The sequence below is a fragment of the Pangasianodon hypophthalmus genome, chromosome 13 (genome assembly GCF_027358585.1).
Source record: "Pangasianodon hypophthalmus isolate fPanHyp1 chromosome 13, fPanHyp1.pri, whole genome shotgun sequence".
Classification (NCBI taxonomy): Eukaryota; Metazoa; Chordata; class Actinopteri; order Siluriformes; family Pangasiidae; genus Pangasianodon; species Pangasianodon hypophthalmus.
This window is the reverse complement of record NC_069722.1, coordinates 18,977,053-19,121,231: the sequence shown is the minus strand read 5'-3', so window position 1 is coordinate 19,121,231 and position 144,179 is coordinate 18,977,053. Positions and strand designations below refer to the sequence as shown.

Genomic DNA, 144,179 nt, shown 5'->3' with positions numbered 1-144,179 from the left:
TGCTACAGAAAAATGAATCAGCTCCTTCTGATTCAAGAAGGTAACCACGCTGTGGTATAATTATTGCAATAAACACGCTTGAAAGAAAAATTACTTGGCTGTGATGTCATCAATTCTTATAAGGATTTTTCACAAAGCTAAACACTTAGATTTGTATCTCTTTTAAAAATGGACTGCTGGATAATGGAGATTCGTTGAGGATTAGACGGCAGTGTCTCACTTCCTGCATGGCCTCTCGTTCTTTCTGAAATTCGTGTCTGTTCTGCCACAGTTTGTCCATCATCTTCCTATACAGATCCATCTCGTCCTTTAGACGCAGGCTCGTGTCTTCCAGTTTATCAGTCATGCGCTGCTTCTCCTGCAACAAAGGTAGACACGATCATGATGATTATTCTGAAAGTCATGACGATGCTAGTCATTATAAAATGATTATGATCATAACTATGGTGATGGTAATGAAGAAGCTGTTGACAATGATAACGATGACATCACTCACCTGGTCCAGTTTCTCAGTCTGAGACTTTAATCGGCAAACGTTCACCTTCATCTCGGAGTTCTCCTCCTCTAGCTGCTGTACTCTGGAGCATTTTTTTTTATTAAAAAATTGCATAAAGTTCATTTGAACACTGCATCAATATAATATCATATAATATAATATACATGATTATATTCCAATAAACCACATGATTAATGATATTTAATCTGCTCTCTGCTACCATTATGCATCGCTAACAGTAATATATTTTAACATTAGAGTATGCCTGCAGGAATAGTGCTCCTTTAATTGAAAATTACCTTTAACGCTAATGCAAAAAAATAATAATACATAAAAGCACACAGCATCTGCTAGTCTCAGTCTCAGCTTATAAAGGCTCGAAATATCTTTTTCGACACCACCCAAGCCCATAACATCATTTCCATGAACAAGTACTTTGCAATGTTCCTGTAATATATAGTATATACAGTATATAATTATACAGTATATAACGCCTATCAATTTCAAGTGGCTATGTTTCAAAATACTTCATCCTCTTATGTTCAAAATAATATAGCAAAAAAATTACTTGTAATTCACTGCTGTGTTTGTTTACAGAAGGTTGTATGAGCTGAAACAAATTCTAGGTTTTAATGTATTTTCTTTACCTGCTGTGTGCTTAAATCAAAGAAAAATGTGCTTTGATTTGCAAATCTTCGCATGTGCTGTACTGCTTCCTGTTGAATTTCATATTAAAAATTAATCTTTTGTATAATTAGCAAACTCTGTCATTTCACGTACCTCACCCATAACCCCTTTCCTCTAAACCCAGTACTCTTGAACCCAACACTACAGAGCACTACTGTTAATTTTCAGAGCCTGAGTTTAATTTTGAGAGTCTGAGTGTAAGGAGCTAGATGACATGATAAAGACGAACAGAGTTTAACTTTATTTAAATAAGACATGAAGAGATAACATGTCTGAGGTGGCTGAGATAACATGAACATCTTTGTTCAGTGTTCTGAGCTCTGAGCTTTTAACACACTAGGTCATCACATATATGGCCTGGCAGTTATTTGAGCTCTATGAAAGAGTGCATATGAAAGAGTGTGTGTGTGTGTGTGTGTGTGTTTGTGTACCTGTTAGAGAGAAGCTCTATTTGGTTGCTCTTGTCTTTCTCCATCTTGCTGTAAATCTCTCGGTGTCTCTTCAGCTCCTCCTCCAAATTTTGCTCTGCTCGTGCCTCCTGGTCCTTAATCTGCTCCTCCAGCTCATGTACCCTGCACACACACACACACACACACACACACACTATATTCCACTGCGAGGTACAATATGCGTGCGGTACTTGTGTCTATGTCAATTCATGATTATGTGATTTCCTCTTGGATCAGATTTGTGTGTTTAAACAAAATATTTGTTCGTATGACTATTTTGGAGACCACTGTTGCTAGGCAACTGAGACATATAGCTGCTAAGCATAAATTAGCCAATAACTTTGGCTAACAATGGTGACTAACTAGGTAATTTTTTATCCAAACAGTGGAAGATGTAATGGCAGAATGATATTGACAATGACATGAGACAGAACTGTCATAAACATTAACATTTCCCTCCGATCTGTCGTTAAATTACTATGAAAAGATCCTGGATGACTAGCATTACTCTGTAATTACAGTTAGCACTGGCCTCTAACAGAACTGCCATGGATTCAGCCATATTGAGAAGCATCAGTACTCTGAGGTATCAGAAAATAGGAGAAGGATTCTTCGATGTGGATTCTTGTTAACATAATGAACACACAAGTGTGTCTGAATGCAGCATTGCAAGTCCTTCTGTTATAATTAGGAGTATACTGAAGACACAAGATTTTATATTCCATGTTGTTTGTATATATATATATATATATATATATATATATATATATATATATATATATATATATACAGTTGAGGTCAAAAGTTTACATCCCCCTTTCAGAATCTGCAAAATGTTCATTATTTTACAAAAATAAGAGGGATCATACAAAATGCATGTTATTGTTTATTTAGTGCTGACCTGAATAAGATATTTCACATAAAAGATGTTTACATATAGTCCACAAGAGAAAATAATAGTTGAATTTATAAAAATGACCCTGTTCAAAAGTTTACATCCCCTTGATTCTTAATACTGTGTTGTTACCTGAATGATCCACAGCTGTGTTTTTTTGTTTACTGATAGTTGTTCAAGAGTCCCTTGTTTGTCCTGAACAGTTAAACTGCCTGCTGTTCTTCAGAAAAATCCTTCAGGTCCCACAAATTATTTGGTTTTCCAGCATTTTTTGTGTATTTGAACCCTTTCCAACAATGACTGTATGATTTTGAGATCCATCTTTTCACACTGAGGACAACTGAGGGACTCATATGCAACTATTACAGAAGGTTCAAACGCTCACTGATGCTCCAGAAGGAAAACACATGCATTAAGAGCCGGGGGGTGAAAACTTTTGAACAGAATGACAAAATAAGTTAAATTTACCCTGATCTTCAAATTCAAAAAGTTTTGTATGATCCCTCTTATTTTGGTAAAATAATTAACATTTTGCAGATTCTGAAAGGGTATGTAAACTTTTGACCTCAACTGTATATATATATATATATAGTGACATGTCTACCTGTGAACCAGCTGTGTGTTATCCTGTTTCAGTTTGGATTTCAGGTCTCCGTTTGCCAGGCTGTCATTCTCCAGCTCTGTCACCTTCTTCTCCAGGTAACTCACCTGAGGTAACACACACACACACACACACACACACACACGTTTGTCTTACTATCCTTGTGAAGACCTTCCATTTACATCATTGTATTGCAGATAATTAAAGCTATGATACACCTAAATCTAATCCTATCCTTAACCTAAAGGAAACCCTTTGCATCTTTTATTTTATTTATTTATATATTTGTAATGAAAGCTGCATTTTGTAGTAAAAAAAAAAGCAGTTTTTCCTCACAGGGACCAGCCAAATGTCCCACAAGGTCAAAACTATCCAACATTCCTATCATTGTGGAGACATTTTCCCCCACCAAGATATACAGGCATGCCTTCCAACATACCTGCTTAGAGTCTGAAAGCCTTTTTTTTCATTGGATGATGATTGCAGAGAACTGTGCGATACTGAAGACTGGAAAGGACACATTGGTTGCATCCTTGAAACTCTTTGTAATAAAGGCTGCGATTCTTAGCTGTATTCAAAATGGAACAGCCTTCAATCACATAGTGGCTGACATATATAGCTGTCTAGACTTTGGGACACACCAACTGATTGTCTCTGTGTACAGAGATGAAGTTCTCTGTACCTTCTCGGTGATATCAATGTCACAGGAGTCGATGCTGTCGCGGAATAAATCTTCAGTGCTGCCATGACTACTGCTGAAATTACTGTGATGGAAAAGCTGTCTGTGAGAGACACACACACACACACACACAGAGAGAGAGAGAGAGAGAGAGAGAGAGAGAGAGATTAGGGCATTTATAGAATTTAATAATAATTAGTTTAGCTGCCTCCTTTGGCAGTGTGCCTTGTATATTTATCCAGTTTAACTTTGTCAATACAGTTGTGTTCCTGTCAGTATGAGACTGTATGTGTTGAAAAGGTTCCTACATGCCTACACAAATCACTACACCTATCAAATTAGCCAGCTGTCTCAGGTGAACTTTAAAAAGTATCATGTAAGAGGTGTTGGGTCAGATTTGGCAGATAGATATATATATATATATACATATGTCATACGCCAGCTCAGATACATCAAATGTCTTTACTTCAGTAATGAAAGAAGTCTGACGATAGTGACTGGCAGGAGAGAGAGCGAGTGAGAGAGGGTGAGAAACAAATGGGAGTGAGAGTGCAAGAGCTCAATGTTATACTACATGAGGAAAACGGTTTGACGGATTTTTAACAGATGTTTATTTGAGACTTATAGGTAGGAATGGGTATGAAAGTGCCATTTTTCATTCAGTTCAATTCATAAACTTGAACTGAGGAGCAATTTAGATTTGCAATGTGCTACAATTAAACTTAAGTTCAATTGGTGCAAGTCGCTACCAATCTAAGATTTTAAAAAGAAAAGGGAAGCGGTAGCTCAGTGGTTAAGATGTTAGACTTCTGATTGGAAGGTTGAGAGTTCAGAGTGCAGCACTGCCAAACTGCCACTGCTGGGCCCTTAAGCAAGGCCCTTAACCCTCAACTGCTCAGTTGTATAAAAATGAGATAATTGTATGTTGCTCTGGATAAGGGCGTCTGCCAAATTTTCACTATATGACAGAAATTATTTTAACTCCTATACATTAAATATTGCGTTCTTACCGTCCAAAAGCTGTGCTGGAGATCTTCCTATTTGGGCTAAAAAAGCAACGAGAGCAGTTAGTGACAGTAGCCTACATGCGCTGCCATTCAGATGAACTATTTTGCATTGCGATAATATGGAAACACTGGATTAGTGTTTGATCAGTGATAGAATAAATGCTCACCTGTTGGCTTTGAGGTTTTTGAGTCGAGCCTCAAGGTCGTTGAGCAAGTTCACTTTCTTACAGCATTGAGAGCAATAAACATCCAGCAGCTCACTGTTGTAAAAGTGTCGGATTTTCTGAGGTGTATGTCCAGCACTATATACACAAAAGAAGAGTAAAGCTGTCAGATGTCATATACAGATATAATGTAAATTATGAAATATTTTACTGTTTCTGTTTGCACTAAGTTCTGTAATCCTGAAGACTGTAACGCTCATCTAATAGTCGTCTAATAATAACGTAATAGAAAGACCAAGAGGATGTGGAGAGAGGTGAATCAAGTGTGCATTAAAAATCAGTAATGGACCACCATGATGGACATGAACCCTTAGATACTGAGCACTATTATGATTAACCAGCCCATTCTACATAACTAAAATGTGTTTACTCTACATAACAGGTTATGAAATGATAGTAGTAACAGTAACAATGAAGGAACTAAGGTACAGTGCCTTGCAAAAGTATTCACCCCCCTTGGTGTGTTTCCTATTTTGTTGTATTACAACCTGGAATTTTTGGGGGTTTGTATCGTTTGATTTACACACCATATCTACCAGTTTGAAGGAGCAAAATATTTCTTATTGTGACACAAACAATAATTAAGACAAAAAAACAGAAATCTTGAGTGTGCATAAATATTCACCCCCCACCCCCAAAAGTCAATACTTTATAGAGCCACTTTCTGCCACAATTACAGCTGCAAGTGTTTTGGGGTCTATGTCTTTATTAGCGTAGCACATCTAGCCACTGGGATTTTTGCCCATTCTTCAATGCAAAATTGCTCCAGCTCCTTCAAGTTGGATGGGTTGTGTTGGTGTATGGCAATCTTCAACACCATGGGGAGGGGGCGAATACTTTTGCAAGGCACGGCAATACTAAAGATAGGAAAAGTAATCAATTCTTAAATGCATCATGATGCATACAACATCATAGTCTAATTTTTTTACACAAACACTTATGCACAAACATTACTAATTGAAAATGTTAACAGTACCAAACATTTCTGATGAGAAGTGAAGCACGATGGCAAATAAAAGCAAAGAAAATCACAAGGAAATATAATTTTTTTTATCAACTTACAATATTTCACACAGTTAGCCCAAATTCCAAATTGTTTCCTGTTCACAAACAGGAGTTGTGCAATGCCAATAGGTTGAGCACCTAGGCAAATGTACCTTAGCATTAAAAAAACAGATTATTCCATTCAGATCAACTCAATTTTATTTGTATAGTGCTTTTAACAATTCACAAAGCAGCTTTATAGAAATATATAATTTCTGGATCTAAATTTTAGATTTTTTCCTAATGAACAAGCCAGAGGCAACAGTGGCAAGGAAACACTCCCTGAGACGACATGAGGAAGAAACCTTGAGAGGAACCAGACTCATCTGGGTGACACCGGATAGTGTGATTATAAATCATTTCTCTTCTATAACTGTATACTATATAGTCGAAAAGTGCAATTATGTAAAAAGGAGCTTATGAGCTTATGAGTAACTTATGCGTATGAGCATTAGAGTCATTGCTGTATTTATTATAGTTATAACTTAAAGTCTATTGTATCGAACTGAAGTTATTAAGTGTTCAATGATGGAGACTTGAATACAGAACTGTTCTTAGCAATTACAGTCCTAAGGCTATCCAAGGAAGAATATCCAGCCATCTTTATGGTTTCTATATGTTACCATCCACAGTAATCTCATTGATCTTTAGGCTGTCTGTGGGGCCATCCTCAGCAGCAGCGAGTGATTTTTCAGGTGATGAGAACTCCAGACAGAAGTAGGGCATCAGGATGGATCAGGCACGTCCAAAGAGCAGAAATGATCGGTTGCTGGCCAGATGGGAAGGTTACCTTATGTGCTTCATGCCCAAGGAGAACACAACATTGACACTCCATTTACATTTACATTTATATTCACTGCAGTTAGCAGATGCCCTTATTCAGACATCCTTTGTAGTCTCCATCAAAAACATGTCTTCATACAAGTACAAATAGGTCAGCGTCTAAAAATATCATTAAGCTAAAACCCTGTTAGCGGAGATAGTACAGTAATGAAAACGGAATACACTCCCACGTTCCAGGATGACAATTGTAGGGTGCATGTGGCCAAATCTGGGTGACTTGTTCGATGAGTCACACACAGATTTGGTGGTATGTATCCTGCAGTTGTCACTGTGGAGCGTAGGAGTGTCATTTCTGTGTTCTGATTGAAGCACAGCAGGCAAACCTCAGAGTTTGGCAGCAACTGACCATCCACTTTTATGCTAAGTTCCATTTGTTCAGTAGACATTGTACAATAAAGTGGCTGTGAGTGAATTTGTATTTGTATTCACCTTTAGGTATGTAGGTGTCCTAGACCCTACATTGTGCACTATATGCCCAATAGAACACTACTGAATATTCAGAGTGACTTCAAATAAGTCCCTAAGAAATTGTTAGCTACTTACTAGCAGCTGAATAGACTAAGCAACTAGTTAAATATTACATTCACTTGTCGCTGCTGTGTTCAAATCCCAGCACCACCAAGCTGCCACTGCTGGGCCCTTGAGCCAGGCCCTTATGCCATCATTGTAAATGGAATTGAACATAGCGGAAAAACCTCAGAGATGCTGCTGTGGATATTGCATCCTCCATCCTTCATTAAGCTCTCAGTGATGATACAACAATGTGTACATCCGTAAATACTGTAATATGATGCACAGATTATTGCACTGATTTATTTACTTTCATCATTAACAGTGGAGCTTTAAAAAAATGAATGAAGCTGGAAATTTAATGTGTAGCTTATGTATGGTTAATGGTTAATTGAAGTACAGTTTGACTTGTTCATGACTGGTTAAGACAGACTGAGATACTGTATGTGTCTTTGTCTTGAGAAAGAAGGTGTGTTACTAACTGCATGGAGGATTTGGGACACACCATCTTACGAATTAGTCTGTTTCAGGCCTCTTACCCTGAAAATATGCAGTCCTGAAAAGAAAGTGTGTGTCTGTGCGTGTATATTTGTATGTGTGATAAGCTTCAGTAACCTGGAAGGCAGTGAGGAGCCCAGATCAGAAAATCCATTAGTCCGTGTGTCGTCGTCAGCACAGGGGCTACTAGGAATAAAATCTACATCTTCTCCTTCTCCGTAATCTTCAAACTGCTCCTCCGCTGAAATTACAGAAGCTGCTGCCGATGAGCCAAGCTGACACGAACTGCAGAGAAAAGATTTATTTTACTGCACGATTTGAATCTTTTTTTAACTGCCACCATCGCCATCTTTCCTCCTGATATATTCACCTGTTTCCAGGCAGAAACAGTCCACCAAGGACTTCCTCTTTGTCGTCATGACGAACATCAGATGACTCGGACCCCGCGCTGCTGTCCATTTCAGAGTCAAGAGGGTACAACAGGCAGGGCAGCGTAACGACGCTCTCATCACCACTCTGCATACGCACAGTACACACAAACACACTCAGTATTGATTAATGTACACAACACACAATCAGCATTGATTAATAGACACTCAGTGTCAGTTATCACACACTTTATATACACTCATCCCCACTCTACACAAACACAGTGTGTTCGAAATGACATACTATTCATACTACTTATCCTAAACCCCACCCATAAGCAGATGTAAACAAATCCACTACTATGTACTACTCTTATGCAGCAAGAGAACAAGAATGCATAATAAATATCAGAATATAGCTGTACTATATTTTTTTGAAATATATTGAAGAAAGTTTTAATCTATTCTTTAAAGGTAACCAGAAAACATTCATCCATCCATTCTCTGCACTGCTTATCCAACCCATCACAGGGCACAATCTCACACACTCACACACATCCATTCACACACTCCAGACAATTTGGAAATGCCAGTCAGCCTACAACGCATGTCTTTGGACTGGGGGAGGAAACCGAACTACCCGAAGGAAACACCCAAACCACGGGGAGAACAATCTCCAAGCACACAGGGCGGAGACGGAATTCGAACCCCCAACCCCAGAGGTGCAACAGTGCTACCTACTAAGCCACCATGCATACCCCACCCCCCTACCAAAAAATATATATTAACAAATGTCTGTACAAACAAGCTAACACCAAGCGACAAGCTAACACCAAGCGACAAGCTAACACCAAGCGACAAGCATTAACAAAAGCTAAACAGCTTTTCGCTCTGTTAGTTTTATTTTATTCGGTTTTGTGGCCATGTCAGTTACTGACTAATAAATTGGGTAACACTTTCTATGAAGCCCGTGCTCATAATGAATTACAGCCCCATTTATAATTATTTATAAGCAAGTAGAACTGTTCTATAAATACATTTATAAAGACACATCAAGACCTATTCTTCATTATAATAACAGTTAGAGTTACATCTATATTATTGTTATAATTACTTCTAAGTGATGCACTTGCTTTTTCAATGGCCATGCTCATAATGCATTATACACCGATTTATAAGTATTAATTAGTCAGTCTTATGGTTCAATGAATGTATTTCTAAAGAAACCATGGAACCATAGGACTGACTAATATAAACTACAGTTCGGAAAATTGGCTTTTAATTCTAGCAGTCTACGTAAAGACCTATTCTTAAAGCTAAAGCCTAACAGACTTTTTTTGCTGCTTTTGACTTAAACCACTGAAAGTGAACACATTTTGGGTCACACATTGAAAATCCTCAAATATTAAGCAGTCTGAACTAATCCCAAAGTTTAATTTTGGTCTCTTAATGACTTAATACCTGATATTGACTAAATAAATAAACTCCCTGATGGCTGTTCTGACAGAAGGGCAAATATGATGGATTTACATTTACGTACTTGTGAAGTAAATATGAATATATCAGTATGGGACAGGTGAGTTGATTTGAACATTGTTTTTCTTTCATTCTACATTTTGCATAACTGTTTTCTTATTCTTGTCACAAATATGTGATATAGAGACGTAGACCAATCGGATGGTGAAAGAAAAAAATAATCCGATTTTACTCTGATTAAATGTGGCTAGAATGTAATTGGAAAAAGTCTAATGTTTCCTATTTCTTAGGGCTTTTGCCATGCCGATTTCAGAAAATCTTTCCTCTCCAGATCAGATTTGCCAAAAAAAAAAAAAAAAAGATTTGTTTGCTGTCTGAACATAACCTATGTGTTATTTTCTTTACTGCTCTCAGCCAATCAGAACAGTGTACTGGATTAATATGAATGAAGACTGATGCTCTCACTCTCTCTCTTTCTCTTTCTCTCTCTCTCTCTGTCTCTCTCTGTTTGTAATCTAATTTGGCAGACTGCATTAGTAGCACAGGTGAAATAAAGCATTTGTCAGACTGTCAGAGTGACTGTGTGCACATTGGTACATTCCAGTGGAGGTGTGTGTTTGCAACCGTTAGACCACATACACATTATGCTCATTTCATTATCTATTCATAAACATTAATATCACACATTCGATTAATGTGAGCCAGTACATTTCTATACTAAGGACACTGCTCTGTGTGTGTGTGGGCGGGTGTTTTGGGGAGTACGTTATCTATGCATAGGTATTGCATTATATATGCAATAGTTCTCTATGTATATTTTTATCTCTTCAATCTGCCTAGATACACAATCATCTTCTCTCTCTCTCTCTCTCTCTCTCTCTCTGTGTATGTACTCCTCTAACTGAGATATTTATAGCAGGCTTCATTAGATCTGTGAGTTATGGCTGGCTGTTACTGTTCACACCCAACTAGGCCACTACTACACACACACACACACACACACACACAAACACACTCCTATAAATCATGCAGACTTTCAATAGACAACATCTTCTGGACCCATACCTTTTACAATTCAAAATGGCCACCCTAAAGTCCTCCATGCTAATCGAGCAGTGTAGCAGTGTAGTGGACAAGGCAAAAATAAGTAAATAAATGAATAAATGAATAAATAAATAAATAAATAAATAGTGAGGGCCAAATTCAATATATATTGTTCCGCTAGCTAGTTATTCAATAAGCTGCTGTTACACTAAGAGGCTAAACATTATCTGCATAGCATAGATAGCTAGCTCAGTTCAACTAATATTTGTAATGGTTTAGTCACATAAATGTTTAGGTTTGAATAAGCAACTAACATGACTGACTGGCAACAACAGTTACTTTTTAATGCTTAACCATTAAGGATTAGTTTATGGTTATAAATAAGACAATCTGAAGTGGTTGGTCTTTGTTTCGCAGTTGCGCTTCATGTTATCACTTTGGACTAGCGCCATGAACTCTGAACAGATGACACACATCTATTTTAAATTTGAGATGGGGAGAATAAATGCATACTTCTCTGTCCAATTTCCTTTCTGCATCTTTGCTTTAACATGAGTTCACTAATCTATGAAAGTCTAAGATAACTCATCCCTACTCTAATTTCTCTAGCCCCGTAGCTAGTCTCTGGTCTAATGAGCTGCCTTCAGCTAAGTAATTTATATAAATGCATGTGATTGCATAAGCTCTAACACAGGATCTGCTACAGAAGCCAAGTTGGTATGTGTTTAGAAAACTGGCCAGTGTCTTCATACGTTTATCATCCCTGCTACCGTATTTCTTTCAAGTACTCAGTCGGATGTGCTGATATACACCACTGGGTCCGTCTCCGGACCGCAGTCTGCAAGTTGACAACCCATGCTAATATAGAAGTGATGTTAGCTAACTTCAAAGCTAACTAGCTATTTAGCTATTTACATTTAGCTATTCTAATGACAGCTCATCAGTATAAGTATAGCCAGCAAATTTTATTTAATACCTAACACCTTTTGTTGTGTAGCTATTTGTGTTATATGTGTATAATCAAATGACAGCCAGCTCTTACTAGCTTTAGCAAAGAACCTTCTTCCACACAAGGGTTAGTGCAATGTGCAGTGTAAGGTGGAGCAGAATCGAAACATCTCAATGCTTTTAGGATCTTAATAATTCACACAGAAAGCTTCAGACTCTCGCACTCATTCTTTCATGTGCTATTTTCCATGTACTGCTGGATGATTGGATGATTACTATCTCTTAGTAATTGAAGTCTAGGCAGTGTTTCATACTGAAATGTCAGGCATTTTGGGAACAAAAGGGAGAACACACAGAAGTCCATCAAGAATTCTTGATAATGGCTGTATAAGACGTTCTCAGAGTAATAAGACTGATAGTGGCTATTTTATTTCCTAGTGTGTTCATAGTTCATCATTCATGTTATTCATAGTGTGTGAGGGAGCATGTCTATTGTCCATAATGCACTGCATCTGTCTATCTATCTATCTATCTATCTATCTATCTATCTATCTATCTATCTATCTATCTAATTAACAAACTAAATAACCTACTAACTAAAGAAGAAACCAAGGACTAACTGCATGACTTTCATTCCATCAGGTTCCAGAGTTGTGAGTGTGTAGATGAGCTCTTTTTCCATAGGTTTTCATACTTCATTTTTCCCGAGATGCCTTTAATTTTATGTCCATTGCTGTGGAAGTGTCTCACCAATAGAAAGGAGAAATCTTTCATTCTAATGAAAAAAGGGGGTTGACAAACTGATCAGCCTCTCAGTTTCTCCTCTTGGTTTCTCAGAATATAACTAACATAAAGTGTCTTAGTAAGGTGCAGGGATGGACAGTACTTGAGTAGTTACTATACTATATTATCTGTATTATCCATCCATCCATTTTCTGTACTGCTTATCCTACACAGGGTCACAGGGAGCCTGGAGCCTATTCCAGGACTTGGGGCACAAGGCAGGGGACACTGGACTCTGGACGGGATGCCAGACCATCGCAGGGCACAATCTCACACACATTCACACACTATGGACAATTTGGAAATGCCAATCAGCCTTCAACGCATGTCTTTGGACTGGGGAGGAAACCGGAGTACCCGGAGGAAACCCCCGAAGCACGGGAAGAACATAGTTTGGCATATTTATAGTTGACTTGAGTAGTATTGAAATTGAATACTTGTATTCTTAATTACGTTTCCAAGAAAAAAAGCGAACTTGTTACTCTTTAAATTCAATCAATCTATGTAGAAAAAAAAAGTCAAAAATCATGCCAATTCATCCCCGGCTGTGACTTTCTCATACTGCACCATGTAGTTAGCGCTATAGCTATCAGTGTGTGTCTGAAGGGTGATTAGCCACCGGACTGCAGTGTGGAATTTGAGGAAAATGAGGTGTCTCCTTTGCCTCCCTACAAGGCATGAACTCTAAATATGAAAAGGCATGTTGAGGTGAGTTTCGCTAATTTGCTATATTAACTGGCTATATTTAACTGAATTAGCCTGTTTTCTTCGCTAATGCCGGAAAAGTTAGACCAGCATCAATTCCAATAGCTAACATAAATAAGCTAGGCAGCAAGTCAAATTCTAGCGTAAAGAGAATGATATTGAATGATATTTCAATCTCAGTCAAAACAACATAGATGCCATAGAAGCAAAATGATCTAACAATTTGAGATAAGAAAAGTAGGTAAAGTTACTTTTCACATGAAAACATCACATTAATTTTTATCATACTCTTGAAATTATACTTTTATTCATTTAAGTATAATTTCTCAGTACTGGTAAATTATTGGGCCATCGTGAGCCGCTACAACAGCTTCATTGTGCATAGACATTGATTCTGCAAGTCTCTGGAACTGTACTGGAGCAATGAACAATGTTCTTCCAAAAGATAATATTCATATTATTCCCTCAGCTGGTGTTTTGATGATGGTGGTTCAGAGCGCTGTTTAACACGTCGCTTCAAAATCTCCTATAGAAGTTCCAGTAGCTTAAGATCCAGTGGCTGCGGAGGCAGTATCAACGTTTCTCTGAAGCTTTTATACAATACTGACACCCAGCCACCTACTCAAACACACACACACACACACACAAGGCTATAGGCTCCTTAGATAAAGGCAATCTGAAATCTAATAAAAGACACTGAACACACAGTGATAAATCGCCTCAATCTGAACACGCACACAGCTAATTAAGGACTTTACCACTGAGCAGACAGAGACAGAAAGAGCGATAGAAGGAGATATACACAGTAGGGGTAGCAAAAAAGAGAAAGAAAGAGGAAAAATGGGAGAAGGAAGTTGAAAAAGAAGAGACTATGGAGGAAAAGAAAGAGAGAGAGGCATTAAGTAGAAGGAGAGATGGAATGAGAGAGAGGTTTATGTGTGTGTGTGTGTGTGTGTGTGTGAGAGAGAGAGAGAGAGAGAGAGAGAGACGTGAAATACAAATAAAAAAATCAATCAATAATTGACATGTTTTTGTCTGTGGAGTCTAGATGAGAGGCCAGAAAGAGAGGACAGTGTATGTGTGTGTGTGTCTGTGTGTGTAGAGTTAAGAATGAGCTGTAATTAATCTTTTATTTTTTCATCTCCTCCATGAAATCTGAGGTGACAGAGCAGAGAAAATGGCTCCATTCCCAAAAGTTCATCACTATTTATTGTTCTTACTCAAATATTTTTCAGAAAAACACTTAAACACACCGATTCACTTCTCATGGGGTTTTTTGATAGCGGTTATTTTATCATTGAGTGTTGATATGACTTTAGATGAGCATGTAATGAAATTATAGCTACGTTACCTGTAACACTGAGATATTAGTCAAATATGTTTAGCGTCCCTGTGTCTTCTGTAGAGGTGAAATTCTTCAGGCGCATTAAAATAGAAAAGTGTAGAAAACTCTTACATTTACTTAAAGTATGAAAGTAAAAGCATAATTCACAAAAAACAAAAGATGTTTACCTCAAATTACACACTGATGTTAATTACCGATGATAAATTAGTGCCGATTTCACCAAGGAAACAAGGAACCATAACATTAGCTAAAGCTAACGAACAACAGCTTCATTCCTAATCGCAAACTTTAGCTAGCACTTTTTAACTCCGATGATAAAAACTAGCTCTATGCTAATAGCTAGCTGTCACAAAACGAGCTGCCTTGATAAATACAATAAAGTTTTCATGTGTTAAAGTTTAGATTTGTTAGGAATTTAGATTTCTTGATGCTAAAAAGTCACCTTATGACTTTACAAAGGTAGTGTTTGAAATGAAGTTAGTAGAATGTAGCGATATTAGCGAAAGTAAAAAAGAATTAGGTTAAAGAAAAACTAAATTAAAGTACAGATGCTTAAAAAGTCATTGTTCTTTGTTACTTCACACCTCTGGTCCTCTGGAAAGTGTGCTAATCTGTGTAAAGCACTAACTTATATGCTAGCTGCTAATTAGCATACTAACTAGCTACTTATCATGCTATGCTAGCACAAAGTTATACCATTCTCTTTTGTAGAAACTGCGTGAACCATCTTTTATGCGTTCATAGATCGAATAAATTCTAACAAGAGTTCTAATAAGAGTTAGACATTAACATTTTGCAAATTAGCTGTTGCAAAGGTGCACGTTTTTATGAATATTGCATAAAATTATTGCTATGCACAAAATATATGCTAAGCTTTGTAGCATCCTTTTGGTAATAAGCCCATAAACACATTGTAACACACGTACTTCCCACACACGCGCACACGCACACACACCATAGCAACAAGCCTTGTCATATGAGACATTCATCCTACTCACAATGCCACTACAGCAAGTACCACACACACACACCGACCATTACCGACCATTGCAGCTACATATCACACATCTAAACACACACACACACCTATTTCAATCACTGTTGACCATTACAGCTACATATCACACATATATATACACACACACACCTATTTCAATCATTGTTGACCATTACAGCTACATATCACATACATAAACACACACACACACACTCACACACACACAGGCTGTGTGGACAGACTGGAGCTATGAGTCACAAAACAAAGCCACTTTAAAACCACTCTCTCTGTATATGTTTTTGGGCGTTTGAGTTATCATTTGTTTATGGGATGTGTTCTCCTACAGACAGAAAGGTTTTAGTTTGGTTTTACTTTTACAGCTAGCAGGTTTGCTAACATTAGCTAAAGTATTGTGGTTGCATCATATGATCAAGTTTGCAGTTTGACGATCAAATTTATTGCAAACTGCACCTATGTTGACCTAAAAGGAGTTGGAGAAGCTCTTTACACTTTGTACAGTCATATCAGCATGCTAACTAGTTGGCTTGCTAAATAGCTAGTAGAGTGTAGCAGCACAGCTCCATTATGTGTCCCGACACAGAAAGGAGTTGGAAGAATACACATACACATATATACACACAAGCACACAAATGAGTTTTGTAGCATTGTGATCTTGTTATAAACTTTTAAACAACTTCATCCTCCATTTTCAATAGAAGACTGCCGCAATGCCTACTGAGTAAACTTGAGTCTTCATGTAGTGCTCAGTTAACCAATTCTACTCAAGCTGATAAAGTAACACAACAGGCGGAGGGGAGGCAAACTTTGTGTTTCCGAGGTTGGAAGATTGCAAAAGAAAGTGCTGATGGTTCATGATGTTTTTTTAGACTGCGTTCAATGAGCAATTACCCTCCTGTCGAGAATCTAATGGTGAATTACAGGTTCTGCTGCTGCTGCATTACTGTGCTGACTGAATATAATGGAGATGACAATGTGCAGTGTCTAATAACACAACCCATTAGCTCAGCCATTGGCTGGAGCCAATTTTCTTATTGATTGACCACAGCTAATCATATGAGATCGAACTCTACACTATCAGAGATACAAAAAAAATCATACAAAAACATTTTTAAAACCTATTATACTATGGTACTGATTCTGACCTGTCAGAAGGTGTTGATTGAGTAAGGAATAAAATACAATGGGGCATGCTGTTATAGGAAAATAAGTCACAATGAGGTGATGTTGTCAGGTCAACCCAGGTACTGGTGATGACCTCCATTTCCCAGAAAGTACCGCAGTCTACAAGCATGGCCATCTGGAACTACACTTCCCATAGCACACGCACTCAGGTAACTCTCAGTATACCTAATTTTACCAAGCTGTGTTGCAATATTCTGGTTTTTTGATCTCGTTCTGTTTCCTGGTTTTTGTATTTTGGTTTGTCCCTGCTACTGTTGTCTGCTGATCACCTCTGTCTGTTTACGTCTTTTGACTCACATTTTGGATTTGTTTGCCAGTGCCTTTTAATAAAACGCTAAACTACATTTGCATTTGCTTCAGCCTCTTCTTTGTGACAGATTACTTCGCCAGTGCTATGGAGGCAGCAGGAGAGCAGAACTCGCAAAATGCCATGGTGTCACAAGAGCAGCTGGTGGGAGAGCACCACCAACGCTTGGTGCTAAAGTGAACTTGACCTCCCAAGCACTCTCCACCCCTGTCTTGTCATGCTCATCCACCCTGGCTGTATGTCCACTATAGCCCGACCCAATAAGTACACAGGTGAACCTTCTCAATGCAAAGGCTCCTGCAATGTTCTCTATATTTCGATAGCCAGGTGGGATTAACGGAGCAGCAACGTACCGCAGTATTTCTCAGCCTCCTCACTGGAATAGGGCTGACTTGGGCTACTGCGGTGTGGTTTCAGAGAGGAGAACAGCTGACCTCCTATGACTCGTTTATCAAGCTGCATCAACGTTTCTTCAACCATTCACCAGAGGGAAAAGAAATAGGGGAACAACTGTTCACCGTATCCCTGATCCCTGAAATACTTACTGAGGTGGCATGCCGAGACGACAAAATGACTCTTGATTTGCTGATTGATTTCACCATATGCTTCAATCACCTGCTCTACAACTGGCCATTGCCCAGGGGAAGCAAGATCTCGCCTGTAGTAAGCAATACACTGGAATCCATGCAACTGGGTCACACCAAGTTTAGTGATGTCAAGTGAGAGAAGCGTAGCAGAGAACATCTGTGCGACTACTGCAGCAGATCAGACCACTTCATGCAACAATGCTATTCCCATGCCAAGCCTCGAACCAAGCCCAACACTACAGACAGTCCATTTCATTCTTCTTCTCACCAATCACTGACTCTGCATGTGAAAGTACAACACTCAGAAGTGGTTTCTGTCTTGGCAGCACTAGTCAACTCTGGCTCGGCCTGCAATTTCTTCTACCAGGCAACCCTGAATTGACTGAAAATCCCCACATAACCACTGCAGCACCCTCTCTGCATCCATGCCATCAACAGAGGACCCATTGCTGGTGGCACCATCCTCCAAGTCAGTGCATTACTCCTGCCGGGGACCACTCCCCCTTGCAACCGAATCTACCCACTTTCCATCACAGAACAACAAACCATGGAAGAATATATCTAAGAAGCTCTACAACAAGGGTACTTTCACCCTTCCACATTTCCTGCATCAGCTGGTTTCATCATTGTGGAGAAAAAAGGGGGTGGCCTTCGACCGTGCATAGACTATCGAGGACTCAACCAAATCACTGTCAAATACTGGTATCCCCGCAGCCCTGGAACAACTGTGCTCAGCCCAAGTTTTCACCAGACTAGACCTACGCAGCACATATAATCTAGATCGCATCCGGGATGGCGATGAGTGGAAAACAGTGTTTAGCACCACCTCTGGTCACTATGAGTACTGCATCATGCTGTACGGACTCTCTTGCGTCCCCTCGGTGTTCCAGTGCCTTATTAATGACCGACATGCCTTATTAACTATAAATTATTTTTAAATGCTGTTAAGAGAATTGTTTGCTAAGGTGAGGATTAATGTAAGGAGAATGTTTATTTAATTTTTTTGAAGGAGATTTCACCGTCAGCGTTTGTGACCGTTGGATATGATGATGTTTCTTTACGTTTTACAACACAGAGAATGTCTTCAAGAGAAAGATTGGGGAAAAGAGGTGAATGTTGGTGAGAGAGCATGCATTGCAGACTTTCCACAACAAAAACTGTAATTACAAATGGATAAATACTGTGACACAAAGAAACAAGAAAGTATATAATATAATAAAATAATGTGCTTTCTATCTGAGATGCATCACACCACCCCGCTGTGGATTATTTTCCTGTTGGAGAGTGCTTTATTGAATTTACAGGGCTATAATAAACATTCAGCAGTTTATTACTGCAAGGATGGTGTGTGTAAGAGTAAAATGCAATTTGGGATCCTCTGTTCTTTGTTTATTCTTTCTCTATTTTTTCCTTCTTGCTTACTTTTTCTCTCATTATGTTTCTCTCTGTTTCATTTTCCATATTCCAGAAAAAAGCATGTAATCCGGGTGCAATGTAATGTTTTGTTCCCCCAAGGGTAAAGCTCAACTAATAGCCGTCGCTGTCAGATGAACGCTAAAATCCCAGCAGGAGTGACAAGGAGGAATTTCAATGGAAGTCATGCTATTGTTCCCTGACCTTTACACACACACACACACACAGCAGATGGTCTCCCAAGTGTCCACTCAATCAGCATGTGCACACACACACACACACACACACACATATATGATATAATATAAGAGGAAACCTGAACACACAGTCCTGAACCACCTCAATCTGAAACTCTGATCTCACACATACAGCAGGTAGATTAATTTATTGATCCAATTATTAATTATTAATTAATAGTTTAATAATCTACATTCAAAACCTAATTCTACTTTTCAACGTGTAGACTTTAGATAAACACATTTGATCTCTGCATTCTGCGTTCTGTTCTAAGATTATCTTCAGTAACCACTGATTCTGTTCAGGGTCATGGTGGACCTTCAGCCTATCCCAGAAACACAGGGTGCAAAGGGGGAATACACCTTGGATAGGAATCTAGTCAATCAAAGTACACCACACACACTCAGTCACGCACTCAGTCACGCACTCATGCACAATTTATTAATACCTTTAAAAAATTCATCCATCCATTCCGTTTTTCCTACACTGGGTCTGGGGGAGCCTGGAGCCTATCCCAGGGAACCTGGGGCACAAGGTGAGGTACACCCTGGACAAGGTGCTAACCCATCACAGGAAATTATTGCACACACCACGGACAATTTGGGAATGCCAGGTAGCCTACAACACATCTTCGGACTGGGGGAGGAAACCAGAGTACCTGGAGGAAACCCACAAAACGGAGAGAACATGCAAACTCCACGCACACAGGGCAGACGCAAGATCCGAACCCCCCAACCCCAGAGGTGCAGGGCAAACATGCTAAACACCAAGCCACCATGCCACCTGGCTTTACCTGATATTTAAAAAGTGGTTATGATCTTTTTATACAGTTGGTGTGACATATACATTGTATATATTAATTCACTAAGCTACTGTGCCCCGCCTCCCTTTAAAAAATATTTCAGATTAAAATGTGAAGCTTTCCTGTTCGTTATGATGATGTCATAGTGGACATTATAGCCAGCTGTTCACCACTCAGCAGCATGATTTAAAATTCCAGTTCCACTCCCGAGGAGGAGTCCAAGAGAGCAAAACTGGCCGTGCTCTCTGGGTGGGAGGGATGTCATTATCCTTTCACCTGTCAATCAGAGTGACACTAAACATTTGTAGGCATCTGTGAGCTCATGTATGCAGAAGAAGGCAGTTAGCATTTTCCTGCATCCTGTGATGCAGCAGGTAGACCTAGCTAGTGGGTAGAAATTGGCAAATGACCAAATTGGGAGTGCCTAAAACCAAAATGTAAAGAGAGAATAAACAGAGAAATAAACTGCTAATATAGACAATAACATTTAAGAGAGTAATGGGAACTGACAGAACTTTCTTGGCAAAAATGTATAAAATCTTCAACTTTGACTGTAATGAGACGCAACAAGAGAGTCAAACAATGGGGTCACCAACAGCAGTTCAAGAATGGAGACTAGACAATAAGCTCACACACACACACACACACACAAAGACTCACATACATACACACACAAGCTAATTAGCATGCCAATAGTTTGACCTCGTTCCCCTGTCACAGATTACCACACAGTTCAGACTCGCACTCGTTCATTCAGTTGCATTGAGCCGACTGGGTTTAGCTTAAATTCCACTGGAGTGCACCGAGATTCTCAAACACACACACACACACACACACACACTTCAGCTAAACAGTTTGGTTTTGTTGTTAAAAAATAATAATGTTGGCTATTCATTGTAGCTATTTTATGTTCCAGTGTCCAGGTGATGTTACTCTGGGTGTGTGAGTGAGTGTGTGTATTACCCACAATGCAGTGCATGTAAGCATACACCAGGTTTAACACTGAGAAATGGCTATAAGTGGCGAGTTACTTTGCAAAAGTAATGAAGTGTGACATTATCTATGTTACCAGCAACATAAAGCTGAAGGTCATATGTCTTTATCACCCCTGCGTCCTGAGGCTGCAGCTCAGAGCTGACTTATGTGTGGTGCTAATCTCATACTCTTAAGTAATTAGCCTGTTATCTAGCAATCAAGTCTCAGAAATTTACGACACGTGTCTTCTAGCAATTTTTTTTGTGATGTGGTACCTCTGTACACCATTCCAAACCACACATTTCTTATTTAGTTCTTTCAGCAACTGCATTATATTAAATGCATTATATAATGTTTGTGAAACACTGATACATATGTATAGACTTGGTCGATGCTTTGTAGTTTATTCTAGCTAAATGAGTAAGCAGAAATACTAAAAAGATGCGAATTACATTATACATCATACTAGAAGTTTCAGAGCCCCAAATTTATGACATTTTAGCCTATTTTTTATTACATATCTAATGTGTTATTTATACTATATTATACTTCATTTGAGTTCAATAATATTGAGTTTTATATCATTTACTCAGAATTTTATATAATGGAAGCTGTGTTGTGATACTTTGTTTTTAAAGTATGAAAGATGCAATAGAAATGCAATAGACTTGCCCTCTTTATAAGAATTGGTATCTATTTCATCAGGCTATTGGACCATTCAGCACTGAGGTATGGATTTGTATTAGTTGCAATGCAACACAGTATCTTGAAGGAGTGCCACTGAGATCATGGCTGTTTCATTGTGTCACATAATCTCCTGCAAGACATCCTAAGTGATCAGGGAACGTCATTTACATGATACAAGCTTTACAACTTGCTGAGAATAATCTGGACCAACCCCAAACTGGTGGGGAAGTGGAAATCTATCATCTGTAAATTTGATGATGATGATCACCAGAATTGGGCTGTAAACTCTATTATTTGCAGTACAGGAGAGCAATTATATGCTCCAGATCCAGAAAGGGCAACAGCAGCTCTATAGTAGGCTCTCGTAACTGGCACAATTTGGTGGCTGACGTCATTTGAGGTCACACCATGGGTTGGGAAAGACTATGAGGTGTTGCCAATTGACTGGGAAAAGCACACAGCTGATTAGCACCACATTCTATTTAAGCAATGGAGATAGGCAATGCCTGTTGTTCTAGTGATGGTAGTGGCAAAGAGTGATGAGTTGGGACTTCGATCCCAGTTGGATACCATTTCCTAGTGTGGGAAGTGGTAGCTCAGTGGTTGAGATGTTGGACTTCTGATTGGAAGGTTGAGAGTTCAAATCCTAGCACCACCAAGCTGCCACTGCTGGGCCCTTGAGCAAGGCCCTTAACCCTCAACTGCTCAGTTGTATAAATGAGATAATTGTAAGTTGCTCTGGATAAGGGTGTCTGCTAAATCCCATAAATGTAGAGTTGCAGACATCTTCTCTCCTCACTCTGGACAGTGCCCTTTCACTCTCTCTTCATACCATACTCTTCTGATGTGGCAGGCTGTGATCTGTAGGCTGAGGGTATTGCAGTTGGTATTGGATGACTTTCTCTCTAATCAAGTAGCGGAGCTGGACAACTCCCCAGCCTGCATTGGATGGTGACGGTATGTAGCAGGTGGGGTGTGGTTTAGCATGGGTTTGAGGAGTGACAGCCCATATTGTCTCACCTATATTTATGTGATTTCTCGCTCTTTGAACAGTAAGCTGAGCGTGTATGGGCATGGCCGTAAGCGGAGCAAAGCCAAAGCTGAGAAGAATCAGTGACGAGCGAGCTGAAAAGTTACTGATTGTGTATGGTGCCATGCGACACGAGCATGAATTAAAAGCTCACATTCACTCTTAACCCAATTCTGCTGTGTGGGAGTGGCCTGCTGCCAAGATTGTTATAAACCAAGTGTTGGCTATAGACGAATACCATTTTATATTTAGATTTTGGACACTTTGGATGAATTAAATAAAAGAGACAGCTCTATACAAACACACACACATAAACACACACACAGGATTCAAACAACAGAGCCTGCTTGTATGCCGCACCCGTTATCTCTCCCACTCTCTTTCTCCCTCTCTCTCTTTCTCTCTTTCTTACCCTAGATGTCAGGATGGAGTGGTCCCTCCCTCCGTCTCTCATCCCTCCATCGTCCGTGGACATCCAGTGCTCGTCCTCCTCTTGCTCCAACAGGTGAGACCAAAAGATCAAAATCCGCAAGACACACACGTACACACATGCACCCTCTGCAGCCCACCTCCTATACGCACCGGCTCAGAGCGTCTCACAGCTTACACACCCACAGATACAAGAAAACACATGCATACACACTGCTCCTAAGCTCGCACGCCGTTACCAGGCACGTTCAAACACGCGCACACACACACAGGGCGCCAACGATCTGCCAACAGTTGTTGAGTTCTGGCCACTCCTTCCTCTCTCTCTCTCTCCCTCTCTCTCTCTCTTTCTCTCTTTCTATCTCGCACACTCTGCTGTTGCTAGGCAACTATTCAGCTGGGCCATCCCCTGACATCAACTGGAGCGTGTGAGCGTTCCACTGCACACACTTACACACACGATTCATCGTTAAAGCTTAGACAGAGATGAGATGTGATCACACTCAGCCTCACACTTCTCTATATAGATAACTATAAGGTATAAATAACTGTGTTTATCAGTTATATTCGAATATCGTGCCCTATATTTCATTCACATACACGGGCATCTAACACACCATTTTAAAGGAAACCTCCACTTTGAAACACATGAAATGTATTTATACTGAAATATTTATGAGATGCGTAGTAATTGTGGTGCTAATTTGTTGGTTAGTGCTGTATTTTCGGTATTCCTGTTTAAGAATATTTCGGGGTTGTGTGTCACTCTGATGACACAAAGGGACATTGCTTGTGCAGTTACAATGGCGTTCAATAGGAATAAAAGTTTCAAAGGTTTGAAACCTAAGGAATAACAGTCAGATTTTGCTGTCAGCGCCTAAAAACAAAACAAAACAAAAAAAACGCAAGAGCTTCTCTTCTCGCTCACTATTTTCAGTGATGTTTAGTGTCATATTAATTTAATAAGAAATCCAATCTCAGACTAGTGGAGTCAATAAATGCTGAGCTCAAGGTTCCAGACTGTATTACAGCTATACAAGGCAGTCATGCTGCGTTATGGCAAAGGCTCAGATTAGCTAGTTCGATATCTACGAGATGACAAGCACGATGGCATTGATGGTGGTGTTAGCATGAAATTTGAAGCTTTGGAAGCGGATCTGTTTGATGTAAAGGTGTGAGAGCTGGACAGACTAAAAGACTAAAGTGCTGCTACATCACTCTCTTTAGCTAGGGATGAAGCGAGGGCTAAATCCCACTGGCGCCACTGTGAGCAGGTAGTCGAACGGCATTGTGGGTAGGAAATCAATAGTGAAAATAGATAAACATGCTGATGAAAGATGTATAACTCAACTCATTATATTTCATTAAAAAATAAATGTTGTATTAAAATATCACTATATTAATTCACACGGCAGCCATTATTTTGCTTTATGTCCACCCAAATCACTAACCACTGGTCACTCGTAGGTGTTCCTGACGTTACTGCTGGTTCCTATGGTTAAACTGGTAGAACCTAGCTAGTGCAATCTAGTCTACATGTGTGATCTTTGTCTCTGAGAGAAGTATGTTTATTTACCAGCACTCAATAAACCAGTCTTAATATCTTTACAGTCAAAACCACAACTAGTTATACACCAATCGAACCTGCAATGCAACAATTTTGTTAAAAATGAAAAAAGTGTTATTGCTGAGTCAGGGAAGGGAAAAGTACTCTAAAACATGGTGTTCCTGAGCTGGTGTGAGTCACTCTGGCAAGCCTGAAATAGTCATCCACAGTCAGAGCTTTTGGGTCAGATTTGGAATTTTCTGACTGTACATCCAAAACCTCATTTCAGGTACATCACACACCTCAGATACATTATATGTCATCATGCTCCAACCATAAAAACTTCCAACCTCAAGGTCAGCACAATACCTAATAGACAAGCAGGAGAACATAAATCAGATCGAATAAGAAGATAAACAGATCTGATTTTAAAAAAAACAACAACAACAAATCAACAGAGAACATGGACTGGGTAATAAAAATACACACACCACAAGCGACCAGAAGTGAGATTTCTGTTCTAAACACTGTCTCTTAGCTATCAATCTGGAATTTATAGGAGACTCAAACTCAACATTTCCATAAATAAAAACACTGCAAAGAATTCAGGTGGTGCATCTTACACTCTGGAGGGTCTTATATCCAGCAAAGCACATGGCACTTTAAGGTTGTTATCAGTTGGAACAGCAGTGAGAGAAAGAGGAGCCATTTTTCATTCTCCTTCCCACACTGCATCAGTTCTGCCCCAGTTTCCAATTTCCCATAACTCCCAGGAGCTCAGTGCAAACACACTCACCCATACACACACACATGTACTGTACATAGAAGGTTGTTAGAACATGGATGCATATCATAGGGAAAGAGAAGGTGAAGCACAGAGAGGTAGAGAGAAAACAGACAGAAAGAAGGAATGACAGGAAGAGGAACATAGATAGACAGACGGACAGATATTCCAGTACAGTTCCAAAGACTTGTAGAATATATGCCAAAGCATACTGTAGTTATCTGAAGACAGACAGATAGATAGATAGATAGATGGATAGATAGATAGATAGATAGATAGAGCTAAAGCTGGGAGTGATGGAGCGAACATACACAGGGGTGTGTGTTATTTCAGTGCAGGTGTGGTTCATTGATAATACTTCCTGTTCACACATCGAAAATAACCTCACGCACCAGAGCCACACACACACACACACACACACACAAAGAAATGCGAGGTATGACCTTCACACACATGAACACACATGCAGCGCATCATTAGCTCTACTATCATTGTTGCCATTTCGACTAACTATAAGTGTGTTACTCGGTAGGGTGTGGATGGATGGTTAGAGAGTGACTGATCCTCAGGGCTTTAATCTCTCCATAAAAAGCCCCACACACACACACACACACACACACACACACACAGAACCCTGCAGTAGGCTCCCTTTGTATTCTCAATGTCGGTGAAGGTCATGATCCATTCATCTGTATCTTCTCGGCTCCATCTGAGTCTCTACAGCTGATTTACACACACTAAAGGCAAAGCATGTTTATATTTAAACAGATGTGCACTAAAGACCAAATGATCAATTGAACATCACTACAGTTCTCAGGGCTCGGATTTTGTTTAACATTTAAAATCCTTTAACATTTTCTAAACAGCACAAACATCCAGTGCATTTACTATACACCACTATAGTCTTATAAATTACAGTCTATGAGTTGGCGAATATTTATGCAGGGAAAGTTATGTGTATTCAGAGATGCATTACACAGCTGCTTAAATCGATTTTCTCTGCTCCACATTTAGATGCAAATTGCCTGCATGCAGTTCACGCCTGCAAGGTTGCCAGATTTTTTTCTTGAGTAGAAGTGTCTTAGACATGGATTTTCAGTAGTGTCTCTAGACAACTTGCCTTTAAACATAAGCACTTGCCTTTAAACCGCCCAAAAAAGATCAGAGATAGGAAATGCAGACTAAAGGAGGAAATAATGTTTTTTCCTATGCTGTCAAATGTAATATGATGTAACATAAAAGCAAGAGACAATTTAAAAATGAAAACTAAAACAAGACTAATATGATGATACATGAATGAGAAGATGACCCTAATTCTAGTCCTAATTGTTATCCCAAGGTTACAATATGGTTTCCACACTTATTATAAAGCAGCTTATAAAATAGCACTTGATCCAGCACATCCTATTATTTTTCATTATATATATATTTCGCCTGATCTCAATCCAGTAGAACATGCTTTTCTCTTACTGAAGACAAGACTCAGAAACTCAGAATTTGAGTTTTGAGAACATGGGCTCCAGACTTCAGGCAGTCATTGACTGCAAAGGATTTTCATCCAAGTATTAAAATTGTGGTTATATTTACAATTATGTCACTTTGTCCAAATACCTTTGAGCCCCTGAAAATGGAGGTATTTTGCTGAAAATGGCTGTAATTCCCAAATGGTAAATGCCATATTTTTGTGGAACCTCTTAAAATAAAGCTGAAAGTCTACACTTTGATCACATCTTGATTGGTTTATTTCAAATCCATTGTGGTGGTGTATAAAGGCAAAATCACCAAAACTGTCATTGTCCAAATACTTCCGGACCTGACTGTATATATATATATATATATATATATATATATATATATATATATATATATATATATATACATATATATATATATATATACAAATTAATGAAGACAAGACTTAATGAAGACTTAATGAAGACAAGAGATACTAAATCAAGCTCATGAAATGGTTAAATATGCACATAATTTATCATCCTTTTAATTCAGTATTTGAATTAATAAAATAAGGACAATGTTGTTGTTGTTGCAAACATGCCCATGGTTTGAAGGACAAGCTGACCAAGCACTCATCTGCTAAACATACAGCTCATTTTAAGTGTTCTTAACTTTATGCATAAATAATGAATTGCTCCTGAAGATAAGCAGTGTCTCCGATTAAGATGCTGTCTCCTCTGATCTCCTCCTAGAAATTCAATAGCCTTATACATTACATTCATTTACAGTATAAACCAATTTACTCGGAGCATGCTTTCCATAAGAGTTCCCCTGTAGACTCCAGACCAAAGAACCATGATGTGCTTAATAGATCTAAACTAGTAGTTAACTTGTGTGAGAATTATTATTTTTATTTTTATTTTTAGGCTCCCTAGTGAGCAAAGAGTGTACTAAGTAGGGAATATAAAATGTGTGCATGTAGACATGGAGTCTGACGCCATTTGGGATTCATAAACATGGCTAATCTGCATTATTAACATTGCCATGATGCCATAATGCGGGGTCTCTAATGCCGGCTATGTCCATAGTGTGTGCCTCTGCTATGAGTGTTTCAGGCAGTACAGCAGTGATGGTGTTTTTAAACAGTGTACACTTACTGACCACTTTATAAGACATATCTCTGTTCTCAGTCCACTTGTACAGTCAGTGTACAGTATGAGACTAGAACTCATCTTTTTCCATCCTCCACCCATTTATCTGTGTCATTTAATGACCACAGGAAGCTCTTCGCTGGGTATTTTTGTTTGACATAGTGTAGTATTGAGGCTTTTAAAAAAATCACAGCTTCACTGCTACACTTACACATGTAACAGCACTATAAGCACTACCATGACAGTGTCACTGCTGTACTGAAAAATTAATTACTGTCCAAATAATATCAGCTATGGTCCTGCTGTGGTCTATTTGAGACACATTTGTCAAGACAGTAAGCGTTCGTTAATGTTCATGAGTGTTCATAAGTTTTACAGATTGCTGGGAAATTTGAATTCCACTCACTGTAAGTGTATAAGCATTAAAAAACACTCCCAACACACACACACATTAGGGCTGCGGATAAGGTTCTGGGTTTACTGGGCTCAGTGAATAAGGTTCTGGGTTTCTGATCAGAAGGTTGGGGGTTCAAGCTGCCACTGTTGGGCCCTTGAGCATGGCCCTTAACCCTCTCTGCTCCAGGGGTGCTGTATCAGGTCTGACCCCAACTTCCTAACAAGCTGGGATATGCGAAGAAAAGAATTTCACTGTGCTGTAATGTATATGTGACAAATAACGGCAGCTGCTGCTCCTTCTTCATCATTATAACCACACAATCTTTCTTTCTTCCTTTCTCTCCCAGAGAATCCTTCCCTTCATTGCTTTGTATACATTAACACTTTCAATCTTTGGAAAATAGAGTATTAATGTATTAATTAATAAATGATTATTTTCAACCTCAATCTTTCTTTCAACCCTTTATCAATTTCAGCCTCTTGAAAGTCCAGCATGTCACCAATAGATGGCAGTGTTCAATGAAAAAAAAAAAAACAACAACAAAAAAAAAACACTACTTTTATCCAACTTTTTACTTGAACACTGACACCTAGTGTTGACACACACTTTCTGCTCTCCCTCTGATAGGTCTGTTTTGTTTTTTCAGTTGTGTCACTGTCCAAATTCTTATGGACCTGACTGTAATATCACTTTAATGTGACCAATCAATGCAATATTTACAGTTAACTGGCTTGTTTATTTCATTTAAATGAGATATGTGCAAAAAAAAAAAAAACACGCTCAGAAACATCTTCCTACCTGATAGTAGAAGTTGTTGTCTGTTTGAAATGTGTGTGTGTCCATGGTGGTTGAATCCAGAACATTCTTCAGGATCTCATCACAACCTGAATCATAGAAGACAAATAAAATCTCTTAAATTTGGGTCCTAATGAGCCAATATTATGCAAAATTAATCATAATTACAATGATGTGCCTCAGGCAGCCACTTAGGCTTAGGTCTTAAAAGAACAAAGATGTATATAATTTGTCAGGAACTGTTCACTGGTGGTTCATGAATGCAGTGTGTTTCTCTAAACGATGCAGGGGTCCAGGATTATCTTTTGATTTCTTTTATGTCTTCTTTTCTTTTCTTTTTTCTTCCTAAACAACACAAAAATCCTCTCATTGTAAAAATGAAAGTTAAAAGAAATTAGATAATGTTAAAGCTTCAGTGAATAAGACTGGTTTAAAAACAAACATAATATTTGAATCAGGAGACTAAAAAAGTACTCAAAAAAGTATAATATCTATAGATTATTTTTGTCACCCCGTAATTTAAGTCAGTCAACACTGTGCCAAGGATGTCAGTCAAATCTGGCAGGAAATTCCTACTCATACATCATTCACCAGCTCAGATATGTCAAATGTCCCAACCATAGGCACAAAAGAAGTCTGACTACACGGTGGCAGACAAGAGCCAGCAGCCAATCAGGAGAGAGTAACAGTGAATGAGAGAGAATTACAGTCATCTCATTGATCCTCCTTGTGGAAATGTTCTGGAATTTACACTTGTTTTAGCTAAAGAGATAACAATAGCAGGCTAGTAGAAAAACTCATTCCTGAGACCTGATAGTAGCTACAAGACGAGCTCTCGCTGAAAGTTAGAGGTTTTGCACAGTAATTTTTATTCTCTTGGTGCTTTTGTAATAATAACGGCAAAAATGAATGCAGATTATTTATATCTTCAGTCTTGTGAATATTTTGGTCACATCCAAAACTGCATACTACCATACTAAATAGTATGTCAGTACACCATTTATGTCTTTACTTTACTTGTGTAGGTGTGAAGATTGGGACGCAGACTTGAATTTTCATATAATGTGATTATTCCGTGCAACAGAGAAGGACGCAGCACATTATAAAACATTTTTATGTGGTACAGCATTTATCTACTAGAGGGCGAAATTCCAAAATTAGCTTTAACGGTGTATTCATGTCATGTCAGAATATAGTAACTTGGTCATTCCACTCAGAGCTGTTCATCTTGTCATTCAATCATTCATCTTTAAGGACGGCTTTATCCTGGTCAGGGTTGCAGTGGATCTGGAGCCTATCCTGGGACACTGAGCATAAGACAAGGACACACCCTGATTGAGACGCCATCACAGTCCATCACAACTCTACATGCTGTACCACTGTGCCACCCTTCCTCAGACTCTACACTATATTATTTCTCATGTTTATCATGAGGCCATGTGATGTTTACAGTTTCCATGTAATGAATGTAAATTGGCCAATAGAACTGTAGTAAATCCTTACAGAAGCTCAGAATGACCAACCTTTTGAACATACTAGACAAGGCATGTGTTAATAATTATGAAATTACGTGATATATCAGCATATTCAATCAGCATGTTTGATCTCGTATCCAGGACACTTCAGATTACTGTTCAGGAGAAGGCTGCGTAGATAAGCAGCATCTCTGGACACGGAGATAAACATGTTTTCCACTGAATGAGGCAGCATAAGCAAAGCACAGCTTCCATACTTCTGAAGGAGCACTGCATGTCCTTTTCAGTGAAGGTAATCCCATAAAGCTGTTCACTATATGACAAATATTGTAATATGGAAAGTTGCCTAATGTTAAAAAAAAACACTCAGACCCATTAATAGAGACACAGCAGCATGCCAAAGTGCACCAGCATGAATTAGTAAGAGCCTGGAGGCTTTTAGTTTTATGTAAACCCATACACAGTGTGTGTGTGTGTGTGTGTGTGTGTGTGCGTGTTTGTGTCCTGGGGCCTCATTAGCACCTCATAGACACCAGGAGACAAGCTCCAAAAACACACAACCAAACACACAGTGTCTCTCCTCTGGCCCAGTTCCTCAGCCACTTCAGTGAAGAACTGCTACAGTCTGGACAGTTTCTATACATTTGCAACACCAAAGCATAAAGTTACTTTTCATAAAATATTAAACACCACTACTGTAGGTAAACAACTGACATGTGTCCATGAAAAAAAGTTATATTTTTATAGATGCATTTATGCAAAAATGATACATGCAGCTTATATAGATACCAGAAAAATTATATATAAATGAAATATTTTGTAATAAAATACTTAAACAAAATAGTATTATTATTTATTTTAAAATTGTATTGTTTATGAATTTATTATTATACTTTTTTGTCAAAATTATTTTGTGATAATGCCCATCAAGGCGTTAATGCAGAATTACTTCTACATAACTACATATATATATATATATATATATATATATATATATATATATATATATATATATATATATATGTATATATATATATATATATGTATATATATATATATATATATATATATATATATATATATATATAAAATATACAGGTATACACCAAACCAACACTACAGTTTTATTGCTAAAACGAGTCGAACTCGACGCCTATGGCACCATAAAGTCTAGTCCTTCATGTTACTAATTTATATGCCAGAGCTACCTTTAAAATATACTTCAAATGTGAAATAAGCTGTTGAAGAAAAACTATTTCAAACATTTGTCCCTGCTGTGACCTCGACGTTCAACCATTCGTTCTTGAGATATCGCGCTAACGAGAATCTCGATGTTTCGGAACAGACACATGGTTGGATCAATGACAAACACTGTAAAAAGAAATTGTAGCTAGGCAAAAATGGGCTACAATTTTTTGTATGATTAACAGGAAGGAAGCTACTGAAGAAAAACTATTTCAGACATTTAACCTTGGTGTGACCTTGACCTTGTTTGGATCAATTCCAAAATCTAATCCGTTCATTTGCTATAAATCCTACAAACATTCAACCACTCGTTCTTGAGATATCACACAAAAGAGAATCTCAGGCACACGGAGAAGCTGAAATTGTAAAAAAAACGTAAGAGATGCCAGGGTTAACAGGACACACCACTGCTAGTCATGAACATGCTGTTAATCAGAACAGCCTGGGAATAAAACACATGATACTAGTAACTTTCCTTACTGTAGCTCTAAGGTTTCAGGATTGTAATAAAGACAGCGTGCAGTGAGAATCCTTTACACACTGACACTCTATACCATGATAATAAGATCCCATAAAACAGCATTACTCTGTGTATGGATGTAAATGAGAGGGAAAGCCTCACAGTGTTACCTTTAATGGCGAAAACCCCATGACAGAAATCTTTAAAGCTGATCTTGCCGTTAGCGTTCGGGTCCAGACACTCCGCAAACTTCTTTATCTGGAAAAGAACGACGATTAAGCAAATCAAATAAGCAAAGGAATAAATAGAGAAGCACAAAGTAAGTAATATATAAGTTACATAAGGAATAAAACACAACATGGCATGCTGTTGTAGGAAATTAATCAACCATGATGATGAAATTGATTCTTTGCTTACAATAGCATGTCCCAGAGAGTTTTATTCCACGTACACCAAAAAAAATTCCAATGAATTACACATTTTTACGTTTTATAGAACAACACATTGTAGTTTTTATCATTTTATAGTTACATTTAAAACAAGTTAGTTCCTGTTCCCATTTACATTATAATAGCTAAAAGAACCATTTGCTCATCTGCCTGTGTTTTGTTCTCTCTCTTAAAGTTAATAAGACAAACCACAGAGCACTTTTTTAATACAGTATTATAAAGCTCTGACACTGGAGTCTCCTTGTGAATGTTAAATCAACATTTATTTCCTCAAAGATTAATCTACATAATGATTTTTTTGTTTATCAGTTTATTGATAGGCTTAAATTATGTCATTGTCCTTCATACAAGTCTCTGTGATTTAGATGTTACTATAGAAACGATAACATATTAGAAGGAACACATTAATATAGTGTGTGAGATGCTGTAATTTTTAATCAACACCTTCTAACCAATCAGAAGCAAGAATTCAACAGCGCTGTTGTACAACATAGGTATTACAGAAAGGCATATTCCATGGCATATTCTTTTTTTTTTTTTTTTTCTTAAATCATTGTTTTTAGTTGTTGCACTCACACATGAACAAGCAAACACAGTACCAGTATTGAAACAAAATGTTGTTAAAAGTAAAAGACAGTGGTCCGAAGTGTAGTTACACACCTCAGATACACCTCAAAATGAGAACAGACGATGCTGAAAATAATAAAATAATTTATAAAATGCAATCTAAAGTTCAAATCACACCTTACAGCTCTCAAACTCTTCCACACTATAGCTGTGAATGTCAGCTAAACTCACACTCTTGTAGCTTCAGCTCATGAGAATCTGCTAAACTAAAAATGAATCAATGCACGAGTCATGAAGAGATAATAAAAGTATATCACCTATGAATGTCTTTGACATGTGTGTTGCTTGCAGTTTTTGTACATTTATAAATCAAAGCTAATGTTCGTGGTCCAGCTGCATGATAATTAAATTTCAGTTGATGTTTTTATTTAATCCTGCTGCCACTCTGCAGGTTTTGATTTCCTATTTTATACTAAATTTTATTTCAATTGCCCCTAGGTGTGGACGAGTGTGTAAATGGTGTCCTGAATGAACAAGAGCAGCAAGACCACATTTTTCTAATATGAAAATATTCACTTGCTGACAACAAGGTGACAACAATGGGTCTTGCTTATCAATCTTTTAATAACATTACGTGTAAATGTTTTATGTAAGCCAACAGAACTAAAATCACCCCTAAATTACCAGGCGCGTGCACGACACAGCTGATTTGCATTTAGTGATGCCCACAACACTCCATATAAGGTAAATCTCACAGCACTGAAATGACAAGTAAACGGCAAAAAAAGGCTTTCTCAGAGAAAGAAGTGGAAGTTGTCATGTCTGTGCCAATAAAAATATATTTTATTTAACAGAGTAACAGCACAACAGAGTAAACAAATTAAAGTGAGGTGAAAAGAAATGGTTTGAGATGAAAAAAGAGGAAAAAATTCTACTGTATCCAGATGATCATGGACACTAAGAACATCACACAGGAAAACTGCTAAAAAAAATTTTAAATTCAAAGCATCTCTTCAACTGTCTACCAGACATCTCTCACACACTAGTGCACCCTCTGGAAAAGCATTATGTGGCATAAAAGTATGTATGTCTCTTAGGAAGACATATATAACACTAGTGAGTATACGGCGTATCGCAGCTTGAGACATACCAGATCGGTCACTTATTACTTAGTGCTGGCTCTAATAAAGTGTTTTTTAGCATTAAAAAGCATTAAAAGAAGATGCCATTAAAAGAAGTATTGATTTATAAGCCAGCTTTCATTCTGATTGCTAAATCCTCCATCAGCTGAAGCATTTATTTACGGCTTATGCTCTGTGCAGACAGATCGACCCGTCCTCTGTTTATATGCCAGCATTTCTTTTGTCATAATTGAATGATTTGTCTTAATTTCTGAGTTTGTGTTGGCTCACTTTCATTATTTTTCATATTCTTTCATTAATGCCAACAATACAAAATGACTGGGTTTCATTAAAAAGTGCAGTAATTTGTGTAAATTATACGATTGAAATCAATCAGTCGAGGTTTACATTAGTTAGTCTTTTTATCCATAATTTACACACACTCAGGAGCACGAGTAGGAATACGAACGTTTTTTTTTCTGAAATGACGGGATTTTTATGAATACCAAATGTCTTGTGTAAATGTTCCTACGAATGATTTGTGAATAAATCTGTTCCTATCTAGCTTGATAAATGAGGCCTATTGTCAGTCCCTGTGCTCCCTAAGTGATGAATTTGTAAAATTATCATCACGTTTTACAATTTTACGACATGATCGCAACATTAGGTAGCAGCTAGCTAACTAGCAAAGTGTTTCCTAGTGTGTGCGCAGTTCTCTTACATCTTATTTTTGTCTATCTGTCATCCTATCTGTCTAAACACATTAAAAAATAAAATGAAATAAAACTCTACCAAAAGAGCTAACTTAGAAGCTAGCTCTAGGATTTTAATTGCGCTAACCTACATAACAAGCCATGTTCATAAACCTTTCACTGCACACAAAGAAGAAAACAAACCATGCTTTCGTGTCACGGGCTTCACTGCAGATTACCTCATTCACAGAGGATATAAAGCTGCACTGTTTTAATTCAGAAAGCGAATAATTAATTCTATTGTATAACAATCTCGCCCTAATTGGAGGGAAAAATCTTATGCTGAACGACAAAAATACTCAACTCTGTTCAACTATTGTACCCCACTCAGGTCAGTTTGTGTTATAATAATCCCGAAACATCAATCTTAAATGTCCTGGCTCTTTTACAGAGAGAAGGTTCAGGTAAATTTGAGAGGCACAAAGTGAAAAACGTTCATAACTGTGAAGAAAAAGGGTGATATAAATCCCCTTTATATGCTTGGATACTGTATATTTATATATTCATTTATTCATGTAATCATACAATGCATTAACACACTGATAATAATCCGTTAATCCATCCATTCTCTATACCGCTTGTCCTATACAGGGTCACGGGGGAGCCTGGAGCCTATCCCAGGGGACTGGGGGGACACCGTGGACGGGGTGCCAGTCCATCACAGGGCACAATCACACACACACTCACACACAATTTGGAAATCAGCACATGTCTTTGGACTAGGGGAGGAAACCGGAGTACGCGGAGGAAACCCCTGAAGCACAGGGAGAACATACAAGTTCTGCGCACACAGAGCAGAGGCGGGATTCGAACCCTCAACCCCGGAGGTGCGAGGCAACAGAGCTAAACACCAAGCACCCCACTGATAATAATAATAATAATAATAATAATAATAATAATAATAATAATAATAAATGATTAGTGAGGAGCCTTCTGGCCCGATATTTTGCTACACATTCCTATAACCACATACAATGAATCACCCATTAGTCATCATGTACTGAATCACTGATCATGCAAATAGTCAGCATAACAGAAACCTGTCTGCCATAACAAGTGCAAAAACAACAGGACAACATCAATCAATCATTCAGGACAAATATTCAGGGGCGAGAAAATGTGGGTCACACATGCAGCATCATGTCTAATCCAGTTCTCTGGCTGAATAAAATGCATGCCAGAAATGAGTAATGCCAACCTGTTTGACTGAGACCACACACACACACACACACACACACACAATACTGAAACCTGAGATAAACACACACCGCCAGACAGCAGATTACTAACATCTGTAATGATGATAACAATTATTAGTGTGACTTAATACAAAACTAAGACAGATCACAAACAGTAACAGAACACATAACAGCCTAGATATGAGATAATATAATATAAAGAATATATATAAGTCAGAAAAAGGCAGGTTTACCTCCTCATCCGTTTGGCCAAACTGCCTTCCGAGATGCACAAAGTGTTCAACTCGAATAAATCCATCTTCATCTTCATCACACATGTCAAACACTTCCTTCAGCTTACTCACTAACAGCACAAGATGCTCAGACTGGGAAGAGGAAATGCCCTCCATCGTTTATTATCATCAATATAATTTTTAAAAAAAAACGATTATATGTACACCAGAGAGAGCTGGAGTGTTCCTGCCATCATCTCTGCTCTCTTTGCTTTACTGTTGGCTTCATCATCATCATCATCATCATCAGAACCAGCAGCAGCATCCTCGTCATCATCATCAGCATCATCAGCACCATATGATCGGAGGGAGGGTGATGGTGGTGACGACAAACCGAGACTCCGCCCACTTCCTGCTCGCCTTATATATACTGAGTGAGGCTCAGAGGCGCGCGAGAGCGACCGTGTTGACAGGAAGTCGATGGGAAGCTAAATGGCTAAGTAAATAGTCTTCGTGGTAAACAATGAAGTGGTTTACGTTACGTTTTGTTATAAATTCCGTAATAAATTTCTACATTTCTACATTTGCTGACTGAAATATGTTTCCCTTTTGCACACGTCTCAAACAGAAGTAATATTAAAGCGTTGTACCCAAGTTAAATAGAAGCAAAAAGGAGGGGAAAAAAACCCAAACACATTACAAACATAAAATATACATGTTACAAAATCTCCATTTTGGAATAAGAAATATCTTTATTAGAAGAAATTTTAACCAAATATAGTCCACCCCAGAATTACTGGCACCCTTCCAGAGAATTGAAAAAATGGATAGTTATATATAATTATATATTTTTTTTACATATTAAAACGTTTATATAAGTAGCAGAACTTATATAAATACAAATGTTCTGTGCAAAACACTTATGCAATATATGGGCGGTATGCCTGTGTATCAAATTCAATTCTGGTTATTGAATGTGTTACAGACCTTTACAACATTTTTTTATTATTAAAAATTTTTGGACATGACCGTACTTATCAGCAGAGACATTTGTATCTATCAATTTGTTAAGGCTCCTTGATGGAAAAAAATGTTACCTGCTCTTTTCCCAATCTTCCAAAACTGTCCATTCCAACTGTTCATACTGAGCTGCTTTTCTGCTCACCACGGCTGGAAAGAGTGGTTTTTTGGAGTTACCGTAGCCTTCCTGCCAGCTCAAATCCATCTGGCCATTCTTCTCTGACCTCTCTCAAGGCATGTCCACCCTAAGAACTGCTACTCACTGAATATTTTTTTGTTTTTTGCACCATTCTGTGGAAACTCTACAGACTGTGTGAAAATTCCAGATCAGCAGTTTCTGAAATCCTCAAGCCAGCCCATCCGGCACCAACAACCATTCCACAGTCAAAGTCACTGAGATCACATTTCCCCATGAACATTAACTGAAGTTCTCGACCTGTAACTACATGATTGGCATATTTGTGTGTGTGCATATGTGTGTGTATATTGTATCTTTTGGCAAAAAGGGACAACAAGCCTATAGTCACTCTAGTTCAGGATTTCACAGGAGCCACCTTGTGGTTGGATGTCACTTTAGGCCCAAAAGGGTAAGAAACACCCCTGCTTAGTAGTATAGTATATACACTTTAAGGCCAAAAGTATATGGACACATGACCATCACACCCAGATGTGCTTATTGAACATCCCTTTCCAAAAGCATAGGCATTAATATGGAGTTGGTCCCCCCACTGCTGCTATAACAGCCTCCACTCTTCTGGGAAGGCTTTCCACTAGATTTTGGAGCGCGGCTTTCAGGATCAGCCTTCCGGCGAGAAGGCCTGGGGTGCAGTCAGCATTCCATTTCACCCCGAACGTTCAAGTGAGGTTTATTGGTCAGGGCTTTCTGAAGGCTACTTGAGTTCTTCCCAACAACCTTGACAAATCATGTCTTTATGGACCTCGCTTGGGGCACAGGGACACTGTTGTGCTAGAACATGTTTGTGTCTGTTAGTTCCAGCAAAGAGAAATCTTAATGTTAAAGCATACAAAGACATTCTAGACAATTCTGCTTACAACTTTGTGGCAACAGTTTGGGGAAGAACCACATATGGCTGGGATGGTCAGGTGTCCACATACTTCTGGCCACATAGTGTATATATTTGTAAGATTGTTCTTATGAGAACAACATTTCATTAGTAAAAGGTTTCAGAACAGCAAGTGACTAATTTATCCCATTACATTTCCTCTATCTTGAGAGCCATTGCATAATTATGGCGAAATGATAGCTGGTAAAAGAGGGATCAAGTTGATATCACTGTAAACTTCATAAGCACAACTTACTTAAGGAATTTATGCAATCTGAAAAAAAGGAGCAATACAGCACTTCATATTATACCTCCTGTCTGCACATACATTTCAGAAAATAAGAATCACCACAAGTTTGTCTATAAAAACATATTTATTCAGTTAATATTCACATTCACATAAAAAGGCATTGTAATCCAAAAGTGCTTCTTAAGAACGAAATCGGGATGTAAATTCAAATTCTTCCTCAGTCTGCGTTCTGCACAATAAGCCTGGGCTCGAGCAGCGACTCCCAACGCTCAGTCAGCTATGAAAAACACATCAAAGATAGAACTGTTATCACACTCTCACATTCACACATTTCACAAAGACGTGCCTGCTTCACCTTTAATTGCTCTTCCTGCTAGTCGTGCTTGTGATATTTTGAAAAGAAAGTTTGGCAAAAGAGTGAAGTGTACAGTACATGCTTGGGACATGGGACTATAAAATACATCCATAGCAAATAAAAAGCGGGTGTCCAAGATGGCCGCCCCTGTAAATGTTACAGTATCAGGCTACATGTAAAGTTTTGCTTATTTTCTTTATAGATTACAACAAGTCCCACGGTATCACAAGACTTCCCCTACTTTGGAAAAATCACAGGAAAAAGGTCACAATAAGTTGTGGAAATTATGCGTTATAGTATTTAGGTTTTCTAACAAAGGACCAGTAAAATCCTATGGAAAATTAAGCAGAAAAAAAACAACCAGTACAAAAACAAGTCAGTATTTAGAGATATTGAGGATATTTGCAATACTTTCTGGAAAAAACTAAATCTGGGGCTTGGGGAATACGCATGTGTGTGTGTGTGTGTGTGTGTGCGCGTGTGTGTGTGTGTGTGTGTGTGTGTGTGTGTGTGTAAGCATGTGTTACCTGAGAGCCGAGGCTGACTGCGTACTCCACTCTTTCAGAGCCGTCTGGATTCTGATACACCAGATCAAACTTCCCAGGTTCAGCTCGGCCTACAAGACACAAACGCACCATAACTCGGGTAAGGCGGAGATTAAACATGTTAAACACAAAGCACATCACATTAGAGTTAAAAGCTTAGCTACGGTAATGAATAGCCAAGATGAGCAAAGAATTTATTTCAATTGAAAACTCCACAATATGAGCGAATGACTGAGAATAAAGAAACTAAACATATTCTGATCCCGTTTTTCATTATAATAAGTAATGATATCAGAGCTCTATGCACATGTCTCTTGCAAAGATGTAAAATTATATATATATATATATATATATATATATATATATATAAAAAATAGGTTTGAAAAAAATGATCCATTTCTTTGTTTTTATACATATTTACACTTTTACTTTTATAAAGAATGCAAGCCTTTATGATTATATAATAATTGTGCGCCATATGAATGCCACTGCTCCCTTACACTATGTTATTAGTGATGGCGTATTATCCAATGAAAACATGGCAAGAAGAAATGCGACCCTGACTCCAAGACGAATAAAAACCCAAACTACCTCTGAAATAGATGAAGAGACACTGTTCATAAACATCAGCCAGCTCTTCATGCATCAGAACCCAAAATCTTGCTAGTTATGGTGTATTCTAATAAATTTGGCTGTTAAGTGTTAGATTAATCGTTCACTCCAATATTAAAGTCCAACTTGTGCCTACATGGGACAAATGTGTGCTATATTAAGTAAGGAATAGACTACGATGAGGTGTTCCGTTACAGGAAAGTAATCAACGATGGGGTTCACCTACGTTCAAGCAGATATAAACAATTGCTCCCTCAAAATCCTTTCTTTTTTCACTTTCCTGAAGACTTTTTCTCCTACGTTGGGAAATAAAGTACGATCTTTACCAGTGGTTACAAAGTACTGACACTGGAGACTCCCTCCAAAAATGCTAAACATCTCTTACAGAAAACATCACCATATCAATAACACACTTTTTTTTTTTTTTTTTTAAATATCTGTTTATGTGAAGCGTCCACCCTACAGTTCCCTCTGTAAGCTGTTACTATAAAAGCAATAACGAGCACGTTTATATATATAAGAAAAAAAAATAAAAATACTGCAGCTGAACGACTGTCCTTTTAAGTAACACCTTCTGACCAATCAGAATCAAGCATTCAACAGCGCTATGATATAATGGCAGTAATTAACCAGCTAGGTATATGATAAAGCTACCAACATGTACAGTTCTACCGTAGCGAGCGAGGTCAGCAAAGTTCTGGTTATCCCATGAACCTTTGCACCAATCTATATAATTAGTATAAGAGAGTTAACCACTTTAAAATCTTGTTTTAAAGGGCGGGGATACTACGAGACAATTTTTATCTTGTATCCTGACGCAAGATATGTTGACGAATCAGATGTCAATATGCATGTCAAATGTCCAGCCCAAGCCTATAGTAAGCCAGCATTTCAGACCAGTACTGCTTCAATTCCTCGTGTGTAACACTTGTGTGCTGTATAAAGATATGTACAATGTACGTTGTGTTTATATAGAACATAACGATATAAAGTACATGCATATATGCAGTATGATTCCAACTTAGCTGCATGATTTACCTTGACTCTGCGTCAGAAGCTCCAGTTCGATCATGTGAGTGCTGTGATTAAAACCAATGATCTTCCCTTCCTGGTTGAAAAGAAAAAAAAAATAGAAACTGAATTAGGCAGGATCATTTAAACAGCATGACAATAATACAATCAGCTCTTCCTGTATATGATAGAACCATGAAGGAAAAATAGGCAGATGCAAACATTGCAGTGGGAAGACGAGTTTTAAGGGAAAATGCCGGTCGCCTCTGGAGACATTCAGAAAATCATCTCGATACATTTAAAGCAGCAAAGGATTCAATCCAAAGCAATTTATGTTTTATGTTTATGTTTTGATGTGATACTGAAACTGACAGGCACAAAGGTCACGTCTCTTTCACTGGGACTTACATTCTGTACAAGTCTCTGCTTATTTAAAGCACAGAGCTCAATCTAAAGGCCAGGTGTTGATTAATTTTCTATAACAGCAACTCTGACAGTTGTTCTGGCTGTAATTCGAATCACAGGATTATATTAATGCGCTTGGTAGAAAGTAGAAAATGATTGTTTTTACCATAACAGCAATTTCACAGGGACTTCTGTTCATAATTTTCACAGGGACGCTCTATTCATATTATAAGACAAACAATAAATGGTTTTGAACGCATGTTATTTAACAAAGAAACGTATAATTGTTGATACGGTAAAGTTTGTTTTAAAATGGAAGGAGTCTCCAGTGTGAGCGCTTTGTCAGGAAGTTTTCTGCCATAACACAGGACAGAGGATTTCATGCTTTCTCGGGAACTTTCTCTGGTTTCTCGGTAACACGACAAACTGTGAACTTCAAGAGAGAGAAATAAGAGAGGCTGGTGAAGGAACGACCTGCTGTTATAATGTAAGTGATAACAGGAACTATTTCACTTCATAGCCATTCCACAGCATTAAATGTAACTATAAAGGGATAAAAAGTATGATTGTATAATTGTTGGTAAATAAATGTAAATGTGGTATAAAATTACTAAAATAAAACTCTTCGGGTGTGCTAACATTAGGAAATAATCAAGTATGCTGTTGATTACTTTCCTAAAAAAAACTTACTTATTCAGGTGACGATTGGAATTTGCTGTGTTTGTGACAACAGCAGTCCAAGTGATTAAAGGTAACTCTGTATTCAAAAAATCCTCAAATTTCCTTCATCCTAATAAACAATTCCGCTCCATTGTATTGATACACAGCTTCGAAGTCATGCTTCATCTGTTGACTTCGTCTGAGGTTAAAAAAATGTTTTTTCTCGATATCTGACGTGGGTTTATCATGTAATCTATGCTAATGTTAACTGGGTTAAAGGAATTCCTAGTGGCTGCCTGAAAATTCTAGGAAAATGGATGAGAGCAAAGGTGCATGAGTGTTAAAAGAAAGTTGTATTAAAATGAGAAATGCTCATATTAAAATAAGTCATGTTTATTTCACATGTGTGTATATTCTTATAGAACTGTTTTGTGTGTGTGTGTGTGTGTGTGTGTGTGTGTGTGTGTGTGTGTGTGTGTGGTTCGAGATAAAGCACCGGCTTGGTGTCAGTGCCAGCAGAACAGCACTAACAGTCATAAAAACCTACTTTATAATCCGACACTTCTGGTGTGTAGTTCTCCGTGAGCTCTAAAAGCTGTAGGGGAAAAAAATAGAGCAGTTCAATAAATAATAAGGAATGCAACATAATAAATAAAACATTAACAACATAACTTGATGACTCGAAATTTTTTTACTTCGTTGCAGTTACTGAAATCTCAGAAAGACACGATGAAGCTGATAAAGGTACTTAGTTATAAAGAATAAAAGATAAATAAAGAAGTCAGTATAAGCTTTGAATATTTGCTGAAATAAGAACTTTATGTAGAGTTTTACATACAGAAGATTAAAAGGTTAAAGCAAAGTATTTATGATAAAGCTTTGCTAAATCACAAATGAATAAACTGTAAATTGACAAGAATTACTATGAATCTTGAAAAAAAAAACTTTATTTAAAAATAGGTCAAGTTAAACAGATAGGGTTTTAATCTAGATTTAATAGTCATTGAACTGAGTTCAGGGGTGATGTATAAAAATTTATAATATATAAATACGTATCAGTAAAATCTTGAGTGGTTGAAAATTGAGCACACATTATTTTTCGTTTAGATTATTACTGTAACTCAAAAGCCTTACAATTTCACAAAAATTTAAAATACACAAGTGACACAAAGTAGAAGATTTCCAGTGAATGTGAAACTGCACATGAACTGCCTTCACACAAAATGACTGACTGAGTGAGTGAGTGAATAGTGCCCCCTGTCAGCCAACAGTGTGCTGGGTTGCGTTCAAACTAATTACTACAAACCGAAACCTTAGACATTAAAAAAAATATTAATGCATGAGGTTGTTTAAAAATAAATAAATAAATAAAAACTTACCTTAAAAGCGATTTTCTGCCCCACTGCAGGAGGAGCGGCGAGGAGAGGCAGAGTGCTGTAATCCCGCCTGGGACTCGGCTCTGGAGGATTCTGCAACACACACACACACACACACACAGAAACTTTAATTGCAAACATGTAATCAAATCTATATGAGCCTGCCTGAAGCAACCTGGGGTTAATTCTTCATGTAGATCACAGAGTTGTGGGTAATCGTCAATGTGTCAAATCCACTGATGGACTTGTAAGCAAAACAAGAAGCGCAAGCTTTATATAACAAACTAAACAAAATATACAGTGTATTTTTTAGTATATAATACACATAAAACATATGTGATTGCAGTAGGCCCTGGATGACTAGTGGTTAGGCCTCGGTGCTCTCACCGCCGTGGCCCGGGTTCGATTCTCGACCAAAGCCAAATCAAATATATGGACTAGTGATCTGCTGTGGCGACCCCTAACAGGAGCAGCCGAAAGAACAACAACATCATATGTGATTACAGGATCATTGTGGTTCACGTCATTACTATTGTGAGTCCTCAGACGAATTACATCTGTGCTCTTATCCAAGGTAAACAGCAGCTAACCGATTAGGTGCTCTTGTCTGCATGTGGATGTGAGATATTACTATTGTCATCAACGCCATAATTTTAGGACTGTTTCACATATTTTAAATGAATTAAGAAACATTTAAAATGTCTCATAATGGAGACTGAAGTACGCCTACTTAAATATAGCATGCAGATATGAACATATTAACATATTTTATCATGAAGCAAATACATCAGCTATACAAGCGTTATGATTTCCTGGTGCTGATTTAGTTCCTGTAGCTACATCACACTAAAAACATTACACTGGCCCTGACTGTAGGTCACTTATACGTTTCTCAGCTCTTACGCACCTGCAGCAGCAAGCTTTTATTAGTTTGGATCTCTTTCTGCTTTCTCTGCTCTTCGTTGTCATAGTTATAGTGAAAGTTCTGCTTCCAAGGCGTTCCTCTGGCCCTGCCAAAGCCGCCCCTGACCCCTCCTCGACCTCTGATCCTGTCTGTGAACCCCCGGCCCCTACCCCGAGGGGTCAGACCAGCCGTGAGCTGAGGGTTCGGCCTCTTTATCACCAGCTCCGTGTCACTGCCGCTGCTGCTGCACGAGTCCGATCTCTCCGCTTTGTCCTTGTTGTCCTGGAGCATCGTTCCTAGCGGAGTGGACGGAGTGGACGGAGTCGGGGTCACACCGTTCTCCACCACAGCACTTGAGCCTGAGCACGGCTGCGTTTGTGCGTGTGCCGGTTTAAAGGGTTTGGGAGTTGCAGGGACGTTTGCTTTGCATGCCTCGTCTTCAGAGGATGAAGAGGAATCTGAAGAAGCTTGCGTTTTGGATGTTTTAGAGTTTCCGGAAGGTTTTTGGGACGTGGAGATTTTGCTGGATTCGCCCTGGCGACTGGACGAAGGTGGCCGTGTTTGCGGTAAGGACGCTGGTTTAGAGCCTATAGACTTTTGCAGAACTGGAGACTTTTTCCCTGAGATGCTCACTTTCATGGAGTCATCTTCTTCTGATGATGATGATGAAGCTGTCATAGTTTGGGGTTGCGTTTTCGAGGCAGTGTTAGTGGATTTTGCAGGGACATTTGCTTTTCTGGCTGTTGCTGACGCTTCATCTTCTGACGAGGACGAAGCTGAAGAAGACTGTGTTTGTGGTTTCTTCGCCGTTGTAGAGCTTGTAGTGGATTTTGGTGTAACAGAAGACTTCTGCTCTCTGGGGGTCTTAGTACTGGTACACGTTTTCAAGCTTGTACTAGGCTTTGGAGATTTTTTCGCAGGGACTTTTTCGTCTTCATCTTCTGAGGAATCTGAGGAAGAGGTTTTTCTCGCTGCAGGCCGTTTGGATGCCGCGATCTGTGTGTGTTTGGATTTGGATTTGGGTGGAGAAGGTTTTTCAGTGACCTCCTCACTGCTGTCTGAAGAGTCTGAGCTGTTATTATGCGTACCTGATGAACTCGCTTTTCCATTAGTAAGGACAGAAGACGCTGAAGCTTTCTTGCTGCTCTTGTCTGTCTGGGACTTGGATGATGAAGGCTCTTTAGCAGGAACAGCTGCTTTAAAGGCATCTCCAGACCCCACCTGCTGCTCTTCCCTCTTCTTTTTCTTTGCTTTTTGTTTTTTCTTTTTCTTTGTTGCACCTGCTGGTTGGGCGACACCATTCACCTCGCTCGCTTCCTGTTTGTTCTTCTTCGTCGGTGCTTGAGACAAGCCTTCTTCCTCTCTGCATCTTTTCTTCCCCGCATGCTCGGAAACTCCGGATACCTTCACCCTGTTAATGACGAGAAAAAAAGAAGCCTCTCAGATACACCTGCAACTAACAGATGGCCCCTATAGGAAAGGGTCATGAAATTAAACTGTAATACAATATCATGAAAAGCTGGGCAATAGATTTTATAGCAATTGCATTTAATATTAGAATTTTAATATTGATATTGTGGATCCTGATTATATTTGCAAAACTGACTCAGTATTTGAGTGAGGAAAAAAAATGAAAACATACTAATTACTGTATGGAATTAGTTATGTTCACTGTTAAGTCATATGATTTATGGAAGCAAAGGAGACAGAAATGTGAACATTAAAGCCACTGAATTCTTAATGATGACATTTAAACACCATTTTGCAAACTGATCAGTTGAATATCTGTAAACTCAATTATTGAACACTGAAAAAAATCTACTTTTCAGTGAGCGTGTGCCCACAGTAGCCTCAGATTCCTGTTTTCAGCTATCAGCAGGAGTGGTCTTCTGCTGCTGTAGCCAATCCACCTCAAGGGTCAATGTGTTGTGCCTTCGGAGATACTTTTCTGCTCACCACGGCTGTAAAGAGTGATTATTTGAGTTCCCATAGCCTTCCTGTCCAACTGCAGAACTGTCACTCACTGGATGTTTTTTGTTTTTCGCACCATTCTCTTGACTTGTATCTGCATGATTTCATGCATTGTGCCATGCTGTACCATGCTCTTGACTTGTATCTGCATGATTTCATGCATTGTGCCATGCTGTACCATGTTCTTGAACTGTATCTGCATGATTTCATTCATTGTGCCATGCTGTATCATGCTCGATTTCATGCATTGTGCCATGCTGGACCATGTTCTTGTCCTGTATCTGCATGATTTCATGCATTGTGCCATGCTGGACCATGTTCTTGACCTGTATCTGCATGATTTCATGCATTGTGCCATGCTGGACCATGTTCTTGACCTGTATCTGCATGATTTCATGCATTGTGCCATGCTATATCATGCTCGATTTCATGCATTGTGCCATGCTGGACCATGTTCTTGTCCTGTATCTGCATGATTTCATGCATTGTGCCATGCTGGACCATGCTCTTGTCCTGTATCTGCATGATTTCATGCATTGTGCCATGCTGTACCATGCTCTTGTCCTGTATCTGCATGATTTCATGCATTGTGCCATGCTGTAACAGTATTCATGATTTGAATAACTGCATGAATGAGCAAGTGTACAGGTGTTCTAATACAAGCAGTCAGTAGCTCTGATTATTAATAATTCAGTCACTTTTTAACATTCAGATCTTCATGGCTGGTTTGGTCGTACTGTTGAGGCTACACTTGTTCAGTTAAATTATGGTTTAATCAGATCTGGGAACGCAGTGCCATAAATATCAAAGCCTTTCTCAAGGTTTCACTCAATAATATCATCTCAACACATCTTATGGTTTTCACAATACAGAATGTGGATTGGTTTTGGGTATTAAATATAATTTTGATGCTTAAATAAGCTTAGTTAGACATGAGTCTAATTTACCATGGAGAGGGAAATCATTCACCTAGAAAAATACCTAGTAATAATGATTTGGTAATTTACCAAAATCTGAATATGAGTAAATCAAGGAAGTTACCTTATAGTGTCATTATCCCGAACCACATAGATGCTCTCTGCAGGAGGAAGGAAACAGTTCTCAATGAACAGATCTAACACTGTTTTGCGGCTGTAGTCAAACTTTTCTCCAATTACACTGCACAGATCTGCAACAACGCGACATTTATTCAGATCCACCAGCACCCAGCTCATGCGGCAGTCAGGCATGGAGGGAGGAGGGTAATCAAAATGCAGCCTGACTCGAACCGCGTTGAGACTGGACGCCGCCATGTTCCTGCATGGACGCAGGAAGAGCTTGTACATACGGGAACTTGCTGCTTACGTCACCGCGACTGCGGAAGTGCATCTCCCTCAGTCGTTTCACTCCAGAGTTGTTGTTTCTCTTCAAGAAAACAACCTTCTGCACATTTCTTAGGCTATACAAGTGCTATATCTTGCTAAAAAATGAATATTTACACCTATGCAGAAGCTTTAGCAATATTCCTAACAATAATAAACCTCTACTTTAGTAAAGAAAACAATTATGACAGGTGTGTTGTAATAAAAACAGTCTTTCTGCACTGTGAAGAGGAAAAACCCAGATATTCAGAAGTTGTGTAATGAATAACAAGTTGTTTGTTCATGAAAAATAGATTTTTAGGTTTTTAAGCTGCTTTATTTTATGGGTTTGCACACTTGGCCCATTTCAGTGCGCCAAGTGGACTCAGCATTTTGATGACTCAGTATTTTGTGTGCATCATGTGAACACAGCTAATGAACAACAGACCCCTCTGAAGTGACCCACAAGCAAACGTTTCTGGTTGTTTTTGTGAAAACACACTGGTCTCAGGCCGCTTCACGTTTTGCTTTATACTGGATAAAGAATTTGAACTTGGTTGTACATAAATAGCTACATATTAAGTCATAATAAGGTCAGCAGTGTGAGGTAGCAACATGGCAGATAAGCTAATAAAGCTAATAGTGGCACTAGTAGAGTGTATGTTGTTAGGCAGCAGTAATAATAGTATTGTGTCAGAGACAGGAACAATAGTTACTGAATAATACTATTAGTATAGAGTATGTGTGTACGCAAACCATCCATCCATTCTCTGTACCACTTATCCTACACAGGTTGGGTGGTAACCTGGAGCCTATCCCAGGGGACACCCATCACAGGGCACAATCGCACACTATGGACAATTTGGAAATGCCAGTCAGCCTAAAATGCATGTCTTTGGACTGGGGGAGGAAACATAAGCACCCAGAGGAAACCCCCAAAGCACAGGGAGACCATGCAAACTCTGTGCACACATGGCAGAGGCAGGATTTGAACTCCCAAGGCCGGAGGTGTGAGGCAACAGTGCTAACCACTACGCTACTATGCCCCCCTTACCCACACCACTCACAGCTAAACATTCAGTAGTGGTAGCTCTATGGCATGAAGCATGAGTTGATTTTGAGGGTTTCTGGTATTTCATTTCAAATCTGCTTTGCCTAAAGCAAGTGTTACACACGTTCCCTATTAAACTATGATAAAAGATTCATGGTGTGAACAACAAGTGGTCTGAGATCTCATCAATGCTAAAAAAAAAAAAATTCTAGAAACAGAACTGAGACCCCTTGTTGAACCTGAAGGTTTTACACTAAAATCAACTGGTATTTGTATTTGTATACATGATTCCCTCCACCTTGATAAAAGCCCCAGTTCTGGTTGATGAAAAGCAGCCCTAAAGCATCCACCATGCTGCCACCACCATGCTGCACTGTGGGTATGGTGTTCTTTTGCTGATGTGCTTTTTTTTTTTTTTTTTTTTTTTTGCTGCCTCATAGCTCCAGGGTCCCTAAACTTGGGGTTACTTGAGTTTCTCTGTATGCTCTCTTTGTGTTCGTGTGGGCTTCCTCTGGGTTCTCCAGTTTCCTCCCACCGCTCAAAAACATGCCAGCAGGTGGATTGGTGAGTGACTCTGTGAATGTTTGTGATTCCATGCAATGGAGTGGGATCCAGGATGTATTCCTGCATCACGCCCTGCATTCCAGGGATAGGATCCAGATCCATCACATCCAGGATAAAGTGCTCACTGAAGATGAATGAATTAATGAATCTGTGCAATATGTAAAAAAAATATATATATATTAGGATAGATTCATTAATTCAAGGTTTTTACAAGACGTTTCTCTGAACACAGTCATTAACCATATGACATATGACTCATATGCTAGAACTGTCACATTGTCTACTGACACATTATTCACAAATCTATAGCCTACTGTTACTCGTTCATACTGTGTACAATTTACATATGAGGATACATACTTTTCTTGCACATTACCATTTTTCTTAATGTAATCTTTTTGCACATATTCCTTTGTACAGTAGACATTGTGACAGTTCTAGCATGTGAGACATATGTCATATGGTTAATGACTGTGTTCAGAGAAACGTCTTGTAAAAACCTTGTAAAAGGTTAACCTAATTCAAGCTTGATTTCCTACAGAACTGTTTGATTTTAGCAGGAACATTTTGCAGCTGGGTTTTGTTACTGTAAAGCACTGAGTCTGCAGTGACTGAAAAAAACAAAACAATAGAAACCATCACAGAAATTCTAATGGTTTCCATTACAAATACCATTACAAACCATCAAACCATCAGGTAAACATTGACTTAATGGTATATGGTCCTTAATGGTATTCACTAGACATAACATGCCACCAACAGAAGGCAACAAATTACCAGTAGAGACCCACAGGGACCATTAGAGTTTCCATTCAGACCAATACAATTCCCATTATAACCATTAAAACCATTACGAATTCTTTTTTTTTTAATTGTTATTTTTTTATTTATTTTTTTTTTTGGCTCCAGCAGAGAATCTGAAGCGACTCTGTAAACTCTGTGTCAAACTCTGTGTCAAATTAAATTATTTTTGTTCCACGCTTCATGGAACATACCTCCTCCCCAACCGTTTCCGTTTTTTGTTTTTTTTAAACTTCTGTCAGCTGACTCAGGAGTCACATGACGTTCTCTCGTGGTTTCCAGCGGCACTGTTGAAGGTGCTCAGAGTCGGTACCGGGAACCGAACAGAACCGACTCGAGACGGCAGGAAAGGAAGATGGCGCGGTGCTGCATTGGCGCTTTTGTTGCTGCATTGTTGTTTACAGCCTGTTTGAACACGGGTAAGATATTCACTACAAGGGTAAATTTTGCTACAGGAAACTCACCTTATCTAGAGCAGAGTTAAAATACGTGAACGTGACATTATGAGGTTGAAATAGGAGCTGGGAGTTCTGTTGGTTTGAAAAAGAATCGGATCATTTGTTTTGATTCGTTTGGAACTTGCTTAGGGGTTTGAAGCTCCTTAGTATTTCTGAGATAAATTAAGAGAGAATTTTCTTTCTTATTTGGAACAACAGCGCTGTACTTTCTTGTAATAGCTGTAATACTTCGAAACAGACGTCTAGTCTGTGTGTTTGTGATTTTCTGGTGACTAGTGAAAGTGAAAGAGGAGTAGTTTTAGTGCTACATGTGTATCTGGATCTGTATCTGGTGTTGTTAGCCATATCACAGTACCACAGCACTGTAATAAAGTACTGGAAGTATCCACTCTTAAAGGGAAAGTCCATCCTGAAACACATTAGATATGTTTCTATTGAAATATTTGTTTTGTACCTTGTGTTTGGTGCTAATTTATTTTGGTTGGTACCGTGTTGTCGTTATTCCTGTTAGAAATTGTGTGCCATGCTGATGTCACAGGGAGAAGCGCTGTTGCCTTCTTCCTCATGTGGTCTCAGGGAGTTTTTCCTTGCCACTGTCGCCTCTGGCTTGCTCATTAGGGACAAATTCACACATTTACAATTTATTTTGATTTAATTTGAATGTATTTTGTATATTTATGTAAAGCTGCTTTGTGAAAATATCCATTATTAAAAGCGCTATACAAATAAAATTTAATTGAATTGCATGAGGACAGTATATTCAGTAAAACAACAGCACTAGAGTAACCGAAATTTCAAACACAATATGGCCAAATATGGTTTATTTTTGCTCCGTGAACAGAAATAGAGTGCTGCAGGAATGAGTCCTAAAACCTGCACTTCTTGTTCCATCGTCCCGATCTCAATGGGTTTTTGGTTAAATGCCGGAAATAAGGTCTGTGGTTAACACAAGCTCAGGATATTTTCACGTTTTATTCTACGACATAAAATACATCAGTAATACCCCACTCATGATTTTTTAAAGCTTTTACGTGTCTTGAAAAAGGAGGTTGCTAACAAGTGGCTAAATGGGACTACAGAGGTTGTCAGACATGTTAAACGTCATCACACGAACTACGAGATGACAAGCACGATGGTTTAATTAGCATGAAAGTTGAAGCTGATTTGTTTGAGCAGAGTGTACAGAAAGAGAGAAGGTGAGAGAACAGGACAGACTAAAGGACTGAAATGCTGCCGTATCACTCTCTTTAGGTAGAAATGAAGCAAGGGCTAATGTACACTCAACTTACTTTAAAATTGGGAAGTCGGAACTCAGGATTACGTTATTTGTGACTTTTGTGCATTCAAGCTACAAAGGAGGGGGAACCATGGATACCTCATGGATGTTCATCTTTCATTAGCAACAAGCTAGACAGCAAACTGTATAGTCATGGTTATGTAGCGTTAACAAGCTAATACGTCTGTATGTTGATTGATGTAAAGCAAATAGTTTTATATATAGCATAACTCATAACTAATTTAAAGGTAAGAACTTTGTTTACTGTTGATACCGGGAGCAGCCATTTTGATTTGACGTCACTTGCTGAACTCGGGGTTGAGCAGATGTCCTGCGTTTACAGTTAGGTATTCCCAGTTGAGTGGGCTTGTTCTTCTTTTTTTTTCGGAGAAATTCTGAATTACAAGTACGACTATCAACAGGCAGTTGAATGACATTGTGAGTAATGTAGGAAAGTGTCAGCCAAAGTGAATATAGACCAACAAATTGATGAAATAAACTTAAACGTAAAGCATCACCTCAGAATTTCATTACTTGAAGATCACATATCAGTTAAAGAGATTAATATGCAAGTCATTCAGGGTGAATGTTTCCTTTATTGAGCTGATGAGTTGGATCAGCTGATGTTGTGGAAAAACTTGCTTACTATGTCGGAGTGATATTCTCAAACGAATAGAAGATTTCTTTTTTTACAGCATTTTTACATTGCTGACCGTTGGCATGTTTCTTTACTGGTGGTCGGTTCTTGGAAGAAGGCTGGAGTTTGGAATGACCCACCCTTTCCTCTTAACCACGCCCACTCTTGATGTCACTCTATTGATTCTCATTACTTTTTTAAAATGATATTTAAAACATCAGAAAATGGCAAAAGGGGGGAAAAATGTCATATTAGGTATGTCTTGATTTTGCTGACTGACACAAGCCAAGTTATATTTGACCAATAAATCGCAAACTTGATCTTATCCCATCACAACAGAAGTGTAGCTAATATTAGCTAGCTTTCTAGCGAACCAAGTCAGATAGCTACTGCTGGAAAGCTAATATTAGTGTGAGTCAGGAGGAACTCTAGTTGAAAAAGATGAACAATGAAATGTTTTATCATCATATTTATTGGTCCATAATAAAGGGTCCTATCTTACTTACCACATTTAACCTTTCCTAATTCCAAAAACGTATTACACAAATCCCAGAGATTGCAGTGTAATTATAATGCACAGTAAATAACCATCTGGTAGTCATTAGTCACAAAGGACATGGTTTTAGTCTATAATTAGGAAATCATCAGGTGTGTGTGTGTGTGTGTGTGTGTGTGTGTGTGTGTGTATCTGTTATGTAAATTATACTGTTTTTCCCACAACCTGCTCATTTCTCTGCCAGTCTCAGGTAAAGAGGCATGGGATTACGTGGATGTGCGTGATGGAGCTCATATGTTCTGGTGGCTTTACTACGCTAACAGCTCATCAGCCGGCTTTCAGGATCTGCCGCTGGTCATGTGGCTTCAGGTGTGACTCTCATAAAAGTCATTTTCATGATGAGTCAAAAGTAATTTCAATGGTTCTCTTAGAATGAAAGGGTTTGTCCTTCAGTATTTTTCTGTTGATCATCACTGGGAAGTCACATCACTTACTCATGTTGTTTCCGATCAGGGTGGTCCCGGAGGATCAAGCTGTGGTTTTGGAAACTTTGCCGAAATCGGACCTCTTGACACCGACCTTCAGCCGAGAGAAACCACCTGGGTGCGTGTGAAATTATTTATTTTATTTTATCAGTAAACAAAAATCGCTTTCTTTATCCAAATGCACAGAAATCTGACTTGGTAAGTCAACACAAAAGCTTACGCACACACACACCATGTATAAAGCACATTACTGCATAAAACATTGCAGTTTAACAGATCCTAACGCTAGAGGTCCACTGGTTTTGGAATGTTGCACAGTGTAAATGTTAGTGTTTTGCGAAAGTATTGATACGAGACACAAAAGGTTTAACTCTTTTTTTTAACCCGAGGCCAAAAAATGGAATTTCCGCCTGTTTTGGTGGTTGCTGTTCAGCACTGAATTTATTTGTGATGTCACACAGTAGTGGTTAATGGCTCCTATGAAAGGAGATACTCGGGGCTTTAGGAATTTGTAGTTTTTCATAAGTAGTTCTTTTTTTGTTTTAGTATCAAAAAAGCTTTAGTTTTGCTGTCCGATTTATCTCTGTGCCCATGTTATTGTGAAGAGGTTCACACCCCTCCCCTTTCCCATCACCCTGCTCACTAGCAGCTAAATACAGAGTCATGATACTCTACACACAGAAACCCAACGGTGTTCTGACTAATCTTATAAGAGCCTTGCGGCGATTAAAATAATTCATTTGTTTATATTGCTTGAAAATGTCCGATAAGTCATGCCAGTGTGCTGTGAGAAAGCGTTCAGAAGCTTGATTTTATCAATATCACCAGGTTATGGCCATAAATTTGAAATATCATGGGTTTAGGTAGTAATCAGTTATATGATATGTCATCATTCTTTTTGCAAGCCACTGTACCTGTTTGAAGAATGCTGTAATGCAAATGAATATTACTTCTTTAGTTTCGCACTGGAGCTACAACACTGATTTATAGCTGCTAGTTAAGCACTGTACAAACTGCAGGTCTAAATCATCACACACTTGCATGAAATCACTTCAGTATCCCAAACAAACGTGTTTATGTGGTTTCTGACGCAGTATAACACACCAGTTATCTTTATAAATGGGAAAAAATGTGTCACAGATTTGAAAACAGCAATAGAATGAGCAGCTCTCTCGAAGCTGAATCAGTTCCTCATTTTTGATATCACTAAACATAGAGACAGGAGGTGTGGCCTAAAGTTTGAAGGTGAAATTGTGCATATGATTTGAATGATATGGCTCCAATCTGATTTGAAACTTTTTTATATAATAAAGTGACTTAATATTGACTGGTATTTTAAAGTGAATATGTGATTTATGTATGCAGGTTGTGTAATCAAGTTACCCTGAGTGTGAGAGACACTATATGTAAAAAACTATGCTATTATATTGTTGCTCTGTGTTTGTAGGTGAAGGCAGCGAGTGTTTTATTCGTGGATAATCCAGTTGGAACTGGTTACAGCTACACAGACTCGTATGATGCTCTCACTAAAGACGTGGCAATGATAGCATCGGACATGATGGTCCTCCTGCAGCACTTCTTCTCCAAAAAAAACGAATTTCAGGTAACACACACAAGGTGTAACATAACATAACATAAACACAGTTACACACAGCACACACTACCTCTACTGATGCGTCTGAGGCTGAACACAGGGAGTGTGTTAAAAACATGCTAATCCTTACTAAAATAATTTGTGATTACCTTAAAGGATTTCAATCATACTGTATGTAATTATCTCCACAATATGTTTCCCCTCTCTTATACAGAGTATCCCTTTCTACATATTTTCCGAGTCTTATGGAGGAAAGATGGCAGCTGCTATTTCTCTGGAGCTCACCAAGGTACAGAAACATGCTAATGATTTACAATCTCACCTTCACGTTATGATTTAAAAGGGTCTTTCTAACAAGAAGTACATGAATAATATACAGCATGTATAAAAGGGGTTATCAGTTAGATTTGAAAAGGACTAAATTCTTGCAACACCTCACACGAATGATAATTTAACTGGAAATTATTATAATACTTTTGGTTGAAAATTTAAAAGCAAATATTAGCCTCGTATTTCTTGCACTTATGGGTATAACCTATGAATATGGCCTTGTACTGCACATCTTGGTATATGCCATTTGATATTCAGCCATAGAAAAAATTCAGTTAAATTTTTTTTTTTGTATGGTGCTTTTAATAATCAACATTATCACAGAGCCGCTTTCCTAAAATCCAGAATTTTATTTAAATCTCTAATGAGTAAGATAGAAGTGACAGGGGCAAGGAAAAACTCCCTGAGAAGACATGCAAAGACAAAACCTTGAGAGGAACCAGACTCATATATGTGTTTGTGTGTCTCTCTGTCTCTCATATATATGTATATGTGTGTGGTCTTCTGCTTTTGTTGCTCATCTGCCTCAAGGTTGTGCATACTGAGATGCTTTTCTGCTCACCGCTGTTGTAAAGAGTGATTATTTGAGTGACATTCTGGCCATTCACCTCTGGCCTCTCTCATCCATAAGGTGTTTCTGCCTGCAGAACTGCTGCTCACTGGATGTTTTTTGTTTTTCGCACCATTCTGTGTAAACTCTGTATACTGTTGCGCACCAAGAGCCAAGACACAATCATTTACTATGAAAAGATGTAAAAATGTAAAAATGTAATCCCCATTGAAATGACTCAACACTACTGCTTGACACATTTTACACAAAACTTACTGGGACTGAGATGGTCATGACATTTCAAACTGAAATGCCTATAGAGATGTGCGTCTGTCTTTTCACTACCAAATCCTCCTCGCTTACATTCTCACTCCTTGTTTTTTTTTTCCCTGAAACTCGGCCTAACAGAATTCAACTTTTTTTAATCTAATCTCTAAAAACTGCATTTCTTGCTGTTCACATGCATATGTTTTGGATATTTCATCATGCACTTGGCTGATGCTTTGAAGTGTTTGAGTTCATACAGTACCTACTTCTTCGAAACTGCTCCAAAACTATATACAGCATGCTAAGTGTGTGTAATGGTTTATTTCTCTGTGTGCTCAGAGGCATTAGTACACCATCGTTTCTTTCTGTCTCTCTCTATAGGCCATTCAGAAAGGTTCCATCAAGTGTAACTTTGCGGGCGTGGCACTGGGAGACTCGTGGATTTCTCCTATTGGTCTGTGATTTACAAAAATATATATACATAGATTTTTACAGTGTAAAACCTTTTAAGGAAAGTCCCCTACCATCAGTGAGTACATGTGCTGACGTGACATGTGCTCGCTACAGAGATGGGGGGGGGGGGGGGGATTTCACACTGTTAGTTAGTGAGAATGTAGATTTGTTTATCTGCAGATCTGATAAGTCATCAGAGGTACAGAAGGAGTCTTTACGTACTGATCAAAGTCCTTATGGTGTAAAGGTTGCAGGCTGGGTAATTCAGTACTCAGTGTTACACAGGGGATGTGAAATTCTGTTCCACCAAATGAGTCATGTGGGATTACAGTAACTGATACAACAGTGAAATCATGACCCTGGCTGGAGATTTACTAAGTCGTGACTTATTGATTGACTAAAAGGTCTGCATGTGTAAAATAAATAAATAAAAAGTGCAAACTATATAATATCTGTAAAAAAAAAAAAAAAAAAAAGTGCCAACAAATTTACTAATGGGTCTGTGGAAGATCACTTCTTTCTTATGAGCAAAATAGTGCAGATTGTCCATTTTACTCATTTGACATAATGAATATGTCTAATTGGGAAGTTCCTACCTAAAAGTACAAGAATACAGGACGGTCACATTGCAGACACGAATTTAGCCCCAGAAGTGAAATTTACCAAACCTGAAAGCCATGAACGGTGATTGTGTGCACAGATTAATACCATCGAAGGGCAAGCATTAAATTTGTGAGAGCCCGCTTGTATACAATAAAAGTTAAATGATGAGAATACAGGTTCTCATAACTGTGTCCCTGTCATTTACAGAGTTGAGTTTTGTAATTCAAACACAGCAAGACCACTCATTGCACTAATTGCACGCTTTATTTACAATCTTAGTACATTCTATTATAAACTGCTCATCACGTATATATTATCTTTTAACTTTTATCTTATATCTTTTTAATCTATTATCTAATATATTATCCTTTTTTTCCTTTTTGCTACAGACTCTGTTCTGACATGGGGGCCCTATTTATACAGCACTGTAAGTAGCACATCATCACAGCAGTTATAATATACACTGCCAGCCAAAAGTTTTTGAACACCCTAGCATTTTTTTTTGTTTGAATGACCTCAGCTTAAACACTCTACTTTAAAAAAAATCTATCTAAGGAATAGGTATGCGTGCGTAATTGTTGATATGGTGAGGTTTTCTGTGAGGAAGCATTTGTTTAGCGTTTTTAGAAGGAGTCTGCAGTGTTAGTGCTTCATATCAGTCTGAGGTAAGGCAAAGTCTTCAGGACAGAGGGCTCGGCAGTTTCTTGACATTCTTAACGTCTGCATTTCTCAAGAGAGAAATAAGAGAAGCTGGTGAGGAAATGACCGTTTATAGCTGCTGTAATGCAAGCGATAACAGGAACTAACTTGTTTCATGGACAGTCAGCAATATTATGTAAACATAAATGGAAAAAATGCACAGAGTGATGTTCTTTTAAAAAGAATATATTATTAGCATTGCTGTGGTTTAAGAGGAATGAAATATTCAGGAATGTGCATTTATAGGAAAATAATCAAATTAGGGACGGTAACAGTAACCCGTCTGTACATCAGGCTACTTCACACCACCTGGGCTTTGATTACTTTCCTGTAACAGCATGCCTGGTCATGGTGTATATCTTACATAACACACTGAAAGGCCAGGTGTTCAAAAAAATGTTTGACACACAACATATAATTTTGTTCAATTATTGATAACATTTATAAAGTGTATATAAATATGTGCTGTTGTTAAAAATGGACTTAAGATTCTGTGTGTGTGTGTGTGTGTGTGTGTGTGTGTGTGTAGTCCCTGCTGGATGATTTTGGCCTGGGTGAGGTGATGCGAGCGGCTAAAGACGTTCAGAAGGCTATTGAGCAGGAACAGTACGACACCGCCACCCAGCTGTGGAGCGTCACCGAGAACGTCGTAGAACAGGTCAGAGACGTCCACACGTACACAAACACTTGTTGTGTTACTGTATTGTGCTGCATTGTCTTACTCAAGCTGTGCTGTGTGTGTGTGTGTGTGTGTGTGTTGATCTCAGCACTACTGGATAATTTAATCTGTATTACTGTACATACACCTGAACAGAGCATTCATCATGACAGAATGTGTGTCTGACTTCATACGTGGAAACATGGCTTTGTTTTGGATGAGAAAAGTCATTAACAGTGATATGTGCACATGCAGTTTCACAGCTGGCTAACATGAACCAACCTCATAGGATTTCTGTGAGGACTTGGAGGATCACATGACTCAGAGAGAAACCTTTTTCCTTTTCTGATCTGATCTCAATCAGACAAAACAGAAAAAAGAGCTGGACTGACTTTGGACATTCTGACATTCTGATATTCTATAATCATGATTTGAGAATGTGTTTTGATTCCAAGTGGATTAATGTCGTCCGTCTTTGGTTCCAGAACACCAATGGCGTGAATTTCTACAACATCCTCACTCAGAACAGTGACATGCTCAAATCCAGCACAGAAAACGAAGACTATCTGTGTAAGATACACTTCTATCAACCAGTCAGATTCATTTTCTCTGGTCATTGTATCAGTAAGGAATATAACTTGATGGAGCATGCTGTTGTAGGACAATAATCAACAGTGGGTGGTTTTAGTATAACAGCATGTGCCATAAACATGTTGAATTTGATAGAATGTTGTGGTAATTTCATAATAACAAGGATAAAATGCATTGGACAATTACCGTGATACACAATGAAATATAGGTACATGAAGTTTTTATTGCTTTCTTGTCTGCTTGTCTGTCACAGCCGCTTTAAAACGGCGACATGTTCGACCTCTGCATGGCCGGTCACTCGATGAGCTGATGAATGGACCAATCAGGGAGAAGCTTGGCATCATTCCCAAAAATGTGACATGGGGAGGTAAACATCTGTTAGTGAATAAATAAATGTGTCCACACAGAAAATTTCACCATACATGTCCGTGTGTTAGTTGTTCCCATAGAAACGATAATGTATTAATATACACGTGTGGTCTAAATTCTAGCTTGAAGTACCTTCAGAGCTGCTGTTATAGGAAATGAATCAAGCTACTGACCAGTCAGATTTAAGAAGTCAACAACTACTAAATAAGATGCTGTTGTGTACAACAGCGTCCCGAACCATGTGTGTGTTTGTTTTTACCACCTTTGTTATTATAGTGAATGCCAATGAGCTCGTCTTTAATTCTCTTTCAGCCACATGACTCCATTATCAGTGTATTTATGCATTATAAAGGGTTTATGAAGTTCTTACATCCACACAGATTCCTAGCTTGCTCAGCTTCTTTGTGTGTGTGTGTGTGTGTGTGAGCCTAGGCCAGTCTGAACAGGTGTTTTCCAGCATGTCCGGAGACTTTATGAAGCCTGTGATCGACATTGTTGATGAGCTTTTGGCTGCAGGAGTGAATGTGACCGTCTATAACGGCCAGCTGGACTTAATCGTGGACACCATGGGTAAAGCACATCATTACTGATTATGAAATTGTAGGATGCAAGGCAAGGCATTCCAATACGTTCTTGTCTGTAACGACCAGAAACCAAAAAAGTAGAAATCCCCCATTTTTAGGCATTTAAAGCTACAGTGATCAGATCAGTAATGCACAGATGCACAGATAGACTGCTGCAGAATCGCTGTGTGAGCTCACTGGCTAAAGCTAGCTAAAAGACAAGCCAGATGTTTTGCTCTTTCATCTAATCCTCAGTAACTGTGACAGTCACGCTGATGTGCACAATAAAGTTTTGGGCCACATCTGAAAGTTAGTACATTTTTGCCATTCCTATATTATAGACAAGAATTCAAATTGGCTTACAAAACAAAAGAAAACAATTTGGCATTGTTACACACACACAAACTTACTTAAATGTTTGTAAACAAACAAACAAAAAAATATTTTTACAATGTAACAGACAAAAACAAACAGATAAGAAATTAAGTCGTGTAACAATAAAAACGTACATGTTTCACAAATAAACAAAAACATTCTTTTGCAGACAAAATGGTACTTTAGTAGCTTACAGACAAAAAAATAATATCTAATACATATTTAGTATGTTATGCACAAAATACTTTTTAAAGCCACTTAAGCAGATGTTCATTTGTAACATTTGGCACACTTGATTATTTGTAAGTCATTGTTTGTTTGTAAAGCATTGCTCTTGTAGTATTTGTCATGTTTTATTTTTTGTTAGTCAAAGAAGTACTTTTAGTCTTGAATTTCCAAAACCCAACATACAGACAAAATTAATAATATAGACAAAACATTGCAAACAGAAATTGTTACACATTCCAAATACTCACACCTTTTGTTTAGAAACCGTTTAATTAACTCTATGTGTAACACTGTCAAATCAAACAATGTTTTCGGACATCAAGTACACTTAAGTACAGGCTTGCAGATCATTGTGTGTCATTAGTAAGTAACAGCATTACAGAGGAATATTGTGTTGTGTGTGTGTGTGTGTTTTGCAGGTCAGGAGCTTTGGGTTAAAAAGCTGAAATGGGATGGGCTTCAGAAGTTTAATCAGATGAAGTGGACGGCGCTGGAAGACCCCCAGTCAACAGGACAAACTGGAGCTTTTTATAAAACCTACAAGAACTTCACTTTCTACTGGATCCTCAAAGCTGGACACATGGTAACGAACTAGTTTAAGCCTGACTTATGTGGCGTGATTGCTGTATCTTGATTATACAGTATGAGAAGAATATATTGTTCAATAATATCAGAAAGATTACAGTAAGATTTAACTCCACATTAGTTGAAAAACAAGAACCAGAACCAGCAGAACAAGATGATGGGACGTTTGGGGCAAAAGTCTTCAGTCAGTCAGGCCAAAGTCACAAGTGTTCGTGAAGCTGTAGGAGGAAGTGCATACATCATATATACAGTCACTGTCATGTACTTCTGAAGTAAAGAGGAAGTCTGACTACTTCCACTTCCTTTAAACGCACCCTCTGTTTTTCTGCAAGTGTACTATAGACCTATACATTTATTTGCTACCAGAGAAACCCAGAAGATGCCTATCAGGCTATCATTATAATTGTTTCTCATGAATTTTATACAAGAATTTATTCAAAAACATGAGGTTTGCTGTGGGTAAAACCATTTCTATGACAAAACCTCTTTTTTTTTTTTTTTTTTTTTTTTTTTTAACCCATAGATCCCGTCTGACCAGGGCCCGATGGCACTGAGGATGTTGAAGATGGTGACACTTCAGGAGTGAAAAAAAGCTGCTTATTCATTTTAGACAATCAACACACTTCACTAAAATCAGTGCTTCTTTTTTTTCTGGCTTCACACCAAAATTCACTGTCTGATGACTCTCTTGTGTTTGATCAAACTGACTTTTATTTTGTTTTACCTGGATAATCTATCTGAAATAAATGATTTTTTTTCTACATAATTTCTACTTATTAATGAATTCTCAGCTCACACAGTTTACTCAGATCATCAGTTATGAGACAGCAGAGCAAGCGTGACGAGATTATTTATTTATTTATTTATTTATTGCCAGACCACTGGCCAGCCTAGTGACTACATTTTAATTCACTGAGTAAGTGAGTAAAAGATCCACATTGCTGAAAGGAAACGCATCACACTGTGCACTGAACTGTGCACTAAGCTAAACATTTGCTGTATAGACTGATCATAAACTGAATTTTAAGAATATATATATATATATACACTGTATATTCAATGGCAAAAAAACACATTTAAATATTTAAGTAGTTAAATTGTGAAAATTAGCTTTTTTTGTATTTTATGTTTTTAGGTTATATGGGAAAACGGTAAATCTAATCCTAGTGTAGCTTGTAGCCTACTCCAGTATTTATAATCAATTTTATGTTTAAAAATTCAATGTTGCAGTTGAAAAAGCAAAATGTAATTGCTTACAACAGGCACATCCTATCTACAAAGAGGTGTTTTGTTTAGGTAATGTGGGATGGTCTTTCTTACCTAAATGGGCTTCAATCTCTTCCCTGCTTTGGTACTAAATTATTCAGTTTATTAATTGAGAACGCACCTAGAATATAACAAAATGCACTAAGGGGCCTCAGTAGGTAGCTGGTAGCTTTGTAGGTATACAGTTAAATCTCTTTTTTTATGGATAATTAGTGATAATGATACTTTAGTCCTTCATTAGTGTCTCTATATAACCACAGGATACTGATAACAGGATGTTGTCAGTTGATGAACTGTTTTTCAAACCAGCAGCGGCATTACATCATTAAAAAAAAACCCAACAACACTGCTGCACCTGATGCACTCACCAGTACCACCATGTCAAGTCATTGCTGCTATAAGAGCAGGGTAAAGGGGTGATGAAATGAGAAATATTGCAGGTAGACCTTATAGAATGGCCAGTGGCCACTGAGTATAGATACAGATAGGTGAGATAGGTGTATATAATGACAGGAGTACAGATACAGATAGGTGAGACAGGTGTATATAATGACAGGAGTACAGATACAGATAGGTGAGACAGGTGTATATAATGACAGGAGTACAGATACAGATAGGTGAGACAGGTGTATATAATGACAGGAGTACAGATACAGATAGGTGAGACAGGTGTATATAATGACAGGAGTACAGATACAGATAGGTGAGACAGGTGTATATAATGACAGGAGTACAGATACAGATAGGTGAGACAGGTGTATATAATGACAGGAGTACAGATACAGATAGGTGAGACAGGTGTATATAATGACAGGAGTACAGATACAGATAGGTGAGACAGGTGTATATAATGACAGGAGTACAGATACAGATAGGTGAGACAGGTGTATATAATGACAGGAGTGTAGATACAGATAGGTGAGATAGGTGTATATAATGACAGGAGTACAGATACAGATAGGTGAGACAGGTGTATATAATGACAGGAGTACAGATACAGATAGGTGAGACAGGTGTATATAATGACAGGAGTACAGATACAGATAGGTGAGATAGGTGTATATAATGACAGGAGTATAGATACAGATAGGTGAGACAGGTGTATATAATGACAGGAGTACAGATACAGATAGGTGAGACAGGTGTATATAATGACAGGAGTATAGATACAGATAGGTGAGATAGGTGTTTATAATGACAGGAGTATAGATACAGATAGGTGAGACAGGTGTATATAATGACAGGAGTACAGATACAGATAGGTGAGACAGGTGTAGACAGTTTATTTCTCTGAGGACAGCACTGAGACCACGGCCAGCGTGACTGTCTCGGGATTTAATGCTTCAGCAGTTATTAGCCAGTTACTTGCTGGCTCCTTTCCAAATATCAGTCAATGCCAATAAACACTGGGGTTCTGTTTAAGAATATTACTGACAAATAGGCAGTGAGCTGAAGAGGCAGGCAAAAGTATTTTATTAAAAAAAACACATATTTTCTAAATATAAAAAATGTATTTAAAAAACCCCCATGATTTTTAAAGTAAAAACCACTCAGAATTTCTTTCAAAGACATTAATAATACAAAAATACTTGAAATGATGTGTTGCACTTTTCTCACACTCAGAGTTGCTTTACAATTAAAATACAACATGGAGCAAGTGCACTAAAAAAAAAAATCTTTGCGTATACAGTATGGGTATGTTTATGTATCAGTGGAGTGTGTATAGCTCAGTGTCTGTCTCCCCCAGTGCGACTCGGGCAAGCTGAAGCCTTCTCTGCGCACCGGCTCCACCAGCAGCTCCATCACTCCAGCCGCGTGTTCAACCTCAAGCTCAACCACACGGTACTGTGGTGAATACGACCGGCCGATAGGCACGGCCAGTCCAGGCCCAACTCGCGGGTCAGGACCGCGTACATGACGCCAAAACACACGAAAATATCGTGCCAGTTGAGTCGGGTAGCGCCAGGTTAGTGTAGCGCTCAGAAATACCTTTGCGGCTTTTCCATTTACATCAACATCTCCTTTATGCCACACCACATCACGCACACGCATGCTCTGGATGGGCAACAGAGGGTTGAAGAGACTCTCTGCATCCAACACCTGCAAAAAAGTGGCAAAAAAAACAGTTTCCCTCCCGATTATTTATATTAATAAACATAGAGATGAAGAGCAGACAGAGCTGGAGTTACAGACTACAGCACTATTAAGGCTTAATAATGATTATACCACAGCGCTCCTGAATCCTCAATTCTGATTGGTCAGAAAGTGTTGATTCATTTTCTATAACATTAACCGTAATAAAACAAAGCACTTTATATCAGTCAGAGGTAAAGCTTTTAGGTGTCTTTTAGGTTTTCTGTCCCAGGAAAGTCTTCAGGAAAGAGTGTTTTGGAGATTGTTGGTAATGACAAGCTTCGGTTTTTTTTGTTTTTGCCATGAGAGAGAGAAAAAATAGAATCTGATGAAGGAACGACTGTTCATAGCTGTAATAATGTAAGTGATATCTAAGGAAATTACCTTCTTTCACTGACATTACAGAACATGTATGACGTATGATAAATGTATGATGTAAGACATTGTTCGTTTTGGCTAACTGCTGTAGTATAAGAGGAATAATATAATGATGAAAAGAATCAACTTCAGGTTGGTAATTAAGACATTCATTCTCTTTTACCATGATCTCTCCGATCCTACAGTTAAACGGAAGATCCTGTGATTCTTCGTCTTTTCGAGACACACTGACACACACCTCTCTCAGGGCACACCCGGTCCCCTCCAGGAGGAAACACCTACACACACACACACACACACAAGCAATATATTATTATAGAAGAACAAATGGCATTTCTGGGGAGATATTAAAATAGCCTCGTACAGAAGTAAGAGGTGTAACAATGTAGAATATATCGGTTTTTTTTTGTTTTTTCTTCAATATGAGGCTCTCGAGTCAATATGTCTGTGTAGCGAAAAGTGAAAATACGTTCAACACCGCATAATAAAGTAGGCTATTTGTCATAAAATGGCACTTATATTATGTGAGGTGTAATAAATATTTAAACTCAATCAAGCCCACACTTCATCCTCAGAAAAAGCAGTTTCCTCATTATCTGGAATAAAGAGAGGATATGGGTTTTAAAAAAAAAAAAAAAGCTTCTCCTAAGCATGAGTTTTTCATGAGTTTTTCAATACACTACCGTACTAGCTAACTAGTGTACTAGCTTATTAACTCAAGAAGAAATAGTAACTGCTTCGGTCAGCAGCAAGCAGGAACTGGAACATTATGAAGTGTGTTGTATGGCAGGACTTTCCAGTAAGTCATGATGGTGACAGCCAGTGTGTGGAGGATATTACAGTGTGCCGAATTCGGTGGTGGAGAGCGCAGGATACAAAAACACATCTAGGGCTACAGAGAGCAGCGTGACTCTGACAGCACAGCTGGCTAACAACAGAATCGGATAAACTCTGTGCTTCAGACACACCAGTGAAAGCATTGCTGTGCTTACTTTTGTAACTTTTGTGACTTGCCATGATCACTAATCCTGTTTGTTCAAAATAGATTTAAAAATTTAGAATATTTCGTGAATGAACTCAGCATAAAATGACTCAGTACTCAACGTTTTCACTTATCTTCTTAAAAATTAGCTACATTTTCTCCAGTGTTAGCTAGCTATGGGATTTTAATGACCTTGTACTTATTCAAGTTAATATTATTTTACAATTTTACATCTAACTATTGATTTATGTTAATTAGCTAGCATTAGGTTAAGATTAGGTTAAGATTAGGTTAAAATTAGGGTAAGATTAGGGTAAGATTAGGGGAAGTTATGTTATTGTGTATCCAAAACCAGTTGTCAGGTTTTCCAGCAAGCTAGCTAACATTATGCTAACTACTGTATTATGAAATGCAAACTGCTATCAAGGTTTCACTAGGTTAGGTACCTATTTTATTGTGTAGCTAAAGCCAGTAACTACACAAACGACTCTGACCTGGTAATCCAGCCATTTGCTTTCCGCTCTCCACAGCTCCGAGTGAACTGCTTCACAAGCTCATGATCTTCATCCAACCCCTCCGGAATCACATTACTGGCTGAAACACACACACACACACACACACAAATCATGGAATAGAAATGTACACCTGTACATGTGTGGCTGTAACTGTTATACTGACTCTTTAAGCAAAAAGATAGAACTAAGACATAAATTAACACTCACTCTGCATCTCGTCACTCCCTGTGTGTGTGCAGGGAGCAGCGTCTGTGGTTTTGAGCTCTAAAGAGATATTCACTCTGTCTGACGACTGATAGACGCATGAGATGAACATCCTTGAGGCCAATGGCACGTGCAGTGAAAGTATCCTAGGGGAGAAGCCATGTAAGGAGATGTTAATGAGAGTATTTCTTTATTTTATTATCTTCTTATGAAGCTTCTCAGAACAGCCACAGTTCTTCATGGCATGGATTCCCCAAGGTGTTGGAAACATCGTTTGAGATTCTAGTCCATGTTGACATGATTGTATCACAGAATCACTGCAGATGTGTTAGCTGCATTTTCATACCGTGACTCTCCTGTTATACCACATCTCAAATAGATTCAGATCTAGTGACTGGGGAAGCCATTGAAGTAAACTGAACTCACTGTCATGTTCATGGAACCAGTTAGAGACAACTTGGGCTTTGTGACATGGCGCATTATCATTTTGGACATAGCCATTATAAGATGGGTAAATTATGGCCATAAAGGGATGCACATGGTCAGCAACAATACTTACATAGGGTATGTCATTCAGATCTTGCTCTGTTAGTATTAAGGAGTCCAACGTGTGCCAAGAAAACATTCCCCACACCATTACACCACCACCACCAGCCTGAAAACATTCCCCACACCATTACACCACCACCAGGCAGGTTGGGTCCATGGATTCATGATGTCGATGCCAAATTCTGACCAGGCAATGATTTTCTTTCTGTCCGGTTTGGGTGAGTCCGTGCCCACTGTAGCCTCAGATCTCTGTTCTTGGCTCACAGGAGCGGAACCTGACATGGTCTTCTGCTGTTGTATCCCGTCCACCTCATGGGTCGATGTGTTGTGCATTGTGAGATGCTTTTCTGTTCACCACGGTTGTAAAGAGTGCTTATTTGAGTTAGCATACTGTAGCCTTCCTGTCAGTTCAAACCAGTCTGGCCATTCTCCTCTGATCTCTCTCATTAACAAGGCATTTCAGCCTGGAGAACTGCCGCTCACTGGATGTTTTATCGTTTTCTGCACCACTCTAGAGACTGTTGTGTGTGAAAATCCCAAATACTCAGACCAGCCCATCTTGCACCAACAACCATGCCACAGTAACTGAGATCACATTTTTTTTGCCTATTCTGATGTTTGATGTTAACATTAACCAAAGCTCATGATTAGTCAACTGTATGAACGCACAAGTGTACCAGTGTTCTTAATAAAGTGGCCAGCGAGCATATATTAACTTATTTTATTATATAATGACAGGTGTGTTTTGTTTGTGATCTTTATTATGTTTGTGAGCTTTACCTGGCACAGATTTTGGACAGGGATTTGGGCATGGTCCCCTCTAGCACTAGTGAACTCCCTCCAGTCCACACTTCCTCTGAGCAGCCTCGAGTCTGAAACCAGCCTCCTCCCTCCAAATTCTCCATCACATAAAGAGGCTGCAGCTCCTGAGCACTCAGATTCATCCAGGTTCTGTCCTGCTCTACCTACACGATCACACACAAACACACAAGGGAACACACTATACTATCTATTACTACTATAAACACACAAGCGAGCACACTATACTATCTATTACTACTATAAACACACAAGCGAACACACTATACTATCTATTACTACTCCTGTAATATTCACTACATAACAGTGTTGTGTCCTGTTGTCACCACTGTCTCTTCAGATTTCGAATTAACACAACTGTAATGTTTATTTTAAAATCCACAATCTATCTTCTCATCTTTTCATCTCATTGATAATAACCATAAACAGTTTCACATCATTTAAGCTACCCAGAGATTTCTGCTAGAGCTAAGAGACTATAGCTTGCAAGTAAGAGAAGTTTAAATCATCGCACACTCGCCTGAAAGACAGTAACTGGCTCAGTTACAAAAGATCATAAAATGTTTCATAAAATATATGTAATTCAGCTCAATGCATGAAATCATGCAGATACAGGTCAAGAGCATCAGTTAATGTTCACATCAAACATAAGAATGAGGAAAATGTGATCTCTGTGACAAAAAACATCCTGTGAGAGGAGGGTCTGCAGGCTGAAACACCTTGTTGATGAGAGAGCTCAGAGGAGAATGAGCAGACTGGTCTGAGCTGCCAGGAAGTCTATAGTAACTCAAATAAGCACTCTTTACAACCGTGATGAGCAGAAAAGCATCTCAGAATGCACAACACATTAAACTTTGAGGTGGATGGGCTACAACAGCAGAAGACCACATCAGGTTCCACTACTGTCACCCAAGAACAAGAATCTGAGGCTATCATGGGCATTGAGTCACGCAAACTAGACAGTTGAAGATTAGAGAAAAAAAAATCATGCTGTCTGATGCTGTCTTCTTCTATTGTAGCTCATCCACCTCAAGGTTTGATGTGTCGTGTGTTCTGTTATGTTTTTCTCACCACAGTTGTAAAGAGTGATTGTTTGAGTTACTATAGACTTCCTGGCAGCTCGAACCAATCTGGTCATTTTCCTCTGACCTCTCTTATCAGCAAGGCGTTTCAGCCTGGAGAACTGCTGCTCACTGTTTTTTTTTTTTGCCTTTCGCATCCGTTTAAACACTAAAGAATGTTGTGTGTGAAAATCCCAGGAGATCAGCAGGTTATGAAATACTCAAACCAGCCCATCTGGTACCAACAACCATGCCACAGTTAAAGTCACAGAGATCACACTTTTTCCCCAGTCTGGTGTTTGATGTGAACATTAACTGACGCTCTTGACCTGTATCTGCATGATTTTATGCACTGGGCTGCTGCCACATGATTGGCTGATTAGATAACTGCATGAATGTGCAGGTGTACAGGCATTCCTAATAAAGTGGACGCTGAGAGTATATTATTATATGAATTATTTCTAATGTACAATTTTGCCTTCAAACTTTTTAAAATCTAAAAGTCATGGTTCCTACCTGAGTCTAATGCTTAGTGCTACCCAGGTGGCGGAAAGTAAAGAACTAAATGTACTCTCATTACAGTACTTCAGTACATAGTTCACTGTAACTGTCCTTTTTTGAGTATAATTAAACCATAGTACTTTTACTTTCTTTTTAAGCCAATTAAAACACAGTATGTGCAAACTTTAAATAATTCAATTTCGAATCAAAGCAGTTTCCTGTGGAAAGTCTACACTTCAGGCACCAAATGCTTAGACAGCAGCAGCAATGTCTGAGCCAGTGAAGACAGATGAGCATCCCTGACCCAAATTCTCACACATCTTCCATTTTAAATGCTTCAAAGTGCGATATTGATCTGCAATTATTGCGATCCAAAACTCATGGAGATATCGTCATTTCGCAGCTTAACATCCAACCTGCGGAATCATGCACAGGTGAGCCATTAGCTAGCTGAGACAGCTAGACTAGCTAGAGAGATGTTTTGATGTTTTTCAGTATGAAAGCTCAGTTTTAAACTTAAGATGTCACTTCGATGTTCGGTAGTAATTGCTAGATAGCTAAACGGGTAGCTAGAAACACGTAGGAATTAACATGAGCTAATAAAACCCCAACAGAATTTGGGCCAGTTGACGTTAATTTTCTTTATAAAGGTATCTTACTTTTTAACTAACTGGGTTAATTGTTTAAAACTGCATTCCTAACATACAGAACATTTCCAGATTAGTTGTGTCAACTGTAGACATATAATTTTGTATTATTTTAGTTTACTACTGAAAGTACTGATGATTGATTTGCTCTTCTTTGACTCTTCCTTTCCAACTTTACAATGACTCCTGTAACTGTTTTCATGAATAACAGTGTCAGAAACTACATCAGCGGATCGGTTGGAGATTCGAGGGTGTGAGGATTTAGGCATACACTTTCCATCATGCTGTAAGGAGGCTATAAGCTTTCCTTGTTAAACGTACCTTCCCTCTCCAGTAGAAATTCTTTCCATAACCCTGACAGAACGATGAGACAAAGGGAAGAGGACACTCAGGACGGTGAATGTAGAGGAAGTCTGATAACAAGCCCCAAAATCTAAACACACACACACACACACACACACACACACACACACACACACACACACAAACACACAGTATTTGGTACTAATAATAATTGCAATAATACTTGATACAGCATGTTGTCCAAGCTCAAGGACATTTCACAGATAATGGACACACAACACACATACAAAATGTATTCATCTCTCCTTTCTGCTTTTTAGTAGCAAGTAATTTATTTTATTTAATTTATTTAAATAAAAGTCTAAATCGATGCTTTGCTGGCATTTTTTTAAGCACATATGCAGTATATATGACACGTATATACATGTGATGCATATTGTGTATAGTAGAAATTTCCTGTTGTAGTTGAACTTACCAAAATAATCACTGCCACTGGACGTATAGAGATATTTAGCTAGCCGCTGTGCTAGGAAACTCTCTCTGACATCCTGTCCCCACTATAAAAAAATGATCTTTTAGGGTTCTACCTTCCTAAAAGGGTTTGACTTGAAACTCTGTCTGAAAGGGATGTTTCATGTGTGTAAGGGTTGTATATATTGTATACATATACAACGGTAAAGAGACAAACCGAAGAACCCTCAAGAGGAGGGATGGAGTGCAAGGTAGCAGGACTAACAACTCGTAAACAATATTTTTCAATCATTCATTATTGAATTAATAATACTGCTATCACTGCTATAACTAACTTTACATTAGCTATTCATTAACTTCATATTAATGTAGCTAGTGCTTATTGTAGTCATTTTATTTCAGAGTCATGAAACAGAATAGACATTTGTGTTTTCTTCATAACAAATTTGTAAGATAGATGTAGTTGTACTGTAATATACTATAGATTTCTTAGTTCCTGACCAGATAAAAGAAGATAATTAATAACTCTTGTCAGTCAAAGTTACTGAATACATGTTTTTATGCTTAAAATCTCATACAATCTCATAAAATCTCACCCGGATATATTATAGATTTCTACATTTCAGGAACTGCTGCTGTAATCATAAAAACTGCCCTGATGCTCATCCCAGGACTCTTCTTCACAATATATTCCGTCATCTCTGGCTTGCTCATTAGGAATCGAAATCTACATTTGAATTTATGCAAAGCTGCTTTGTGACAAGATCTACTGTTAAAATCACTTCAATTGAATGGAATATTTTGCGTCACTGTTCTGAAATAGCACCCTCGAGTATATTGGGGACATATTTATTTATCATGCATTAATGGACTCACTTGTCCTGGTTCTTGCGGAAATCCACCTTGTCGTGGCACTCGTAAACCCAACCAGGAGCAAAAATGGCTGTAGAAAGTCCATGTTTACGCACCAGCTCAAGAGCCTAAAAGAAGAACAACAACATTGAGATATTTAAAAAAAAGTAACCACATTGAGACCGACACAGTTAGTTCATTCTATGCGTTTTCATCCCTACTGCTTTCTGTCAAGCAGAGTGCACTGTACCGGAGTCAGGAAAAAGACTAAACATAAGAATAAACAAGACTTATACATCTAAATCAGACTGTATCATGACTTGCATGAAAGCAAATCTCACCTTATTCGTTTCAAACTTTCCTCCCACTACCTCTCCTCTTGCAAACACATCGATGCCGACGTAAATATCGGCCAGACGCCCCTGTGCTGCTGAATCGGACGCCATATCCTCCAGACTGCTCACCGTCCAGTTATAGTTGGTGAAAATGCCATCGCACGCATCAAAAAACACTCTATTTGGAGCAGAAAGATGTTATATAAGCTTCCCCCAAAGATATATCCCTCAAACGTTACCGTGATGGACATGTAGACCCTGGAAAGTGTTTAATAATTCAGACTTGTACTAAAGATTGTGCCCCAAGAACAACATTAAGCTCATTAGAAAGCATGTTGGTGTTAGGGTCCACAGCTGAACTCTTCCTCTGGGTTCTCCAGTTTCCTCTTGCCTCCCAAAATCATGCCAGTAGGTAGAGTGATGAGTCTAAATTGGGGCAGTTTAGGTTTGAGGTGTGAATGAGTGTGTGAATGGGTATGTGTATTTCAGTGAGTATTTCCGCCTCAAGCCCAGCATTCCCGGGATAGGTCATATCCTGACCAGGAAAAAGCAGTTACTCAACATAAATCGTTTACTGAAGATTAACAGATATTTTTGGATGTGCCTTTGGATGGATCCCCCAAAAATTGTCACTGAAGGGTGTTATGGCATTTACTACCATCCTCTTTGAAAACAGGCAGCTGTATGCAGATGTAATGAAAATCGCCACGTCTGGGGTGTCCAATATAGCAAAATTAGAATTATAATTCCACTTGGCCTAAAATTCCTGACTCTGTGAGTATGCTGGTATTTTAATGCAACATGTACTGTATACCCCCCACACCTGAGACTCACCTGTTGCTGTCGTTGAGTTGGTCTTGCCATTTCAGAGTACCGTCCTCCAGAACGCTGTCGTACCAGATCACCAGACTGCCGGGAACTTGCTTATGCATCTGATCAGTGAGGTAGCGCAGGAACGGAGCCATGTGTTTCACAGAACGTTTCTAGACACACAAACACACATCATATCAATCCTTGTGAGCATCTTCCACTGACATAATGAGGCTAACCCTAACCTTAACCTCAGTAATCAAAAGGAAACCTTTTGGATCTTTTAGTTTTGCAAATATAAGCTGCAGTCCTCCTTCTTTTTTTTTTTTTTTTTATTTTTTTTTTTTATATATAAGCAGTTTTCCATTAAACGGACCAGCTAACTGTCACCACAAGACCAAAACTGTCAGATATTCATATCCTGGTGTAGACATTTGGTAAAACACGCCCACAACCACACACACATAGAGTTTAATAATAATATACTATTATATATACTACAGTTTAGTAATAATATACTTTTAAACTTACTGCACTTCATTTTGTAATATGCGTCATAAAGTTAGCTCACACTCAGCGCATTCTCTATGTTTATGAGCCAGCCGTCGAAGCCGTAACAGTGCGCAATCTGCACCAGTTTATCAGCAACTGAGCGATACTTTTCCTCTCCTTCCAGGAATTTCTCACACATCTCCTCTCCCTCCTTCCACTCCGTGATGAAGGTGCCTGTGACCCAGAGACGATTAAAAAAAAAAAAAGCTGAGTTATTTATTCCTCATTGCATCACTGCCCTTTTCATCAACTTGTAAAAAAAATGTTCACGTAATTAAAAGTACATCCAGCTAAGCAGAATTTCAAATATGTGTGTGTGTGTGTATATTCACCTGAAGCCTTTGTTTCAGATCTTAACTATAATATCATATAGTACACATTTGCATATTTGCAAATATTGGCTCTGAGTAAATAATCTTATCTGATACCAGTCAAACACCTCACAGATTTATGATAGAAGGAAAGGATTCTGGTAAAAAAAAAAAAAAAAAAAAAAAAAAAACAATGTGGAAGGAAGAATGGGGAAAACACGAGGTAAAACCTGTGAAGCTTGTGTTAACCAGAGAACTGACCTGACCTACGATAACGTTAGAGAGAAGACTGACCTAGCGAGAGCACGCCGTGTTTATGAGCAGCGTTGGTCCACATGGCAGGAGGAATGGTCACCATATGATGGCTGAAGTAGTTGAAGATGTCGATATATTTCCAGTGATAGAACACGTACGGTGTGTCCACCTCTGTACCTTGAATAAACCTTAGAGAGGAAAAAAAAAACATTATCATGACCATGCTGAAGTCAGCCAATGTGTGCATAATGAACTATAATATTGCATTACACAGTTCACTGTGCACTTAAGCATCTACTATCTGGAAGTCTGTAGCTTGTTAATAATACAAGTACAGACATCCCATGTAATGTGAGCATTTTGCACTAAATGAAATGTTGTACCTCATGACACTGATCAGTCAGAACTACTGATTTTTACAACCCAGGCCATCTTCCTTAATCTTTTCCTCTAAATACATAACGATCTCTGATGGCTCTGCATCTTCGGCTACGTGGACCAGGGTTTAACCTCCAAATGTGTAAAGTGTCAGGCTGATTTTTACCCCCACTTCAATGTTATTGGATATTTTGTTCAGATTTATGAAACTGTTTTTAAGGTCCATTCCAGTTCCAGGTTGTAACAGTACAAAATGTGGAAAAGCTCAAGGGACGTGAATACTTATACATAGCTGCTGATGGAAAAGTCCCTCAAAGGACTCGTCACTACTTAGGAAACAAGGAGAAAATCCTAAGATCTACTAAAAGCTCAAGATTTGTTTATTTTTTTGTCCCTTTTTTTTTTAAATGACTCTGACTCTATCGTTGACTGTTAATGAAAAATGGTAAGTGTTAGCAACACTTAGTACTTAGTGATGAAGTCAGTTGGGAACAGTACCTGTCCTCCAGGTATCCTCCCATCATGTCATGACAGACGAGCGTCCTCATCCGAGAGTCTTTCAGCGACGGCCATCTTTTCTCCAACGGGACGGTGGCCACGTTGAACGGATTTGCATCGCTGCTCTTCCAGGACCGCAGCTCATCTAAAGATTTCAAGGCAGTGCTGATGGGCTCGGTTGTGTCCTTATCATAGTGCTGCTCTGCTCGATGGGAATCATTCGAAAAAGAAAAGACATTTTTTGTGGTGTAAAAGTACGAAAGTAGAAAGAGTCTCTGGACTAATGCTTTAGTCTAAGCATCGAGACCTATGTGAAGTGAACTGCTCTGAGATACTACTTAGTATGGGAGTACGCGATTTGGGATGCAGCCCTATGCAGTAATTTGTGATGTGATGACTATTGCTTTTCGCTAATCAATACTTTACACTGCTTCAGATTCCACCCTGTTCAGAACTTTTGGCACCCTGGCAAGAAGGGTAACAAAATTCCACACAGGTACCTAGTTACAGTACAACAGTGGAACACACTTTAACAGTTCTCAATGTTATGGAGCAGTGTAGAAATACAGAGTTATTTCCTATCAAAGGTAATCGGTACATGAATCTAAGATGAAATCAGTCGTCACAAATGCATTTGACAATTTGTGACATTGCAGAATCCTCTTATGTATATAAAATGTATATTGTATGATCATTGTAAGTGGTCTCGGGACTGAGCTCACAGTGTGGATCAATGACGTGGTCTCGATGTGTCTGTGCTCACATTGTGGATCAGTGGCGTGTTTTTTCCTGACCGGTGTTTCCCAGTGGCGTTGTGGCTGTACAGGCTGTGTAGGATATACCTGCGTAGGCCATTAGTGGGACTATGATCAGCTACGCCACTGAAATTAGATCCTGGCTGGCAGCTTTTGGAGGACTCTCTGTTGCAATTTTAAAGTGACCTTGGGTGTGAGAAAGGCGCTATATAAATTGAAATTATTATCAATATTATTATTTATTAAATAATATTATTATTAAAATGTATGATGTATGTATGACAAATTACAACTTTTATTCTACATTTACGAGTCAACTGTTATGCTACAAAAGCACAATTTAACTAAAACATCTCAGAGTTGTACAGTTTTGAGGGGCATTTCTATAGCAACACCCAATTCACATAGACTTATAATCTGACTTAAATACGTGCTGGTACTTAACAAAAGAAAAATGTAGAATCTTTTCTGTGATGAGACGTTTAACATTTATGGAAGGAGTCTCCAGTGTTAGTGCTTTATAACAATCTGTAATATTTCCACCCAAAGAGAGTCAGGACATAGGACTTTGTGCTTTTCCTGTTTCACATTTTTTTGCCTCATTAATTTCAAGAGAGGAAAAAAAGGAGACTGATGAGATGAGAGAATGACTGTTTATAGCTGCCATAATATAAGCGATAACAGGAACTTGGGTTAAAAACAATTTATAGTTCATTAATAAATTAAAAATATGTAATTGTTGGTACATTGCTGTGGTATAAGAGGAATAAAACAGTTCAGGATATGAACATGAAACCGCCGCCCCATCATTGATTATTTTCAACATGTTTTATTCCTTACACATTACGCAGTTGTAAAAAAATTGGAATAAAATCATTCCTGAGATATCGAGTACCTGATAGATGAGACGACTTGAAGGTTATGACTTCATGGACACTTCTCTGATCCTCTGCCTCATATCTGCAAACAGGATTAATATTAATATTAACATTAAGATTAGTAAGTTAAGATCTTTTACTACTGCTACAATAGAAGTCTGGAGCTGGTTTTGGGCAACAGTATGAGTTCAGGCTGCATGAAAGACAGACAGCACTAGAAGTCAGCTGATAAAGGAAAAGGGATAAATGAGGAATGAGGAATGTTTTAGCTACTTTACTAAGAATCTGGTTCTTTCATTTTATTTGTCAACTATACAAAATATCATGTATTACATAAGTGGATATAAAAAGTCTACACACCCCTGGTCAAATGTCAGGTTTGTGTGAGGTAAAAAAAAATGAAACCAGGATAAATCATGTCAGAACTTTTCCCATCCTCAATGTGAAAATACAACGTATAAAAATTAAGTGAAAAACAATCTGAAACATTTTAGGGGAAAATAAGAAAAATAAAAATGTTACAATAAACTGGTTGCATAATTGTGCACACCCTTTTATAATTGGGGATGTGGATGTGTTCAGAATGAACCAATCACACTCAGTCTCATGTTCAAAAGTAATTATCATACAGCTGTCATCAATGAAATTATTCTGATTAACCCCAAATAAAGACCAGCTGTTTCTGTAGGATTTTCTTCACATCTTCTTGGTTTCATCCAACGGCTGAAGCCAAGGTCTGTAAAGAACTGACAAAGACTGTACAGGGTCCCACTGTTGAAAGGTATCGATCAGGAGAGGGGTACAAAACATTTCCAAAATATTAGATGTACCATGGAACACCATGAAGGTCATCATCAACAAGTAGAAAAAATATAGCACCACAGTGACATCACCAAGAACAGGACATCCCTCCAAAATCTATAAAAGGACAAGAAAAAAACCTTACCAGGAAGGCCACCATAAGACCTACGGCAACATTAAAGGAGCTGCAGGAATATCAGACAAGTGCTGATTACTCTCTGCATGTGACAACAACCTCTCATATTATTCACATGCCTGAGCTATAGGATAGGGTGGCTAGATAAAAAGCCCTTTCTCACAAAAATCATCCAGGCTCAACTAAATTACTCCAAACTATGTGGCAAAATGTGTCATGGTCTGACGAGACCAATTCCAAAAGGTTTTTAGAATTCTATAGAATTTTAGAATTCTATAATTCTAAAAAAAAAAAAAAAACAATCACCAAAAGAACACCATACCCATGGTGAAGCATGGTGGTGGCAGCATCATACTTTAGGGCTGCTTTTCTTCAGCCAGAACTGGAGCTTTTATCAAGGTGGAAGGGAATCATGAATAGCTGACATTGAGGGTGGAAAAAGTTCTGACATGATTTATCTTGGTTTCATTTTTTTTACATCACAAAAACCTGCCATTTTAACAGGGGTGTAAACTTTTTATATCCACTGTATTTACAGTACTGTCTGTTTGTTTAGCAAAAAGTTTAGAACATACACTTTAAAAACTGTAAAAACTAAAATTATAACAAAACTATAAAACTAAACTAAAGTTTACAGTAAAGAACTTTTTATACAGCTGGTGCAACCGCTGTAATACACGTAATGTGACTATACCTACATATAAATATGTATATATATAAATATACATACATATAAACTATATTTCAGTACTCACTCGGTTTCTGTTTTAGCAATCTTTCCACCTGCATCCTCAGTGTCCTCTCTCTTTCTTTTCGAGTCACCGTCCATAACAAATAACCGCTTTCCTCAGATTTGCAGAAAATAATGAAGTTGAAGATCTGACTTCAGAGACACCAGCTTCCGCATTAACTCTGATTGGCTGAACTGGTAACGCCGTGTTTACGTCACAATGATACCGGAAGTGAATTGAAAACCCGCAAAAAACTACATGTCCCATGAACATCCGCTGTCCAGCCTCGCTATCAAGCCAAGCTCGTCCTTTAGCCATAATCTCTGCTTTTTCAAAAATAACTACAACCAGATGTTGACGTTTTGTCAGTTTTAGCTAGCTAACCCTTAACAAAAAATATCCTATTGGAATTTCAGTTTATCCTGTAGGATCTTATTTGATTTTTAGAATCTTATTGGCATGTTAATTGTATTTTATGGGAAATAATGTTTTGTTATTGGAAAGTTATTGGAAAGTACAGAGGGGGCTTCTTTGGGTGTTTGAAATCCTAAAAAATTTCATTTAAAATTAGAGTATTTTCTATCATACACACACACACACACATTAAACATATATATATATATATATATATATATATATATATATATATATATATCCTAATCTGTATTGGTCATTAATGGTTAATATGGTTAATAATTCATGGAACACATGGAAGCTTACATATACTGTGCTGACAAATAAATTTTAGCACAAGATGTGCTGTTTTTCAATAATTACAATAATTACAAGTAATTACAATAAACATTTTATAAATGTATGTATACAGCAACTTTGTTTAGTAAAAAAAAATTAAATTAAATTAAATTGCAGTGGAAAAGTGCACCTTTAGGATTCTTAAAAAGATCACATTGAATTCCCATATAGACCTGAACAGGAACCCAAATGATCCCATTAAAAATCCTGCAGAAGTGGTTACACAGGATATTTAAGACTATTCCTACAGGAATCCTATAGCAATGGCTCCAAAATATGAGAGAACTTCTAATTAGACTCCTGTTTCTTATAGAATAAGATTCTGACTGGAACCCGTTTTTTTTTGACAAGGGAAGATCCACTGCTCCAACAGATCTGCAGCTCGCTGTACAGTTTGAATGAATGATTCAGTGAGTCGTTTGTGAAAGAGTCGGCTCTTTTAGGTGGCACTTAAGAGCCGAATCGCATATATGAGCCGAATTGATTTTTTTAAAATAGATATATCTTTATACCTTTATACAGTACCTTTACTCCATCTGCGTAATTTAATCAAATTGCTTCCATGAAAATCTCTGTTCAACATCTGACTAGTGAGTCGTCTATTTGACTCTGTGAGTGTGAGGCAAAATGATAAATAGTTTTTTTAATATATAATTTCAATTTAAAGTAATGCTATTTTATTAAATAGAAGGTGAGGTAAATTTTCGTGGGAAAGAATTCACCCTTATTCAGGCCAAGAAGAACGTTCACTGGTCAAAATATCGCGGTGCAAACAAATGACTCCGGGTCATTTGGGAGCCAAAAGAGTCGGCTCTTTTTGAAATGATATAATTCAATGATTCAATGGACAGAATCTATCCCTATAATGAGCTCATGCAATAGGTGAGTAAGTTTAAGAGGGAAAATACGTGCCTACAAATATATATATATATATATATATATATTATGTGTGTGTGTGTGTGTGTGTGTATATATATATATATATATATATATATATATATATATATATAGCCGCCCCACACAGCAAACAGACTAATTCAGGTATATTTTGCCTCAGGTAAGGACTCTGTATTACAAAAGTCATCGATTCAACACTAAATTTCACTAAAGACTCAAAGAACACGATATTTTCTTGTTTTAATATGAAAATATGGATAAGTGACGCTGTATCCTTTAATTTGTTTATGATCTACTTTTTCATATGCATATGGAAATTGTTGAATGTGTTGCACTTGTGTATTTTTTTTTCCTTTTTTGTTGTAATGATTCTACAAATGATGTTTGCTTTATACATTTATGAAACAAAATAATAATAATAATAATAATAATAATAATAATAATAATAATAATAATTCATCCTATTATTCTACTGAGACTTTCACTCTTTTAATTTTGTTTAATTTTGTTTTGCTGTTTAAAAAAATATATGGAAATTAGAATATATTTACATTCCTGCATTTCCCTTCTTCCCTGGACGTACCAGTGGGAACGCGCGTTTGAGAGAGAGGGCGTGGCGTAGCTCACCGGAAGTGAAGGCTGGAGTGGGCGTGGTTAGGAGCTCTCCTAAACAAAACCGTCTGTCATTACGGTGTATTTGCTGTGCTGATTTTGAGGTTAAATGGTTGTGATCGGTGTAGATCGGAGTGCCGTGTCTGAAGTGTCAGAAATGTCCGCTGCTAGTCAGGCGGAGAGAGCTGTCCTGGTAAGGCTGTGTTCATGCTAGGTTTGGTTAGCTGCTCTGTTTGCTTCAGCAGCTCTATCTAGCCTGTTACTGATGAATAACAGGGAGAAGACTGGACACAGAGGCAGATGAGATCAATCCCCATGGCAGTTCTGTTTCAAATAACATGCATTTGTCTTTTTTTTTAGTTATCAGTGTGCAAACCTTACTGTTAACCTACATTGATCTTCATTTATCTCCAAATCTGCAAAGGAATATTGACTTTCCTTTCAGCTTATATGCAGAAATCTGATTGAATCATATGCCCAGTGCATTCCTAATAATTTTGTTTGTGACATAAATGCCAAACATCTGTTGCTTTCTCACACAGGAGGAAGAGTTTAACTGGCTCCTAAAAGAGGAGGTTCACGCCGTGTTGAAACAGCTGCAGGACATTTTGAAGGTAATTGGAATTTAGATACAGATTGATTGGGATCTATCTCCTTTAAATGTCACACATCTAATAAAATAACATGTCATTTCCATCATCTAGGAAGCTTCGAGACGTTTTTCAGTGCTCACTCCAGGGATGGAGGGTCAACTCAAACCAGAGAACTTCATTCTTGGCAGCTCTACGTAAGCGGGCTTTTGGTTTAAGTGTTGTATGTGTGGGGTTTGGATAGCATGTTAAACTATTTATGTTTATGGGCTTTGAGACAGTTTGTGTACTGTGATCATGGGCAATGTGTCAACCTCAGCTGATTGGATCAAATAAATCTGATCTGATACAGATCCGGTGTTTCAGGCCAGTTTTAAGTCCAATATTGACACTAAACAAGTTTAATAAATGCAATACCAGAGTGCAAATTTATTACGGCAATCACTAAAGCATCCATTGTGGCAAAATAAATATGTATTTCCAAAATAAGGTACTGCATTTGCAAGGATCTGAAACTGATGGAGAGATATGAGAAAGTGTGAAGGCACAGAGGCTTGGTTTGCCTCCATGGTTGGGGGTTCGATTCCCGCCTCTGCACGGTGTGCACAAAGCTTACATGTTCTCCCCGTGCTTCGGGGGTTTCCTCCGGGTACTCCAGTTTCCTCCACCAGTCCAAAGACACTGGCGTCTTGAAATTGTCCGTAGTGTGTGAGTGTGTGTGCGATTGTGCCCTGCGATGGGTCGGCACCCCGTCCAGGGTGTCCCCTGCCTCGTGCCCCGAGTTCCCTGGGATAGTCTCCAGGTTGCCCCGTGACCCCGTGTAGGATAAGCGGTACAGAAAATGGATGGATGGATGGATGTAAGAAAGAAATAAAAAGATAGAGTGGCAGGATGAAAGAAAAGTTAAGAGAGAGAAGTGATCTGAAATCGTATCCTATTTCTTACTCCCTATAAACATCCACATGGAGTAGAGATATTCTGTACCCTCAAGAGTACATTATTTATTCACTAACCTATTGCAGTGCATTGTGGGATTTCATGAGTCCACTGTAGGTTGTCCTTCATTCCTTTAGGCATGGCTAGAAAACTGCAAACCTTTCCAAATAGTGCAGATAGGGTGAGGAATGTGCAGTTCCAGTGAGTGTGTGTTTAAGCGAAGCTGCTCAGCCGCTGTAGCGACCATTATAAGCAGTTATACGATTATACGCAAAGAACAAGCTAAAATGTCAGCTTTATCAGTATCAGGGAAGATCTGACCTATTTTGTTGTTTGTGCAAAATTATCAGTATGTCATTCTGGTGTAGTGAGGAAACTGAATGTAACCTAATACAAACTCATTATGCAAATAATAACAAATGTGTTCTAAACAGATAGGAATAGGAAGCACATTGTTCAGTTTTTTTCTTTAGAAAGCTTGGGGGAAAGATTTACATGGCATTTGGTTGAGCCTATCAAAATAGTCGCATGAGCTGGACATTACTTTTATGTAGGTGCAAGCAAGCAGTAAGATATGTAGTTAAAAAAAATCATGTTCAATAACATGAACACACAGCATCCGTTTATTCATCAAGGCCTCAGTGGTTTAAATTAGGCTACTAGTTTGTTTCTGTTTTGGGAAACAGAACCAAGTAAATATATTGGAAAAGATCGCAGGTAGAAACAAATATAATAACTGAGCAAGCAGGATAAAAAAAGGTGTGTTTGAGGAACTGTCTGACGAACTTTGAGTTAGAATTCACAAACCATGCTACCTCTCTCTCTCTTTCTCTCAGCTCTATACATATATATATGTCTCTAGAGTTTACACAGAATGGTGTGAAAAACAAAAACCACAGAGTGAGCGAAAGCTCTGTGGGTGGAAACGCCTTGTTGATAAAAGAAGTCAGAGGAAAATGGTCAGATTGGGTCGAGATGACAGGAAGTCTATAGTAACTCATATAATCACTCTTTACAACCGTAGTGAGCAGAAAAGCATCTCAGTATGCACAAAACATCAAACTTTGCAGTGGATAGGCTACAACAGCAGAAGACCACATTGGGTTCCATTCTTGTCAGCCAAGAACTGTAATCTGAGGCTATCATGGGCACAGACTCATCGAAACTGGACAGTTAGAAAAAAAAATCACCTGGTCATTTTCCAGTGTTCAGCTATCCAGTTTGGGTGAGTCTGTGCCCATGATGGTCTCAGATTCCTGTTCCTGGCTGACAGGAATGGAACTTGTTTTGGTCTTCTGTTGTTGTACTCCATCCCTCTCAAGGTTTGAAGTGTTGTGCATTTTGAGATGCTTTTCTGCTCACCACGGTTGTAAAGAGTGATTATTTGAGTTACTATAGACTTCCTGTCATCTCAGACCAGTTTGGTCCTCTGAGCTCTCTCATCAACAAGGTGTTTCAGCCAGTAGACCCTCCTCTCACAGGATGTATTTTGTTTTTCACACCACTCTGTGTAAACTCTAGAGACTGTTGTGTGTGAAAATCCCAGGACATCAGCAGTTTCTGAAATACTCACCAGCAACCATGCCACAGTTAAAGTCTCAGAGATCATGTTTTTCTTCATTCTGATGTGAAGATTAACTGAAACTCTTGACCTTTCCTGGGTATCTGCATGATTTTATGCATTGCATTGGTGCTACATGATTGCCTGATTGGAGAACTGAATACATGAGAAGGTGTACAGGTGTTCCTAAAAAAGTGGATAGTGAGTGTATAACATATTGTACATTTACTTTCTTTGTTTTAGATATTTGGACCCGTGTGTGTGTGTGTGTGTGTGTGTGTGTGTGTGTGTGTGTGTGGATATATATACAGTATCCACAAACAACAAAATACCTTCCTGTTTAGGGCACACCCTTTGGTTTTAAGTCTGAATACAGATACGGATATTTGGAGCATTAAACAGGTAGAGATATTGGCATTGCGATACACTCTTAACATGGACGTATTGAATATACGTAGCAAGCAAGTAGCAAGCATTATAAACAATGATGCTAGAGTGAATCTCCGAGAGGTCAGACACCACTGAGTCATGACATTTCAGCACTAATCTTTTACATTGAAGAATAATGTGTAATTTCTACCTTAAGTACCTTAATGTGTCATTACAACCTAAAGTAACAAAGCTCGGTGTGATTGTCTTGTTTTGTTTAGCATGGACCAGGTGAAAGGAGTCCTCACTCTGCAGGGAGACACTCTGACCCAGGCCGTAAGTGTTATGTTGCTGAGTCATACCTACTCATATCCCTTCAGATAGATGTGGCAAGAGTTCAGCGATTTGCACAGAGTTTCTAGACAAAGAGGATGTTGTAGACAAAAGTGCATTGTCCGCTGTAATTAAGTGCTTCTGAGGCTGTAGGAGATGAAACCAGTTGATAAAATGGTTGATGACGTAATAATTGTTGTCAAAACATGACATTCTTTTCATTGGGTTCCAAAGTTTTGAGAATGTAGATGAGCTTATTATTGCCTCCAGTTATTGGGATTTTAAACATGACCATGTATTGTAAATAATAGCAGACGTTTATATTTATATTTTTCCCAGAAAACAAGATAATCAGATGTCTGTAAATCAATCTTCTGGGCTAGTTGCCAACTAGCATTAAAGGAAACAAACTCGCAAACCTCACTACTCAACAAACTAGCCTAACATACCCGCTAACCTACATTACAATTAACAGGCTACCACACAAAGTATCATTATAAGAATATATCGTATACAAAATAGCATTATAGTTAACAGACCAACCCATAAACTATTATGACAGTAGAAAAGACTAGCTCACAAACTGGCATCATATTTAACATGCTAGTCCACACATTAGCACCATAGTAAACAGGCTAAAATACAAACTAGTGTCATATTATACAATCTATAATACAGAGTAGCAATATAGCTAAACAGGCAAACAAACTAGTTTTATAGAAGAAAAAAAAAACATCATTATACACACAAAGTGTCATAATTAAGTAGAATTATAGTTTATGGGCTAACCTACAAGCTAGCACTGACACAACAAAGACTAGCTCACAAACTAGCATCATATTTGACAAACTAGCTGACAAATTAGCACCATAGTAAACAGGCTAGCATAGACACTAATGTCAATAAACGGATTATACACATAAAGTATCATTATAAAGATATGTTAATATACAAAGTATCAGTCTTTTTAACAGGCTAATCCACAAGCTAGCACTATAGTAAACAGTTAACCCACAAACTATTAACACAGTAAAAGGCTAGCTCACAAACTACCATAGTAAACAGGCTAACATAGAAACTAATGTCAATAAATAGACTAACATGCAGAGTAGGATTATATTTAGACAGATTATACACATAAAGAATATGTTAATATACAAAGTATCAGTCTTTTTAACAGGCTAATCCACAAGCTAGCACTGTAGTAAACAGTTAACCCACAAACTATTATCCAGCTCACAAACTAGCATCCTATTTGACAGCCTAGCCCACAAATTAGCACCGTAGCAAACAGGCTAGAACACAAACTAACTTTAACAGTAAACATGCTAACATAAAAATATCATTATAATAATTATTGGTATTATATTTGTTACTATGTTTTTCACTGACGCAAATTAGATAAATTGAGTTGTAATATGTATTTGTATAGGTTGGCTAAATAACTGTGAAATGTTGTTCATTAGGTTCCTCCTGGCTGAGTGGAAAGCTTTTGCTTTTGCTTTTGTATATATATGATGGAAATGTATTTAATTAAATATTCTTCTATTCTAAGTGTTTAAAGAAATTTGCTGTTCAAATTCCACAATGAAAAGCTGGAACACATTTGTTTTTAAATTAGCAGCAGTTTTTGTGTCTTGCTTGATTATAGGGCTTTGATTATAGCTTGATTTGAAATTATCGGCTATATCGTGATGTTGTTTTGCAGGATATCAATATTAAGGTGGCTAAAAGCACTCAAGTCATGCATTTCACTTTCCGGGAGGATAAACAGTGGAAACTACAACAGGTGGGCTCTTAGATTAAGCAACACATCATCTAACGTTTTTGTGTTTTGAAGTTACCTCAGAAACAGATTATCTTATGTCTGGAGTCACACCATGTCAAAATTAAAGAAAAAACAAACCTGAATTGGTTATGTTGGGTGAGTAAGATTTACTTGGCTGATACTCACCTTGACACAGTACACATATGAAATATTATATTATACAACAGTTAGTTCCGATCCACTAATTTGATTGGTCAAGCGGTGTTCCAGGGGTGCTTATATTTCCTATAACTGCACTGGGATGTTTCACTGTGTGTATCACTCCGCTCATCTGTGTTCTCCATGTAACATTCCACTTGCTAGTTCGAAACCTTTTCTACAGTAGAGTTAGTGACATCAGCAGACATGGCAAATGATACTTTTGAGGAATATAACTTTTGACGAAGATGAAAAGGAAGAAGGGACGCCAATTTCACCTGAAGCACCTTTAACGTGAGCTAGCTAGCCAGCTTGTTGACGTGCTATAAAGTGCACGTGGCTTCTTCGGCATCTATTTCGGCTAGCGGAGCAAACATAAACAGAACATTTAGCCATATTATGTCCGAAATGTCACTTACTTGATATTCATTTCTTGGTTATACTGTAAAACTGTTGTATAAAAGCAATATCACATTTGCATTCATGCAGTTATACTGATTACCAGCTACAGCCAAATCACAGCCATGCCATTATTCAGTATATCTGCACTCTTGTTCATGTGATATTGCCTAAATATTTATTATTCTTTCAGCATATACAAAATACTGTACCATATATTTTATACTGTGCGACCCGGTCTTTCACTTCCTAGCATGTGCTGCAACTTGCACACCGTGCATGCAGCCGTGCAGCCGTGCATGCTTCACATCTCTACAATACAGTCTGTTTCGATTGAGCATTACACTAAACATTGTAATTATAACATGTGCATAACTCATAGCACTAGCATATTGACCATTTAAGTGTAATTGCACTTAACTGTATGTAAATAATAGCAGGTGCTGTGTGTGTGTGTGTCTGTGTGTGTGTAGGAAGAAAGGACTTATTAATTATAAATATTATAAATAAATATTAATCATGTGGTATGGCCATTGTAGCATACACTTGTTTTGATTTTGAACTTTGCTTTTAAAAGCTTAATCTTTCCCTACCTGTTCCCCCCTTCATGGTTGAACGCTAATTCTGCACAGTGTACTAATGTGTGTTTGCTCACAGATCCAGGATGCGAGGAACCACGTGAACCAGGCGCTTCAGCTGCTCAGCAGCCGCGATGAGAGCTATCACTTCAAAACCGGCGCTGAGGTCAATAAGGTTCGTCAGGTTCACCGTTTGAATAGTATTTTTCTTTTCTGTTTTAAACATGCCTTTGTCTACTTCCTGTCACCAGTGCATAACAATGACATCATACGAGAATATGTGGTTTTGGGCCGGTATAAATAGGAAGGCAGAGCTAAGCCCTCCCTCACATTCTAGGAAAAAATACATAAATAAGTAGAAGTTTTTTACTTCTGTGGACCCAAGAACTATAGCACAACCAAAGGTTGTAAGTAAAATTATGGAGAATGCTATGAAGTAGAGGATGGGTCTGATTTCTTTCTAGCCCAGACAGTAGATTCACACTATCGAAACCTCATTGTGTCGGAATAATAAATATGAACAAGGTGAATTATTTTATCAGTCACAGATTTTTCAAAATGCCTTTGGAGAAAATAGAAGTAAATAGATTAAGCAAATGTTGTTCAGTCAAGGAACAAATTACACAAAGGGACAAACTTTGGAACTGTAAGGCTAAAGGCAAGCGCAGCTCTTCTGTTCTGATACACATGATTACGAACTTTCAGTTAGTGTTCCCCATGCTATATCACTCAACTATAACAATAAGGATTTTGACAATAACGCAAAGTTACTGATAGGTAGTAGAATTTTTTTAGTCCTTCCATTCAATATCGTGAGCAGCCATCACTATAAGGCATTAACATATGCTCCAGGCAGCATGAGGCTAAAACATAGAGGCCAGGGAACATGTGATTATTTCTAACCAGATTTTAATTTTCATAAGATGTCATGTACAGGTGGAAAAGTAAGTTGAATAAATGTAATGCTATCAAAAACATAACCAAACTATATAAATAGTTAAATATTGTATTGCTCCTTGTAAAGAGCCTAACTTGAAAAACTGAACTGATTGAAACTGCAGCAATGCCTTCTGTGTACATTCACAAGGTTTATGCACAGCACCATGCACACACACACGTTCACACACTCATTCACACATAGGAACCATTTCAGCATAGTCGATTCACATACCAGCATGTTTTTGGACAGTTGGAGAAAAATCAGTGAATTCAGAGGAAATCTGCACGGACGTGTTCATTAAAAAAGATTCGCGTTTGTAGCGTGGCGTTCCATTTTCTTCATTAATAGTGTACGCTGTCATACAGGCTCGTGTACTACAGTTTGCTAGGTTTATTTGCATATAATGAGGAAATACAGATTTGTTAAATGACCTTTAAACCCTTTGAGACTCCAGTAAAACACTGTATTAGTTCCTCTACTGTTTTTAATGTCGACTATTTCCCCTCATAAAAAAACGTAAAATCCCTGTTGCCTCCATGAACAGAAAGAGCCAAATCTTCCTGATGTTGTACAGGAAAAACCAGTATGATAGCAAACAAGGCAGAAAATGATAGTTGGTTGTCCAAAGTTGAATTTCTGGACAACACCATGACTGTCTGCTTCAGTGAAGTACACAGTAAGTGCACAGTGCATTAGATGAGGGATCAAATTGACATTAACCCAACTTATACCCATATTTATGCCCAACTTACGCTCAACTTAATGCCCAACTTACACCAAACTTACGCTCAACCTACTCTCAATTTACGCTTCCTTGTCTTTGGGGCAGTACCTTTATCTTCCGTAAGTATCTTTTACCTGGAAATGTTGGTTGTAGTGTACCATTAAAAAGGTACATAACCGGAACCAGAGTAAAGCTGTAATAGTACACCACATACACCTTTCTAGGTAAAAGATACCTACTAAAGGTACAAAAAGTGTAACCTTGAGAGTATCACTACAGCGACAAGAAAAAGTACAGTTTAGAAACCTGTAATGATTAACCTAGCAAACTGTAATGATTAGCCTCCTTTTGTGTTATCACTGCAGAATCACATACACCTGAAGAAGCTAAACTAAATTTGCGAAATCTTATAAGAAAATAAAATAATGTCATTAAGCATGGATTAGTGTTTTTAATTTCATATTTATTCTTAGGAAAAAATACACACATATATACGCTACAAACCCAAATCAGGTTTCCTGTCCAAAATCATGCTGGTAGGTGAACTGACTATGTTGAAATGGCCCCTATGTGTGAATGAGTGTGTGAACGTGTGTGTGCATGGTGCCCAGCGATGGCCCCCGGATCCACCCTGACCCTTATTATGATAAAGAGATTACTGAAGATTTAAGTCTGACTTGAATGTGTGGTGTTTTGTTATAGCTGATGGATGCGGTGATGATGCAGTTAACCCGAGCGCGTAATCGTCTTACCACACCGGCGACCATGACTCTGCCTGAACTCGCCTCCACTGGATTAATGGTAAATATAAAATTATACACACTAAAGCATGCTTAATGTCATTATTTTATTTTCTTGTAAGATCTCTTGTCTGAATATATTTAGTTTGCTTCTTCAGGTGTATCTGATTCTGCAGTGATAACACAAAAGGGGGCTAATCATTACAGTTTGCTAGGTTAATCATTACAGGGTTCTCACTGAGGCATAAGTAAAACGAGTAAAACATCATATAAAACAATATTAAAAAAAAACCCAGACAGCATGATCCCAATTCAGAGTTCTGTATTATCCCTCTTCTTATTAGCTTCTTACCCAAGAAATCAATACTTTGCCACTGAATGATGAATATTTGGGTCAGTGTTACTACCCTATGAACCTCCAGGTAGTGTACAGTGAATAGTATAAGAACATAGTATGATTTGAGACAGAAATTTGGTTCTCTGCTCTGATTGTTTTGCCTGGAATTCTGACCTTCAGTAGTTTTGATAAGGTACTTAAGATCCCTCTTTACTCCCTGCACTATTTACTGACTCCTGTGTGATAACTGCAGCTTGGTCTAATGGGTTTGGAGATTACTGCTTTTCCTCCAATGATCTAGCTCATTTTCATTCTCAGTAGTTTACAAACTGCGCATAAACATCATCTTTGCAAAACGAAAAGTCCTCAGATGTGTTTGCTGCATGTAAAGCCTTTCCCTCACTTCCTCTGTGACCTTTAGTTTTCTCTCCTCAGAGAATGTTCACGCCCCCGATGCCCGGCGATGTGATGGTGAATTTGTACATAAATCTCAGTAAACTCTGCCTGACCGTCTATCAGCTGCACGTGCTTCAGCCGAACACTACTAAGGTATGGAGGCAAAACCGGATTTCATTTATAATTTTACAACAATTTACAAGTGAGGCAGCATCCGGAACAGGCTGGTGTTTTAGAGCATTCTGTACATGTCTCTTGTTGGACACCTATATGCCAGTTTAGAATGAAAAGATTTGCTTTTATAGGTACCAGTTTCCTGGAATTAAGACGTAGTCATGCACAGACGTTCACGCAAATGAATACCAACATACTTGCACATCATTTCAGTTTAATAAAACGGAGGATGTGGTAGTTTATTAAATGTAGCAGCCACATTAGCTTTGTGTTATTTGTCCCTGTCTCGCAATCTTGCCCACATGACGCTGAAAACGTTCAGCACCCGCAGCTTTGTTTGCTGAGTCTCAGTCTCTTCTTCTATCTCTACTTTATGTGCCTTAAAACAACAAAAATAATACACATGACTTTGCTTGAGAAGCCTAACATTGTTTGTCTGGCAGTGCAGGGATTTTAATTTATAATCTTCCAGGAACTTAAACCATTATCACTAAGTGGCCTGTAAGTTCATGTTATTTCATTAGTCCTATTTTATTTCAATTTCAATTTCAAAACGTACAGTCCTCATTGAGAGCAGGGTTGAGTTATGCAAAGCAGACATAAATTCATTATAAGATAGAACGTTAAGCATAGCATTTACAAAATTTAATTATATCTAAGTATATATAACTTACTTTATTTACATTTATCTATTTTTTATATTTGTAGAACTTTAAACCAGCAGGAAGTTCAGTTATGCATAATCCTGGAGCCATGTTGTAAGTACTTCTTATTATTTTTGAGAATTATTATTCAGAACTTTGTGCCTAGCTGTGTTCCAAAGGTTGTTTTTATATTATACCGTTATAATAGTAATAATAATTATAGAAATTATTTATATCATAATAATAAAAAATAAATAATGCTTATATTCACCTACAAATAAAAATGCCTGAGGAGCTGACAAACAGGACAAACAGTTCAGCTCAAAACTGTATAAAATGAAATAAATATTATGATATGAATAAAAGGTATTTTATTACTATGAATGTATAATATTTGTTAAAAAAACAAAAAAACACTGTTTTACCCACAGTGAACTAAACAACACTAAGTTCGAGGTGAACCACGTACACAAAGTGGAGTGTGTGGTGCCGTGGCTGAACGACACACTGGTGTTTTTCACCATCTCACTGCAGCTCTGCCAGCAGCTCAAAGATAAGGTGAGTGTGTCTGTGTTTGATCCTTCGCATTTTATGTGTAATATCTGGCATTAGATTTACTTTAAGGCAGAGCAAAACTAAAAATAAACAAATAAAAATGTAAAGGAAAAAAATCAGTGGATATATTTTGAAAAATCAGTGATAAACAGTGATAAGATTTGATAAATTTTAAAATGATTTAAAAAAAAATTCAAAGGCAAATTGATTAATATAGTGCAGATTTTATAATGCCTGAGCTGCAAGGATCAAATTCTCCCCCATTTTTCTCCCCAATTTGGTCACCTGCCAATTCCCACCCACCAGCCCCTATAACATGACACCAGGGACGGTGAAGGCTAACATGCGCTTCATCCTAGACATGTGAAGCCAGCTAACTCAAACTGCTGCTCACAGGGCAGTGTAACATCCAGAGCGCTGTCTGCCCTCTTCCACATACATGAGCTCATAGACACCCACTATTGGCTAATGTCGCTAATGTGAAGCTGGTATGATTCATAAACACCCTGCCTGTTAATTGTAGTTTTGTGGTATGAGTGATAAATGATGAACATGACTCGTGGTTTATGAAATCTAAAGTTTTAATCAAACTCACAAAATTTTAAGTGTCGAATAACTTTATCCCTTATTCATTTAATTCACTTACATTTACATTTTTACATTTATTCATTAGGCTAAGTACTTTTAAAATGCTACATTTTAAAAGTGAAACTTGTTACACAGTAATAGCACATTACCTGTGACTGCATTATTCTCTGAAAAGGACTCAATGCTTACCCCAGAGTTACCTGGACACCAATGCATACATGGTGAGCTCAGTCTTGCCGTTTTTCTGGCCCACTTGGCCCACTTGCAAGGCGGTGAGAGCCGCTTGGCCTGATGGCTAACGTAGCTGATCCTCACAACGTTGTCTGAGCGAACCAACACATGGCAATGTCTCTGAATTGGTCAAAAGAACTTTAGAGCCAGATGGACCTCACTCAAGCTATCTTTGAGCTCTCTTCTGAGTTCACCATGAGACTAAGCACTGTAATGTACATGAGGAAGGTGGTGAGAGGGTCCTGGATGGTCTGATGCTTGTCAGAGGCACAGAGGAGCAAGTAGGGCAGTGTCCTGATGTCATTGGCCATTAGAGGATACAAGACCACTTGCATACATCTCAAAAAAACCAAAAAAACAGTGAGGCTAAAGACAGGCCAGAGGCTAGGACTTTGCATTGCAGTGTCTGCCTTTGGAAGGCACACTTTAGAAAGCATCTGCGTTTAGGGATGATGGGGATATGAAAATAAGTATAGCACAGTTCCTCCAGGGTCAACCAGTCCTGAGATTTCAAGGCTTGAACTCTGTCTGACAACTTTAAGAACCAGTTTAATCTTTACAAGTCTAGATCTGGAATGAGAACATATTCTATACAAGAAAGTAATTTGAGTAGAACCCCTTGTTCCCAAGTGCAGGGTCTAACTTTCTGATTGTTCCTCTGTCCAAGAGAGAAGAAACTTCTCTGGTCAGAGCAATCACTTTGTTGTGGCCTGATATTGGTGAGGCTGTGAATAGGTTGAGATTGACCATGGAACTGTAGTTCCACATAGGACCTGCTGATCTGTAGTCACTGCCTAATGTGCAGTGTTTTCAGCTATGAAGAATCCTGTTGCCACCCCCTGTCCTTCAAGGGTGTACTCCACAGGATTTGTTAGTGGTGAGGGTCTCTGTTTAGGGCCTGTCCCATGAGGAGGTTGGAAGGCACTCAGATGCCTGCTAAGGCCTGAGACCGTGGTCCTCCCTGCCTAAAGCTAATCCAAGGCTGGCAGGTTGTTGTGACCTGTAGCATGTTGGGTCCGTTTGGCTGTGCTGGTTTCCAGATTCTGAAACCTGTACTCTCCGGTCCAGGGCTTCTATGGCAGCAAGTCCAGAGGATATGCCTATGTGCAGCAGAGCATATTGTGCTGACCACACCTGACACCGTACATAAACCAGGTTGGCAGGGAGTGGACCTATGTATATCCTGGCCTAGTTGTTCCACTACTAGGAAAGAAGCGTCAGTCAGTTTCCTCACAACAGCATGAACTTCTGTAGATTGGAGCGATTGCTCCAATGCTATAAGTAAGACAGCTAACGTATTGCAAGTGCATACCACATGTGATGCAACATTAAATTCTCACTAGAACATCATCTGTCGAAATCCCCTTCAAAGATCTCAATAGAATCTTTGCACTGTGGCACAGTGAATTCTGTCATGACTTGCTGTTGGGCAATTTTAAGAGTGGCTTCCACAGCAAATTTATAGCCTTGTCAGCAGCATCTGTGAGCTAGCAGGGATTAACCCAGCCCCATTTCCAGATGTTGCTGAGTCTGGAGTTGAACTTGGTAGCATTATCAGCTGGAAAAATCTCCTGGATGCAGCTGTAGACATAGGGCTATTCATGGGACTGTATGAGGGTTGGCTTGAAAGACATAAGCTCCATATGGTGTACATGTGGTACACCATCTGTAGCAGGCAAAAAGAAGAAAGGGAAAGATGACCAGCAGTATTTATTGCACATACTGTGACTTTGTTGAAGATCTTGGCATAAATGTGTACAGGCATAATAAAAGATCGAAATGATTTTCATCACTCTAGGCAGTTAGGAAGGGCGAAATAGAACTGATTTTTGAGATAATGATTAGAGCATAATCACCACTATCAAATGGAAGTAAGTTTAGTACCAGTGTGTGTTTTTATTATTAGATAATTCACAGGTTTTTTTCACCTTGCAGATTTCTGTGTTCTCCAGCTTCTGGAACTACAGGCCATTTTAAGCTGACCAAAGAATTAAATTTGTACTGTAAGTGCAGAATTAAATATAAAAATATAAACTAACTACACAATAGAAAACACACCATGTAATGAATCCACATAGAATTTGCTTTAGGACCAATGGTTAATTTCTGTGTGCACATCATAACTGGATAAATTAATATGCATTCAGGCCAAGTCCTGTCATGTAAGTGAAATGGATGTGATAATTAACTTCGATTTTTGGATTTGTTAAATAGTGAAGTAAAATTCTGTTATTCCGTTATTATTTTTAAGAAAAACTGTGAAATATTTTAATTATCTGAGAGCTACGATCAAAATCTGGTTAGCAGTGTTTTTCTGACGACACTATTTAGCATCACGTCATCATTCCTAAAACTTGTTTAATGGTCCATGATACATTTCATTTAATCGTATACACTTTTTTTTTATACTGTGTTAATCTGATAGTTTGACCAAAAACGCATACAATTTCCCTCTGACATGAATGTATCTACCAGTCTGCCAAGATACATGTAGTGTCTTAATTTTGCTTGGTGCTACAAATGGTGTTATTTGAGGCAAGTGTATGATGATTTAGACATGTTGGTTGCACAGTGCTGAACTGGAGGCTGTTACTTGTTACCTCCATCTAGCCTTGTAGCTCCAAAGCAAAATTAATGAAGCAAACGTCAGACACCAAACACTTGTTGGCTGATTGACATCATTTTGGGTAAAGGGGACATTGTATACCTTTCACTTTGGGCAACTTTTTCTGATTATATATTTGCATTAATATACACTATATGGCCAAATGTATGTTCACACCTGTCCATCACACTTGTCCATACAGTATGTGGTTCTTCCCCAAACTGTTGCCACAACATTGGAGGCACACAATTGTATAGAATGTATGTTGTAGCATTACAATTTCCCTTCACTGGAGCTAAGAGGTCCAAACCTCTTCCAGCATGACCCTGTGCACAAAGCGAGGTCTATGAAGACATGGTTTGCCAAGGTTGGTGTGGAACAGCTCAAATGGCCTGCACAGAGCCCTGATCTCAACCCCACTGAACACCTTTGGGGTGAACTAGAATGTGTGCCAGGCCTCCTCACCCAACATCAGCTGTCCCAGAAGAGTGAAGGAGGACTAAATCTTGAATGGGATGTTCAACAAGCACATACTGGCGTGATTGGTCAGGTGCCCACATCCTTTTGGCCATATAGTGTTAGTGGCACACTACATGACCAGTTTAGCTACAAAGCAATCATTATTGCACTTATACATTCCATGTATTCCATGTTGGATCTGTTTTGTTTATCTTCCTCATATAATGCAAGCCATGCTTTCTTTGTTAAATTATTCTTATGTCTTATTTATTCAAATGATATATGAACTTGGTATACTCTGTGTATTGATCATTTTGACTATTTCAGCAGACAACAAGATGTTTTTCCTCTACATATTGATTAATGTTGACTCTAATAACTGTGCAATAAATGTGTTGAAGTCTACCATGTCCTTGTCTTCTCAGTTAAATAATTTGATTTTATGTAAAGGGTAGTCAAGAAAGCCAGTCTAGTCTGGTACTCTGTCACTAATATGGCCAAGAACCAACTACTTTCACAGCAAGAGGCATTTGACTGATGCTGCAATTAGCCACCCACATTTACTTACCACTGTTTCACACACATACCACTTTAATGACTCATTTGTCACGGTGTTCAAAATGATGCTTTCTGGGCTGAAACCTGTTTATGGAAGTACATATACACAAAAGTGTGGATAGCAAGTCTGATTGCATCCTTCAAGATCCCTATGTGTGTGGCCACCTAAGCGTACAAAACGGAGCATCTGAGGCTGAGACCATGTAAAAAAAAAAAATAATAATGGTCATGGCCCCATCCCAATTACTTCATCACTAGATAAGCATTAGAGATGAGATAGCATTGGCATCGCTGTAGACTTCAGGAACACATCTTACTGCAGATTTATGCAGTTTCTTTTGCAGAATGGATGGAGCTGATGAAGCTGTAGAACATGAAGTGTGAAAAGGAGCTTAATATTTTACAACTTATACCACAGCACTGTCAAATTCTCTATTATGATTGAATAGTAGGTGTTGATAAACTTTATAACATTAGTACTGACTCCAAGGAAAAAATCACAAAATATTAATGCACTAGTTCCAATATGTTATCATTCTATCATAGCAACTCATTCAAAGGAACTTGTATGGCAAATGCATCACATTCTAAAAATAATTGTAATTGTAGGTATGGTGACTTTTTCTGCGAGTAGGTGTTTAACATTTCATAACTTTTCAGAACATGGATGTTCTCTAAACCTTAAATTCATTTCAGCAGATACAGTACTCCGGGATTTCTAGCTAAGATGCAGAATGGATTCAGATGAACTTCAGATGGATTCAGACGGAAATGTACACAGAGACCGACAGACAAGACAGTGTTGAAAAACACAGCCAAATAAAACTGTGTGCTGCTTACACCCATCTGCTGTTATCAAATAAATCGACATACCACATTGTATAGTACAATACAGTTTATTGTACTTTTATTCATTTATACAGAATCATAAATATATCCATAATGCAAGCAGGAAGTAGAGTACAATTACAACTGAAAGTAAAGAGCACTTTTACATTTAAAAATCAGTCATTGTAAACGATAAATTAAATTCAGCTCCAGTAAATATTCATCCATCATATTTACAGTGCAGGTGTCGACTTTCACCTTTGAAACATTCTGTTTACTTCGTCATCTTCTACAGTCTCTTACACTCAGAATATTCATAAGCAATATGTGGCAAATTAGGGCAGTAAAAACATTTTTTTCAAGGATTTTGAAAGGGATCATGAATATGCTGGACGCTAATCTCGAGCTTTATGGCTGCAGTGCCATGTTGTCGATACCCACTTTCTGTCTTTTGGGCTGTGAAAAAGATCGTTCATGTTAACCAAGAGAACAACTGCGTTTTGTGTGTATTAACATTTTTCATGTGCTGTTAAAGTGCTGTGAAATGAAGCTTAATTATACTGCAGTACCTTTTCGTCGCAGAAGCAGCAGCAGCAACAGCAGCGTATGAGAACCAGAATGATGAGCAGCAGAACCATACCTGAGGAAAGGAGAGCACATTTACCGCTGATGCAGCATTTACAACACACAGCGCTTTAAACACAACCTGCCAATGTGAGTCGAGTAAGGAATAAAACACGAAGGTGTGTATGGTGTGATACGGAGTCACCGCCATTAGCTCTAACAATACGTCCTGAAGTGTTTTATTCCTCTTACACCACGACAATTTACCGTTTCACTTTTATTACATTAAAAATAGTCATATTTATATTAGTTTTATATATTTTAAATATTATATTTATATATTTAAAGCCAATTTATAGTTGCATTTACATGTTAGTTAGTTAGTTATATACATTATAGCAGTTATAAACAAGTCATGCCGTTCACCAGCCTCCATTTTCTCTTTTAAAGTTAACAAGACAAAAAAAAAAAAAAAAAAAAAAAAACGCAGCTTGTCATGTTACCAAGAAACCCATAAAGAGCAAACTCCTCTGTCGTGAACACTTCATAATCCCATAGTAAAGCGTTAAATAAATGTTAAATAAACGTCTCCTCACAGAAATGTCCACCACAATTACATCTTTTCCTCTTTGTTAAATAACAACACTTTTTAAAATGTATTTATTATTGCCTTATATTATATAGAGAATCCAACATACATACCATACCTGTGAATTAGCTGTTACTATAGAAACGATACTGTAGCTGGCACTACAGTCAGAGCCATGCTGTTATAGAAAATTAATCAACAACTTTCGACCAATAAGATTTGAGTATTCAACAGCGCTGTGGTATATAGTGAGCTGAAGCATCTTAAATACACAAATCTTGAAGACACTTTACAGATCTGCCATCTAAACCTGTTAATAACTGGTGTATTAGATCCTGTGTGTCTGTAGAGGAATGATTTGTTCTAGCTTCAAATGGACTGTGTTAGACTAGAGACTAGAGTATCACACCCTCCACCTCTGTTCATACAGTAAATGGTTTGTTCCAGTTTGACCCAGACATTCTTCTATAGACATCTTTCAAAGAGAGTTTCTTTCCCCCCCCCACCGTGTTTTGATGTTGAGCTGGTGCCTGAAGCCGCTCGCAGTCACACTGACTCACCGATGAAGATGAAGAAAATGGCGAAGGAGGCGATGTCCCAGTCAGACTGAAACATCTCCTTGTTCTGCAGCCGGGTGAAAACATCATTGACCTGGTTCTGAAAATCCTCCTGCAGGTTGCCCTGAGACATCGTGGCTGTGCTTGAACAAAAAGAAATGAAACTGCAGATGGTTATCAGAGCTGATATTTTTCTCGTGATACACTTATATGGCCAAATGTATGTGGACACCTGTCCATCACACCCATATGTGGTTCTTCCCCAAACTGTTGCAACAAAGTTGGAAGCACACAATTGTATAGGATGTCTTTGTGTGCTGTAGCATTACAATTTCTCTGCACTAGAGCTATGAGACTCAAACATGTTCCAGCATGATAATGCCCCTGTGCATGAAGTGAGCTCCATGAAGACATGGGTTGCCAAGTTTGGAGTAGAAGAACTCGAATGGCCTGCACAGAGCCCTGACCTCAACCCCACTGAACACCTTTGGGATGAATTTGACACAGATTGCACCCCAGACCTCCTCACTTAACATCAGTGCCTGACCTCACTAATGCTCTTGTGGCTGAATCTAGTGGAAAGACTTCGCAGAGGAGTAGAAGTTATTATAACAGCAAAGGCAGGACAAACTCTGGAATGGGATGTTCGACAAGCACATATGGATGTGATGGTCAGATGTCTACAAACTTTTGGCAATATGGTGTTTATAGAATTCTCTAGTATACAGAAATCCTCTATTTTTTTTTTTTTTACAGTGAAGAATTATTGGCACCTTTCAGAAGAATGGGCAAAAATGTTGTACAAAAAAAAATTTTTTTAATAACATTATTTCTCCCAATATGTCGCCAAATTGTTGACACTTTTAAGTAAAGAATACCTAAAATAAATAATAAATACATACATAAAAAACTGCAGAATACCATCATTGAAAAACATCTAGTCTTTAAACTGTATCGTTGCCTTTGATCGAGTTTGCATTGAACACATGTGAAATCCCTTTAACAACCATCACAATGAAGAAAAACCTCAAAGAGTTTGCAACACAATAAACACAAATGATCCTTGACCTGCAAATATTATGTTAAATGTCATGATCTGCAGACATGCCAAAGTCAGAAAAAGGCACCTGGACAGCTGGATGATAAATGGAGAGAAAAGACTGGTTTAGGATTGAATCTTTAGCTGATTCTTGAGAATCAATGTTTTGGGGGAGAAAAAAAATCTCAGGATTTGAACCCTGATGAAAATGTAATCTCAATTAAAGAGTCCTGAAGAAGAAACTATAAAGAAAAATATAAAGAGGTTTAATGTTCTGAATGGAGGAGGGTCGGAGATCCTCTAGAAGTTACAGACAGAGGCTTGGTGCTCTTATTCTGGTCAAAAGATTCAAAATTTTAAGAGTGATGATAACTTTGGAGCCAATTTTGCAGAAAAATGGACTGTTGAGATAAAACTATAAGTTAAAAAAATACCACTTATTGTACGTTATTCATTTTGTTTTTTTCATTAAGGATGTTAATAAAGTATAATTCTTATATTTCTGTATAGGAAATATTTTGTCCGTAAAAGTCATATGAATATAAGGATAACATAAGTTTTTTTTTCTTCATTTTTATATTTATATTCCTTTTTTTTTTCTTTTAAATTAATTCCAGTTCATTATTTGGGATCTTCTCGCCTAGTTCAGAATAGACTGACTCAAGGAAACATTTACAAGGAACAAGGAAGAACAATTTTACTGTTGAACTAAAATCACTAAATTAGGCCTGAGATCTAGCCCAAGTATTATTTCTCATCATCTTTTGTCTAACTCGGATTAAAAATAATAATAATAATAAAAAATTTTCTGCATGATAATATATTAGATTTTGTATACAACTGTGTTTATACAATATAATCATAAACAGAAACCCTGTCTATTATAGTAAAGTGATCATAAATGATATTTTAACTTCTGCTTTGTTTTTGAACACTTCATCAGAGTTCATATCTTGATAAATGAAGATAGATCATAAGTCATGTGTATAATTCAGTAACATGGCTGTTTACTATTCGGGCCTGTTACTATCCTCAAGCCTCAATCAAACCCAAAACAATACAAAATATCATTTGTTCCAGTCTTAATCTTTTTCTTTTATATGTTTAGATATATCGGAGTGGTGTTGTAAACGCGAAAAAGATTGAAACTCACCTGTGATTTTGCTGATTTCTCTATCTGGCTTCCGGAATACACCTGTCGCAGCAGCTCACCTGCATCAACCTGCCTGGGTTTTAGCCTACACTACGCATGCGCACCATGTTCTGACGCGTAATGGCAAAAACACGTTCAGCCCAAACACACCCTCTCTCAGAAAATGCATAGAAGAAAGCGAGGATTGATACTCACCCTCACTCACACTAAACACCAGGTGGCGTTGTCTCGAATTACGAGGCCCTCTTTTCCAAACACAACCCCTGACCCTTTGGTTTACGTGGAGTTTGGACGGGCTTATTTAATTTCCCACCCGCATTTCGTAAAATCCCGCCTTCCGCGCTAGGATTGGCTCACACTCACGAGCAGGCTGCCTGATTGGACAGGTACGAAGTCGTTCACTTTGGCGTCTGTTTCTAGTGTTTGGAATCGATGGAGTCGACTCCATGATTCGATTCAACAAAATCTTTTTGTGGAATAAGTCAACAATTTTACAAGTATTTAACATCATGATTATGGACAGCCATAATGCTTGATCAACCTACATGTTGTCTTCAGTTATTTCTAACATTCTTGCTAAACAACTGCCAATTTGCTTAGCAACTTAATTAAGCTGAGGTAAACCAGCATCTGAATCATCTGACTCATCTGACTCTTCGGTTGTGCAGACTGACTTTAACACTGGCCAGTGTTATTTTTTTTTAATAGTCAGTTATTTGTCGCAATTGTAATACGTTTTACTTAGTTTTATACTTTCTCCACACTAAAATAAGAATACATAACATTATGAAATACCTTCTTATTTTACATTGCCTGCGCGTGAGCTTGAGTCATATAAAATGTACTGCGTGGAATCAACTCTAAACTTTGGTGTCGATTCTCAGTTTCTACTGTCAGGAATGGGAGTCGATTCGAATCGATTCCTTTAGTAGTTCAGTAATTAGCCCAATACTACAGTGAAACCTGAATGGAGTTTTTCCTATTCTATCGAAAGGATATAGTTGCATTAATTTAAGCATAAACTACGTGGTAATTTCATTAGCATGCTCCACGGAATGCTTAAATGACCAAAAGTTTGTAGATAAATGAGCTATTTTAGTGGTTAAGCATACGGTGGAGCATGCTAATGAAATTAGCACATAGTTTATGCTTGAATTAATGCAAGTATATTTTTCGATATAATTTGATAATAATAATTTTATTTCTTGAAGGTATAATGGCGTTCTGGAATTAAACATGAATTAGAATGTTTAAACGTATTTTTTTCCCTATATACAGAACTGCACTTTTAGAGGTGGAAGAAAACTATCAAAGTAGTTCTTTGTGTAGCTCCGCGCTGACGCTAGGCGGTGGGCGGGGCTTATCGCAAAACAGGCGGAAGAACTCTAAGGCAGTTTGAGAACTCTGTACTTCCGGTTTTTCCAGCTGGCAGCTCAGAGAAACAGCGATGGCCGCGGTTCCGGTTCAGGCACTCCGGGTGTCGGATATTAAAGACCCGATGGTGCTGTTTGAGCGCTACAGCACTGAGGAGATCCGCGCGGTGGAGCGGAAAGTTCGCGGGGAGATCGAGCAGAAGAAAGAGGAGCTGAGGCAGATGGTAGGAGAGAGGTACAGAGACCTGATCGAGGCTGCGGACACCATCGGCGAGATGAGGGAGTGCTCTGAGAAAGTGGTTCAGTCCATCCAGGACATGCAGAACTACTGTCACACACTGAAACACAGCAAACACACTCCTCAGAGCAGCAGAGCAGAGGTAGGATCACTACCCTGTCAGCACTACTCACTCATTAGATTGTACTGGAATCACAGACATGTTAGAAATATCACAACCTGCATGTTTCCTGGCAGGATTCACACTAACATATGGCAATAAGAAGTTAGACACAGTGTCAAAATCTTAGTCAGAATTATACTTGAATGCAAGTCAGATGGTATTTATTGTTATTCCTTTATACAGGTCGTATACATTGGAATGAAATGTTGGTTTCCCCCAGGATCTTGGTGCAACACAACAATACAGTGCACAGTGCAAGGACTGTATAAAGTGTAAATACAGGAGGGTGAGATGAGTACAAACATTACAATAACGCAATAACTACACAGGACAACAGAACAGGGTTGAGCGGAAAACCTCATGCAGCGATTGTCCCTGAACGATTGACTATAAAGAGTTAAAAATAGTAAAAGTGTCCAGCATTATAAAGTGCAGGTGTGCGGTGGAAGATGTTGGGAGGGTTCGATTAGCCCAGGTGAGTGCTGGAACGCAGGAGGGGGTTGAGTAATCTGAAACAGTTTCGTGAAACATGAAACATGAAAATGGTGCGCATATACACACACACACACACACACACACACACACACACACACACACACACACACACACACAGTATATCTAGAAAGTTCTTTGGCAGTTTGCCTTTGGGAGAAGTTAGAAATAAAACACAATGGGGTGTGCTGTTACAGGGAAATTATCAATGATGGGGTGGTGTGATGTGGCATCCTTCTGACCAATCAGATTCAAGAATTCAGCAGCGCTGTGGTAGAATTTTTACTATCAGTACAAACTGCTACTGGAAGAAGGGTTGAGGTTAAAAGACCTATATAGTATAGTATACTATACTATAGCTGTTGATGAATCTGGTGGTGGTAGCATGGATGCTCTGCTACCTTCTGCCGGATGGCAAGAGGGTGAAAAGTGTATGAGAGGGGTGGGAGGGGTCGTCCTCTAAAAAAGAAAGTGTCCATGCTTAAAGGAAACTTGCACTCTGAACAGCTTACATGCAGAAAATTAAAGTGATCTTCAACAGTGTCCAAGATATATTTTGTAATGATAATTCTGAGTTGTCTTTTTTTTGTTTGTTTGTTTGTTTTTTTTTGTTTAAAGTTCTTCACCTTTGGTTAATGGTTTTCTACATTACCCACAATGCCGTTCATCTACCTGCTCATATTAGTGTAAGTGGGATTAAGGCCTCACTTCATTTCTACGTAAAGGCAGCGATGCAGCAGAGCTTTAGTCCTTTAGTCAGTCCAGCTCTCTGATCATCTGTACAGTCTGCTCAAACAAATCAGATTCCAAAGCTTCAACTTTCATGCTAATATCGCCATCAACAGCGTCACGCCTGTCATCCTGTAGATCTCTAACTAGCCAAGCTGAGTCTCTGCTGTAACTCAGAGCAACCCCGCTGCATTGCATTCTGGGACTTTAAATCTTCCTTAAAACTCAGTTTGTATGGAAATATACTATGATTGAGGTTAGTGTTCATATCATTGGATTGGTGTACGATGGTTACGTACAGTACTCTCCATCTCTGGTTATAATATACACTCACTGTCCACTTTATTAGGAACACCTGTACACCTGCTCATTCCTGCAGTTATCTAATCAGCCAATCATGTGGCAGCAGCGCAATGCAAAAAAAATCCCACAGATACAGGTTAAGAGCTTCAGCTAATGTTCACATCAAACATCAGAATGGGGAAAATGTGATTTTAATGACTTTAACCGTGGCATGGTTGAGTATTTCAGATATTGCTGATCTCCTGGGATTTTCACACACAACAGTCTCTAGAGTTTACACGGAATGTTCCTAATAAAGTGGACGGTGAGTGTATGTAAGGAATAAAACACAACACAAAGTGCTATTATAGGAAAAGACGCAAAGTAAGTACTCCATACAAAGTGAAGTCACTGTTATCACCACAAAGTTTTTTATTTTCCAATAACAGCCCACTTTGAAGTCTTTTCTTGATTTTATTCCAACTCTAACCATTTTTTTTGCCTATTAAAGAACAATATGTAGTATTTATATCCATTTATAGTTATATTTAGGCTTATGGAATGTCCTATAACCTATCTATCTATCTATCTATCTATCTATCTATATTTATAGATGTAGATATATATATATATATATCTACTATATATGGGAGCGTGGGGAAAAAAAAAGAAAGTACAAAAACACGTGTGTGTGTCTTTTCTTTGTGTAAGGGTGAGAAGCAGTCACAGGAGAAGTTTTACTCGATGGCGGCTCAGATAAAACTGCTGCTGGAGATGCCTGAGCGGATGTGGAGTGCGCTGGAGGGAGCTCAGTACCTGCAGGCCACACAGCTGCACCTCCTCTGTGCTCACCTGCACCGGCTGCTCCACCTGGACACGCCCACCGCCTCGTACAGCCCTGTTCTGAGCCGCTTCCCCATCCTCATACAGCAGGTAGCTGCCGCTGGACACTTCAGGTAAAGCCAAGCCCCTTTCTCTCTCTCACTCTCTCTCTCTCTCTCTCTCTCTCTCTCTCTCTCTCTTTCATTCTTTCACTGTTAATCATCACTGACTTAACACTGTATCTTCTTGAAACAGCATGAAATAGTATCATATTGAATCACAGGAGAGACGTTTCAGAGCACAGATACTGTATGCCACCTACTTATGCAGCCTCCTCTCGAACAAAGCAAAGAAACTGTAACAGCACATTCTGACTTTTTTCTTAAATTCCTCTTACACCACAGAAATTCATCAGTGACCATTTTTTCCATTTATTACAGAACGACACATACTTTTTATCCGTTTATAGTTATGTTTATTGTTGCAAAGCAGGTTAGTTCCTGTTATCACTTATGTTGTAGCAGCTATAAAAAGCTGTTCCCACACCAGCGTCACATTTTCTCTCTCTCTTGAAGTTCAAAAGACAAAAAAAAAAAAAAAAACACTTGTCATTGTTAAAGAGAAACCGCATCACTCTTTGCTTCTGACTGATACTGGAACGTGAAATAAACGTCTGCTTCTACAAAACCTCACCGTATATATATTTTTTTATCTGTTCATGTGGAGTGTTGGCCCTGCAAGTCCTTGTGCATGTTGTTACTATAGAAACAATAACCTATTAGATAGAGTGCATTAATATAAACCATGCAGCCAGAACTACTTTCAGAGCCATGCAGTTATAGAGAACAGATTCTTACCGATCTAAAACGGAAACTGGTTATCAGTACGTGCCTTGTGTTGTGCTCATTCTGAAACCTCGTCCCGCCTCCTCAGGTCAACGATCCTGTTGGACAGTAAGTCGGTGTTGCGGGGCAGAGCCGTATCGGATCAGGCTATCGCTGAAGCGCTGGTGTCCACCATGCTGCTGGAAGACAGCTCACCTCGCAAGGCCCTCGCTGACTTCCTGCTGGCCAGGACAGCGTCCATACAGCAGCTTCTCAAGCAGCCTCAGCACGGTACACACACACACACACACACACACACACACACACACACACAGTTCAATATTGGGTATTCTCAGAGCCACTGAATAGTCATGGTTAGCCAAAAACACACTATTGACCATTAGATCATTATGGCTGCTAAACACACATCTCATCAATAATAAAGTGATTGAGGCAAATCCCTGCAAGCTGCCACCTTAACTCTCAACTCTTCAGTTGTATCCTGTCTCAACTGTAAGTCTTTTTGTGTACAAGCATCAGCCAAATGAAGAAAATGTACATTTTTTTTGCCTGAATTTCACAATAACACTGACGAGGCGTGAACAAACTTGATTTAAATTCTAGTTTTTAAACAGAAAATCGTTTGTCCGGATATCACAAATTTAAATCCCAGCAAATCCACAGTCATCCATAACTGGGAGTGCTCTCAGTCTGTGTTTGTGGACGTGCACTCCCTCTCCTATCAATCACCGCGACGTTACGCAATCACGTGCGTCTGTGAGCTCAAGCGAGAGGAAAGGTGTGGATATCTCTGTCCTCTAAGTGTGTTGAGAAAATGTAATCGGCTGGTTTCACGTGTCTCGGAGGAAACCTTCACTTCCCTGACAAGTAGTTGTCGTATGATGGGGAAACCTAACTGGTGGGTGCGAATTGGCCAAGACTAAATTAGGGAGAATTTTTTTTTTTTTTTGCAAATGAGCTGCTTAGAATTTTGCTTATATTTTATATTGCATTATGTATTATACTCTTATTTTTTCTTATTTGGGGCAAAATGTACACTGTGTATGAAAGAATGTTCTGGGGGTAGGCTACTGATATTTCTGAGTGGTTTTGAGGGGAAAAGGGAGAACATACAAACACACATGAGAAAGTTTTGAGAATGTTTTTCGCCTTTAGAGAGAGAGCGATGCAAACTTTACGTTTGTCTTTATACATGTAGTAATCCTTTAATACAGTATGAGAGTAATATCATAAACCATGATAAAGTTTGGCTTTATCTTATGCTGTACATACATGGCTGCTTTAACATCTTATTATTAGAAGTGAATTTTTTATTATTATATAAAGATTATTCTAATATTATATTCAGTATGTCTGTCAGGTTTGTGCTGAAATGTTGTCATTTGCTTCAGGAGCTGGGATTAAAGCTCAGGTCTGCTCTCTGGTGGAGTTATTAGTCACCACGCTTTATCAGGCCCACGCTGTGTTCTACCTGCCTCCGGAAGGCCGCGCGGCAGAACCTGGACTCGGCTGCGGGTTGCTCTTCACTACGCTGGAGAACGTCACATCCGGTAGAGAAGTAGCTGCCTTATCACCTTCTTCTGTTGTCAGATCATTTTGCTTATTTCAAGCATTTTAAGAAATATGCTTAATGCTATTATATTTGTTATATAATCATCTCATGATGAGAAATATTAGATAACCTTTCCTTTACTTAAGATTTCTTCACTTGATTTCTTCCACCCTAAATTGTTTACTCCAAACCTTAGTGGTTCATCTGGTTATTAATAGGGCTTCGCAATCATAACAACAGTGCTGTTCTTATAGATCATCCGGTTATTAATACTTCCCAAACATAACAACAGTGCTGTTCTTATAGATCATCGGGTTATTAATACTTCACAATCATAACAACAGTGCTGTTCTTATAGATCATCCGGTTATTAATACTTCCCAAACATAACAACAGTGCTGTTCTTTTAGATCATCGGGTTATTAATAGTGTTTCACAGTCATAACAACAGTGCTGTTCTTATAGATCATCCGGTTATTAATACTTCACAATCATAACAACAGTGCTGTTCTTATAGATCCTCTGGTTATTAATACTTCACAGTCATAACAACAGTGCTGTTCTTATAGATCATCTGGTTATTAATACTTAACAATCATAACAACAGTGCTGTTCTTATAGATCATCTGGTTATTAATACTTAACAATCATAACAACAGTGCTGTTCTTATAGATCATCTGGTTATTAATAGTGTTTCACAATCATAACAACAGTGCTAAGGATAATGTGTAGTAAAAAGGAGTGTGTCAGATTAGAGTTTGATGACTAACGAACGTGCTCAGACTGTAGGAGTGTGACGAGTGTGTGAGTGTGTGTGTGATAGTACAGAGGATGTCCTTGTGATGTTTGTGCGTTTCTTCTTTCTGTGCTGTAGGTAAAGGCAGGAAGGTGTTGCATGGCGAGGTGAGTTCAGGCAGCTGGTTTAAGTATCTGCCGTCGTCAGTGACGGATTTCCAGCCTGCGCTGCGAACGCTGGCTCAGCCCATCCAGAGCGAACAGCTCCGGGATACACTGCAGCACTGGATCGACACGTGAGTGTCCCACCGTCTGAATCCCACTGATCCGTTATGAACGTATGCACGCCCTGAAGTGTTTTATTTCGCTTATACCACAGCAGTTTGCTAAAGATTAAATATTTTTAGTATTTCACTTTTTATGTTACTTTTTTATCAGTTTATAGTTACATTTCATTTTGTGGAATGTCTGTGAAACAAGCTAGTTTCTGTTATCACTTATGTAATAGCAGCTATAAACAGATATTTCTTCACTCTTTTTTTCTCTCTCTCTCTCTTGAATAAAAAAAAACAAAGAAACAGGTCGAGTTACATTAGATAGATGTATGGATAAAGGGATAATAGATGGCTTGATGGACAGATAGAGGAACAGAGAGTGGATGAAGGGCTTTAGGGATAAAAGGCACTTGGTTTACTCACTGTTTGTCCTCTTTTTTCCCCCCATTGAAGTGACTATCGTGTATAAAGTATGTTTATTGTGGGCTTGTTGAGATATTTTTATAAGGATGTGTCAAATCCCAAGCAGAGTTACCGACAGAAGACTGTTTGATTCCAACTGATTGATATAATAATCCACCAGCGCTCGCATTCTTTTCTGCGTTTGTTGTGTGTCAGGTGTAAAGAGGACATGCGCAGCGGCGTGAGCAGCCTGCTCATATACGTGAAGAGTTTGAAGGGTTTGGCCTCCATCAGGGACGCGGTGTGTGACCTGCTGAGCAGCGACTCCATCAGCCAGCACTGGAGCGGAGTGTGTGAGCGCCTGCTGGATAAACCGCTCGACCTGTGGCATGACCTGCTGCAGCCGCTTTTCCTGCACAGACTGCAGGTAAAGGCTCGCTAACACAGTGCTGTCGGCAGCTGGACAGAATCAGGTGCCAGAATGGCATCATACGTTGGACACTTTTTTTTTTTTTCAACGCAAACAGAGCTGAGAATGTCTCGGAAGCTTTGTACATTATCGCTAATAACCATATTTGCTCATTGACGGTTATAGACATTTATAATGAAACATCTAATTAAACTAAAGACATATTAAATAGTCAGCTAACCAGCTCAGTTTACTAATGAACCAAAATTATTGGTATACAAAGTGGCTTTCTCAAACTCTAGATCACTTTAAAATGAAAAAAAAAAAAACCCTGAGTCTATTTCTTTTTGTTTTCTTTGTGTCGTTTATCCGTTTCTGTCTCTTGTTCTGTGTTTGTGCAGGTGATCACTCAGGAGGGCATGGAGGCGATCTCCAGCAGCTGTAAACAGCTGTTGTCCTCCACACTGCAGGAACTGGAAGGCGAGGCATTGAGCCGTGGTTCGCGGTTTGAGAGCGACGTGTCCTCATTTCTTTGGTGCGAGTCTCAGTCGGACCTGCCGAGTGATGCAGCGTGGGTGAGCGTGTCTCAGCGCAGCTCACAGCCCGAAAGTGGCCTGTCCATGAAGACTCACGCCCTCACACCGCGCGTCCAGAACTTCTGCGCCGCCCTCGACTCCAAACTTAAGGCCCAGCTTGAGGATCTGGGGCACTTCCTGCCCTCGGACACTCCTGCCTCATGTCTGAAACGCTACACAGACGGGCCAGCGGTGGAGCAGGCGCTGAGCGAGCGCAGCACGGCCTGTCTTATGGAAATCATGAGCAGCGTCCGCACCGAACTAGCAGCTTCATCAGGTCGAATGAGCTCTGTCCTTTTCCTAGCCAGACTGTGCCAGTCTCTGGGGGATCTCTGCCCCAGCCTAAAACAGTGCATTCTGGGCCGGCAGGGGGAGAGCAGAAACACAGGAAGCCCCCGCGTCCAAAGCAGGAAGTTGGGAAAAGCAGGTGTGAGTAAAGGTTTGGACCTCAGCCCAGCTCAGGTCACATGGGCCCGAATGAAGGAAGAGCTGCTTACCTGCAGCATGGAGGCGTATCGCATCTGGAGCTCTGCTGTGTCCCAGGTAAAACACACCCACACACACACACACACACACACACACACACACACACACACAGAATGTGTTCCACTTCAGGGTTAGAATTCCATCCAATTTTTCAGAAACAGTGGCATCTATCTATGCACACACAATCTCTGATCTCTGTACAACAAAAACAAAATAACTAATGAAACCAAAATAGTGTAGCAAAAGTATAGTTCTCACTGTGTGTGTGTGTGTGTGTGTGTGTGTGTGTGTGTGTGTACTAGACTTTGGTGAGGCAGTTTGCTAGTTCTCTGCACGCTGCAACACCTGGCTCTGTCCTAATCACTGCCACAAACTGGGAGGAGCTGGAGATCCAGGAAGAGGCGGAGTCAGGCAACACGGTCATGTCTAAAATCCATCTTCCAGTCCAGGTGAAGACTTTCGCATCATTAACACAATGTTAGCATTAGAGTTTGCACAATACAAGACTTTTTTATTTGGGAAAACTCTCATAACTCTTATTCTAAATGATTCATTTTATAATAATAATCGTGACACTGTGACCAGACAGCAGCAACGTTCTGGCAGTGACAGAAATGTTTTTGACCCCTGCTATGGTGCTGAATTCACTGTTTTAAAGCTGTTTTGAATTCATTACTAGTCACATGACATTCAGGTTAGATACAGGAAGTTGCCTAATAGAAGGCTCTATGGATCTCTTTTAAATGGAACGTATCTCATCTCAGTAAGCATGCAGCGTGTGTTTGTCTCTGCAGCCCTCGTGGTACGTTCAGTCTCTGCTCTTTCACCTGTGCCTGGAGGTGAATAAGGTCGGAGGTCACGCCGTGCCGAGGATCACGCTGACCGAGCTGCTGCAAGCCTGTCTGGATCAGGTGCTCACAGAATACGATAAGATCACTCAGCCCACGCAAAACAAGGTGACTGTCTGTCTTTCCCTCCACCTGTCTCTCTTTATGTCTCAGTCTTCGATTTTTCTGTCTTTTTACATCATCTTTATTTTTGTCTCTCTCACCCTTCTACCTCTCTCTGTCTCTCTCTCTCTCTCTCTCTCTCTCTCTCTCATTCTCTCTGTCTGTGGTATAGGATGCATCACTCCCCATCACTCAGAATCGAGGCCTGCAGCTGCTGTTTGACGTGCGTTACCTCAGTGCCGCTTTAACAGCTCGGCTAGAGGACACCAGGAGCTCGCGCTCGCACGTGCAGCCCAGGTAACAGGACATACAGCATTGTTATGAAGGCTCATAGCCATTCATTACCAGCACACATGAGATTTGAGCAAATCTTGTCAGATTTCACTGTTGATCTTCAGCTGGGTTTCCTGTGTTGTGTCTGTCCAATGTATTTCAGGATCCAGCAGATCTGTGACGCTCTGGAGAGCCACATTGATCCTTTTGACCTGGACGTTTTCACTCCTCATCTGAACAGCAACCTGAACCGGATGACTCAGAGGACATCGGTAAGCACATGACTGTACGCTGGTTCAAGCTAACAGGAAGTCCACAGTAACCCAAACAACCACTCTTTACAACCGTGGTGAGCAGAAAAGCATCTCAGAACGCACAATATGTCAACCGTTGTTAAGGCGGATGGGCTACAACCACATCGGATTCCTTTCCTGTCAGCCAAGAACAGGAATCTGAGCCTGTAGTGAGCACAGGCTCTCAGAAACTAGACAGTTGGAAATTGGATAAACTCCATATGAGGTTCAGTAAACACATTAAAGAGCATCCAGACTTCTTTAATTCTTCTGAGCGATCACCTTTATCCTGTAGTGAGACATTTCTTTCCTGATGGGAGTGGTCTCTTCAGGTCGACTCCACCCCCAGTCACATGAAAATGATATAAATCATAAGCTCTGGCCTTCAGTCACCAGATCTTTATCTGTCCGAACACATACAGGAGATTTTGGAGTGACACGTTACACAGCGCGCTCCACCACAATCATCAAAACACAAATTGAGGGAATATCTTTTAGAAGAATGGTTTTAATCCCTCCAAGTACACTTCCACAGACTTGTAGAATCTATGCCAAGGCTTTAAATTGTATCATTCCTTTGTCAGCTGTCTGTATATTCATGCGGACGTATATACATTATGTATAACATTTTACATATTACATAAAATAGAGAAAATCTCAATTTGAATGCCACTGATAAGAGCATCTTGGCCCCCCCATGTCTCAAACTTAAACAGGAAATGAACCTGTTGTTCGTGTAAATGCAAGATTATTCCAAAATTGAGTTTCCAAGTGAACTTACATGAGGAAATGATCCAGCTTTTTTGATTATTAAACGAGAACCACACTGCCATCACTGTCATCTGGGTTGTTGTCTTCTGAGTGTTACTATTCAACTGTGGAGACTCTTGAATGTGTCTGAGACATATTTACATTTAAAACAAGTAGATATGACTTTAGAATACAAGGCTATTTTAATTCCTCAGTCAGTAAACAATCTGGAGTATAATATTGGACAAAACAGTTCATAAATCAATCACTGGTTATAATCTTCTTAGCCCAGTGTTCAGTCTTGCCCTAATGCCCATTATCATCATTTCCAGGTGCTCTTAGGCCTTTTAACTGGTGCAGAGAAGCACTTCACTCCCAGAAGCACTAATGTGAGCTCCCAGGAGCCGTACAACATCCTTCCACTGGCCAGCAGTCAGATCCGGTATGGCTCCTAACACTCACTTATTTTCTTGCTAGTATTCTAGAAAGTGATATTTTAGAACGAGGTTATGAAACTTGCTGTGATTTTTTTGTTTGTTTGTTTTTCCGGAAGGTTCGGCTTATTGCCGCTGAGTATGACCAACTCCCGGAAAGCCAAATCATCATCTAGAGCGACAGACATGACCAGACCGCTTGTGAGTGTATATCACGAATTATTGTTTTTGTGTGTGTGTGTGTGTGTGTGAGACTTAGGATAGCTGGAGTATTTCCTGCCAAAGTAGAAGCTCTTTGTGCAGGGTGAAAAGTTCAGCTTTGAAGGTTTTATTTATTTATTTATTTTTTTACTTCCTTTATTAATGAGCAATTTGTTTGCTTTACACTTTCAGTCTTATGTTACAATGTTCTAGAGAGACGGATTTCCAGATCTCGAAGCGCTTGGTGAAGTAACGATAATGTGTGATGGTGCTGTGAGTTTGCCTGCAGTGTGTTTGCGAGACGCTGCTTTGCATGCTTGTGGATTTAGTTAGTAATTAGTGGAACGGTTTGAGCTGCATGATTATCAGCCTCCTTCTGTAAGACATTCACATGAACACTGACCAGGAGAAATGAAACATTTATGAACTAATCCTCTGGGTAGGTGAATTCTCCAGTGTGCTTGTGTTTTGATTGGTAATATCACACTCCAAATGTATAAGACACAACAGTGATGGAACAAGCCAGCCTGGAGAAAGTAGATTAGTAGTAGGGACCTGGCTGGCTAGCTATAATGACGTCTCACCATTCTATAATATGTTAAAAGCATAAGCAGGGTAATATTTGAGGGCATGGAGGCTATTTTGAATATTCATGCATTTCCTTGTTCCATGCTTTTTTTTTTTTTTTTTTTTTTTTTTTTTTTTAAATATAAGGGTAAACATGTAGAGATGCACTCTGGCCAATTTAAATCAAACTGATTAACTCTTCAAGTTGCTATGGCACAGCTTCAGCAGTGAAAAAAAAAAAAAACGTTTGAAATGGCGTGTTTGAAGTGAATAACCACAGTTTGTCTTAACCATAATATCAGTCCACACGGGAGTTTTTCCTACTCATTCGTCTCGTTCTTGTTCTTTCCAGATTGCTCCCTCGTCCAATCCCATTCCAGAAGACAGCTTCCGCCCAGGGAACCTCTTCAGGCAGTTAGCCAATCAGGAAGAGGAAACTGTTGGCCCCTCCCTCTTTAAGTTAGGCTGGCTTTCTGGCATGGGCAAATAATTTTTTTTTTTTTCTCGGGTGAAGTGTAAGGTTTTTAAAGCATTATTCACATTCTGTATAAATAATATATACATATAAATATGGTTTGAGATAAAAATAGTGTGCTTGGATTTTTTTATACTAGAAATAAAGGTGTGTGTGTGTGTGTGTGTGTGTGTGTGTGAAATGACATCATAATGGGCCTCATTTATCAAGCTGAATAAGAACCGATTTATTCGTAAAAAATTCGTTCATACAAGTGTTTTCACAACAAATGTGGTATTCATGAAAATCCCATAATTTCGGAAAAACGTTCGTAACCTACTCGTGCTCACGAGTGTGTATAAATTTACGCATAAAAGCCTTAATGTAAACCTCAACCTATACTTCAAACTGTATAATCAAATTGTATAATCCATGTATAAGTGCATGGATTACTGCATTTTTATATCTGGAATATACCATTGAGTTTAAATTGTTTATTTTTATAACGGTTACAGCATTTAGCAGACGCCTTTATCCAGAGCGACTTATAGAAGTGCTTTGGCATCTCTCATCCTCATGCTAGCTCACTAGGTCGAGAATACCATCGAGAAAATTTTGAGAAGCAGTCGAGCCAACACAAACCCATAAATTATGACAAATAAAACGAATTATTCAATTATGACGAAAGAAATGCCGCCGTATAAATGGAGGACGGGCCGATCTGAGAGCCGTAAACAAACGCCACAGCTGCTGGGAGATTAAACACACATCAGGATGATGTGTAACACCGTCAGCCAAGACGCTTGAAACAATTTTAAAACAGCAGTTTCTCTGTGACGTGCTTGGCGTAACTCATCTTTTTTTTTTCCCCTCACATCATTTTCTTGTCACCTCACTTATTTCACAACTACTTCACCTCTTCCAGAAATACACAAGAGTGTAGGGATATAAAGAAATGATGTAGAAAATAAAAAGGCAGGCAGACAGACAACAAATTTAATGCATTTTCCTACACGATTACAGTACGTTACTTCACTCACATCTCACACGCAGGCAGTAACGAGAACGAAACTTCAAGAAAAAGACATCAAAATAGGAAAGAATTAATATGAGAAGGGACCAACCACAATCACTTCACTAAACTACATATAAACTACTTATATGCTGAAGTTAGCACTTTCCCCACATCCAGAACACATTCCGTCTATATAGACGTGGGTGATCTGATTTCAACTACTTATCTGACAGAATAAAAGACTCTCATCATCCTTCACTGTGGATAATAAAAGAGGGTCAACACAAAAGGACAGATGATTGTTCTCCTGCACAATTCCAGTACGGATAAAATGCCACGTGTGTATTTTCGGTATTAAATCCTCACTGTGCACGTAATTCGACTCTGCATATGGCCCTTTATCCTGTTTAGGGTCATTGCGGATCTCTAGACTTTCTCAGAAACACTGGGCACAAGGTGGGAAAACACCCTACATGGGATACCAGTCCATCACAGGGCACCATGCACACACACATTCACACTCATTCACACCTAAGGGCAATTTAGTTTAGCCAATCCTCCTCCCTGTGTGGTTTTTGGAAGGAAACCAGAGAATTAGAAGGAAACTGGAAAAACCTGGAGGAAACCCAAACATAGGGACATGGAGAGAACAAAATTCCACATAGTCACCAAATCTAAGGGTCCCTTAGATTTGGGAACTTTGGATCAGTGCCATAATTTATAAAAAGTCAGAACTCTGACTAAAATTTGCCAGGACTGGACACATAAGCAAAACAATTAACTACACTCTGCAGTTTATTGCTAGGTATAGCACCATTAAACACTCATGTATTGTCTCAATTACCAAAAACACATTTTCAGTGACTGCTGATCAACAGACACTCTAAACTCATCAAGATCCCGACAGGCAGGAAGTGGGGGCCCACAACAAGTCTGAGTCAGCAGAGGCATGGCTGAGGGACAGGGCAATAGTCGGGGGTGGATAATGGATGAGCAGGGCTAGGAAGCTCCACTAAGCCCAAAACAACAAGACCCAAAGCAAGCATAGGTAGAGACTAGTTCAGAAGAGGAAGACAAGATGGGAGAGTGTGCTGAAATGGAAGATCACTCAGATAGACATGTGACAGGCAGACCCCAGCGCACTGAGTTCTTGATCCAGGCCTGCCAAATCCATCAAATCTCCACGTTTGGGGCCAAACTGAGGCGCAATCATGCCGTCTTTGCCATGGAAGAACATATCCTCAGCAGCTGCCCAAGAGCATCTCCACTGCCATCAACACCAGCAAGCACAACAAAACATTTCTGTAAAGTTGCTCTGTGAGAATATTTCATTGCTAAATAAAACGTTAAATAAATTGTTAAATATTTCCATTAAATAAAACGGAATTGAATTGAATCTTGAAACAGGATTTTGCATGCGTGCATCATATTTGGTCAAATCATTGAAAATAATATAGTAATAATAATATCAAATGATAATAGAATAAATAAAACTATAAATAAGGTGATGAAAATTTTAGGGAAAGGTACCTATGATTCTGCAGTTGATAAGCAGCTGACGGGGACATGGTGCAGATTTTCATGTGTATGAATAGTAAGTAATAATAAGAGTAATACTACTAATCAATGTACATAAATGTAACATCAAAAAGAGGATATTAGCGAAAAAGGTTATTCACGACCTTTTAAAAAAAAAGCATAAGCCATCAATCTGTCAGACTACTTTTGGGCATTCTATGGTATAGTGATAATGTTTATAAAAATTGTATATATATATATATATATATATATATATTTTTTTTTTCTGAGAAAGATAGAAATCTGAATGTCATGATGCATCACATAACCAAATATAACCACATGCCTACTATGTCATTTATATAGGAAAAATTAACATTTTTCAGTTTTAAAGAAATCAATACTCTAAGCAAAACTGCGGTCATTACGAATCATTCTGTACTTTCTCTAAATATCATAAACACAGTTTCACTAGTTAGATCTAATATAGAGATGAGCACACAACATATAATGAGATTCATATCTAATGCCTCATATCAAAGTCAATCAAAATCAGTTCCGTTAAACTCCATCACTTGCGGTCCAGTTTGCTGGCCATCAGTTTTTTAATATCGATGGGTCCGGCCGCGGCAGCTGCTTTGGCTTTTTCCTCCTGTTCCTGCTGCCACAGGATGATGGGGTCGATGCTGGGCTTACGGTTTCTAGCGTTTTGCTCCAGTTGAGCATCACTGCAAAGGGGAGAGAATAATAGATGAATGATAACAATAATGATACATTTAGTGTATACTGAAGAGGTAGTGAACATAACCTCAGACTCAAGTGAATCAAACCCAGTTGCCATGACAACAATATTATCCATGTTTAATATCACAGTACATCAGGTGACTGATCACCACCACATGGATAATAGTAATGACTTATTTAACAGAAGTGTCAATGTTGCTTACAAGGCAAAAGTATGGTGTGATGGCTACTCAATAATAAGCAGCTCCATTTCGTTTCTTTTCTTTTTTTTTTTTTTTTTACCAACTAAAGATATCACAGCTCCACCAACTTGATTTCTATTTGCTCACAAGACAAGGCAAAGTTCAGCTAAAGAAATTTGGCATGAAGCCAGAGTAACCGCTAACAGAAACAAATCCATTTTTCACGTCCCATGTCCTTTCCCCTTCAGTCAATTAACTTTTCCGCCGAGTCAGTTATATTCATTCATTTTTGTCCTGACTGCTGCTTTAGCTGAGAAAACAGAAAAGCGTAGTCTTCAGGTCTCTCCTAAACGCTAAGATGAAACCATAGATGTTGGCACGTCTGATTTAATCCCGTTGTCCTAAATGACTTCATTTGCCTGGATATGTAAACTGGATATGTCATAACACTTACGTGAAGTTATGTGGTGCGGGTGAGATCGCCTTTTTCTGAATGTCCTTGTAAACTGGTGACTTCAGATAGCGATAAAAGGTGTCCTGCAGGTGAAGTGCAGAATTACAGAGCAATCATTAAGCAATAATAATAATAAATAATTTTTCCCATTTAGAATTTTTACTGGAAGTCGGACAATAGTACATTTTTTCAACATGGTGGTTTACATATATATTTCTATTACAGACATGATGTTTAGGTCACACCTGAGAGGATCAAGGTAAAATAGAATAAAAACATGGATGGTTTGTTAGTGACGTTGGTGGCATCTCATTCTGAAAAAATCTTTTCTTACAACTCACACCTGTTAACACGACTACTTAGGGAGGATTATTCGGTGGAGCTCGAAATATGTTCCAAACCTTTTTCATCAGCATGAAGATGTGTGTTTGAGCTGCATCCAGGACGTAGCGGTGTGGATGTTCTAAACCCTTCACTGTCAGTCCCATCGTCCGACCGTCAATGTTAATCCAACGTGGAGCTCCTGGGGCTAAAAACGTCCTGCATACATACACAAAGTTCAGAGTTTGTCAATTACATCTTGCTGGCTTTCCAACAGGAACAACAGGAACACTACTTGTGGCTCTTCTCTGGGGTTTTGTTTTGTTTTGTTTTGTTTTTTTGTTTTACAGGAACAGCAAATGGAAATGGACGTCCAGTAATGGATGCTTATGTCTGCCAATATTAAAGACATACAGTTGAAGATAAAATTATTAGCCCCCCTATGAAATTTCAATTCTTTTTCAAATATTTTCCAAGTGATGTTTAACAGAGTAATGGAATTTTATCACAGTATTTCATATTATATTTTTCCTCGAGAGAAAGCCTTATTTCTTTTAATTTGCCTGGAATAAAATAATTATTTAAAAAAAATAAAAAACTGCTAAGGTCAATATTATTAGCCCCCTTAAGAAATGATCTGTTTGATTGGCTACGGAACACACCACTGTTGTCCAATTACTTGCCTAATTAACCTAATTAATCCTTCAAGCCTTTAAATTTCACTTTAAGCTGAGGATTAATATATTGCAAAACAACTTGTAAAATAATTTGTACTGTCATCATGGCAAAGACAAAAGAAATTAGGGAGTATAATGCTGTGGGGATGTTTCAGTGCGTTTGGAACTGGGAATCTCGTCAGGGTCGAAAGAAACATGAAAAAGGAAGACTACAAGAAGATTTTGAAAGACAACCTCAGGCAATCTGCAACAAAACTTGGTTTGGGTCAAACTTTTTGTCTTCTAGCATGATGATGACCCAAAGCATACCTCACTTCTGGTGAAGAACTACCTCCAAATGAACAAAGTGAACCTCCTTGACTGGCCTGCACAAAGCCCAGACGTGAATCCAATAGAAAATCTGTGGGGCACACTGAAGACCAGAGTCCATGCCAGGAGACCAACAAATCTGGAGGAGCTTGAGAGATTTGCTAAAGAGGAATGGGCTTCAACTCCTCAGGAGACATGCCTGAAACTTGTTGAGAACTACAACAAACGATTAAAGGCTGTTATCAAGCAAAAGGGATATCCTATTGACTATTAACATCAGAGGGCTAATAATTTTGACCTGTAGACTTTTTTATTCTTGGTTATAATTTTGTTTCTATTTGTTTTACAAACACTCCAAGTTTCCTAAATAAACTATTATGTTTAGAAATGATGTGTTGAAAAAAATCTCCACTCCATTAAACAGCACTTGGGAATTATTTGAAAAATAATGAAATATTTCATAGGGGGCTAATAATTTTGTCTTCAACTGTATGTATGTATTTTCTCTGAAAAGTGGCAATGGTGTTTTTATCCACTTATGTGTCTTTACATCCGATAGCGGACTTCAGGTCAACAACTGTCCATCTCTTTTAAGGTAAAGGATCTTTGGATTTCGCACTGGTGCTAAATAACAAAATGATTTTACCTGTATGCAACCTCATTTTCATAGCTCATGGAAACAGGACATGGTCTGAAGCAACAACGTACCGAGAGGACTAGCATAAGGAAGGATCAGTAGTTTGTCCTATTGTTTGAGTACTAAACTATAATCAGTTACTGTATGTTTATTTTATGCAATAATTGTACAATGCTATTATTTATATATGCAATTCTAATGGATAAAACGTTTCAAAACACTGCTTAACAGTGTACTGATCTTCTGTTTTAATTGTTAGATGAGTTGCTAGAGAATAAAATATACAGCTCAGAAGAAAATATCATTATTCCAAAAGTAAATATATTCTTGCTCATTGCTCAGAAAAGGCCAAGTGAGGAAATTCCACACATTTTACTAATAAAAGTCTCACTTAAAAATGGTCTCAGCTTTCTCAGACATGGATGCTGCCGTTCCCCACTTCATCTCCTCAGCAGCCTCCCAAAAAGCCAAATTCTCACCTGCAAATAATCATAAATCAGTGAGCTCTTGTCTAAAAGCATAGCTCCATAGCTCAGAAACATCTATAAGAGTCGCCAAACACACACCGCTGAATTCCTTCTTCAGGAAGAGTTTGAAGTCGGCGCGGCCACGTGCATCGTTGAGTAACTCATAAAAGCTGAAGGACCAGCGCTCAACTCTCATCTTTGTAGGGATTTCGACACTGCATGACAAAATCACATGCAAAATAACTGCAATTACAAATAACTGTCATCATTTATCACTTATCAACAATTAGCACTGCTATACTTTCTGAAACTACACAGGTTACACATCCATAACTCCACTTTTTTAATTAGGCTGTATCTACAGCATGATATGAAAATGATGGACCAGGTTTACAGTCATGTCATTTTGAAGCTGAAGGAGAATTCGCTGAAGGAAAAATGTTTAACAAGTTGTTGGAGAGAAGCTGACAAAAGTATTTGAATATGAATTTTGTATATATTTGAATTATATACACATCACATTAAAATTCTTTATTAAATAAAATTCTTTTTTCTGTGGAGTGTTTAATAAATGTCCAATGTTTTAGAACATATAACAAATGTGTTATGCTTCTGAGATGTTAAAAAATCAGAATCCTAATTACAAATCATGTTAATTACAAATTATTTTGTAATTACAAAAGACAATTCTCAAATCTCAAACATTTAGATTTTATGTGAAATGAAGAAAAGGTGAATGAATCATCATGGACTCCCAGAGAAAAGTAGAGCATCCAGTAAAGTGAACGCGAAGAGACGTGGAGGAAAGTAGAGTCAAAACCAAAGATACAAATCATAATGAGTGTTCATTTCTGTCATATCTGTCATGTCAGTTAACATAACATGCATTCACATAATAATAATAATTAAACCTGCAAGCAGCGTTTTCGGGGGCCAAGCACCCAGACTCGGTGAGCTGCGCATTCAGGGACGCACTACAATTGTTGCCTAAGCAATCACAAGAAAGCATAGCCATAACTTTAGGCAAAGAGATTCAAGTGTGATTTGTAGTTTTACTCATGATGTGTATGTTCTGACCATAGAAAGTGGTTGAATTCTCTGCCTGTAGGAGGAATGGTCTAGATGAACAAATGGGCAGCAGAGTGGCATTGCTGCTGCAGCTACTACTACTTTCTGTGACCTGCGGAGTTGTCAGTTGCTAGTCTGACCTTTGGTCGAGCAATTTTTCTTTTTTTTTTCTTGCAATTTAAAAATATGTAAGGTATTTATATTTTTTCTCATCAGTTTGGGCCTTTATTCACCACTTTGTGTAAGTATAGACAGGTCTCAATATGAGCCAAATTTGGTGAAGTTTGGACAAAATTTGGAGGAGTAGCAAAAACAGCAGTTAGACAGAAACATTTTCGGCGTGTTATTGTAACTTTTGGACGTATTCTGTAGAAGGAGTAGCGAAAAAACAGTTTTTGGCAAAATCCAAGATGGTCAACAGGAAGTTCACTTTAATTTCAAATCTTGGTGTGTGCTCACTTCAGTATACCCCAGGGAATTATAGGAAAACAGAACTGAATTTAGCACAAACTCTTCAAATGATATATACGGAAAAAATGAAAGTTGTTACAGTTCTTGTGGCACAGTCATAAAACTTTTTTCTGCTGAAGATACTTATCTAGTTTCATGATGATGTAGATGCACTGCTGAGATGCACCCTCACATCCTGTTATTGGCATTTGCCAGCACGTTACAAGAGAACTGTTTTGAATATCAAAATTCCTTTGAGAATTTTTGTTTAAACAGGTCTCAAGATGATGTGAGCCAAATTTGGTGAAGATTGGACAAAATCTGAAGGAGGAGTACCAAAAAACGCAGTTAGATGTAATCATTTTAGCATGTTATTGTAACATTTGACCAGTATGTGGCTCTGTAACGAAATTTGTTGCATAGCCTCAGGTCATGGTCCTGAAGATGCCTACTAAAGTTTGTGTCAGTGAGCAAAGTCGTTACTGAGATACAGCCTCATATCCTGTATGGCAGCGTCACTGTCAGATTCGTTGGCCCATTATGGGCAACCTGTTTGGAGTAATCCAAATTATAATTTTTGTGAGGCTTACTCTGACAATGACGTTTCCCAAACTTGGGGATGACTGGACAAAATGTTTAGGAGGAGTAGCGAAAAAACAGTTTTAGACATAATCCAAGATGGCAGAAAATCTAATTAAATCTAATTGGCACCATAGGGTGCGTTGAACTTGTCTCGACCCAGGGAATCCAGGGATGTCTGGCTTTTCAATTTTGAACACAGGGTTCAAAAGTAATAACCATAAATGTACTTCCAAATTAGGCCAAAATTTGACCCAATGGTGGTGCTAGAGCATTGGCCCAAATTTGGTCAGAATGTTCCTTAGACCCTCCCCAATCAGTGTGCAAAATTCCCAACTTTTTTACCAGATGGTTCTATAGGCTGCCATAGACAACCTAGCCAGAAGAAGAAGAAGAAGAAGAAGAAGAAGAAGAAGTGGAAGAATAATTATAAGAAGAAAAGGTAGAATAACAGTAGGTTGCCTACACACCTTCGGTGCTTGGCCCCCTAATAACAATAATAATAATAATAATAATAATAATAATTATTATTATTATTAGTAGTAGTAGTAGTAGTAGTAGTGGTAGTAGTGGTGGTGGTAGCAGTAGCAGTATGAGTCAAAAACTCACTTTCTCATGTTCAGATCCCAGTATGTGACATCATCAGTCTGCCAGGGGTTGCTGGGAACACACGGTTTCAGAAATGGATCATGGTCCTGATATGTTGTCATGTATTTCACAAAGCTGAATGAATAAGAAGACAAAACATAAATTTGTGTAAAACAAAACCCAACAGACAGACATTTTACAAAGTCAAGTCCAAAAGTCCACAAGTTATTAAACACTGATATATTTCACTCAAACAATATTTTTCTATCAGGACTGCACCAGTCTTTAGAAATATCACTCTTCTCTTATAAAGTCAAGTACTGTGAGTTCTTACAGGCTGAATGCACTAGGGATGATAACGTGTAACAACCAAAAAGGAACATGCTACCAACTACTATCAACAACAATTAACAATGTGGACACCTGAACTTCACACCCATATGTGGGCCTTCCCCAAACTGTTGCCACAAAAGTGGAAGCACAGAACTGTCTATGTATGATGTACCATTAAGATTTCTTTTCACTAGACCTAGACATGATCCAGCATGACAATGCCCCTATGCACAAAGCAAGGCCCATAAAGACATGGTTTGCCAAGGTTGGTGTGGATGAACTCAAGTAGCCTGGAGAAAGCCCTGACCTTAACCCCATTAAACACATTTGGGATGAATTTCAGAAACTGCTGGAACAACCCCTTGTTCATGAGAGAAATCAGAGGAGAATGGCCAGACTGGTTCGAGATGACAGGAAGCTTATAGTAATCCAAATAAGCACTCTTTACAACCGTGGTGAGCAGAAAAGCATCACAGAATGCACATCAAACCTTGAGGCAGATAAGCTACAACAGCAGAAGACAACATCAGGTTCCACACCTGTCAGCCAAGAACAGGAATCTGAGGCTACAGTGGGCACAGGCTCATTAAAACTAGACAGCTGAAGATTAGAAGCAGACCAGCTGATGGTTTTTTTTCAATCTTTTCCTTTACATCAATACTCATCAAACCACAAAGTGGATGATAGCGGAGTCATTCCTGTAGAGACTCCCACCAGGATAGAAATATTTCATCATAGGTTAAAGGTGATCAGTCAGAAGAATTGATTTACAATGACGATGACAAAAAAAAAAGATAAAATATGCCTAACACTTAACAGAGCCACTGGTTTTTCCTTTAATTTGTCAGCCACTGGTATAAATTTCTTGCTGGTGCACTCAGATTTATGGACCAGATCATATGTTCCATATTAACCTCCTACAATTTTATACTGATTTGGCTACTTAATTGGGACTAAATAAACATTGTGTAATTATCTCTGTTGTACTTACGCTCCCATGGACACTGAAGATTTGACCCTTGGTCTCATGATTACCTGCTGCGTGTAGATGATCTAAAAGACAAGAGCGGTTAGAGCAGGCGAAATCAAGCTAAACCTGTTCGAAACACAAAGCACACTTAAACAGATTCCACTTACAATTCGTCTATAGTAGTCAAAGGTTTTTTTCTAGAAAAGAAAAACAGATTTCGATATTAGTATTTTTACAGCAGGCCACCAGTTTTTGGTGCAAACACAACAAACATACACTTTACTAACCCACATAATACAAACCTAACACAATTACAGTCACAATTTAACACAGGAGAGTTACAGCTAATTTATCTACATCTATATCTAATTTAAAGTATACTCAAAGCTACAATATTTAATAGTAACAAGCATAAAGGAATATCTCTCAAAAAACTTTAATACATTCAAACACATTTTTACAAACAATACAATATATAAAAGTTATATTATTGGCAAACGGTAGAAGTTTGAGATATTCTATATATATATGAAAAGTACTACCATTGTATCTTTAAATTAACTTGTTAAATAACAAGAATTATGGCTTCAGGCTGTAAGATTGGCCTATGTAGAGTGTGGTGCACACCATATAGTGTATTAGGAGTGCATGGGAAGTGTATGGGACATGTGTTTAGTGTATTGGGAGTGTATGGGGGCAAATGGGGAAGAATTTATTTGTAGTGTTTGGTGGCCATATAGAGGATTGTATAGGGGTGTATGTGTATTATATGGGAAATGTATGGGGAGCATATGTGTGGTATAGTAGGGGGCATATGAGAGATTGTATTGGGTGTGTATGTGTAGTGTATGGAGACGTTATGTGTCATGTATGTAGGTATATGGTGAGTGTATATGTAGTGTATGGGGGAATGGGGAGTGGGGGAATGTATGAAGACAATGTGTGTGTTTGTGTGTGTATGTGGTGTGTGTATGCCAATTCATTTGTTCTTGTTATACACTGAAGACATCTGGGTTTAAGATCAAAAGATGAATATGAGACCATAGATCAGAATTTCAGCTTTCATTTCCTGATATTTACATCTAGATGTGTTTAAAAAACCTGAAACAACAACAGAATATGTGACTGACAGGTGTTTCTTGTTGCCCAGGTCTGCCCTGTTAGATTGAATGTTTAAACAATTAATAGTTCTGAATGTTTACTCTTGGTTTGAGCCCTGGGTTTCACCTGTGAAGACTGCATTTGTTGTTAAAAAGGATAAACCAACGTGAAGACCAGAGAGCTGTTGACAACAGACATATTGTTAGAGCTGTGAAGAAAAACTCAAAAACAACACTCAGTGACATCACCAATAACCTCCACAGGCCAGAGATGAAGGTATCACAATCCACCGTTCAAAAGAAGACTTTGAGTGCAGAAATATAAAGGCCATACGACAAGATGCAAATCAATCATCAGCAGTAAGAATCAGAAGACCAGATTGAAATTCGCAAAGAAATACAGAGATTAGTCACAGAAGTTCTGGAACCAAGATTAATCTTTACTAAAGTGATGGAAAGGTCAAAGTGTGGACATACATCAGTCAAGCATGGTGGAGGTAGTGTCATGGATTGGGCGTGCATAGAACGGGCTCACTAATCTTTATTGATGATGTAACTCAATGATAGCAGCAGAATGATTTCAGAAGTCCACAGAAACATTCTGTCTGCCAAATTACAGAGAAATGCATCCAATCTAATTGGAAGTAACATCATAATGCAGCAAGACAATGACTCAAAACAACAAAGGACTCCATCAGGGGAAAAAAGTGGAAGGTTTTAGTCTGGCCAAGTCAATCACCAGACCTTATTGAGTATTTGAGCATGCATTTCACTTCCTGAAGCGGAGACTGAAGGGAGAGACCCCCCAAAACAAACAACAACTCAAAGAAGCTCTGGTGCAAGCCTGGAAAAGCATCACGAAAGAAGAATGCATCAATTGGCTTGATGCAGATATTGCAAGCAAGAGATATGCAACCAAATAAGAAGTGTTAGTGTTATTTACTTTAATTTATTTTACGACTATAAAGGTGGCATGTTCTAAGTTGTTTAACACATCTAGATGTAAATATTAGGAAATTAATGCTGAAATTCTGATCTATCATATCTTCTGATCTATCGTTTGAGATCTATCACTCTTGCTCTCAAACCCAAATGTCTGCAGTGTATAGCAAAAGCAAAAGAATTGGCCTTGCCGTTCCAATACTTTCGGAGGGGACTGTATTGTGGGAAGTCCCTGGGAGGTGTACATGTAGTTAATAACAAAGTGTTATGTATAGTAATGTATATAGGCAATGTATGAGAAATTCATGGTTAGTGGAAAGGAAGTATATGCTTAATTTATATTCTTGGGTCAGTAACCAGACTTGTTCTTGAAAACCCATGCAGGCTAAAGAGAAACACAAACTGCCTAGAAAAAAAAAACCAGAGAGAATACAAAGAGTTTATTGGAACCAGTCCATACCCACGAACATAGTGAACATTCAAATATCACAAGTGAGGTAAGAACGAACACAAACCCATAACAAATGGCAAACACTAATTGTCATCTGGACCTCAAGTTTTGTCTATATTAGCTCCTAGCAGAGTCTAGTAAAGTATTTAATCTGCTCAAAGACAGATTATTGTAAAAGGGGCATTGGCTGAGGTTATTTTGGGCATCTGGCATTAAGGGCAGGGAAGCCATGTTAGTTTGAGGAGCTTAGCTTTAAGGTTGGGCAAACTAGACTGTAATAATTGCTGTTAGGTCATTTTTAGTTTTATATGATTACACCTACACCAGTGCATTTAATTATTCAATACAGAGGATTTATTTAATAAAGGCTTATTCTTAAATGAATGAATAATTTGAAACTTTATGAAGACTTTCAGTCATCAGACAAGCAGTCATGAGTTATAGTTAACAGGGGATTCTTCATTTTTTCTATTCATAAGATTGTATGTAATAATCATTGCACACAATGTAGAGAATGAATGGGGGTATGCATTGGAAGATCAGAGGTCAGAAATCCTCTTAAGCACATTGGCAGAAGCCATCCTTGGTCATTGCAGTACTAAGGCCTAAGAAACACAGCTAAGCTGATCTAATGTTCTTTGCCCTCTTAGCATTAAGGTCTACACTCAGATGCCACTATAAGAACTGTTATCTTGTAGCTACGCTCACTGAGCATATAAATTAACAGTGTTCCATCAGGTCTCATGTCCAGATGAAGCATCTGATTGAGATGAATTCTGGCTAACACACTTCACTAGAGCTGATAAAGTATTGGAACAGCTCTTATTAAGGTGACAGGGGTTTAACTGAGGAAAACAGAGATGGGAAGTGGATGAGGGTGCATTATAAACAGTAGGGGATCAGTAATCTGCTGGTGCATCCTCACCTTTCACCTCTTCTGTGTTAGGATTGATGAGACGATCCATGCCGTAGTCCATGGCAGTGTGAGTTCCAGGCTGTGAAGATAGCCACATTAGCCACATAATATTAACCCCAAAATAAAACTTCTATCCATCCATCCATCCATCCAGGTCCAGAAGTATTTGGACAATGACAGAGTTTTTGTGATTTTGCCTTTATTTGCCACAATGGATTTGAAATAAAACAATCACAATGTCATCGAAGTGTAGACTTTCAGCTTTATTTTAAGAGGTTCTACAAAAATATGGGATTTAACATTTAGGAATTACAGCCATTTTCAACAAAGTACTTCCATTTTCAGGGGCTCAAAGGTATTTGGACAATTGACTGACAAGAAGTTAACTGAGCAGGTGTGGTCCATTAAAAGGATAAAAGGTCTGGAGTTGATATCAGGTATTGAGTTGGCATTTGGCAGCTGTTCGATTGGAGCTACCAATATGAAGTCCAAGGAGATCTAAATGCAAGTGAAGGATGCCATCATTAGGCTCAAAAAAACAACATAAATCTATAAGCGAGCTAGCAAAAACCTTAGGTGTGGCCAAATCAACAGTTGGGTACATTCTTAAAAAGAAAGAAAGCACTGGTGAGCTCGACAACATTAAAAAGGCCTGGAAGACCAGGAAGACTTAAGTGGATGATCGCAGAATCCTTTCCTTGGTGAAGAAAAACCCCTTCACAACATCAACAGAAGTCAAGAATACTCAGGAGAAGGTAGCCGTATCATTGTCAAAATCTACAATCAAAAGACGCCTTCATGGATGTAAATACAGAGGGTTTACAACAAGGTGCAAACCACAGGTAACATACAAGAATAGGAAAGCCAGATTAGACTTTGAGTCTAAACATCTAAAAAACCTCCCATGTTCTGGAATAAGATTCTTTGGACTGATGAAACCAAGATTAACTTGTACCAGAATGATGGGAAGAGAAAAGTATGGCGAAAGAAAGGAACAGCACCACGTCGTGTGTCAAACATGGTGGAGGAAGTGTTATGGCATGGGCATGTATGGCTGCCAATGGAATGGGCTCACTGGTGTTTATTGATGATGTGACTGTACTGGGCTATACTCTCTGCTCACATTCAGCCAAATGCTACAAAACTCATAGGATGCTGCTTCACAGTGCAGGTGGATAATGACCCTAAACATACTGCAAAAGCAACTCAAGACTTTTTGAAGGCAAAGAAATGGAATATTCTTCAATGGCCAAGTCAGTCGCCTGATCTCAACCCAACAGAGCATGCTTTTCACTTACTGAAGACAAGACTGAAGGCAGAAAGACCCACAAACAAGCAGCAACTGAAGGTGGCTGCAGTGAAGGCCTGGCAAAGCATCTCCATGGAGGAAACTGAGAATTTGAGTTTTGAGAACATGGGCTCCAGACTTCAGGCAGTCACTGACTGCAAAGGATTTTCATCCAAGTATTAAAATTATGGTTACAATTATGACACTTTGTCCAAATACCTTTGAGCCCCTGAAAATGGAAGTACTTTGCTGAAAATGGCTGTAATTCCCAAATGGTAAATGCCATATTTTTGTGGAACCTCTTAAAATAAAGCAGAAAGTCTACACTTTGATCACATCTTGATTGTTTTATTTCAAATCCATTGTGGTGGTGTATAAAGGCAAAATCACCAAAACTCTGTCATTGTCCAAATACTTCCGGACCTGACTGTGTATATATATATATATATATATATATGTATATATATATATATATATATATATATATATATATATATATAAAGTTGTGACAGCATAAGTATTCACTCCCATTGGCGTGAAACCCCTAAAATTCATTTTTGTGCAATCAGTTGCCATCAGTAGTCACATAATTAGTTGAACAGAGTCGAAGTGTGTGCAATTAAAGTGTCACATCATCGCAATATGAATACACCTGGTCCTGTAAGGCCCCAGAGTTTGTTAGAGAAAACACCTAAACAAACAGCCTCATGAAGAGCAATGAGCTACTGAAACAAATCTGGGACAAAGTTATCCAGGACAAAAGTATCTATAAGAACCCAAGAATAAATATAATACATTTGATAATGGAAAAAAAATTACAGACCCCTCTGTCTATACTTCACAGACTCTACTTTGAGAACTCTGGGTTGTACGATATAATAATTATTTTTGCCCATTCTTTTGAAGGGTGACTAAATTCTATACAGTAGATAATCACAAGTGACCAAAGACAGATACAGGGCAGATAACCAAAGACAGATACAGGGCACACACAAAACGGTACTCACTGGAGGCCTGTGTACTATCCAGTAGGCCCTTTCCTGACAATCAAACACAACCCGGTCTGATTTATTCCTCTCCTTTCCTGCCCTGCAGAAAGTAAACAGACTTGTAAGCAAACCATCACTGGGAAGCTAGATATCTGATTGCTTTCTAATGAGGTTTAGGTTTGTCTTGTAGTAAGAAAGTGAAGTACAATATCTGCATAATTTGAATTTCTACATTTACTTGACAAGAATTTCATCCCTTTCAATGTAATGTAGGTAGATTTAGATTTAGAGTAAATGCTGCAATTACAAGACTGATGTTGGTCATGTGACTCCACAGATTTGATCAAAGCTACACATTAGTGCATTAATGGTCTCTTTGAGTCTGAGCAACCTGGCAAATGAAATTTAGTGAGTACAATTTTATCTAACCTTGTGAAGAAAAGCAAACTAGCAAGCAACAGCCAACCAAGTAGTGAGCTTAGCCTACTGTTAAAATTGGACACGTTGGTACATGCAGAATTGAACACTTCAGTTTGGTATAATACAACCATTTTAAATGTTATAACTACATTGTCTGATACTTTAACCTTTTATGATCATGAGTGAAGACTGACCTGTATTGCTCTTTGGCTTGCATCACAATAAAATCCCATTTGTGGTTGAGCCATTTGTGCAGGTTGTTGTAGTTCTCCTGTTCAGTGCATTAACAAACTGCTGTTATTGCTTTTCTCACAAAACAGGATATTGTGTGACACTGTAGATGGTTTGTGTAGAAAAAGCAGAACCTGTTCATAATTATCAAGGGTCCCCTTCTTTCGAATGTTTCTCTTCGCCAGATAAATTGCTTTAGTGAAAACAAACACAGGAGGTTAAAACAGTGTAGAAACTATTATATTGAGTTAATGTCTATCAGTCCATCTACCATCTACTCATCTATGCAATGGGAAAAAAAGACTGCTGGATTATGGCGCAACATACAGTACAACTACACACAGTGCAAACAGCACCACAGCATAGGATAAGAACACACAGTAAAAATCACTTTTAGTAAAACTAGTGCATCAGTGGAATACACACAGTACAGTATCAATAAACACAGTACACCCTGACTAACAGCTGCACCAAGACAATTCTACAGTTTCTGTTTTTGTCTGTTTTGATCATCTACGTAAGTAGAGTTCAGCCAAAAAATGAAATGTATATAATGTCCTCCTTAAACGTAATCCATAAGCCAAGACATGTTTGGTGTGAAAGTTTTGTGTTGAAATAACCAGTAAGGGAAGCTTAGAACCTTCAGCTCAATTTCACCTGTCCTACCGCCAGGGGCAATAAATATCAACTTCTTGTGTGCATGCAAGATATTTCATGTCTCATATTATACCGTGTGATGTAGGGTCCCTGGAGGACTAGTGCGCTCTCACCACCGAGGCCGAGGTTCGATTCCTGGCCAGGGAACCAATCCCAGCCACTGTGGTTGCGTGCAGCAGTGCACTCTCTGTGACGTTCCAAAACCCAGATAAAAATTGGGGAGGGCTGCGCCAGGAAGGGTATCCGGCGTAAAAACTGTGCCAAATCAGCTTCCATCTGAAAGACTATTGGGCTTGTGGCTACATATTAATAGTGTGTTTGGGTTTTTCCCCCTGCCACAACATGCATTTCTCTTGGTTAGCAAACAAGTTAGCTGGGCTCCACTATACATAGCTTCAGCTCTGAGTGACTATCAAGCCATTTTGCACGAAGCAGTCTCCAGTTCACACACTGAGCAGCAGATTTAGACCCTGATTCACCCTGCTAGTCTTAAACATCCACACTCTAAGATGATGACTTACAAGCAGAGTAAGAAGCTGAGAAAGCTGTGTCTCTTTCTAGATGTATGGATAACATAGTACTCCTTATTGCCCAAGAGCCATAGACGCTTTGCCAATGGCCACATTTGGGAGATTTTTCCAGGTTGCAAGTGAACCAATGGTTGAACTACAAGGTTCAACTCTGGCTTAAATAGCATCTAGAAATGAATCTGGATCAGCCATTACTAGCTTGCATGCACTTTTCGATCTGTTGTTCCAAATGGACAGAGAGATTTGGGACCCTTGATCTGGTAACCAGTGCCTGTGAGTTTGGCCCTTCAGAGTAAAATGCAGGTTCACGATTGTGACCTAGCAGACCAGGAAACACTCCTGAACATTAAAGCCACTAGTACACGGCCACGCATACTCTCCTGATCTCTCCTGTGCTCTGTGAACAGCTGGGTCCAGTCTACTGCCTGGTTGCTAGATCACTAGCCTTCTTGCAGGAACTTCTAGGCAGCAGAAAGTCTACGCTACGCTAAAGGTGAATGCGGCAACCATTGCAGTGTCAGCACCAGGGATGGCATTTTGCTGGGGTCTTATAAACTTAGCACGCCAAGTTCTACATAATTGTTTGGCTCAGGAAAACCATCTGTACATAAACTATTTCATACTTCATTTAAACTGGAACTATTGTATATTATAGGTCAAATCACTTCTAATGCACACTTTGAAAATCTGAAAGTCATGCCTTCTGTACAAGTCTGATGCTCACATGGAGTGATACCAAACTCCTGTATGTGCTATGGAAGAAAATTATTTGGCTTCAAGATGGCCTGTTTTGGCCTAGTCTGCCAGCATGTTTTTGGACAGTAGGGGGAAACCAGAAGAAACCAACATGTGAACAAGCGAAACTCCACACGAGCTTAGGATTGAAGGCAGAACCCAGGATCTGTGAGGGAGCAATGCTATCTGCTGCACAATTGTGCAAGCCTTAATGGGAATGTTGTGTACATTTCATCATTGGCTGAACTGTTCCTTGGATTCCTGATTTCTATCTAAGACAGCCTTTAATGTCACTTATACCACAGCACTGCTCAATTCTCAAATCCCATTGGCCAAAAGGCATTGATTAATTTTCTTTTACAGCACCTCAGACAGTAGTTTGGAGGCTAGGCAAATCACATGTATACATTAATGCACTTGCTCCAATACATTATAATAACTGCTCATTCACAGGGACTTGTATGATGCAGATGCCCCACATAAATGGAATAAAACTGCAGGCAACTGCTGTGTGTGTTTATTTAGCAGTTTTGGAAAAACTCTCCACTGTCGCTGCTTTGTAACAGGCAGAGGTAAGGGTATTCCTTTATGTTTTCTGACACTGGAAAGTATTCAAGATAGAGGGCTTTGAGGTTTTTTGTTAATATGACATGCTGTATTGTTTTTGTCTTAATAACTACAAGAAAGAGTAAAAACAGAGGAGCTGGTAAGGAATGACTTTTTATAGCTGTTATAGCGTAAGTGATAACAGGAACTTGTTTCACAGACATTCCACAACATTAAATATATCTATAAACAAGGAAAAATGTCATTCTTTAATAAATAAAAATGGTTAGGACTGGCAAATTGCTGTGTTATAAGAGAAACAGAAACACTTCGGGACATGCTGTTATTAGAAAATAATTAACTTCAGGGTTGTAAAAGGGCTGCATCACACCACCCTGTTTTTGATTGCTGTCTGTTAACAGCATTCCCCGTTGTGGGTTATTCCTTATATATAATATATATATATAACTTATAAAGAATGCTGGGGCGAGGGTGCAGGGTGAAGCACGATATGGCGTGATAAGGGCCACATAGGAAAATCAGTACCATAATACAAGAAGTTAAATGTACCATAATCAGTGTCTTCTGCCTTCCATTTCTGCACAGGCCAGAAGTACGGTGTCTATTAAGAGTGTAAACATTTATGATGATAAATTGGTTTATACCAGAGTTCAGTGCCAGAAAGAGAGCAAACTAGCTGTCTGTTGAAATCTGTATTAAAAATTCCCTGAAAAACTGTAGCATACGAATAAAGAACATATCATGTGCAAGTTAAGGTACCATACTTATCAAACCAGTCTGGGTAAGTGGACTACTATTAGCTGAAAGCTAATAAACAATTAAAAATCCCATAGACATGCTAGCAAAAACATGGACAAACAAATAAGGAGGTTTCATCATTAGTACTACACAAGTATTACACAATGTTGCTTCTTGGTAAAACTGGACTTATAGACAGATATTTTTCCAGGCCTGACACTACACCACACCACTGGTGCTAACGTCCTGTATTTAAGGCAGTACAAATATTAAGGGAATTAAAAACATCAGCTACATTAATGAGACTTGGACAGATTTTCCCTAAGTGGATTTAATTTAGAGAATTCGTACCATAGTTGCATGTAAGGATGCATTAAAAAAAACATCTTTTACCTGAAAGCGATAGAGACTGCCATCTGGCTTGAGGATGAGTCTTTTGTGGTCTTGCAGTGGGTAGATGAAGCCAAAAGCAACTAACATGGTGCCAATTGTCCGAGCCTCTAACAAACATAGTTATAAATCACAATGTCATGAACATAAAGATGCAACCACAATATGCCAATGCACAATAGATAAGCAATTACCTTGATTATCCACCTTCATATAACTGGCAATCCATGCAAGAATGTCCTGTCCTGTGTCACAGACACATATGGAAAAACATATATGTATATAAGACAAACAGTGTACAAGAAATATAATTTATAATTGTATTATTGTAATATTTTATTATAATGAGAGAACAGAGACAAAGAGAGAGGATGGTTAATTAATTAACTAATTAACTAGTTAGTAATAAATAGTTAGGTATTTATGTAACACATTTAATTGTCACTAAAATCAAGGTGCAGGAACAAATTATAAACAATAGTAAAGAGTAGAATTTTTTTCAGCTAACACTACAATCAGCATTATGACAATACATTTTAGACTATATAATACAGACACAGTGAGGTCCATAAGTATTTAGACAGTGAAACAATTTCTGTAATTTTGCCTCTGTACACCACCACAATGGATTTAAAATGAAGCAATCAAGATGTGACTGAAGTGTAGACTTTCAGCTTTAATTCAGGGGAGTTAACTAAAATATTGCATTAATTGTTTAGGAATTACAGCCATTTTTACAGAGTCCCTCTATTTTCACAGGCTCAAAAGTAATTGGACAATTGACTGAGAAGCAGTTTAATGACCAGATGTGGCCTGTTTCCTCCGTATTTCATGACAAATTAAGGGGATGAAGGGTCTAGAGTTGATTCCAAGTGTTGAATTTGCATTTGGTAGCTGTTCATGGGAACTCTAATTATGCGGTCCAAAGAGGAGTTGATGCAAGTGAAAGAGGTCACCATGAGGCTGAAAAACAAAACAGACCTAGCAGAGAGATAGCAGAAAGGAGTGGCCAAGTCAACAATTTGGTACATTTTTATGAATATAATGAATTAATGCACTGGCAAGCCGCATCATCTGTCAAACGTGTGGAGGCAGTGTTATGGCATGGGCATGTATGGCTGCCAATGGAACTGGTGTTTACTAAAGATGTGACTGCTAACAGAAGTAGCAGGATGAATTCCTATGTGTATAGAGCTACACTTTCTGCTCAGATTCAGTCAAATGCTGCAAAACTGATAGGATGGCGCTTCACAGTACAGATGGATAAAGACCCAAAATGTACTGCGAAAGCAACCCAAGAGCTTGGAAATGGAATGCTCTTAAATGGCAGAGTCAGTCACCTGACCTCAACCAAATTGAGCATGCTTTTCACTTACTGAAGACAAAACTGAAGGCAGAAAGACCCACAAACAAGCAGAACCTGGAGGCAGCTGCAGTAAAGCCCTGGCAAAGCATCTGAAGGGAGGAAACTCAGCATTTGGTGATGTCCATGGGTTCCAGACTTCAGGCAGTCATTGACTGCAAAGGATTTGCATCCAAGTAGTAAAAATAATCCTAATATTTATGATTATTTTAGTATGTCCAATTACTTTAGAGCCTGTGAAAATGAAAGGACTCTGTAAAAATGGCTGTAATTCCTAATTGGTTAATGCATTATTTTTGTTAAACCCCTTGAATTAAAGCTGAAAGTCAATATTTCAATCACAGCTTGATTGCTTCATTTCAAATCCACTGTGGTGGAGGCAAAATTACCAAACTTGCTGTCCAAATACTTATGGACCTGACTGTACATACAACATGTCTCAAAGAACAAATAAATAGTAGAGGTATTAATTAATAATATGAAAGCAAGGCATGTGTTGGAGGTTTAGTCATGGGGATTATCTGTACTCTTAATGTGGATTAAAGGACAACCTTAGAGCACAAATCAGCACACACCTCATCTGACTGAGAGTTGCTATATTTAGCCAAGCCTGATTACCAGTGTCTTTTATAAACTTCTCTTGCAGTGCCAGTGATTGACAGGGGAGAGAGTACTCAATTCAATTCGATTTTATTTGTATAGCGCTTTTAACAATGGACATTCTCACAAAGCAGCTTTACAGAAATAAATGGATTCACAAAAAATATATTGTAAATATGTGAATTTATCCCTAATGAGCAAGCCAGAGGCGACGGTGGCAAGGAAAAACTCCCTGAGACAATATGAGGAAGAAACCTTGAGAGGAACCAGACTCAAAAGGGAACCCATCCTCATCTGGGTGCAACGGATAGTGCAGTTATAAATAAATCCCTTCTATTATTGTTTACTATATGGACAAATAGTGCAATTGTGCAACCAATAAATTCATCACAGTTTTCGCAAGTAGTCCGGTTGGTTAAAATCTATCCACCGTCCACTGATGGAGTCCTGAGTACGAAGGTGTTCGTGGCAACTGCAGCCCCAAAGCCACCACAGCAATCGCAGTCCCAAGCCATTACAGTACAGTACAGCTCCCCATATGTGATCCCCAAGCCATCTCCACAGCCCCCAGGTGGCGCCATCCCCAGCAATCCGAACTGTTCTTCAGGCCGTCCATATGGGGCCACCCCCATATGCCATCCCTCCTTCCCAGAGAGCATGGCCAATGTTGCTCCTTTGTCTCCACGGATGGATGTGGCATCGTCTAGAACTAGTTTGTAAGTTGGTCATAACTTAGTGGCTGGTTAAACTCAAGAACTAACCATTTTCCACTAAATAGAAACGTCATTAAGAATGCGTAATGCAATGTAAATGACAGTAGCGACTGCTTTCAATGCTACCGGATGCTAACTCAATAACTTTCCCAACACTCTTTGCTGCGCTATGTGTGCTTTTCAGATGAGAAAAGGAGTTTTTTTTTTTCAGTTCGATGCTTTCTGCAAACATCTCCCATTTTGTTCTGTTGTGCATGTGGTGCATGATGTGACAGATCGGTGCACAAAATATCCTTCACCCCACACTTTATATGTTCAGCAAACATAGTCCATCATCTGGCTCTTTTTATTCCTGCATGAGAACCACTTATTTCTTATGGCAGCACTCCAATTTAGAATATCAACTAGATAAAATCATGCTTTGTGGGCCTGTATGATTTCTGCTTGCTCTTTTGCAAATGCAGCTTCGCCTCCGCTCTGTGGTCAGCATGCTAGATTAAGCTTACCCAATACAGTCAGACAGAAAGCATATTTATCAGTCATATGTCCAGAAATAGTGTGGAACCCTGAATATTTACTGAATTTCACTGAAAAAAAAATGCAGTAAATGCAGAAATATTAACCCCGATAATAAGAATGTAAAAGTTCATTTTGTGGAATTATAATTGGAGTCTACAATGCAAATAAAGAGGAAATTAGAAATGAACACTTTAAGTGATACTGTCAGTTCCTGTGATACTGACAGCTGAGTTAAAGAAAGATGAGAGTGTGAGGACAAGAGACAGGGATGTCAATGTACAATAACGCAGAGATTTTTTTTTTTCAGCTCACCTGCGATGACGTGTGGAATAGAAGTTATGTTCAATTTCTGCTCAGATGATTTTACACCGGATTTGGGGTCCTGCATTGCCAGCATCATGGCCTCGAGCTGAGAGAGGGTTAACATGATAGCATACACTACTAACATATCTATAAACGCACACAGACTGCATGATAGTGGGTTTGCGAATTTAAATTCAAAAGTATCTACTAAGCTAGAATATCCAGAAGACTGGTTCACAAAACAAAGGCTACATGAAAGGTATTTAAAATTCAAACACTAGCAGAAAAAAGCGGTTAATATTAGTACTCAATAATTGTCTAGACTAGTAGATAAGTATGTGATTTGAGGCGCAAGGCTAGTTTAGAGAGAGATTTTTTTTGCCAAAAATATCAAATTTTTGCTGAACTATGCAAGTGCTACGTGTCAGTTTAGTAAAAAAGACAAAAGTAGCATGTAATTTAAATGTGGTTTGTCTGAATGGGTCTCCCAGTAACATTTCACAAAATCCGTCTTCATAGTTAGAGTGAGAATTCTTCTATTAATCTGTAAAATAAATAAATAAAACAAAAGAGGAGACCCGAAGCATGACCCTTAGACCCCTAGTGCTTAATGATTACTGTTTAGTTTGTTACCGTGTTGTCTATTATATAATGTAGGCCACAGGTTCCCAACCCTGTTCCTGGAGTACCCCTTGTTCTGTACATTTTAGTGTTTTCCCTGCTCCAACACAACCACTTCATCTTAGAAAGGGCTGTTAATATGCTGATTAGTTGAATCAGGTATGCTGGGAGCAGCTGAAAAAAAGTCTAATGTGCAGGACAGGGGTTACTCCAGGTCCAGCGTTGGGAACCTGCAGTGTAGGATATAGTCTGTTGTCTTTTGCATTGTCTGTCACTCTTGTCTGATGTCTCAGGTTGTCTCATGTTAATTATAACACCATGATTCTGGAGCAGCAATGTTTTGTACATCAGTATGTGATGACAGGAATGATGAGTAGGTTGGGAGCACCTGATCTCCACAGCATAGCATGTGCATAGCAACATATTTATAATCTTATACCTATTGCATGATGCTTGACAAATGCAAATGAAAATTTTCATAAATAATATTAATAACAATACATATAAAATAATGTTTGACAACAACAGAAAATCTGGTTATGTTTGAATGTACACCTACCTTCTTCAGACAGGCCATTCGAGGTCTATAATGCTGTCCATGATCACGGATTAATTTGATAGTCATTGTTGCTGTTTTTTTTTTTAATTTAATGCAGTCCCTACAGAATGAACTCGCACCAGCAGAACTGCAGCTCTCAGACAACCTGCTGAGAACCTGAGCTGCTGCGCGTGAGAAGCAAAGCGCGCGCGAGGGCAAATCTGTCCACCAATCACAGCGCAGCTTCACAGACGCGCCTGTTAACCTGGCAGTGTACGTCATCTTAATTAGCCAGTGTTGTGTAAAGATACAACACAGAAAATAGCTCCATATATCTGTTTAAAAATGTACAGACGTCGTGTTCTTGTTCTTCTTTTCAACAGTTTGAAATAATGTAAGTGTGTAATTAAAAAAAACAAGACTTTATTTAACTCAAAATGCGAAAATACAAGACAAAAATGGAGAGCACGTGCGGGTAATTAATCTTGTGGCAGCCATGATTTATTGACATGTTAAGGATATACTGTAATATATATATATATATATATATATATATATATATATATGTGTGTGTGTGTGTGTGTGTGTGTGTGTGTGTGTGTGTTGAATAGTGAGACAAAGCTTCATGAAGTGTTCCAGTCAAATGGTTAATGTCTCAAGCTTTCAAGAGTTCACTAGAGGCCTCTAGTGGTCAAAATGGAGGTCTGAGTACCATGTGAGTGTGTAAAGGTTTGGAGTAGTTAAAAACCAAAACAAAATAAATGGCTGGTGTAAGACCATCCATCCATCCTCTGTACCGCTTATCCTACACAGGGTCACGGGAGACCCTGGAGCCTATCCCAGGGGACTCAGGGCACAAGGCAGGGGACACCCTGGACAGGGTTCCAAACCATCTCAGGGCACAATCACACACACATTCACACACTACAGATAATTTGGAAATGCCAAGCAGCCTACAGAATGTCTTTGGGCTGGAGGATGAAACCAGAGTACCAGAAGAAAACTCCTGAAGCATGGGGAGAGCATGCAGACTGCCCACTATGTGCGTGGGCACATAGGGCAGAGGTGGGATTTGAACCCCCAACCCTGGAGGTGTGAGGCAACAGTGCAAACCCCTAAGCCACCTGGTATAAGACATGTCAAATAAAATAGATAATGTACAGGCATTACTTTTTTTATCATAGCCTAAATCTGAACCTTTAGTAATGTACCACTTTATTAAGAACACCATACTAGCATGGATTCCACAAGGTTTTGAAAAATTTCCTTCGATATTATAGTCCATGTTGATCACAGTCACCTGACCTCACATAACTACTGCAGAATTGTCAGCTGCACATTCATGCTGAGAATCACATACCAAAAATGTTATTCTGGATTCAGATCTGGTGACTGACGAGGCCACTGAAATGCACTGAACTCACTGCCATGTTCATGGAACGAGTTTGAGACAACTTCGTAACATTATTATGCTGAAAGTAGATGTTGTAAAATGGGTAAACTGTGGCTATAAAGGGATCAATGTGGTCAACAATACTCGTATAGGCTGTTTCATGCAAACTGGAACTGGTATTAAGGGACCCAAGGTGTGCCATGAAAACATTCCCCACATCATTACAACACCACCAGCCTGAACTGTTCACATAAGGCAGGTTGGGTCCATGGATTCATGCTGTTGATGCCAAATTCTGACCCTCACATCCACATGTCACTGCAGAAATCAAGATTCAGAGTAGATCAGGCAAAGTTTTTTCCCCATCTTCAACTTTCTGATCTTCAACAGATTCCTGTTTTTGGCTGAAAAGAGTTGGAACTGATGTAATCTTCTGCTGTTGTATCCCATGCGCCTCAAGGTTAAAAAAAATTATGTGCATTCTGAGATGCTTTAATGCTCACCATGGTTGGAAAAAGTGATTATTTGAGATACCATAGCCTTCCTACTCAAACCAATCTGGCCATTCTCCAATGATCTCTCTCAATAAGCACACAGATCTGATACTCACTGGGTGTTTTTTCATGCCATTCTGTATAATTTCTCAAGAATGTTTAGTATGAAAATCTCAGGAGATCAGCAGTTTCTGAACTATTTAAACCAACCCACCTGGAACCAACAACCATGCTTCAGCCAAAGTCACTGAAATCACATTTTTTCCACATTATGATGTTTACTGTGAAAATTAACTGAACCTTGACCTTGACCTGTATCTCCATGAACTGAGGCATTGCACATGATTTATGCATTGAGCATTTATATGATTAGAATTTAGCTGGGTGAGCACAAATGGAGGGACACACATGCTCTGGTTCTGTGAATACCAACTGCATCAGATCATTACAGGTCCACTGGCCAGTAGGGCCTATGAAAAACTGTTGACACAGATTAAGTGACTTGGCTGGGGTACAGAAGATGGCACAAGGGTAATGCCCTGTTAGCTGGCATTAGCTCCAGTGTATTTGAGGGAAATGCAGGAGTATGCACAATCCTATCCCGTGAACCTGAGTGAAACTGTGGCACTGAGTGAACGACTCAGTGGGATTGTGAATGGCAGCAAATTGGTAGTGAAGGGACACACAAGCTCTGGCCCTTGTAGCTTCAAGTGCTCTGGTGGATATGAAGGAAATGGAAAGACACGCAACTTCCTATCGTGTGTTCTAGTACCAAGAGAATGGCTTAGCGAGGATGAGTTTGGAGACGTAATTCTGATTAATGACACACTTGCTCTGGCCCTGTCAACGCTGATAACTCTAGTTTTTAGTTTCTAACAATTCTTATTTATTAAAGCTGTTTTCCATAACAGACATGTTCCATTTATTGTTTTACACTTGTTTAAGTATAGTTCTATTGATTAGGGCAATAGTATTGCCTCTGGTCCTACATTTGTCCTTTATTGTTACGTCTTAACCCAAACAACAGTTTAACCTCACTCACTCTCAGTAGCTGGTTTATCCTGGTTAGGTTCATGGTGAATTCAGAGCCTATCCCGGGAATACTGGGCGTGAGGTGGGAATACACCCTGAATGGGATACCAGTTAATCACATGGCACCATGCACATGGAGCTGTGAGGTGGCAATGCTACCTGCTGCACCGCCATCCATACGATTTATTTCAATAAATATAAAACTATCAGGTCACTGATGCATTAAATACAGTAAGCATTGTGGCATCACTATCTATCTATCTATCTAGAACCATCATAAAGGTATATAAGGAGCTGATTCTGAGATTTAAAAAATCTATTTACATTTTTTACAACTAGAGATAGCACAATTGTAAGTTTGGGGAAGTTCTTTGGTCACAAACGTTTCCCACTTTAACCATACCTCTCCTCCATTCCTCTTCACTTTCTGTCTCCAAAGCCAAAGTTCATAGACGCTCTCTTCTCCTAGGCATAGTTAGATTAATGTTCAATTTTATTATTTATTTATATAATAATAATAACAATAATCATCATCATCATCATCATCATTATTATTATTATTATTATTATTATTATTATTCGATTCAATTTTATTTGTATAGCACTTTTAACAATGGCCATTGTCACAAAGCAGATTTAGAGAAATATATAAATTCAAGATATAAATTTTAAACATAAAAATGTATACATTTATCCCTGATGAGCAAGCCGGAGGCGACGGTGGCAAGGAAAAACTCCCTGAGGCGATATGAGGAAGAAACCTTGAGAGGAACCATCCTCATCGGGGTGAGAACAGACAGTGCGATTATTAATAATTCCCTTCTATAACTTCGTGGCAATTGCAGTCTTGAAGATATCATAGCAATTGTAGTCCTCAGCCATCATAGCAAAACTGTTCATATCAACTGCAGTCCAAAGCCGTCTTCAAGGTTTTTGTGTGGTACCATTCACAGTAATCTCATTGCTATTTAGGCTGTCTGTGTGGGGTTATCCTCAACAGCAGCGAGCGGTTTCCAAGTGATGAGAACTCCAACCAGAAGTAGGGCATCAGAATAGGTCGGGCAGGTCAATTATTATTAGGGGTTCAAGCACAAAGTGCTGAAGCCCTATTGTTTTTGTAAGGATTATTATTATTATTATTGTTATTGTTGTTGTTGTTGTTGTTATTATTATTATTCTGCCCTAAAACTAATCATGCACCATTTGTCACAGACTCA

The 144,179-nt window shown here is 38.6% G+C and overlaps 8 protein-coding genes across 12 annotated transcripts in view; 3 read left to right on the top strand and 5 right to left on the bottom strand.

The window, feature by feature from the left end:
- The window catches only part of rab11fip4a (RAB11 family interacting protein 4 (class II) a), a 46,028-nt gene extending 8,787 nt beyond the window's left edge, over window positions 1-37,241 (bottom strand). The window contains exons 1-12 of one of the 2 annotated variants that reach the window (XM_026916028.3): window positions 36,899-37,241; window positions 32,748-32,835; window positions 29,401-29,486; window positions 8,304-8,449; window positions 8,051-8,218; window positions 4,982-5,116; window positions 4,818-4,853; window positions 3,811-3,910; window positions 3,132-3,235; window positions 1,615-1,755; window positions 497-578; window positions 221-358 (exon numbers count right to left, since the gene is read on the bottom strand). In XM_026916028.3, the coding sequence (XP_026771829.1) occupies window positions 221-358; window positions 497-578; window positions 1,615-1,755; window positions 3,132-3,235; window positions 3,811-3,910; window positions 4,818-4,853; window positions 4,982-5,116; window positions 8,051-8,218; window positions 8,304-8,449; window positions 29,401-29,486; window positions 32,748-32,835; window positions 36,899-37,054 (1,380 nt within the window). In that variant the 5' untranslated portion in view covers window positions 37,055-37,241. Of the gene's footprint in view, window positions 1-220; window positions 359-496; window positions 579-1,614; window positions 1,756-3,131; window positions 3,236-3,810; window positions 3,911-4,817; window positions 4,854-4,981; window positions 5,117-8,050; window positions 8,219-8,303; window positions 8,450-23,252; window positions 24,230-29,400; window positions 29,487-32,747; window positions 32,836-36,898 lie in introns of those variants that run through there. The other variant, XM_026916030.3, reaches the window with a different exon arrangement.
- A 2,075-nt stretch (window positions 37,242-39,316) lies between these two features.
- On the bottom strand, window positions 39,317-48,402 carry coil (coilin p80). Its single transcript, XM_034310299.2, has 7 exons — window positions 48,092-48,402; window positions 45,083-46,490; window positions 44,179-44,268; window positions 43,347-43,394; window positions 41,762-41,831; window positions 40,094-40,182; window positions 39,317-39,488 (listed from the first exon to the last, which is right to left on the bottom strand). Exons 1-7 carry the CDS (start codon window positions 48,373-48,375, stop codon window positions 39,429-39,431), a joined length of 2,049 nt encoding a protein of 682 aa, XP_034166190.2. The 5' UTR covers window positions 48,376-48,402; the 3' UTR covers window positions 39,317-39,428.
- Window positions 48,403-51,055: 2,653 nt separating this feature from the next.
- On the top strand, window positions 51,056-62,789 carry scpep1 (serine carboxypeptidase 1). Its single transcript, XM_034310282.2, has 13 exons — window positions 51,056-51,225; window positions 53,918-54,042; window positions 54,187-54,276; window positions 55,606-55,761; window positions 55,967-56,041; window positions 57,281-57,353; window positions 58,345-58,382; window positions 59,184-59,312; window positions 59,798-59,882; window positions 60,157-60,270; window positions 60,705-60,842; window positions 61,858-62,021; window positions 62,547-62,789. Exons 1-13 carry the CDS (start codon window positions 51,162-51,164, stop codon window positions 62,607-62,609), a joined length of 1,314 nt encoding a protein of 437 aa, XP_034166173.2. The 5' UTR covers window positions 51,056-51,161; the 3' UTR covers window positions 62,610-62,789.
- Window positions 62,790-64,739: 1,950 nt separating this feature from the next.
- Window positions 64,740-79,334, bottom strand: engase (endo-beta-N-acetylglucosaminidase). Its single transcript, XM_026916001.3, has 14 exons — window positions 79,169-79,334; window positions 77,494-77,558; window positions 75,844-76,045; window positions 75,007-75,155; window positions 74,421-74,575; window positions 73,874-74,022; window positions 73,046-73,217; window positions 72,729-72,832; window positions 71,400-71,511; window positions 68,831-69,015; window positions 67,505-67,647; window positions 67,277-67,376; window positions 65,964-66,078; window positions 64,740-65,389 (listed from the first exon to the last, which is right to left on the bottom strand). Exons 1-14 carry the CDS (start codon window positions 79,240-79,242, stop codon window positions 64,991-64,993), a joined length of 2,124 nt encoding a protein of 707 aa, XP_026771802.3. The 5' UTR covers window positions 79,243-79,334; the 3' UTR covers window positions 64,740-64,990.
- A 2,064-nt stretch (window positions 79,335-81,398) lies between these two features.
- On the top strand, window positions 81,399-96,936 carry rogdi (rogdi atypical leucine zipper). Its single transcript, XM_026917282.3, has 11 exons — window positions 81,399-81,599; window positions 81,949-82,020; window positions 82,111-82,193; window positions 85,144-85,198; window positions 86,904-86,984; window positions 88,218-88,313; window positions 90,505-90,603; window positions 91,315-91,428; window positions 92,158-92,207; window positions 92,525-92,651; window positions 95,403-96,936. Exons 1-11 carry the CDS (start codon window positions 81,516-81,518, stop codon window positions 95,442-95,444), a joined length of 903 nt encoding a protein of 300 aa, XP_026773083.1. The 5' UTR covers window positions 81,399-81,515; the 3' UTR covers window positions 95,445-96,936.
- A 1,030-nt stretch (window positions 96,937-97,966) lies between these two features.
- smim22 (small integral membrane protein 22) lies at window positions 97,967-102,026 on the bottom strand. 2 transcript variants are annotated; one of them, XM_026916706.3, is made up of 4 exons: window positions 101,820-102,026; window positions 99,631-99,765; window positions 98,487-98,557; window positions 97,967-98,373 (listed from the first exon to the last, which is right to left on the bottom strand). In XM_026916706.3, the coding sequence occupies exons 2-4, from the start codon at window positions 99,758-99,760 to the stop codon at window positions 98,326-98,328; spliced, it is 249 nt and encodes an 82-aa protein (XP_026772507.1). In that variant the 5' UTR covers window positions 99,761-99,765; window positions 101,820-102,026; the 3' UTR covers window positions 97,967-98,325. The 2 variants fall into 2 exon arrangements, with proteins under 2 accessions (XP_026772507.1, XP_026772506.1); XM_026916705.3 differs by having other exon boundaries at window positions 99,631-99,770; window positions 101,820-102,018.
- A 161-nt stretch (window positions 102,027-102,187) lies between these two features.
- cog1 (component of oligomeric golgi complex 1) lies at window positions 102,188-115,293 on the top strand. 3 transcript variants are annotated; one of them, XM_026916703.3, is made up of 15 exons: window positions 102,188-102,205; window positions 103,245-103,572; window positions 105,808-106,052; window positions 106,852-107,033; window positions 108,155-108,313; window positions 109,191-109,347; window positions 109,945-110,155; window positions 110,539-111,255; window positions 111,501-111,647; window positions 111,993-112,154; window positions 112,321-112,445; window positions 112,585-112,693; window positions 113,797-113,906; window positions 114,018-114,099; window positions 115,019-115,293. In XM_026916703.3, the coding sequence occupies exons 2-15, from the start codon at window positions 103,267-103,269 to the stop codon at window positions 115,154-115,156; spliced, it is 2,850 nt and encodes a 949-aa protein (XP_026772504.3). In that variant the 5' UTR covers window positions 102,188-102,205; window positions 103,245-103,266; the 3' UTR covers window positions 115,157-115,293. The 3 variants fall into 3 exon arrangements, with proteins under 3 accessions (XP_026772504.3, XP_053095184.1, XP_053095185.1); XM_053239209.1 differs by lacking the exon at window positions 102,188-102,205 and adding an exon at window positions 114,292-114,343 and having other exon boundaries at window positions 102,880-103,572; window positions 115,019-115,158; XM_053239210.1 differs by lacking the exon at window positions 102,188-102,205 and adding an exon at window positions 114,292-114,348 and having other exon boundaries at window positions 102,880-103,572; window positions 115,019-115,150.
- A 53-nt stretch (window positions 115,294-115,346) lies between these two features.
- Window positions 115,347-140,498, bottom strand: rgs9a (regulator of G protein signaling 9a). Its single transcript, XM_026916207.3, has 17 exons — window positions 140,065-140,498; window positions 138,894-138,990; window positions 135,581-135,631; window positions 135,390-135,496; window positions 134,808-134,859; window positions 131,904-131,962; window positions 131,733-131,809; window positions 131,137-131,218; window positions 128,858-128,920; window positions 125,600-125,629; window positions 125,454-125,515; window positions 124,151-124,264; window positions 121,544-121,659; window positions 121,369-121,456; window positions 119,435-119,573; window positions 119,034-119,116; window positions 115,347-118,381 (listed from the first exon to the last, which is right to left on the bottom strand). Exons 1-17 carry the CDS (start codon window positions 140,323-140,325, stop codon window positions 118,225-118,227), a joined length of 1,638 nt encoding a protein of 545 aa, XP_026772008.3. The 5' UTR covers window positions 140,326-140,498; the 3' UTR covers window positions 115,347-118,224.
- Window positions 140,499-144,179: the final 3,681 nt, after the last annotated feature.

Bases quoted from the DNA above. Each gene is read 5' to 3' on its own strand.
- scpep1 (XM_034310282.2), top strand. From the start codon at position 51,162: ATGGCGCGGTGCTGCATTGGCGCTTTTGTTGCTGCATTGTTGTTTACA. The intron at 51,226-53,917 runs GTAAGATATTCA...TTTCTCTGCCAG, and splicing joins TACAGCCTGTTTGAACACGG to TCTCAGGTAAAGAGGCATGG. The intron at 60,271-60,704 runs GTAAACATCTGT...GTGTGAGCCTAG, and splicing joins CAAAAATGTGACATGGGGAG to GCCAGTCTGAACAGGTGTTT.
- engase (XM_026916001.3), bottom strand. From the start codon at position 79,242: ATGGACGGTGACTCGAAAAGAAAGAGAGAGGACACTGAGGATGCAGGT. The intron at 75,156-75,843 runs GTACTGTTCCCA...TTCCTCTCTAAG, and splicing joins GGAGGATACCTGGAGGACAG to GTTTATTCAAGGTACAGAGG. The intron at 69,016-71,399 runs GTACGTTTAACA...GTGATCGTGTAG, and splicing joins ATTTCTACTGGAGAGGGAAG to GTAGAGCAGGACAGAACCTG.
- rgs9a (XM_026916207.3), bottom strand. From the start codon at position 140,325: ATGACGTACACTGCCAGGTTAACAGGCGCGTCTGTGAAGCTGCGCTGT. The intron at 131,810-131,903 runs GTTCTGCTTTTT...TGCACTGAACAG, and splicing joins CCCTTGATAATTATGAACAG to GAGAACTACAACAACCTGCA. The intron at 119,117-119,434 runs GTTTGGAACATA...CTTCACCTGCAG, and splicing joins TCTTCATGCTGATGAAAAAG to GACACCTTTTATCGCTATCT.
- rogdi (XM_026917282.3), top strand. From the start codon at position 81,516: ATGGTTGTGATCGGTGTAGATCGGAGTGCCGTGTCTGAAGTGTCAGAA. The intron at 81,600-81,948 runs GTAAGGCTGTGT...TTTCTCACACAG, and splicing joins AGGCGGAGAGAGCTGTCCTG to GAGGAAGAGTTTAACTGGCT. The intron at 90,604-91,314 runs GTAAATATAAAA...TTCTCTCCTCAG, and splicing joins TCGCCTCCACTGGATTAATG to AGAATGTTCACGCCCCCGAT.
- cog1 (XM_026916703.3), top strand. From the start codon at position 103,267: ATGGCCGCGGTTCCGGTTCAGGCACTCCGGGTGTCGGATATTAAAGAC. The intron at 109,348-109,944 runs GTGAGTGTCCCA...GTTGTGTGTCAG, and splicing joins CTGCAGCACTGGATCGACAC to GTGTAAAGAGGACATGCGCA. The intron at 111,648-111,992 runs GTGAAGACTTTC...TTGTCTCTGCAG, and splicing joins AAATCCATCTTCCAGTCCAG to CCCTCGTGGTACGTTCAGTC.
- coil (XM_034310299.2), bottom strand. From the start codon at position 48,375: ATGTACAAGCTCTTCCTGCGTCCATGCAGGAACATGGCGGCGTCCAGT. The intron at 46,491-48,091 runs GTAACTTCCTTG...CGTCATTAACAG, and splicing joins CGGGATAATGACACTATAAG to GGTGAAGGTATCCGGAGTTT. The intron at 40,183-41,761 runs GTAAATCATGCA...TGTGTCTTGTAG, and splicing joins GCTTCTGACGCAGAGTCAAG to GCCGAGCTGAACCTGGGAAG.
- smim22 (XM_026916706.3), bottom strand. From the start codon at position 99,760: ATGTCTCAGGGCAACCTGCAGGAGGATTTTCAGAACCAGGTCAATGAT. The intron at 98,558-99,630 runs GTGAGTCAGTGT...TCCTTTCCTCAG, and splicing joins CATTTTCTTCATCTTCATCG to GTATGGTTCTGCTGCTCATC. The intron at 98,374-98,486 runs GTACTGCAGTAT...TCTTTTTCACAG, and splicing joins GCTGCTTCTGCGACGAAAAG to CCCAAAAGACAGAAAGTGGG.